Source organism: Lithobates pipiens, unplaced genomic scaffold (genome assembly GCF_037356315.1).
Source record: "Lithobates pipiens isolate NorthernLeopardFrog02 unplaced genomic scaffold, aLitPip1_a1.2 Scaffold_28, whole genome shotgun sequence".
Lineage (NCBI taxonomy): Eukaryota > Metazoa > Chordata > Amphibia > Anura > Ranidae > Lithobates > Lithobates pipiens.
Genome location: NW_027507789.1, coordinates 80322461 through 80435266, shown reverse-complemented (window position 1 = coordinate 80435266; position 112806 = coordinate 80322461). Strand labels below are relative to the sequence as shown.

At 46.8% G+C, this 112806-nt stretch overlaps 1 long non-coding RNA gene and 4 pseudogenes across 1 annotated transcript; all 5 read left to right on the top strand.

Moving 5' to 3' along the window:
- The first annotated feature begins 11710 nt into the window (after positions 1–11710).
- LOC143937144 (5S ribosomal RNA) lies at positions 11711–11829 on the top strand (annotated as a pseudogene).
- A 4541-nt stretch (positions 11830–16370) lies between these two features.
- On the top strand, positions 16371–54862 carry LOC143934866 (uncharacterized). Its single transcript, XR_013263396.1, has 3 exons — positions 16371–16455; positions 16552–16702; positions 54780–54862. It is a non-coding gene; the product is annotated as an uncharacterized LOC143934866 (long non-coding RNA).
- A 19951-nt stretch (positions 54863–74813) lies between these two features.
- LOC143936607 (5S ribosomal RNA) lies at positions 74814–74933 on the top strand (annotated as a pseudogene).
- A 104-nt stretch (positions 74934–75037) lies between these two features.
- LOC143936753 (5S ribosomal RNA) lies at positions 75038–75166 on the top strand (annotated as a pseudogene).
- A 108-nt stretch (positions 75167–75274) lies between these two features.
- On the top strand, positions 75275–75393 carry LOC143937700 (5S ribosomal RNA; annotated as a pseudogene).
- The last annotated feature ends 37413 nt before the right edge of the window (positions 75394–112806 follow it).

Genomic DNA, 112806 nt, shown 5'->3' with positions numbered 1-112806 from the left:
CCTCCTCCGATGATATGTTGTTCTGTTTCTGGGTGATGCCATCAGCCCAATTTTTCTGCCCCTCTTTAACAGGGGCGTTTAAGTACAATTTTTGATGCAATGCTTTGCAGCAGGGCTAATTCCTGCAATAAAACTAGAGTATATGGGAGAGGTTGCAGTGTCGTGGCACCAGCACCAGTGCAATCAGCCCAATTTTTCTGCCCCTGTTTAACAGGGGCGTTTAATTACAATTTTTGATGCAATGCTTTGCAGCAGGGCTAATTCCTGCAATAAAACTAGAGTATATGGGAGAGGTTGCAGTGTCGTGGCACCAGCACCAGTGCCTAAGGCCCAATTTTTCTGCCCCTGTTTAACAGGGACATGTAATTACAATTCTTGATATAATATTTCACAGGAGGGCCCGTTCCTGTGCCCACCCAGAGTAACTGTGAGGACTGATAGTGTTGTGGCACCAGCACCACAACCACCAAAGGTAAATTTTTCTACCTTTGTTCAACAATGGCATGTAATTACAATTCTTGATATAATCGTTCACAGCAGGGCGCTCCAGCGCCGACCAAGAGTCACTTTGAGGGCTTACAATGTTGTGGCAAAACCAACACCTTGTTCTGCCATTTCTGCAGAGCATATAGGGCAGGCCCCTACTTTCAAACATCCAACTTACAAACATCTCCTACTTGCAAACGGAAGGAGACAACAGCAAGTGAGATGAAAAAAGATGGACGACAAAACAAATTATACAGGGGTGATAACCCTTCCCTATGTTTTCCAAAAAGCTTAAAAAATTTTTTTTTGACTGGAGCTACACTTTAAAAATGTACCAGTTGAAAATTACAAACAGATTCAACTTAACACAACAAACCTACACAGTCCCTGTCTTGTTTGCACCGCCTGTATACTGCTGTTCTGAGTATATAGGGCCTGGGGGCCACACGCATTTCCTTTTTTTAATATGGGTACGGGGTTCCCCTTAATATGCGTACAAGACCCAAAGGGGCTGGTAATGAGCAGGGAGGGCTACCCATGCCATTTTTCTTAATGATTTTCAACCATATTGCAGGAACCAGATATAACATTAAAACCGCAAGCAGCTTTAAATGACGTTATTTCTGTTAAATGTCATTTTGTGCAGGGACTGTTCTAAACACGGGAAACACGTGGCACTTCACAGGCATACTACAGACACCCCCCAGGCACCATTTTTAAAGGAATATTTCACTTTTTTTTTCCACTTTAATCGTCATTAACCACTTCAGGACCGCCGTATTGCCAATGTACGTCAACACAATGGCACAGGCAGGCACAATCACGTAAATGTACGTGAATGCCTTCTAGCGGGTGGGGGGTCCGATCGGACCCCCTCCCGCTAGATACGGCGGTCCCTTTCGGTGCCGGAGCGATCGGCGATGAGGGGATGGCCGTTGGTTTCCGCCCATCCCCTCTCGATCGCTCCTGGCCAGTGACGAACTTCCTCCCCTGTGAAAATGTAAACACAGGAGGAGGAAGTGATGTCACACTCCTCGTGGCGGTCTTTTTGAACCGGACAGCGAGGAGTGAAGACGTCCAAGTAAGTGCACCAACAGTCCACTGACACATAGGTACACACAGGCACACATTTCACCCCAGTCACCCCCCGATCACCCCCCGATCGGCCCCCCGCCCCCCCCCCCCCAGTCACAGTGTCACTAATGCAGTGTTCATTTATTTATTGATCACTACATTTAGTGTCAGTTGTGACTGTAAAAAGTGTCAGGGCAGCTAGTGTTAGGCCCCTTTAGGTCCAGGGTAGCCCCCTACCCCCCCCTAATAAAGGTTTAACCCCTTGATTGCCCTCCCAGTTAACCCTTTCACCCTCTTTTACCAGTGTCACTAAGCGATCGTTTTTCTGATCGCTGCAATAGTGTCACTGGTCCCGCTAGGAAGCTAGTTTTTTTTTTAGGTTCAACGCCAGGTTTTTATACCGTTAGGTACCCCGATATATAACCTAATAAAGGTTTTAACCCTTTGATTGCCCCTAGAGTTAACCCTTTCACCAGCGATCGCTGCATAAGTGTCACTGGTGACGCTGGTTAGCCAGTTAGTTATTTAGTTATTTAGGTTCCCCGTCAGCTTTTTATAAAGCTTCAGGTACCCCCATATAAATACCCAATAAAGGTTTTAACCCCTGATTGCCCTTAGTTAACCCTTTCACCAGTGATCACCGTATAAGTGTTACGGGTGACGCTGGTTAGGTAGTTCGCTTTTTATAGCATCAGGGCACCCGCCATTTATTACCTAATAAAGGTTTAACCCCCTGATCACCCGGCGGGTGATATAAATTTGGTTTTAGGGTCAGAAAGGGTCTGCGTCGCCCCAGGCAGTGCTAGGTTAGTGCCAGCACCGCTAACACACACGCGCAAAGCATACACCTCCCTTAGTGGTATAGTATCCGAACAGATCAATATCTGATCTGATCAGATCTATACTAGCGTGCCCAGCAATTTAGGGTTCTAAAAAAACGCATTGTTAGCGGGATCAGCCCAGATACCTGCTAGCACCTGCGTTTTGCCCCTCTGCCCAGCCCAGCCCAGCCCACCCAAGTGCAGTATCGATCGATCACTGTCACTTACAAAACACAACACACATAACTGCAGCGTTCGCAGAGTCAGGCCTGATCCCTGCGATCGCTAACAGTTTTTTTTGGTAGCGTTTTATACAGTCGCTGACAGGCTAGGTGCTTTTTTACCTGTGAGTCTCACTACCGTACCCCTAAATTTAGAGCCCAAAATGGCAAAGCGAAGGTACACTAATGAAGAGGCCTACACGTTTCTGAGCATGACAGATAGTGAAGAGGAAGACACTGATCTGTCAGATTCAGGCTCAGAATACGAACCTGTAGAGGACAGCGCCTCCATGTCAGATAGCTCTGACGACGAAGAAGAGGTCCCTGCTATTGTCAGGCGTACCCGACCCCGATTTTCTGATGTTGTTGAGGTGCAGGAACCGCAAGTCCCTCGTATGGAGTATAGAGCCAGTACTAGCGCCGCTCATCCTTTTGGTGAACTGGCAAGCACCAGCGGCCTAGTACACCCTGGACGTACATCCAGCACTGCAGTATCACGTGGTGACGTGGCGAGTCCCATAAGTGCAATTCAAGCTGGCGAGGTGGCAAGCACAAGTAGTGTCCCGCTGCCACCAAGAAGAAGACAAAGACAGGCCCGTCGTACCCATAGTGCCCTTCCTGCAGAATTCGCCTATCCCAATTGGGTGCCCACCACTTCTGCAGAACCCGTACTTCCCCCATTCACTGCCCAACCCGGTATTCAGGTGGATACAGATGATTTTACGCCACTCGATTTTTATTCTCTGTATCTCAGGGAAGATCTCTATAGATCTATTGTGGACCAAACCAATTTATATGCTGGCCAACGCATCGCCGCTAATCCCCAGTTGCCGTCTCTTGCCAGAGATTGGAAACCAGTTACGGTTTCCGAATTTAAGACGTTTTTGGGCCTTTCCCTCAACATGGGCACACATAAATTTATGCGGATGCGGGCTTATTGGTCCACGCATCCGGCTGACCACATGCCCGTGTTCTCTAACTCCATGTCCAGGAAACGATACGAGCAGATCTTGCGGTTCTTGCACTTCAGTGACAATGAACTTTGTCGTCCACGTGGAGACCCTGAATACGATCGGCTCTACAAAATTCGGCCCCTCATAAACCACTTCAACCAACGTTTTGCAGACTTGTTTACTCCCCAAAAAGTTGTCTGCGTTGATGAGTCCCTGGTTAAGTTTACTGGTCGCTTGTCATTCAAACAGTACATTCCCAACAAGCGTACCAGATACGGGGTCAAGCTCTATAAGTGCTGTGACAGGGCCACAGGCTATGCATGGAGCTTTATGGTTTATGAGGGTAAAGATAGTTACGTAGAGCCGGAGAACTGCCCTGATTACATAGGAAGCGCTGGCAAGATAGTGTGGAAATTGGTGTCACCCTTATTCGGAAAGGGGTACCACTTGTACGTGGACAACTATTACACCAGCGTGCCACTGTTTAGTCATTTATTTGATAATCAGATTGGAGCATGTGGCACCGTGCGACCTAATCGCCGGGGCTTTCCCCAGCGGCTTGTAGATTCCCGTCTTAGGCTGGGGGAGAGAGCCTGCTATCGGTGTAATAATTTGCTCGCTATGAAGTGGAGGCATAATAAGAATGTTTTCGTTCTTACCTCCCTTCATGCAGACACGACGGTCCAAATTTCTACGGCGACTGGTATTGTGGAGAAACCCCTCTGTGTCCACGAATATAACAAAAATATGGGAGGGGTGGACCTCAATGACCAGATGTTGGCGCCGTATCTAACTTCCCGTAAGACCAGACGCTGGTACAAAAAAGTGTCTGCTTACTTATTTCAATTGGCTTTGCTGAATGCTTTTGTGCTATACAAAACTTCAGGCGGAACATTAACCTTTCTTTTCTTCCAAATAGAGGTTGTCACAGAGCTTCTGTTTCCAGACGGTTCTGTACCTCACCATTCCCAACCAAATGCAGTAAGCCGGCTGCATGAGAGGCATTATTCTTATGTCCTCCCGAGTACCCCTACCCAACGAGCCCCCCAAAAAAGATGTCGTGTCTGTAGCAAGCGCGGATATAGGCGTGACACCCGTTCTTATTGTCCACGCTGTCCTGGCAATCCTGGTCTTTGTCAGGGTGAGTGTTTTGAACGCTACCATGAACTAGTGAAGTATTAGCGTAGGGTACAGCATTTCACAGGCTAGGCACACTTACACAGGGTCTCCCAAGATGCCATCGCATTTTGAGAGACCCGAACCGTTACAGTTACAGTTTACAGTTCAAAAAAAAGTGTATAAAAATAAAAATAAAAATAAAAAAGTAAAATAAAAAAACCCAAAAAAATATAAAATATAAAAACCAAAAATAGTTGTCGTTTTATTGTTCTCTCTCTCTCTCTCTCTCTCTCTTCTCTCAAATTTTTTATACTTTACTGTTTACTGTGTTATTGTTAACCATTTTTCATGTTTTCAGGTACGCCATTCAGCTGCAGCGTGGATTTATTTATCTTGACAGCAACAGCGTTTGCTCCCACGATACATAAAGCCGCGACTCCAGTGCTGTAGGAGGTGATTTCACCACCACAGTTAAAAAAGAGCATATATGCCGAAGCATGGGGGCATAAGGGGTGGAGGAGCGATTTTGCTCCTAATGCCGCGTACATACGGTCAAAATTCCGACGGAGGGCTTGCCCGTGGAAAAGTTTGAACGTATGTACGCAGCATAACTTTTTTGCGGGAGGATGCCCCCATGCTTCGGCATATATATATTTTAGGCACAGGTTGTGTTAAAAAATGTTTTATTTTTTACAGTTTTTTTTGGCAATTGCTTTGCAGGTATGGTATGGTAAGGTTTTACTGGGATGTTACTTTGTTTTAACGTTAACCATAATTTGCTTAGCAGGTACGCCATTCAGCTGCAGCGCGGATTTATTTATCTTGACAGCAACAGCGTTTGCTCCCACGATACATAAAGCCGTGACTCCAGTGCTGTAGGCGGTGATTTCACCACCACAGTTAAAAAAGAGCATATATGCCGAAGCATGGGGGCATAAGGGGTGGAGGAGTGATTTTGCTCCTAATGCCGCGTACATACGGTCAAAATTCCGACGGAGGGCTTGCCCGTGGAAAAGTTTGAACGTATGTACGCAGCATAACTTTTTTGCGGGAGGATGCCCCCATGCTTCGGCATATATATATTTTAGGCACAGGTTGTGTTAAAAAATGTTTTATTTTTTACAGTTTTTTTTGGCAATTGCTTTGCAGGTATGGTATGGTAAGGTTTTACTGGGATGTTACTTTGTTTTAACGTTAACCATAATTTGCTTAGCAGGTACGCCATTCAGCTGCAGCGCGGATTTATTTATCTTGACAGCAACAGCGTTTGCTCCCACGATACATAAAGCCGTGACTCCAGTGCTGTAGGCGGTGATTTCACCACCACAGTTAAAAAAGAGCATATATGCCGAAGCATGGGGGCATAAGGGGTGGAGGAGTGATTTTGCTCCTAATGCCGCGTACATACGGTCAAAATTCCGACGGAGGGCTTGCCCGTGGAAAAGTTTGAACGTATGTACGCAGCATAACTTTTTTGCGGGAGGATGCCCCCATGCTTCGGCATATATATATTTTAGGCACAGGTTGTGTTAAAAAATGTTTTATTTTTTACAGTTTTTTTTGGCAATTGCTTTGCAGGTATGGTATGGTAAGGTTTTACTGGGATGTTACTTTGTTTTAACGTTAACCATAATTTGCTTAGCAGGTACGCCATTCAGCTGCAGCGCGGATTTATTTATCTTGACAGCAACAGCGTTTGCTCCCACGATACATAAAGCCGTGACTCCAGTGCTGTAGGCGGTGATTTCACCACCACAGTTAAAAAAGAGCATATATGCCGAAGCATGGGGGCATAAGGGGTGGAGGAGTGATTTTGCTCCTAATGCCGCGTACATACGGTCAAAATTCCGACAGGGGGCTTGCCCATGGAAAAGTTTGAACGTATGTACGCGGCATAACTTTTTTGCGGGAGGATGCCCCCATGCTTCGGCATATATAAATGGTGCATGTATGTCCATCATTAGAAGTGGGTGGATGAAGGGAGGTATCTAATGGTGGGCATACCCACCGATCAATCTCTTTTTTTTCGTTCAGACAACATGACTCTCAGTAAATAGCTTGGGGTGTCTACTTTCCAAAATGGGGTAATTTGGGGGGGTTTTGTGCTATTTTGGCATTTTATGGCCTTTGCACCCTTAGAAATCCTGAAGGTGGTGATTGGTTTTCGGGGTGCCGTACGCGACTAGACTCCCAAAAAGTCCCACACATGTGGTATCCCCATACTCGGGAGAAGTAGCTGAATATATTTTGGGGTGCAATTCCACATATAACCATGGCATGTGTGAGCAATATATCATTTAGTGACAACTTTTTGTACATTTTTTTTTTTTTTTTTTTTTAGTCATTATTCAATCCCTTAGGACAAAAAAAAAAAATATTCAATGGGCTCAACATACCCATCAGCAGTTTCCTTGGGGTGTCTACTTTCCAAAATGGGGTCATTTGGGGGGGTTTTGTGCCATCTTGGCATTTTATGGCCGTCAAAACTGTGATAGGTAGTGATAGGTAGTGAGGAGTAAAATAAAAAAATTATGCCCTTAGAAATCCTGAAGGCGGTGCTTGGATTTCGGGGTCCCGTACGCGGCTAGGCTCCCAAAAAGTCCCACACATGTGGTATCCCTGTACTCAGGAGAAGCAGCAGAATGTATTTTGGGGTGTCATTTCACATATGCCCATAGCATGTGTGAGCAATATATCATTTAGTGACAACTTTGTGCAAAAAAAAAAAGTTTGTAATATTCCCGCAACTTGTGGCAAAATATAAAATATTCCATGGACTCAACATGCCTCTCAGTAAATAGCTTGGGGTGTCTACTTTCCAAAATGGGGTCATTTTGGGGGGTTTTGTGCTATTTTGGCTTTTTATGGCCTTCGAAACTGTGATAGGTAGTGAGGGGTGAAATCAAAAATTTGCACCCTTAGAAATCCTGAAGGTGGTGATTGGTTTTTGGGATGCCGTGCGCGACTAGACTCCCAAAAAGTCCCACACATGTGGTATCCCCGTACTCGGGAGAAGTAGCGGAATATATTTTGGGGTGCAATTCCACATATAACCATGGCATGTGTGAGCAATATATCATTTAGTGACAACTTTTTGTACATTTTTTTTTTTTTTGTCATTATTCAATCCCTTAGGACAAAAAAAATAAATATTCAATGGGCTCAACATACCCATCAGCAGTTTCCTTGGGGTGTCTACTTTCCAAAATGGGGTCATTTGGGGGGGTTTTGTGCCATCTTGGCATTTTATGGCCGTCAAAACTGTGATAGGTAGTGATAGGTAGTGAGGAGTAAAATAAAAAAATTATGCCCTTAGAAATCCTGAAGGCGGTGCTTGGATTTCGGGGTCCCGTACGCGGTTAGGCTCCCAAAAAGTCCCACACATGTGGTATCCCTGTACTCAGGAGAAGCAGCAGAATGTATTTTGTGGTGTCATTTCACATATGCCCATAGCATGTGTGAGCAATATATCATTTAGTGACAACTTTGTGCAAAAAAAAAAAAGTTTGTAATATTCCCGCAACTTGTGGCAAAATATAAAATATTCCATGGACTCAACATGCCTCTCAGTAAATAGCTTGGGGTGTCTACTTTCCAAAATGGGGTCATTTTTGGGGGTTTTGTGCTATTTTGGCTCTTTATGGCCTTCGAAACTGTGATAGGTAGTGAGGGGTGAAATCAAAAATTTGCACCCTTAGAAATCCTGAAGGTGGTGATTGGTTTTCGGGATGCCGTGCGCGACTAGACTCCCAAAAAGTCCCACACATGTGGTATCCCCGTACTCGGGAGAAGTAGCGGAATATATTTTGGGGTGCAATTCCACATATAACCATGGCATGTGTGAGCAATATATCATTTAGTGACAACTTTTTGTACTTTTTTTTTTTTTTTTGTCATTATTCAATCCCTTAGGACAAAAAAAATAAATATTCAATGGGCTCAACATACCCATCAGCAGTTTCCTTGGGGTGTCTACTTTCCAAAATGGGGTCATTTGGGGGGGGGGGTTGTACTGCCCTGCCATTTTAGCACCTCAAGAAATGAGATAGGCAGTCATAAATTAAAAGCTGTGTAAATTCCAGAAAATGTACTCTAGTTTGTAGACGCTATAACTTTTGCGCAAACCAAAAAATATACGCTTATTGACATTTTTTTTACTAAAGACATGTGGCTGAATAAATTTTGCCCTCAATGTATGACTAAAATTTAGTTTATTCGATTTTTCTTATAACAAAAAGAAGAAAATATCATTTTTTTTCAAAATTTTCGCTCTTTTTCTATTTATATCGCAAAAAATAAAAATCGCAGAGGCAATCAAATACCATCAAAAGAAAGCTCTATTTGTGGGAAGAAAAGGACGCAAATTTCGTTTGGGTGCAATATTGCATGACCGCGCAATTACCAGTTAAAGCAGCGCAGTGTGAAATTGGAAAAAGACCTCTGGTCCTTAAGGTATTTATTGGTCCGAGGCTGAAGTGGTTAAAATCAGTGCTCCCGCCAAAACGGCCGTTTTTAAAACATTTTTTCTTGCATTGACCCATGTCCCCTGGGGCAGGAGCCAGGTCCCCAAACCCTTTTTAGGACAGTATCTTGCATATTAGCCGTTAAAATTAGCACTTTTAATTTCGAACGTTCGAGTCACATAGACTTCAATGGGGTTCTAACGTTCGTACGAATTTGGGGTCCGTTTGAAATTTCTGGTGCGAACCGAACCGGCTCATCCCTATTCCTTAATATATAGGGATTTGTCATTAGGAAATAACAATTCGTAGGAGTGGTGAAGTTGGGTTAATTCTATAACTTCTGTCACAGTAGGAAGAGAGTCAGTTTTCCATTTTCTAGTTATAGATAGTCTTGCAGCTAAAAGTATATGTGTTACTACTTTACGATATTGTTTGGGAATCGTATGTAAATTCATATTCAGAATGGCTAGTTCTGGTGAAAGTTGAAGGACAATACCTGTTACGGAAGTGAGTAAATGGGAGATTGCCTGCCAGTAGTTATGTAAGCTTGGGCAGTCCCACATAATATGAAATAGGGTCCCCAATTGGGTACAATTTCTCCAGCAATTAGGTGACGAGTTCCCCTTGAATTTTGCTAGGATATGTGGAGTCAGGTATTGTCTTTGAACAATTTTTTGTGCCAATTCCCATAGTGTAACACATGCAGTGGCCCTATATATGCTTCGTAGGGAAGCCATCCATTGTTTAATTGAAAAGTCTTGCCCCAAATCTTGTTTCCATTTAAGGAAGGAAGGTAGTTTGCTGGGTATGTTTTTTGCCCCTAGAATTGGGTATATTGTAGCTACTCCTTTCTGTGAGGTGGCATGGTTATTGAGGAAAGACCATATTTTAACCGGGATTGAAGCTCTGAGTTGTGGATTGTGTAGCAGACACTTTTCTATTTGAATATATGTAGATCGCTCAGAATTCGGAAGCTGTAATTCATTACTTAACTGAGAAAAAGACTTTAATGAGCCCTGTTGGAAGAAGGAACCAAGTTTGATATCCCGACCCTAATTCCAGTCGTGTATTTGTACGCCAGGAATTAATGTTGGTATGATTGTTAGAGGAGGGTTTAACACCGTGATTGGAGTTTTATCCCATTTGTATGTGATGATTCTCTGCCAAGAGTGTAGCGTCGCTTTCACCGTTGGTGGGTATTGAGCTGTAATTGTGGACTTAATTTTCCTACTAAGTAACCAGAATTGCATATTAGGCTGTCGTGTGATGTCTTTCTCAATTTGTCCCCATAAAGTTTTAGGAGTAGGCAAGAACCATTCTTGCAATTGGGTCAAAAGAGTTGCGTCAAAATAATCCTGTAGATCAGGTACGGTCGCACCACCTATATTTCTATGTTTAATTAGTATATGGTATGCGCAACGGGATTTTTTGCCATTCCATAGATATTTTCCCAAACTGCTTTGTAAGGATTTAAAGTAGTATTTAGGGATACATATTGGAAGGGACCTGAGTTGATATAATAATTTTAGTAAGGTCATCATATTGAAAGCTGCCAGGCGACCAGCCCATGTAAATTCGAATTTACTAAGTGTTAGACCATCTTACATTTCAATTGTAAGCTATAATTAAGCCTCTAGTCTGGTTGCTAGGTTGTTCTGACGTAATAGGCTGAGGGACTGGGTCAATCTCAGTTCGTGCTGGACTGGCGGAAGAGTGCTCATTCCACTGAGAAGGCCGGGCTAGATCTGATTCAGTCTCTCTTCCAACTGCTTCCAGGGCAACATGGCAGGCAGTCCAAATGTTTGGTTATGGCTTATGAAGCGAATGGCAGATCCTATTCTAACTGTTCATCCTTACTTCCTGGGAATTCGGTGTTTTGATCTTGGAATGGTTCTTAGCTTTTCTTGGTTAGAGTATGAGGGCACCATACTACAGCCAACAAACTTTGGCCAGGCCAAAATCAACGTGCCCTATTCTTGGTTCAGACTTTAGAGACTGGGTCAAGATGTCTTCTCCCCATAGGGGAAAAGGTATGACACATGCCATTCCCACACAAATAGGTTTAAACGTCCATAATTTAAACCATATGAAAGTTTTCAATGAAAACTATTCATTAATGTCCATGTATAGTGTAGCCAGTAGCAAGCAAAAACAGAGTAGGGTTCAGGCACAATGCACATAGATATCACTTGCTGCCCATTTGCTAGAGCAGGATTTAGACAGGACCCCCTCCCAAGCCCACTGTAGCATTGTTTGTATATAATGCTGTTAACTACCCGTTTGCTGCTCATTAGTATGCCCACCTTGGAGCAGTGTAGAATGCATTGCCAGTGATTTCCCCTTGCGCATATGCTCTGTGGTCCCAACAGAGCAGATTTCATAGGCAATGTAAATAGTAAATGGCTGCTCTACTAGAGCCGGTGCCACATCACCAGGTGGCACCAGGAATACCAGGTGCCGCAGGCTTTTTTTAATGTGTAGTCGGCGTCGAAGACCTGTTTTATTTTTCTGCTTGTTTGCCGAGGTGACCATCTTGGCGTTTGTCAAGAGGGTTGAGAGTGGCAAGCAAGATCGCCTAAGGCCACATCACCCTGAATCCGCTAGATATCATCTGATCTCGGATTCTAAGCAGGGTCAGGCCATGTTAGTACCTGGATGGGAGACCTCCTGGGAATACCAGGTGCCGTAGGCTTTTTATAATATGTTGTTGGCGTCGACGACCTGTTTTATTTTTTTGCTTGTTTGCCGAGGTGACCATCTTGGGGTTTGTCAAGAGGGGTGAGAGTGGCCAACAAAATTTCCTACGGCCACATCACCCTGACGGTTTTCAGATCCACATGCTTGTCCTCCGGCAACCTGCATTCCATCGCTTCAGAATCCAACACAATACCCATAAAGGTGATGACCTTCCTGGGCCCTTCCGTCTTGTCGGGTGCCAACGGGATGCCGAACCGTTACGCTACGTGTTCCAGCGTCGCCAGCAACACCCCGCACACTCTGGAATCCGGCGGACCCACGCAGAGAAAGTCATCCAAATAATGGATAACAGAGTTCAGCCCTGCGACATCCCGCACCACCCATTCCACAAATGAGCTAAATGTTTCAAACACCACGCATGAAATGGAGCACCCCATGGGGAGGCAACGGTCAACATAAAACATGTTGTCCCAATGACACCCCAACAACCGAAAACTTTCGGGATGGACGGGGAGCAACCGAAAAGCCGACTCAATGTCTGTTTTCGCCATCAGCGCCCCCCGCCCATATCGGTGGACCCATCTCACCGCCGCATCAAAGGACATGTAGCTAACTGTACACTCCTCAGGATCAATGGCATCATTGACCGACCCCCCTTTCGGAAAAGACAAGTGGTGAATTAGCCGAAATTTCTGCGGTTCCTTCTTTGGAACCACCCCCAAAGGAGAAACCACAAGATCAGGGAAAGGTGCCACCAGAAAAGGGCCTCCCATCCGTCCCAACTCTACCTCCTTACGCAGCTTCATAGAAACCACGTCAGGATGCAGCAAGGCCGACTTCAGGTTCCGCGGTACCTCTAACCTACCCGGTATCCGAAACCCCTCTGTGAAACCCTCCTCCAAGAGGCGTGCTGCCTTCCTATCCGGATACCTACTGAGAAACGGTCGCATCCTTTCCACCATTACTGGCGCCCTCCCTCTTTTGCGCAGCATCTCCAGATCTGTTCCTGCCCTGTTTAAAACAGCATGACAACGGGTGCATTCCCCCGCAGCCGGAACACTTGTGCTTGTACCGACAGGATCCGCAGAACTTACAGGATCCCTCGTTGAACTGCCAACACGTTCCCTTCTTTCTACTGGCCGATTGTCCGGGAGCGGAAGATCCACTGCCCCCCCCCCCCCTGAAAAAACTGGCCCAGTGCCCTCGCCGACGTGGGGCGCATCCACAGACTAATGTCCTTGTGGTCCCATCTCAGCGACGGCCGCACCGCTCTCCGCTGGCAAAACTGTTCATCGTATCCAGCCACGCGGTTCCCCCGTACACTCGGTAAGCTTCCCCAACCGAGTCCATGTAACAGAAAAGAGCCGAGCAATGCTCAGCGTTCTTTTCACCAATCACACTCGCCATGATGGCGAATGCCTGCAGCCAATTCGCAAAGGTCCTCTGTATCAGTCTGTACCGCCGCTTCTCCTCGTCGTCTTTTTTTAGTATCATCCGGCTTGACCCTGCCAGGTTGAACTTCTCTAGTGGTAGTAGTGAAAATATCTCCACATACTCACCCTTCCATATTTTCTCCCGTACCTCTGGCTTCAAATGAGCCCCCAACGGCCTTTCAAAGCAGACATACACCTCGCATTTCGAAGAGTCCGCCAAACGCACAATGTCTTGTCTAGTAGAGGACTCGCTCCCGCTCGATGCCTTAATGGGCACTGGCGGCTCCTGCCCCGTGGGCCCAGCCACTGCCGGGACCACCACTTCCGTGCCTTTTGCGACACCCCCGGACACCCCGCCAGAAGGGACCCACGCCGCCGCCGGGCCAGCAGCAGCCCTCTCCTGGTGCTCAAACCTGCCCACCAGCTCCTTGATCCCAGCCAGAAAACCCAACAGCCCACTCTCTGCCTTGACAGCCCCACCTGTCCTCAAACCCCCCTGCTCCACCACCTTCTGTGTACCCGCACTCACAGCACCACCGGCACCCGCCGAAACAATCCCCCCACCAATAGGTAAACTTAAAGGGTACTCACCGGGCTGCACAGGAGCGATCCCACCAGCCGATCTCTCGGACACCCTAGCAGGGATTGGACTTCTCGGAACCTCCTCCTCCGATCCGGACACCTTACCCTCCGACCTGTGACCGGACATCAGCGCATCCTCTCCAGACAGCCCACCAGGGGACACGGCCCTGGCTGCCGAGGGTAAAACAGCCGACCTGGCCTGCTGCCGTGCTGCGTACCCGCCAGTGGATTTTTGCGTTGCCTTTGTAGGGCCGGTGCGGACCACCTCAGCCCCGTCCGATCGACCACCAATCGCCGACGCCAGTCTCCTTCCCTCCTCACCCGACCTGGCGATGCTAGCCCTGGGGGGGGGGTGGACCCACCCCCGTAGCCTGAGATCTCCCCCGCTGAGGTCCTAACCCTGCGTGTTCCACGCTGGGTGGGGGGGCTGCATCCACTCCTACTGCTCTCCTATGGGGCCCAGAGGCTCCAGTAGATCCCCCTTCCGGCCTGCTCCTCTGTCCCAGCCTCCTTGGGGATGGGCTCCTCAGTCTCCCCCCTCCAGTCCTGGTGGCTCTCTTCGCCGGGGGCCCGATGGAGCCCTCCCCGGACTGCTGGCATCAGCCCTCCCTCTCCTGGGGGGTTCAGGTGAAAACCTGGATGGGGGCCGTGACCTCCATGGGCAAAACCCCCACCCCCCCCCTCCGTCCGTGGATGTCCCCCCCGGCTGCCCCAGCAAAACCCCCAGTGTCTCCTGCACCCATGCCTCCCCCCGAGTGGCTGCCTCCTCTCTAACCTTTGCAATTAGCTCCTCTATGGCTGCCATGCTGCTGTCCCATACAAACTTTTTTCTTGAATGCTGCCTCGTGGAGGGGGACGGGATCAACTTCTCTGCACTGAGTAACTCCCACCCTACTCCCCTCGGCCAATCCCCCGCCCCCTATCATGCAGGGCTGACATGTACTGTTCACACAGTCATGCCAGCCCTCTGCCTACGGGGTTTTGTTAACCCCTGCGGCGCCGGGCTTTTCTGGAAAGCATTTTATTGTTTTAAAATGCCTAGCTTGTCAATATTACAATTGAGTGCATTGTGTTTTAAAGGTTGTTAATGCAATAATTGAGGCCTAAAGCCCCATATCATCCTCCTTGTGTTTTTTAATGTTACCAATATCTCGTTGCAGATGACCGGAATGAGCACAAGATGTATGTGTGAAATGCGTCCACATGACCATAGTTTGGTGTCTTTGGTGTTATCTTTGTGAAACAATATAAAAGGCAATGGGAAGATGTGGATCTGCAGTCATTTCTTTCTTCCTTCTGAATGGAATGATCTGGCTTTGTTCAGGTCTCAGCTTGGCGGGCGGACGTGCCGACTGGTGGCTCAGGTCTACCAGTGGGACAGGAAGAGCGGCTGGAGGGGGGGTTGGACGTCCCCTCTCGAACGGCTTTTAGCCGCCTTGGTTGTTATCACTAAAAAGCCAACCGTTCTAAAAAAAAAAAAAAGTAACACCTTCAAGCCACGAACGCAAATTTGCATACAGTAAGAGCGACGTCGTGCCCAAATATTGTCCTTTTCCTTTATTTTTTATTTTTTTTCCCCACAAATAAAACTTTCCTGGTGCCACCATGGCAGCATACCTGTGATAGCTCCGCCCCGGAGTCCTACCCTCAGGATAGTTAATAGCTTATAAAAATGACATCTCCTTTTTTTCCTCATACCTAACGGATAGTGTTTGGATGTATCTTACCTCTGCCCTGGGCAGTTTTCCGTCTGGGTTCTGGCCTCTCCCACATGCAGTCCCCGACATCCACAGACCGCCCCCCCCCCCACATCCACAGACCGCCCCCTCACATCCTGCACAGACCTGCCCCCACATACTCCACAGGCCGGCCCCCACATCTCCAGACTGGCCCCCGACATACCACTGGCCCCCAACATACCACTGGCCCCCAACATCCACAGCCTGGCCCCCGAAATCCACAGACTGGCCCCCACATCCACAGACTGGCCCCTAACATCCACAGACTGGCCCCCAAAATCCACAGACTGGCCCCCACATTCACAGACTGGCCCTCGACATCCACAGACTGGCCCCCGACATCCACATACCATGACTGGCCCCCGACATCCGACTGGCCCCCGCTCTGACATCCACAGTGACAGACTGGCCCCCGACATGCCGCCGTTGCCGTGCGGAGACATTTAACTGTGGCACCGCCCACTGCACTTTACACTGATACACACACACACTGGCAGCGGGGGTGGGCGGCGCCACAGGTGTAGACCAACTTCTGGTCTTCTTAAAAATGGCGGCCGGCGGAGACCATTGTCCTCCCATAGACCTCTAGCGGCCGGCGGCAAAAAAATGGGAAATTCAATTTCCTGGGACAAACCGAATTTAAACTTAAAATTAATTCGGGACAAATGTACTAATCCCGGGAATGTCCCGGGAAATTCGGGACAGTTGGCAACTATGATATATATATAATCAGGGGGGGTGTATGGCCAGGGGGTTTCATGGGATGCTATTGTGCTTTCTTTAGTATTCTGTCCAGTCGCTTTCTGCCCTTGCCTGCCCTGCGATTATGAGTCAGCCGCTGCTAGACCAAGACCCTTCCTTTCTTAGGTAAGGGTTTGTACCTCATGTGTTTTATTTTTTTTTCGTTTTTTGTGTGTTTATCCCAGACTAAAAGAGTGCCTTGCACTATTACTTTCGTTTCAGCCCTATACACAAGAGAACGTCTAATCAGACATCTGGTCATCACAACGGACGCACACGCCCATGTTCGGCGCACAGCCGCTCAACTAGCTCTCATCATTCTAAGGAAAGAGCAAGATCCAAAAGGCATCGGTCAGCTAGCCCTCCCAGGCAGGTAAAGAGGGAATGTAGGGCGTGATGTGCACCCCCGATGACAGATAAACTGATCTGTAAAGACTGTTTTCAAGCCTGCACGGATCGCGAAAAGGCAGAGGTGGAACAAGTTACAGAGTTGATCAAAAGAGTGGTTAACCACTTGACCACTGGGCACTTAAACACCCTTAATAACCAGACCAATTTTCAGCTTTCGGTGCTCTCACATTTTGAATGACAATTACTCAGTCATGCAACACTGGACCTATATGAAATTTTTGTCCTTTTTTTTTCACACAAATAGAGCTTTCTTTTGGTGGTATTTAATCACCGCTCGTTTTTTTTTTTTTTTTTGTGCTATAAAAGAAAAAATACAGAAAATTCTGTAAAAAAATGAATTTTTATTTGTTTCTGTTATAAAATTTAGCAGATTAGTAATTTTTTCTTCATAAATTTTGGCCAAAATTTATACTACTGCATATCTTTGGTAAAAATAAGTACAAATTGGTGGATATTATTTGGTCTTTGTGAAAGTTATAGAGTCCACATGCTATGGTGCCAATATCTGAAAATTGATCACACCTGAAGTACTGATGGCCTATTTGAATTCTTGAGACCCTAACATGCCAGAAAAGTACAAATACCCCCCAAATGACCCCTTTTTGGAAAGAAGACATTCCAAGGTATTTAGTAAGAGGCATGATGAGTTTTTTTTAAGTTGCCATTTTTTCCCACAATTCTTTGCAAAATCAAGATTTTTTTTATTTTTTCTCACAAAATTGTCATATTATCAGTTTATTTCTCACACACAGCATATGCATACCACACATTACACCCCAAAACACATTCTGCTATTACTCCCGAGTACGGCGATACCACATGTGTGAGACTTTTTTTTACTTTTAAACAGGTAATGTTTATTGAACATTATTGCAGAGATTACAATCACAGTGGCATACACCGAACATTCAAAAGGCGTTGCGTCATAACCATAACAGTAGATAAAAGACATTTTTCCATTACAGTAGCGATTATGTATCACAGCCAAGGAAAGTCCTAACATTGACATGTTATTTACTGTAACATTACATCAAATTCCCTCATCACACGTGGCAGCCTCCTGCAGCCATTTATCCCATATTCTATGATATTTAGCTGGGCAACCCCTATTTTTATATAAGAATTTTTTGTATGGGAGCGTAAAATTAACTTCCCGTTTCCAGTCCTCAACCCGGGGTGGAAGGGGCCTCATCCACTGTCTAGCTATCACTTTTCGAACAGAAAACAAGGTTTCCTGCAGGAAAGTGCCAGTAGTTTTATCTAATACGTCAGGAAATACCCCTAGTAGACAAGGTTTGGGGTCTAGAGCCAAGGGTGAGCCCATAACATCATGTAGAAATGATACTACTTGTTTCCAAAGTTCCTGCAGTTTGGGGCAAGACCAGATAAGATGGAAGAACGTCCCAGTCTCAAGAGTACACATCGGGCAGAGCACAGATTGATTCATATTACATTTGGCGGTCCTGAGGGGGGTGAGGTATGCTTTATGCACTATGTAAATCTGAGAAAGCCTGTCCTGGAGCCTAGGGGACACCAACTTGCACGTCTCCAGAGCCTCCTCCCATTCCTCCTCTGTCAGTTCACCCACATCACCCTCCCAGCGGGACTTCAGAGCATACGCTAGTCTCGCCGAGACGGGGGCCGTAAGCATACCATAAAAGCACGAGATAAGCTTTTTGGGATCAGTGTCCTTCACTATGGCGACAATAGGATTGGGAGCAGGCCGAGGCAATGACTGCGGGAATTGTGTTCTAAGTGCATGTTGAACCTGTAGGTACTGAAATAGCATAGTGTTTGGAATACCATATTCCTCCTGCAGCGCCTGAAACGTTTTAATAGTACCATGGTGAATCAGGTGATGCAAGTAGTATATTCCCCTCGATACCCATAACTGAACACTCACACAATTGTTTGTTATGCCAAAGTGGGGTATAGTCATTTGGTGATGCAACATTCAGTTTAGTGGATGCCAGATCCCAAATCTTTCTGTAATGAAAAAGCATGGAGTGTTTACCTGGCTCCACGACTGAGCTCCCCGCCCCCGTCGAGATAGCAGCTATTGGATCATCTGCCATTTGTGCCCAAGTAGGGGAGAGAAGGGTAAGAAAACGTTGTTTATCAGTCTACATGAAAAAGCTGAGACAGTTGTGAGGCAACATAGTAATGATTTAGATCTGGAAGAGCCATGCCCCCCATATCAGTCGGGCTTTTCAAAGCCTGCCAAGCAAGCTTGTGTCTATTATTCCCCCATACAAAGGGCCTAAGGAGACTTTCAAGGGATTTAAAGTATTTCAGCGGCAAATATACCGGGGCATGCCACAACACATACAGTATTTTAGGTAATAGGACCATTTAAATCAGATTAACGCGCCCCCAAACCCCAAGGGGGAGACGAGACCAGGCCTGAATCTTAGTACGCACCAGGGAGAATAATGGTTCTATATTCAGCGCAATGTAATCTGCTGGATTCCTAGAGACATATACCCCCAGATACTTAATAGTGCTGACTCGCTGAAGAGGCAGACTGGCCTGAGATTCTGACTGTGGAAAACTGTCAATAGGCAAAATTTGGGATTTTTCCCAGTTTATACGAAGACCGGAAAAGCTACCGAACCACTCTATCTTTTGTAGGGCCTTTGCGAGGGAAGGGCCCGAGTCCGCCAGGTATAACAGCGTGTCGTCAGCATATTGACTGATTTTTTCGGTTAGTCGACCCATCGTCAGTCCCCTGATCGCAGGGTCCTCACGAATCGACACCGCTAAAGGTTCAGCAGCCAAGGCATATAGTAGCGGGGACAGTGGGCACCCCTGTCTGGTACCTCTACTAAGGCCAAACTCCCGGGAGGACCACCCATTCGCCACCACCTTAGCCGTTGGGCGATGATACAGCAGCTTCACCCACCGGATAAAGTTCGGGCCAAAGCCGTATCCCGCTAGACACTTCCACAAATACTCCCATTCCACTGAGTCAAATGCCTTAGCCGTGTCAAGTGTCACCACCACACGCTCACCCACTGCCTCATGCGTTGCCTGTAGATTTATATAGAGCCTGCGTAGATTGAACGATGTATTCCGCCCCGGCATAAAGCCCGCCTGGTCAGCCTGAATCAGGCTAAGGATCACTCCGTTCAATCTAGTAGCAAGTATTTTAGCTAAAATCTTAATATCTACCTGCAATAGGGAGATTGGGCGGTATGATTCCGGGAAACCCGGATCTTTTCCAGGTTTGGGAATCAAAACTATCGTTGCCTCCCTCATGGACGGAGGCAATGTCAGTGTATCAAAAAGACTCCCGTAGAGGGCAAGAAGCTTAGGTGCCAGCACGTCTTGGTAACGGGAATAAAATTCAATGGGAAGACCATCTGACCCCGGCGACTTGGATTTTGCAAATTCCGCAATAGCACCCACTATTTCATCGGTGGTCAGGGGGGCCTCCAGAGCCTGCATCTGTTCCTCCGTAACTTGGGGGAGGGAAACCTGAGCCAAAAAGCCGTCCATCGGAGTGGTGTCGTCTGAGACTGTAGTGGTGTATAGGTCCGCGAAAAAATCCCGAAATCTAGCTGTCACCTCAGAAGGGTCCGTGATCATTGTATCACCCTGACCCCGCAAAGAAATAACAACCGGGGGCCTGTCTTCCCTGTGTACCAAATATGCTAGCAACTTACCAGCTCTTTCCCCGGATTCAAAGTATTTTTGTTTGGTAAAAAAAAGTTTCTGTCGGGCCTTGTAGTGGTGTAGCTGAGAAACCACCCTCAACTGTAGTCTAAGTGCATCTGCGTTTGCCGTAGACGGGTCATCTATGTAGGTGCGTTCCCTGGAGCTCAAATCAGCCTCAGCCTCAATAATAACAGTGGCCGAGTCAGCTTTGAGCCTATTAATGTGGGCAGTCAGCACCGATCGAGCGTGTAATTTAAATGTATCCCACACTGCTGGAACTGAGGCCGTGTGGTCATTATCCTCAAAAAATTTTATCCACTCCTCTTCAATAGTGTCATCTTCGGGTAACAATGTCAGCCAGAACGGATTTAGTCGCCACACCTGCGGAGGCCTACCCAGGGGCACGTCAAGCACTACAGAGTAGGGGCTGTGGTCCGAAAGTAGTCTGGGGCAGAACAATACTTCCCTGAGTCTGGGAGTGAGTTGTTTAGATATTAGTATAAAGTCAATACGGGAGAGAGAACCATGTGTGGGTGAGAAGCATGAATACTCCTTCTTTTGAGGGAATTTGTGCCTCCAAGTGTCCACAAGGTGAATGGTAGTTACAAGCCTGGACAACCTAGTGGTCCCAGCTTGCCCCACCATCAACTCGGGGGGTTTGAGCCTATCCAGGGAAGGGTTAAGCGTAGTGTTGAAATCCCCCAGCCAGATAACAGGAACCGCCGGATGTCTGGACATAAAAGACAGTCCCTCAACAACCAACGTCATGGTAAATGGAGGGGGGATATAGAAGGCCATAATAAGGTAGGGTTCCCCATACAATTTAGCATGTAGAAAAACAAACCTGCCCTGTGGGTCAGTAAGAATTTCGCAAAGTTCAAATTGGACAGACTTAGCTACAAGTACCGAAACCCCCCTCGAATGAGACGTGTAGGTGGAATGAAATGCCCACCCTATCCAAGGGCGTTTAAGGGCCATCTGCAGTCCACCCTCCACATGCGTCTCAACTAGCACCATCACTTCCGCCCTTTGCTTTTTGAGGAACGTGAAGGCTGCCGCGCGCTTAATTTTATCGCGCAGGCCCCTCACGTTCCAGGTAAGAAACCATATAGATGCCATAAAGATTCATATAAAGCAATAGGTGCAGTCGGCTTACCCCCTAACAGCCCTCCTATAAACACACCCCAATACAGTCGTGTTTGATCAAGCCCAAACAGGGGCTGCATAGGCAGTAGTGGTAAAAAACATTCAGTAAAAGTAACACTTAGTTTAGATACATACTTCGATATATTTATAGTAATCTTCTGCATAGAAACCCTAACCAAACCATCCCCCTCCCCCCACCCTACCCTGCACCAACCCCAACTTGTGCGGGTATGTTCCCTGAAAAACCAAACATGTCTGGCTGGGAAAACCAGTTTCATTAAATCAATAAAAAGGTTTAGAACAATAAGTCTGGAAGAGGGTCGCGGCCACCGGCACCAGATGGCAAGGCAAAGCAGAGCCCCCTGTATAACAGTACACAGTGGTGACCCGGGTAAACAGGCAAAAGTGTCGGTTGCCGTCCAGTTCCAGTGATCAGCTCCCTCTTGACAAGAAAAAGTCCCAGCAGACAATGGAGCAGTGTTCCGCTGCACCGTGCAATTAGCCTGTAGGCCTAACATGTCTCCCCTTGCTCCGGGAGAAAAAAAAAAAAAAAGGGAAAACCAAAATTGTTGAAATAAAGCAAACAGGTATGTATTGCAGAAAAGGTCCCCCAACAGGGACACTAAGAAAAAAGGAAAAAAGTTGATCCATTAACGTTGACACCATCAGCCGGCGCAGATGTCCCAGAATCGGAAAGTTCAGCAGATCTCAAAGTAGAAAAGGGCATAACGGTAACATACGCCGCAGATGCAAGCACCCTAGCAATAATAGAGCAGCAAGTAGAGATCAGGCGACCTGCCACCGTTCCAGAACACCAGGGGAGAGACGAAAAAAATTTGTTAGCTCACACGTCCCAATGGGTTTCAGGCAGCTCCATCTTGAGGCCCTCTGCGTTCCAACCATGCTATGACCTCTCTGGGTTGTTCAAAGAAGGTCGCCCGGTCTCCTGCCTCCACCCTGAGGCGTGCTGGGAATAGCATAGAGTATTTCACTTGCTGTGCACGCAGTAATCTTTTGGCCTCCATGAAACTCTGTCGGCGTTTCTGGACGTCCGCGGAAAAATCAGGGAAGATTGCAACTTTAATATTGCCCACAGGAATATTACCCTTTTCCCGAGCCATGCGGAGGGCCGCGTCTCTGTCCTTATAGTTCAGGAGTTTTGCAATAAAGGTGCGTGGAGGTGCACCCTGAGGTGGAGGCCTGGCAGGCATACGATGCGCGCGTTCAACCGCCAGCATGGGGGAAAAAGACTCTCGGCCATAGGTACTTATCAGCAATTATTCCAGAAAAGTTGTGGGGTCCTTACCTTCAGCCCCCTCCGGGAGACCAATCAATCGGATGTTGCATCTGCGTATACGATTTTCCATTTCGTCCTGTTTAGTAATCAGGAGATCTATTTGCTTCTGCATGTGGTCAGCATCACTTTGCAGTGGTGGTAGAGCGTCTTCCATATTACTGATACGGGTCTCAGTCTCCCTTACCCGGTCACACAGTTTCTGAAAGTCTTGCCTCAGTAAAGAGATGTCCGTTTGCACTTCCTCAATTTGGGATGTAAGGGACGTGCGGCACAATGTAATGGCTTCAAGAAGCCTGTCCGTGTCTCCCGCCACACGCGGCCCTCCCGGCTCCTCCGCGCCGCCATTTTCCTCCCCCTCCTCACTCACATGTCGGCGGTATTGTGACAATCGCGCCACCGCCGATTGTCGGGATTTCGAGGGAGACATATGTGCCGGAATGGAGGGACGCCTGCCAGACGTGTTTAGGTGAGTATCGGTGCTGTGGTGTCACAGGATCAGCGTGGGAGACAGGATTCCTCGGCGGAGCTCCGGAGACACGCGTCCTACTCCATGCAAGGTCAGGCCACGCCCCACATGTGTGAGACTTTTACACAGTGTGGCCACATACAGAGGCCCAACATGCAGGGAGCTCCATCAGGCGTTCTGGAACACCCAGGACAATTCTGACATTTCTCTCCTACATGTAAAAATCATCATTTATTTGCTAGAAAATTACAAAGAATCCCAAAACATTATATATGTTTTTTAGCAAACACCCTGGAGAATACAATGGTGGTCGTTGCAACTTTTTATCTCGCACGGTATTTGTGCAGCAATTTTTCAAATGCTTTTTTTTTAAAAAAAAAACAGTTTTGTGCTTAAAAAAAAAAAAAACACAGTAAAGTTAGCCCAATTTTTGCATAATGTGAAAGATGAAGTTACGCTGAGTAAATAGATACCTAACATGTCACTCTTCAAAATTGCACACGCTCGTGGAATGGCGCCAAACATCTCTACTTAAAAATCCCCATAGGCGATGATTTAGATTTTTTTTACTGGTTATATGTTTTGAGTTACAAAGGAGGTCTAGGGCTAGAATTATTGCTCTCGTTCTAACGTTCGCAGCGATACCTCACATGTGTGGTTTGAACACCGTTTTCATATGTGGGCGGGACTTACGTATGCGTTCGCTTCTGCATGCGAGCACATGGGGACAGGGGCGCTTTAAAAAAAAAAAAATATTTATTGTTCATTTTACTTTATTTATTTTAGTTTGACTTTTTTTCCCCAAAAATAAATTTTTTGATCACTTTTCACTTTCTTGATCTCACCTCTAAGCTGGGAAGCCTGAAAAAAAAAAAAAAAAAAAAAAAAAAGATTCTGGCTTTGATCGTATTGGCGAGTCGGTAGAAGCAGCAGAGGGCGACGGGAGGGGGGATGTCTATTGGTATCACCGACTATGGCTGGGTATCTCCGAGTATGGCTGGGTATCTCCGAGTATGACTGGGTATCTCCAAGTATGACTGGGTATCTCAGAGTATGGCGTTGCAGAGTATTGCGTTGCAGAGCATTGCAGGGTATTGGCGGTTGTTGCAGAGCATTGCAGAGTGTTGCAGGGAATTGGCGGGTGTTGCAGGGTATTGCAGAGTGTTGCAGGGTATTGCAGAGTGTTGCAGGGTATTGGTGGGTGTTGCAGAGTGTTGCAGGGTATTGGCGGGTGTTGCAGAGCATTGCAGAGTGTTGCAGGGTATTGGCGGATGTTGCAGAGCATTGCAGAGTGTTGCAGGGTATTGGCGGGTGTTGCAGAGCATTGCAGAGTGTTGCAGGGTGTTGCAGAGCATTGCAGAGTGTTGTTGCAGGGTATTGCAGAGTGTTGTTGCAGGGTATTGCAGAGTGTTGTTGCAGGGTGTTGCAGGGTATTGCAGGGTGTTGCAGGGTATTGGCGGGTGTTGCAGAGTGTTGCAGGGTATTGGCGGGTGTTGCAGAGCATTGCAGATCATTGCAGGGTGTTGCAGAGCATTGCAGGGTGTTGCAGGGTATTGGCGGGTGTTGCAGGGTATTGGCGGGTGTTGCAGAGCATTGCAGAGTGTTGTTGCAGGGTATTGCAGAGTGCTGTTGCAGGGTATTGCAGCAGAGTATTGCAGCAGAGTATTGCAGCAGAGTATTGCAGAGTAATGGCAGGGTATGATGGGGTTAATTTTCGGTGAGCAGCGATGTGGGCACTGCAGATGCAGCCCACAGCGCTGCTGACACTGATCTCTTCCCCCTCCGCTGTACCGATCGGTACAGAGAGGGGGAGGGAGGAACGCCGTTATGTTATGTTATGACGCCGGTTTGTTTACAAGTGATCGCTCCGTCATTTGACGGAGCGATCACGTGGTAAGCGGCCGCGATGAGCGGCCGTTTACCGTGATCCGTGATGCGCCGGGTCCTCTGGACCCGGCAGTCAAGGATGCTCTCGAGTGCGCGCCCCAGGGGGCGCGTGAGAGCGGAATTCTGGGAGGACGTCATATGACGGCCTCCAAGAGTTAAACAACCGCCCTGTAGCCGGCATTCGACTATGGGCCGGTTGTTAAGTGGTTAAAGACTCATTAGCAGAGCTAATTCATACAACTCCCTCCCCGCTTAGGGGTCAAACGTCAGAAATGACTAACCAGGGTCAATCATCCGCGGACCCAGCAGGCACCTCTTCAACCCTGCCTCCCTTATCTGCTGGGGACAGTGCCGAGTCGGAGGATTCCTCAGATGAATCAGAACCCTCTGGGTTTAATTTTTCGTTAGTACAACCTTTTGTCTTGGCGGTTAAACAAGCTATCTGCTGGGAAGAGGTGGAAGAGCCTCCTAAAAAGACAAAAACCTTTTTTCCATTTCTGAAAATGAAATTCATTTTTTTCCCTTTCTAGAAGAATTAAAGGATTTAATAGAAGGGGAATGGAAGAGGACGGATAAATGCTTCTCCCTAAATAGACTCCAGAAGTTGTACCCGCTGGCCAAGTCAGATACAGCCTTCCTGGATACACCTCCAGTAGTTGATGCAGCAGTGGTGCGTTTAACCAAGAACATCACCCTACCTATGGAGGATTCGGCCTCCTTTTAAAGATCCTCTGGACAGGCGTATAGATGGATTTGAAAAAAGCCTATCAGTTGGCTGGAGGAGCATGTAGACTGGCTGTGGCTTTAGCCTTGGTGTCTAATACCATTAAAGCTTGGACAGAAAACATTGAAGTAGTCATCCGTGAAGATGTACCAAAGGACGACATTATAAAAGCCATGGGCAGACGACGCAGCATTAAAACAAAACTGGTGCAAAATCCCTTTTGATGGGAAGGCACTCTTTGGAGAAAGACTGGAAAAGGCAATCTCGAGAGTGACAGGAGGGAAGTTGGGGCTACTTCCCCAGGATAGAAGGGTGAGGCATTCACGCGTGGTATCAACAAAATTCCAAGCTTCCAGGAATAGGAATTTCTCCAACTTTAGACAAGGCAGAGACCCCAAAAAGAATTGGAGGAGTACTCAGGCCACGTTTCTAAAGGCAAATAGAGAAGCCTCTCCAATACACAGGAGGGGACAAAGTCCTTTTGACAAAAGGCCACTGCAGCCAGGTTGAAGAGGTTTGTGGAGGTATCGGGCAGTCGTTGCGAAGATCCGTGGGTGTGGTCTCTACAGTCCATTTTACCAATTTTTGGACCTTCCAAGATGTACCCCCACAAGACTTGTTAGTTCTAACAAAAAGTCCAACTTCACAGCAGAAAGCGGAAGCTCTGCAGAAATATCTTCACCTTCTTGTAGTACAACAGGCAGTTTTACTGGTCCCTCCCTCCGAGAGATTCATGGGATTCTATTCTCCTCTCTTCCTCATCCCCAAGAAGAGTGGAGAGTGGAGACCAGTGGTGGATCTGAAGAGGTTAAATCGTTTCATACAGCTTGACTCGTTCAAGATGGAATCTTTGCAGACGATCATCCAGATGGTCCAACCAGGAGACTGGATGGTATCGGTAGACTCGCAAGATGCTTATTTCCATGTTCCCGTGTTACCAGCGTTCCAAAGATTTTTGAGAGTGGCAATAGGCTCAACACATCTCCAGTTTCAATGCCTGCCTTTTGGCCTATGCACATCACCAAGGATATTCTCAAAAGTTCTAATTTCAGCCCTGGCACCTTCGATTCTTTCACTTTTTGGATGACATTCTACTGCTAGCGTCCAATCAAGCCCAGCTACGGGACCACAAGGAGATTCTTCTGAGGACTCTGAGAGAGTTTGGATGGTTAGTAAATACAGAGAAGAGCCTCCTAACCCCAACTCAGGTGATGATTTACCTGGGTGCTCTATTCAACACCAAGGCTGGTACAGTGCGCCTCCCTCCCCAGAAGGTGAAGGCGATTGTTCAGAAGATGGTCCACGTCAGATCTCTCTCCCACCTGTCAGCCTCGAATTGCTTGAGTTTAATCGGGACCATGGCGGCTTGCCTTCCAATGTTACCTTGGGCTTATTGGCATCTGAGGACTTTTTGACGCAGTGGAGGAAGAAGTCCCTATGTCAGAGAATATCAATTTCAGCTTCTATGAAGAGAAGTCTCCTCTGGTGGTCAAAGGAAGACCTAATTTCAAAGCCTCGGCTCCTGCAATGCCCTTCCTGGACCATTCTTACCACCGACGCAAGTTCGAAAGGGTGGGGAGCACACTGAGATCACCTGGCAGTGCAAGGGAAATGGGACGTCCCTGTGGCGGGGGTAGTCTCCAACATCTTAGAGCTGCGAGCAGTGTATTTAGCTCTGCTGAGTCTAAAAGAACATCTACGGCAGAAACAAGTGCTAGTGCGGCTAGACAACAGAGCAGCAGTTTCATATATATAACGGCAGGGGTGAACGCACAGCATCACATTATTAAAGGAAGTAGAGCCCATTATGTTATGGGCGGAAAGAAATTTGTTGGATTTAAAGGCAGTTTACCTTCCGGGCCGTTTGAATCAGCAGGCGGATCACCTATCACGTTGTTTTCCAGACAGCAACGAGTGGGCAGTGCACCCATCAGACTTCAGTTGAAATCATGAGTCTGCAGAAGCCACCAGAAATAGATCTCTTTGCTTCTCCAATGAATGCGAAGCTGCCGAGATTTCCATCCCGTCTGCCTTATCCCCGTGCAGAAGCAGTAGATGCCCTCTCGAGTCCGTGGCGATGCGAGACCGCATATGCGTTTCCCCCCAGACCCTTGATCGCAAAGTTTTTAATCAGATTATCGATGGAGCCAGTCAGAGTGATAGCTATTCTGCCGTACTGGCCGAAGAGGCCGTGGTTCCCTTGGGCAGTGAACCTCAGCGTATGCCCCGCCGTTCAAGATCCCAGTGTTCCCGCAGCTTCTCTCACAGGGGAAATTGGTGCACCCAGCTCCTCACAAACTGAATCTACATCTTTGGATCTTGAGCGGCAGAATATCCAGTCATTAGGATTCTCAGTGGGGGTGATTTCTACTCTCCTAAAGGCTAGGAAACCTTCCACGAACTTTATCTATTCTAAAATATGGAATACATTTACCGTATATACTCGAGTATAGGCCGACCCGAATATAAGCCGAGGCCCCCAATTTACCCCCAAAAAAACTGGCAAACTTATTGACTCGTGTATAAGCCGAGGGTAAGACATGCCTGTCCATCCCTGTGTGTGTGTCCGTCCATCCCTGTGTGTCCGTCCATCCCTGTGTGTCCGTCCATCCCTGTGTGTCCGTCCATCCCTGTGTGTGTGTGTCTCCATCCATCCATCCATCCCTGTGTGTGTGTGTGTATCCGTGTGTGTGTGTGTGTGTGTGTGTGTGTGTGTGTGTGTGTGTGTGTGTGTGTGTGTGTCCAGCCTACCTGTGTCCTGAGCCTTTGTCCCGAGCCTCCGTCCCGTGCCGAGCCTCCTTGCCTCCGTGCCTCGCCGCCGTGCCTCGCCGCCGTGCCTCGCCGCCGTGCCTTGCCTCCGGTCCCGTCCCGTCCCGTCCCGTGCCGTGCCGTCCTGTGCCTTGCCTCCGTCCCGTGCCCTCTTCGTTCGTCGGCGGCCATTGTAAAATTCAAAAGCTGCGCCGCCGCCTTCGCCTGTGATAGGCGGAACACTGAATTTCCCAGCAGCCTGTGTTCCGCCTATCACAGACGTCGTATCATCCTCGTCCGTAGTACGAGGATGATACGAAGTCCGTGATAGGCGGAACACAGGCTGCTGGGAAATTCAGTGTTCCGCCTATCACAGGCGAAGGGGGAGCCGGAGGCGCGGCTTTTGAATCAGAATGGCCGCTGTCTGTCTGCTCGACACGCTGATCGAGCGGGCAGACAGCGATGACTCGAGTATAAGCCGAGGGGGGCACTTTCAGCCTCAAAAAAGAGGCTGAAAATCTCGGCTTATACTCGAGTATATACGGTAAAACATTTGCAGAAAGTAAGCAGTGGGACCCCACCACTCCGTCCACCTCAGTAGTTTTGGAGTTTCTGCAAAATGGTTTAGATCTGCGGCTCAGTTTAACCAGTAGAGACCCGCGCTATAGCCAAATGACGGCTACAGCGAGGACCTCCTTTGCTGGGACGACGTATATTGACGTTGTCCCATGCATGAGCAGCCTGAGGGGCGCACGCGGCGCGCTCTGTGATCGGTGAGTCTACAAGACTCGCCTGATCACGGATCCGAGCAAGGGGTAGATCCCGACCCCTTACCACGTGATCAGCTGTCAGCCAATGACAGCTGATCATGTGATACAACGGAGCCGGTAATCGGCTATTTTTCCTCCTCGCGCTGACAGCGCGAGGAGAAAAAAAAAGAGCCGATCACTGATGTCCCGATCACGGCCAGCTTACCAGTACCCACCTGCCCCCTGCCAGTGCCACCTCTGTAATAAAAAAAGGGGCCCTCCATCAGTGCCACCCAGCAGTGCCCATAGTGCCACCCAGCAGTGCCCACAGTGCCACACATCAGTGCCCACAGTGCCACCCATCAGTGCCCACAATCTGCCTCAACAACGGTGCTGTACCCCAGTGCCACATATCCGTGCCCATCAGTGTCATCTACCAGTGCCCATCAGTGCCGCCCATCAGTGCCAAGCAGTGCCAACTATCAGAGCCACCTATCAGTGCCCATCAGTCCCATCTATCAGTGGTACCTATTAGTGCCACCCATCTGTGCCATCTTATCTGTGCCCATCTTTGCCCATCAGTGCCGCCTTATTTGTGCCCATCAGTACTGCCTTATCTGTGCCTATCGGTGCCACTTTATCTGTGCCTATCGGTGCCACTTTATCTGTGCCTATTAGTGCCGCCTTAACTATGCCTATCAGTGCCCACCAGTGCAGCCTATCAGTGCCCACCAGTGCAGCCTATCAGTGCCCACCAGTGCCGCCTCATCAGTGCACTTCAATGAAGGAGAAAAATTACCTGTTTGCAAAATTTTATAACAAACTATTAAACAGGATTTTTTTTGCATCTTTTTTTGTTTGTTTAGCAAAAAATAAAACTCCCAGCTGTAATTAAATACCACCAAAAGAAATCTCTATTTGTGGGAAAAAAATGATAAAAATTTCATTTGGGTACTGTGTTGTATGACCGCGCAATTGTCATTCAAAATGCATCAGCGCTGAAAGCTGAAAATTGGTCTAGGCAGGAGGGGGGTTTAAGTGCCCAGTAAGCAAGTGGTTAAAGTGGTGCTCAGGCCAAAATTACACTTTTTAAATAAAAATGCCCCTATAATACACAAGCTTAATGTATTCAGTAAAGTTGGTCTGTAAACTAAGGTCCGTTTTGTTAGGTTATTACAGCATTTTGAAAGTTTATAAACTATGCAGCAGACTGTAGCCATCTTAAGTGTGGGCATCTGAAGCCAGACCGTATTTCTTCGTGGATTTCAGCCGTGCAGATCTCGCACATGCTCAATGCTGCACAAGAAGTGTAATAAGTTTCAGGTCAGGTTTCCATGGCAACGGCAGTGTTAGAGGAAGTTGCCACCCATATCTATGCAAACCCCTCCTCCCTCCAGGAACCAGTAAATATTAGTGATGGGAAGTCCGGATCTTTTAACTGAATCGGTTCATTTCGAACTACTCAGTGAAATGAACCGATTCAATGAACCGATTCTTCGGTTCTTCAGTTCACTTGCTGAGTCTACTGACAAGCAAGTGAACCGAAGCTCTGACTCAGCCTTCTTAAATGATTAGAATCAAAAGAATGATTCTTCTCAGAAGGCTGGCAGGTTCTGGGAGGTTTATTTGCATTTAGTTCCTTGCTAGTAGCACAATCCTATTTTCCTGGTGCCTCCATGGCAGCATACCTGTGACAAGCTCCGCCTTGGCTCCTCCCTCAGGACTAGTGAATATTATAAAAGAAAAGGTTAGTACAGCCCCCGCATTCTCCTTTTTTTCCTCATACCTCATGGCAGTGAATCCTGGTCGGCGTCCTTACCTTCTGCATTCGGCAGCGTCCGTCCGGGTTCAAGCCTCTCCCGGACACAGTTCCTTCTCTTGGGCAGCTAAACGCGCTAATAAGGTTGGAAGTCCCTTCTGTAGGATCTTTTGGGACAAGCAGTTTGTCTCTTAAGTAAGAGCTTTACCTGCAGTATGGGCATTCAGGCTCCAGTCTATGGCAGCAGAGGTAGCAGCTTTGCTCTGTCCCTGAGGCTTGTTTTTCCTCTCCAGTCTCATCTGTCCTTCCTCTCTCTTGTGCTCTGTTTCTGCGGTCCCCATAGTCCTAGCGGGCCCCCCCTTTCCCTTCCCATGTGTGTTTGTCACCCCCAGACTCACTAGGGGCCGCGCTCGGCGAGTCTGTGTCATTTTATAATAGTTTAGCGTTCCCGCCGTCGTCTGCGCATGCGCCGGCGGGTCGTATGTTTCGATGGTCAGTTTCGACGTTCGGCGCGGTAGCGTCGGAAGTTTCGACGGCCATTTTTTCTGAGGGCGAATAGTTCTTTTTGCCCTCAGAGTGTCAGAGGAGGAGCTTAAGCGCGACATCGCTTCCCCTCCTCCTATTTATTTCCCCAGCAGCACAAGTGAAATGCCTGTGGTCAACAAGAGAATTACACTCTAGAGTTCCAGGCTATACCCACCCCTGTTAAGGTAAGGCATGTCTTAATGCATTTGTTTTCTTATACATGTGAACATCCGAATATATATGTATAGCTCTGATGGAATATCTCTTTTCATTAAAAGTGAATTAATTTATTAATATATTAAATTATTTAAATCGGAGCCTTCAAATAATAAAAAAAAAAAAAAAAAATGGATTTAAAAAAAAAAAAAAAAACACAAAACACAACACACAGTAACGGGGGGGGAAGTCGTTACTTTTGTAGGCAAATTCCCTTTTTTTCCGTGAATCAGCGCACGACTGGTTGACGCCTTTTCCTCTGACTCTTTCCTAGCCGTTACCTCTGCTAAGCCGCCTAACATGAGCCTTTCGCCGCCCGCTCAAGATCCTACTCTACTCCCAAGGTAAGGACCTACGCCCAGGTAAGTTTTTAAGGAAGAAAAAAAAAAAAAAAGAGTGCACTAAGGACGATACTTTTTGTATTTCAGTCCTGTACGCCAGAAGACGTCTAAGAAGACCTCAAGGCGATATGGAGATGATGATGATGATTCCTGTCACAGCAGAGACAGGTCACCCAGACATGGGCATTACAGAAGTGGCAGGAAAGCTTCAGCCAAGAGGCGCCGTCATTCGCGCTCCCCGAGACCTAGACCTACTAGATGTCAGGCCTGCGGAGGCTCCCCACTTCCGGACAAACTAATTTGTCGAGATTGCCTTAGAGACTATGCAGCAGACAGAGAGTCTGAGAGCCTACAGGTGGCAGATCTCCTTAACCAGTTGCCGACCGCCGCACGCCGATGTACGTCGGTACAATGGCACGGGCAGGCATAAGGACATACATGTACGTCCCTTGCCTCCCGCGGGTCGGGGGCCCGATCGGGCCCCCGCCCGGTGCCTGCGGCGGTCGGTATTCGTACGGGAGCGATCCCGGACGAGGGGACGGCCATTCATTCATGGCCACCCCCTCGCGATCGCTCCCGACGAATAGAAATCCCCGGTGACATCACTTCCTCTCCTGTAATGTAAACACAGGAGAGGAAGTGATGTATTCTCTCCTCCGTGTCGGTATTTTTCGTTCCGACACGGAGGCGAGCGGATCAGTAAGTTGCACCAACACTCACACACACAGTAGAACATGCCAGGCACACTCACACCCCCCCTTTACCCCCCGATCACCCCCCCAATTACCCCTGCCCCCCAGTCACAGTGACACCAATGTCATTTTTTTTTTTTTTTTTTTTTTTTTGCATTGGTGTCATTTGTGACTGTAATAACTGTTAGGGCAGTTAGAGTTAGCCCCCTTTAGTTCTAATGTACCCCCCTAACCCCCCCAATAAAGGTTTAACCCCGTGATCACCCCCCGTCGCCAGTGTCACTAAGGCTGGGTTCACATTGCAGCGGTTTATGAGAACGAATGTGATTCGCACCGCACTGCAGTGCAAATCACATCCGATCTCTGTGCGATTCGAGTTCAGCCATTCGCCGCACCCGCCGCACCCGCCACACCCGCCGCACCCGCCGCAAATTCGCACGGGACCCTTTTTTTGGCCCGCAGCAGAATCGGATCGCATGGGTGTTCACACCATGCGATCCGAGTTTGCAGATCGCACTGCGATATGCGAACTGATCTGGGGGTGTCAGTAACATTTCACTGACACTCCCAGCAGTTCGCATAGGGCAGTGTGAACTGCCGCCGGGAGGCATGCGATGCGGGAACCCGCCGCGGATTCGCGGCGTTTCCGCATCGCTCCAGTGTGAACCCAGCCTAATAAGCGATCATTTTTCTGATCGCCGTATTAGTGTCACAGGTGACGCTAGTTAGGCAGGTAGGTATTTAGGTTCGCCGCAGCTTTTTATAGCGCCAGGGACCCCCATATACTACCGCATAAAGCCCCCTGATTGCCCCCTAGTTAACCCTTTCACCAGTGATCACCATATAACTGTTACAGGTGACGCTGGTTGGTTAGTTATTTTTTTATAGTTTCAGGGCACCCGCCATTTATTACCTAATAAAGGTTTAACCCCCTGATCACCCGGCGGGTGTCATTTGTGACTAATAACTGTTAGGGCAGTTAGGGTTAGCCCCCTTTAGTTCTAAGGTACCCCCCTAACCCCCCCAATAAAGGTTTAACCCCGTGATCACCCCCCGTCGCCAGTGTCACTAAGGCTGGGTTCACATTGCAGCGGTTTATGAGAACGGATGTGATTCGCACCGCACTGCAGTGCAAATCACATCCGATCTCTGTGCGATTCGAGTTCAGCCATTCGCCGCACCCGCCGCACCCGCCGCAAATTCGCACGGGACCCTTTTTTTGGCCCGCAGCAGAATCGGATCGCATGGGTGTTCACACCATGCGATCCGAGTTTGCAGATCGCACTGCGATATGCGAACTGATCTGGGGGTGTCATTAACATTTCACTGACACTCCCAGCAGTTCGCATAGGGCAGTGTGAACTGCCGCCGGGAGGCATGCGATGCGGGAACCCGCCGCGCATTCGTGGCGTTCCCGCATCGCTCCAGTGTGAACCCAGCCTAATAAGCGATCGTTTTTCTGATCGCCGTATTAGTGTCACAGGTGACGCTAGTTAGGCAGGTAGGTATTTAGGTTCGCTGCAGCTTTTTATAGCGCCAGGGACCCCCATATACTACCGCATAAAGCCCCCTAATTGCCCCCTAGTTAACCCTTTCACCAGTGATCACCATATAACTGTTACAGGTGACGCTGGTTGGTTAGTTATTTTTTTATAGTTTCAGGGCACCCGCCATTTATTACCTAGTCTCACTAGTGTACCCCTAAATTTAGGGGTGTCTACTTTCCAAAATGGGGTCATTTGGGGGGGGTTTGTGCCATCTTGGCATTTTATGGCCTTCAAAACTGTAACGCCCTTAGAAAGCCTGAAGGCGGTGCTTGGTTTTCGGGGCCCCGTACGCGGCTAGGCTCCCAAAAAGTCCCACATATGTGGTATCCCCATACTCAGGAGAAGCAGCAGAATTTATTTTGGGGTGTCATTTCACATATGCCCATGGCATGCGTGAGCAATATATCATTTAGTGACAACTTTGTGAAAAAAAAAAAAAAAAAAAAAAAAGTTTGTAATTTTCCCGCAACTTGTGGCAAAATATAAAATATTCCATGGACTCAACATGCCTCTCAGCAAATAGCTTGGGGTGTCTACTTTCTAAAATGGGGTCATTTGTGGGGGTTTTGTGCCATCTTGGCATTTTATGGCCTTCAAAACTGTAATAGGTAGTGAGGAGTGAAATCAAAAAATTACGCCCTTAGAAAGCCTGAAGGCGGTGCTTGGTTTTCGGGGCCCCGTACGCGGCTAGGCTCCCAAAAAGTCCCACATATGTGGTATCCCCGTACTCAGGAGAAGCAGCAGAATTTATTTTGGGGTTTCATTTCACATATGCCCATGGCATGCATGAGCAATATATCATTTAGTGACAACTTTGTTAAAAAAAAAAAAAAAAAAAAAAAAGTTTGTAATTTTCCCGCAACTTGTGGCAAAATATAAAATATTCCATGAACTCAACATGCCTCTCAGCAAATAGCTTGGGGTGTCTACTTTCTAAAATGGGGTCATTTGTGGGGGTTTTGTGCCATCTTGGCATTTTATGGCCTTCAAAACTGTAATAGGTAGTGAGAAGTGAACTCAAAAATTTACGCCCTTAGAAAGCCTGAAGGCGGTGCTTGGTTTTCGGGGCCCCGTACGCGGCTAGGCTCCCAAAAAGTCCCACATATGTGGTATCCCCATACTCAGGAGAAGCAGCAGAATTTATTTTGGGGTGTCATTTCACATACGCCCATAGCATGTGTGAGCAATATATCATTTAGTGACAACTTTGTGTAAAAAAAAAAAAAAATTTTTTTTTTTGTCATTATTCAATCGCTTGAGGCAAAAAAATAAAATATTCAATGGGCTCAACATGCCTCTTATCAATTTCCTTAGGGGGTCTACTTTCCAAAATGGGGTCATTTGGGGGGGTTTTGTACTGCCCTGCCATTTTAGCACCTCAAGAAATGAGATAGGCAGTCGTAAACTAAAAGCTGCGTAAATTCCAGAAAACGTACCTTAGTTTGTAGATGTGACAACTTTTGCGCAAACCAATAAATATACAATTATTGACTTTTTTTTTACCAAAGACATGTGGCTGAATACATTTTGGCCTAAATGTATGACTAAAAGTGAGTTTATTGGATTTTTCTAATAACAAAAAGTAGAAAATATCATTTTTTTTCAAAATTTGCGGTCTTTTTACGTTTATATCGCGAAAAATAAAAATCGCAGAGGCAATCAAATACCATCAAAAGAAAGCTCTATTTGTGGGAAGAAAAGGACGCAAATTTTGTTTGGGTACAACATTGCATGACCGCGCAATTACCAGTTAAAGCAGCGCAGTGCCAAAGTGTAAAAAGACCTCTGGTCATTTACCAGCAAAATGGTCCGGTCTGAAAGTGGTTAAAAAGGCAGTAAAAGACTCCCTTACGGATTTGGTCGCTACAATGCCGACACAACAACCGGCATCTCCTCCTCAGGAACTGATGGCTGAGGCCTCCATTCCTGGTCCATCCACCAGTGGAAGTGGTCGTCTGTTCCCTCCCTCCTCCTCTAAGCATCAGGACGAAATGGCCATTTCAGAGGATTCCTCAGATGACACAGATGCCTCTGGCTTTGCCTTCGCCATGGTCAAGCCCTATGTGCAGGCCGTTAAACAAGCAATCGGTTGGGAGGATTCCAACGTGGAGGTCAGGAAGTCCAAATCATACTTCCCCTTCCTTAAGCGCCAGATCTCCTTCTTCCCTCTTATGGAGGAAATCAGGGAAGTGATCGAGGAAGAATGGGGGAGGACAGACAAAAGACTTTCCACCAATCGATTGGGAAAATTATACCCTCTCTCCGAGGCAGATTCCAAAATGCTGGACGGCCCTCCGGTGGTAGATGCCGCAGTGGTAAGGCTGGCCAAGAACGTCACTTTGCCCCTAGATGATTCAACCTCCTTCAAGGACCCTCTGGACAGGAGGATGGACCTCGACCTTAAGAAGGCCTATCAGATGGCGGGAAATGCCTGTAAACCTGCAAATAGCTCAAAACAACAAAAATGCAGGGATCCCTGGGTAGTTGCAACAGTCAAACACGGTCATTCCTGGTCCTTCCTAAACAAACCCCCCAAGGACTATTTTTCTCCGACAAGGGTGTCAAGATCTCCTCAAATGGCGGAAGCTCTGAAGCGATTTCTTCTTTCCCTACAGGAACAACGAGCAGTAGTTCCAGTGCCTCCGTCCGAGAGATTTTCAGGTTTCTATTCCACCCTGTTTCTAGTCCCCAAAAGAAACGGAGAGTGGAGACCCGTGATAGACCTAAAGAGGCTAAATCGCTACATCTTTCTGGAAAAGTTCAAGATGGAGTCTCTTCAGACGATCATTCGCGTAGTCCAACCAGGGGACTGGATGCTGTCAATAGACCTGCAAGACGCTTACTTACACATACCCATACTCCCTACGTTCCAGAAATACCTGAGATTCGCGGTGGGGCAAGTACATCTCCAATTTCAGAGCCTTCCGTTTGGCCTCTGCACGTCACCCAGAGTCTTTACAAAAACCCTGATTGCCATCATAGCACCTCTGAGAGAATTGGGGCTCCGGGTGTATCACTATCTGGACGACCTTCTACTCCTGGCGAAGGACCCAACCCAGTTATTAGAACACAGGGATATCCTGTTAACAACACTAGTGGATTTCAGATGGAAGATAAACTACGAGAAAAGTCTTCTCTCTCCGACCCAAGAGATGGTCTATCTGGGAGCCCTGTTCAATACAATGAACGGATCAGTGTCTCTCCCACCTCAGAAGGTATCTTCCACCTCAGAAGGTATCTTCCATTATCCAACAGATGAAGAAGGTGAGCTTGAGATCGTACCTGACAGCCTCAAATTGTTTGAGCCTGATAGGTCGGATGTCATCATGCATCCCTATGGTCCCCTGGGCCCACTGGCATTTGAGACATTTTCAGCTGGAGTTCTTAAGAATGTGGAACAGACGATATCTATCCCAACCCATACACCCGACAACCCGGATGCTCAGGAGTCTACATTGGTGGATGAAGAGACAGTCGCTTCTGAAGTCTCGCCCGCTAGGGCATGTCGACTGGATCATAATTACTACCGATGCCAGCGCAGCTGGTTGGGGAGCACATTCCAACAAGACCTCAGTACAAGGGAGATGGTCCTTCAATGCAGCCGGCATGGTGTCCAATGTCCTGGAGCTCAGAGCGGCCTATCTTGCACTGCTAGCCCTGGAGTTCGAGATTTCGGGCAAACCAGTTCTCCTCAGGATGGACAACAGGGCCGCGGTATCTTATGTGCACCGTCAAGGGGGAACGCGCAGCAGATCTCTCCTGAACGAGGTGGAGCCCATATTCCTCTGGGCCGAAAGGAATCTGAAGGACCTGAGGGCAGTCTATCTGCCCGGCCATCTCAACTCAAGGGCGGACGGCCTTTCCCGCAGGTTCGCAGACACCAACGAGTGGTCCTTACACCCGGAAATCTTCAACTGGATAATGATCCAGTGGGGGCCCCTCGAGCTGGACCTCTTTGCGACGGCATCCAACACCAAGCTTCCAAGGTTTATCTCGAGGTTTCCGCACCCCCAGGCGGAGGCAACAGATGCCCTCTCTGCCCCTTGGGCATGCGATCGGGCCTACGCTTTTCCCCCACGGCCCCTCATACCGAGTTTCCTGTCAAGACTCGTGAGGGAGACTTCGACGGTGATAGCGATTCTACCATACTGGCCAAGAAGGCCTTGGTTCCCTACGGCAATGGATCTGAGCACCAGTCCTCCAGTCAAGGTTCCAATAGTACCCCTCCTCCTGTTGCAAGGATGTCACACCCACCCAGATCCCCGCAGGCTGGACCTTCACATCTGGCAACTGAAAGGAAAAGGTTCCAATCCCTAGGGTGCTCCGACAAAGTGATCGCAACCCTGCTCAAAGCGAGAAAACCATCCACAAACAACATATATGATAAAGTATGGAACAACTTCAGGACCTTCATGCTTGATAGAAACTGTAATCCAGGTTCCCCTTCGTCATCTCAAATTCTTGAGTTCCTGCAGGCAGGCCTGGACCTGGGTCTTGCATTATGTACATTGAAGGTACAGGTGTCAGCGATCTCAGCAGCAACCAGTAGAAGATGGGCGGAGGACCCATTGTTAATCCAATTCTTTAAGGCCGTCAGGAAGATCAGACCACCGACCAAACAATCTTTTCCCACTTGGGACCTTACGGTCATCCTGGAGTCCTTAGCCAATCCACCCTTTGCCCCTTCGGACTCAATATCACTCTGGAACCTAACTTTAAAATTAGCCTTTCTGGTAGCCATAACCTCCGGCAGACGGGTGTCAGAGCTCCAAGCTTTGGGAGCAGATCAGGATCACATTATATTTTACCCAGATAGAGTGGAACTTAGAACAGTACGAGGGTTCATTCCCAAGGTCGCTTCATCCTTGAGCATGTCAGAACCCTGGGCACTCCCAACATTTTCTGAACAGGACTCTGTCACTCTTCATGAATTAGACATCGCCTCCACTCTGAAATGCTATCTCCAAGCCACAGCTCCATTCCGGGCTTCCATCAGACTGTTCATAATTCCCTGGGGAAAACATAAAGGAAAGGAGGCATCAGCCAGAACGATCGCTTCATGGATCGTCAAACTCATCCACAAGGTGTACAGGACAAAGGGACTAGAGACCCCTTCGGCGGTCAGGGCGCACTCCACAAGAGCGGTTTCTGCCTCTTGGGCGGCAAGAGCGAATGTGTCGATCGAAACTATTTGTCGGGCAGCAACCTGGTCATCCCAACACACATTCCTGAAACATTACAGGGTGGACCCAGGAGCTCTCTCCTCAGTGGAGTTTGGCAGACAGGCAGTCACTTCGGCCTTCGCCTCTTCTAAATAATAAATTCTTTAAATAAACCTCTAAGCATTATCCCACCCGTCTCAGCTAGTTATTTGTCACAGGTATGCTGCCATGGAGGCACCAGGAAAACAGAAAATTGTACCATACTTACCGTAATTTTCTTTTCCTGGTGCCTATCCATGGCAGCATACATTCCCACCCTCGGTATTCTATATTAACGAGAATGCGGGGGCTGTACTAACCTTTTCTTTTATAATATTCACTAGTCTTGAGGGAGGAGCCAAGGCGGAGCTTGTCACAGGTATGCTGCCATGGATAGGCACCAGGAAAAGAAAATTACGGTAAGTATGGTACAATTTTCTGTTATTCTGTCAGATCAGCCGCATCATCAATTTTGGTGACACATAAAGCTGTGAAAATGAAAAGCGAATTTTTGTGCATATGATGGGCTAACTACACAGTTAACATTGCTAGACATATTTTCCGTTCTCTTTACAGCGCATGCACAGGAAAAATGATTGTATTTTACTTCCGCGTGCAGGCGAAGTGTCCACGGTAGTAAAATCCAATCGTTAGGCTCCTTTCACACTTGTGCGACTTGAAAGTCATGCAATTTTTGCCACGATTTTTACCGTGACTTTGATGCGATTTTGATGTGACTTGAAGGAATACTTATGTAATCTTGAGGTCTCTGCCTCAAGTCGCATCAAAATCGTACCAAAGTAGTGCAGTAACTACTTTGAAGTCGCTGTGACTGGAAGACCCACAGATATGAACGGTACTCATTGGAAATCTTGGGGTACGACTTGTCATGCGACTTTGTAGTCCCAAGTTGCATGATAAGTCACACAAGTGTAAAAGGAGCCTCATTATGCACTGTAAAGACTACGGACAAATCTGATGGCTAGCAGTCTTACCTGTGAAGTTGGACCATCAGAATGCAGAAAATACACACAAAAACACACTTTTTATTTACACGACTGTTTGTGCATCACCGAAAGTCGCAATATTGGCTGCTCCTATAGATCGCTTGATCTGACAGAACACCTGCTACCCAGGTCACTGAGCACAATCCTATACTGATATAATCATATACCAGACCCCATATGCAATAAAGAGAACCTGTCACTTCAACAAACTATCATATAGGGGCTTGTTAAGTGAAAAAATTTATAAAATAAAAACTAAAACCATCCCCACCAACCCTGATATCTGCATGTGAATAAATGTTTTTTTTTTATCGTAATTATTCCAGTACTTTCAAATAGTTTTATATTGTTCTATTAAAAACTGTTGATTTTTTCCTATTTTGTCTGTGTTATTTTTTATACCACTATTTAAAAAATGGTCATGGTTGGAGGAATTAAAATAAATAAATAATAATCTAAGGATCCAGGGGGCATAGAAATCTCAGGACCAGAACACAGAAAAATATTACCATAAAGCAGGATAAAATGTATTTTTGTGTTATAAAAATTAGACAGCTCTCTCATTCAGTTATATAGCTACTAAATTAGACACATGTCCCAGAAGGCATTCCTGTCCTTCTTAACATGAATATCTTCTTTAGCATAAACCAACTAAATATTAAAGGGTTAAATAATTAATCTGAATGAGGATATCTTCTTATCCTGACTCTGTCCTCTCTGTCTATAAAGCAGTCTGTAAGTGTACTACTGCTAGCTGATCATTGATTTAGTGTAGTGTTCTCTACTGGTGGTGACTCATGGTTCTTTTAGTGTACTATGTTCTAAAAACTGATATGATTCTTTCACTCGGTAACTCGGTAACTTGTACGATTCTTTAACTCGGTAACAAGTACGATTCTTTAACTCGGTAACAAGTACGATTCTTTAACTCGGTAACAAGTACGATTCTTTAACTCGGTGTACTGTTCGATTCTTTAACTCGGTGTACTGTGTACTCCTGGCTCTTGTTTTAAGTTTGTATCCAGTTCCTGAGTGTCACTGTGCTTTGAGTCAGCTGATTGGTTGCAGGGAGGGGCCGAGCTCTCTCACTCTAGGATCATATTACCACTGCCAGCTCTGCTGCTCTGCTATGTACTGAGTGCAGAGTGAACTGTTTCAAACGAATCAGTTCACTGAAAAGAATCGATTCATCCAGTTCACTAAAAAGAACCGGTTCAAAAGAACGATTCGTTCATGAACTGGACATCACTAGTAAATATACTGCATGTACAAGGAATATTATTCAGGAAGCACACACACACACTATATATATATTGTGTTCTGTACATATATACACACACATATCTAAACTCAGCTGATACTTTTTTCTGTACAGCTTTTCATTTAAAAAGAAAAAAAAATTATTAAAAAAATAATAATCACAGCAACACAATTCATTTATGCATCTAGACGTATTGAAGACAACTTTATGAAGTTCAAACTGTGCATATTAATTTTGAAAAATTGTGCTTGTGTTTTGGTGTTAGGCCCCTATCACACGGGATGGATCAGTAATGATCTGCCCCGTGATGATCCGTTTGCTCAGCGGGGATCGCTCTGTTGTCCCCGCTGAGCCGGAGGATAACAGGGCGGTCCCAGTACACTGTGCATGGACCGCCCTGTCAGCTCTCCGCTCTCCTCTATGGGGGATCGTCTGTCCGTGTTCATCCGATCCGCTCTGCAGACGGATAGAAAAATAGGATTTTCCTCCGACTGCAGAATCGGACAATTGCGGAGGCGGACGATATCGGGTGTTTGCGGATGTTCATCAGCCGACACCCACTATCCCATAGGAATGCATGTATGTCCGTACTTCATCCGCAAACGGATGGATGAAATACGCACATAATGTCCGCATGTGTGAATGGGGCCTTAGATGGGATGGTGGGAGTATTTAAAAAAACTGCTTATTTACAACTATTTGCACAAACAACTTTCTCTATGTTACATACAGTGGTGTGAAAAAGTGTTTGCCCCCTTCCTCATTTCCTGTTCCTTTGCATGTTTGTCACACTTAAGTGTTTCGGAACATCAAACCAATTTAACCACTTGCTTACAGGGCACTTAAACACCTTCCTGCCCAGACCAATTTTCAGCTTTCGGTGCTCTCACAATTTGAATGACAATTACTCAGTCATGCAACACTGTACCCAAATGAATTTTTTGTCCTTTTTTCCCCACAAATAGAGCTTTCTTTTGGTGGTATTTGATCACCTCTGGGGTTTTTATTTTTTGCGCTATAAATGAAAAAAGACCGAAAATTTTGAAAAAAAACGCATATTTCTTTGTTTCTGTGACAGAATTATGCAAATTATTAATTTTTCTTCATAAATTTTGGTCACAATTTATACTGCTACATATCTTTGGTAAAAATAACCCAAATTAGTGGATATTATTTGGTCTTTGTGAAAGTTAGAGAGTCTACAAGCTGTGGTGCGAATCGCACAAAATTGATCACATCTGATGTACTGGTGGCCTATCTCGCTTCTTGTGACCCGAACAAGCCAGGAAAGTACAAATACCCCCCAAATGACCCCTTTTTGGAAAGTAGACATTCCAAGGTATTTAGTAAGAGGTATAGTGAGCTTTTTGATGTTGTCATTTTTTTCCCACAATTCTTTGCAAAATTAAGATTTTTCATTTTTTTTTTTTTCTCCACAAAATTGTCATTGTAATAGGTTATTTCTCTCACGTGGCATGTGTATACCACAAATGACACCCCCCAAAAAATTCTGCTACTCCTCCTGAGTATTACAATACCACATGTGTGGGACTTTTTCACAGCCTGGCCACATAGAGAGGCCCAACATGCAGGTAGCGCCATCATGTGTTCTAGGAACATAAGTTACACATCTAACTTGTTGACTATTTATTACACTTTTGAAGCACCAGGACAATGACACGTGACACTGATGACAGATGGCACTGATACGTGGCAATGATGACAGGTGGCACTGATGACAGATGGCACTAATATGTGGCACTGATGACAGATGGCACTAATACGTGGCACTGATGACACGTGGCACTGAAACGTGGCACCGATGACAGATGGCACTAATACGTGGCACTAATATGTGCCACCGATGACAGATGGCACTAATACATGGCACCGATGACGCGTGACACTGATGACAGATGGCACTGATAAGTGGCATTGATGACACGTGACACTGACAACAGATGGCACGTGACACTGACAGGTGGCACTGATGACAAATGGCACTGATACGTGGCACTGATGACAGATGGCACTATGTGGCACTGATGACACGTGGCACTGACGGCAGGTGGCACTGGGGGCAGGTGGCACTGGGGGCAGGTGGCACTGGGGGCAGGTGGCACTGACGGCAGGTGGCACTGGGGTGGATGGCACTGGGGGCAGGTAGCACTGGGGTGGATGGCACTGGGGGCAGGTAGCACTGGGGTGGATGGCACTAGGGGCAGGTAGCACTGGGGTGGATGGCACTAGGGGCAGGTAGCACTGGGGTGGATGGCACTGGGGGCAGGTAGCACTGGGGTGGATGGCACTGGGGGCAGGTAGCACTGGGGTGGATGGCACTGGGGCAGATGGCACTGCTGGGGGCGGATGGCACTGCTGGGGGCGGATGGCACTTTTTATTTCATTTTTTTAATTTATTTTTTTTCCACAATCAGAACGGCTGCCGCTGCAGCCGTTCATCTCTCCCCTCTCGCACTGTCTGTGCGAGGAAGGAGAGCGGCGCTGCGAGATGATCTCATATGTTTACAAATGAGATCATCTCCCATTGGACACGCCGATCACGCTGTAAACGGCCGCTGTGATTGGCCGTTTACAGCGATCTGTGTTTGCCTGTCCCCGGGGGACACGGCGAACACAGAACTTCCGCGATGCGCGCCCGCGGCGGCGTGCATTGCGGAAGTAAACATCAGGCCGTCCAGGGACGACCGCCCGGACGAACGCGCCTGCTCTACGGCCGTCATTCGGCTATAGGGCGGGCGCGAGGAGGTTAAACAATAGTCAAGGACAACACAAGTAAACACATAATGCAATTTGTAAATGAAGGTGTTTATTATTAAAGGTGAAAAAAAATCCAAACCATCATGGCCCTGTGTGAAAAAGTGATTGCCCCCCTTGTTAAAACATACTATAACTGTGGTTGTCCACACCTGAGTTCAATTTCTCTAGCCACACCCAGGCCTGATTATTGCCACACCTGTTCACAATCAAGGCATCACTTAAATAGGAGCTGCTTGACACAGTAAGGTCCACCAGAAGATCCTTAAAAGCTACACATCATGCCGAGACCCAAAGACATTCAGGAACAATTGAGAAAGGAAGTAATTGAGATCAATCAGTCTGGAAAGGGTTATAAAGCCATTTCCAAAGCTTTGGGAATCCAGCGAACCACAGTGAGAGCCATTATCCACAAATGGCGAAGACATGGAACAGTGGTGAACCTTCCCAGGAGTGGCCGGCCGCCCAAAATTACCCCAAGAGCGCAGCGACGACTCATCCAAGAGGTCACAAAAGACCCCACAACAACATCCAAGGAACTGCAGGCCTCACTTGCCTCAGTTAAGGTCAGCGTTCATGCCTCCACCATCAGGAAAAGACTGGGCAAAAATGGCCTGCATGGCAGAGTTCCAAGGAGAAAACCACTGCTGAGCAAAAAGAACATCAAAGCTCGTCTCAATTTCTCCACAACACATCTTGATGATCCCCAAGACTTTTGGGACAACATTCTGTGGACCGATGAGACAAAAGTGGAACTCTTTGGAAGGTGTGTGTCCAAGTATATCTGGCGTAGAAGGAACACTGCATTCCATAAAAAGAACATTATACCAAAAGTAAAATATGGTGGTGGTAGTGTGATGGTCTGGGGCTGTTTTGCTGCTTCAGGACCTGGAAGACTTGCCGTGATAAAAGGAACTATGAATTCTGCTGTCTACCAAGAGATCCTGAAGGAGAATGTCCGACCATCTGTTCGTGTACTCAAGCTGAAACGAACTTGGGTTCTGCAGCAGGACAATGATCCTAAACACACCAGCAAGTCCACCACCGAATGGCTGAAGAAAAACAAAATGAAGACTTTGGAGTGGCCTAGCCAAAGTCCTGACCTGAATCCTGTTGAGATGTTGTGGTATGACCTTAAAAAGGCCGTTCATGCTCGAAAACCCTCTAATGTAACTGAATTAGGACAATTCTGCAAAGATGAGTGGGCCAAAATTCCTCCAGGACGCTGTAAAACCTCATTGCACGTTATCGCAAACGCTTGGTTGCAGTTGTTGCTGCTAAGGGTGGCCCAACCAGTTATTAGGTTTAGGGGGCAATCACTTTTTCACACAGGGCCATGATGGTTTGGATTTTTTTCACCTTTTAATAATAAACACTTTAATTTACAAATTGCATTTTGTGTTTACTTGTGTTGTCCTTGACTATTGTTTAAATTGGTTTGATGTTCTGAAACACTTAAGTGTGACAAACATGCAAAGGAACAGGAAATGAGGAAGGGGGCAAACACTTTTTCACACCACTGTAGATAATCGGAATAAAAATAAGAAAATATTCCCCCAACACATCGAATCACATCAGCACATCAAACCGCTTTGCCCCACCACATCGCATCGAAACACATCACCCAAGCACATCGCATCGCCCCAGCACATCGAATCGCATCTCCCCAGAACATCGAATCGCATAACCCCCAGCACATTGCATCACCCCAGCACATCGATTCGCCCCCAGCACATCACATTGGCCCCAGCACATCGAATCGCATCTCCCCAGCACATCGCATCGCCCAAAGCACATTGCATCACCCCCAAAACATTGAATCGCATCAGCACATCGAATCGCTTCGCCCCAACACATCGAATCCCATCGCCCAATCGCATTGCATCTCCCCAGAACATCAACTCTCCCCAAAGCACATTGCATCACCCGCAACACATCGAATCGCATCGCCCCAGCACATCACATCAAATCACATCGCATCGCCCCCAGCATATTACATCACATTGCCCCAGCACATAGAATCGCATCTCCCCCAGCACATAGAATCGCATCTCCCCCAGCACATCGAATCGCAACACCCCCAGCACATTGAATCACCCCCAGCACAATGCATCGCCCAAAGCACATTGCATCGCCCAAAGCACATTGCATCACCCCCAACACATCGAATCGCATCAGCACATCGAATCGCTTCACCCCAACACCTCGAATCCCATTGCCCAATCGCATCACATCTCCCCAGAACATCGAATCGCCCCCAGCACATCACATCGAATCGCATCACCCCAGCACATCGCATCGCCCCCCAGCACATCACATCGAATCGCATCACCCCAGCACATCGCATCGCCCCCCCAGCACTTGGCATCACATCGAATTGCATCTCCCCCAGCACATCGAATCGCATCTCCCCCAGCACATCGAATCGCATCTCCCCCAGCACATCGAATCACATCTCCCCAGCACATCGAATCACCCCCAGCACATCGCATCTCCCAAAGTACATTGTATCACCCGCAACACATCGAATCGCATCGCCCCCAGCACATCACATCGAATCGCATCACCCCAGCACACCGCATCGCCCCCCCAGCACTTGGCATCACATCGAATTGCATCTCCCCCAGCACATCGAATCGCATCTCCCCCAGCACATCGAATCGCATCTCCCCCAGCACATCGAATCACATCTCCCCAGCACATCGAATCACCCCCAGCACATCGCATCTCCCAAAGTACATTGTATCACCCGCAACACATCGAATCGCATCGCCCCCAGCACATCACATCGAATCGCATCGCCCCAGCACATCGCACCACATTGCTCCCAGCACATAGGATCGCATCACCCTCAGCACATCGAATCGCATCACCCTCAGCACATCGAATTGCATCTCCCCCAGCACATCGAATCACATCTCCCACGAACATCGAATCACCCCCAGCACATCGCATCGCCCAAAGCACATTGCATCACCCCCAACACATCAAATTGCATCAGCACATCGAATCGCTTCACCCCAACACCTAGAATCCCATCGCCCAATCGCATCACATATCCCCAGAACTTCAAATCGCCCCCAGCACATCACATCGCATCACATCGCATCACATCGAATCACATCAGCACATCGAATCGCTTCGCCCCAACACATCGAATCCCATCGCCCAATCGCATCTCCCCAGAACATCGAATCTCCCCAAAGCCCATTGCATCACCCACAACACCTTACATCAGAGTCCCACTTTATAGCAGAGTATCGCCCCCTTGCATCAGAGTGTGGCAGAGTGCCCCCTTACACATACACTATATTGTCAAAAGTATTGGGACACCTGCCTTTACACACGAACACACACAAACTTTAATGGAATATCAGTCTTCGTCCATAGGGTTCAATATTTAGTTGGCACACTCTTTGCAGTTCTAACAGCTTCAACTATTCTGGGAAGGCTGTCTACAAGGTTTAGGAGTGTGTCTATGGGAATATTTGACCATTCTTCCAATAGTACATTTGTGAGGTCAGGCACTGATGTTGGACGAGAAAGGCCCATCTCTCAGCCTTCACTCTATTTCACCCCAAAGGTATTCTATTGGGTTGAGGTCAGGACTCTGCATTCCAGTCACGTTCCTTCACCCCAAACACACTCATCCATGTCTTTATGGATCTTGCTTTGTGCACTGGTCCAAATCACTTGGTGGAGGGGGGATTATGGTGTGGTGTTGTTTTTCAGGGGTTGGGCTTGGCCCCTAAATTCCAGTGAAGGCAACACTTAAGGTGTCAGCATACCAAGAAATGTTGGACAATTTCATGCTCTCAACTTTGTGGGAAGTTTGAGGAAGGCCCCTTTCTGTTCCAACATGACTGTGCACCAGTGTACAAAGCATAATCCATAAAAGACATGGATGAGCGAGTTTGGGGTGGAGGAGCTTTACTGGGCTGGACAGATTCTTGACCTCAACCCAATAGAACACCTTTGGGATGAATTAGAGCAGAGAATCCCAAGCCAAGCCTACTCGTCCAAATCAGTGCCTGACTTCACAAATGCTCTTCCTGGAAGAATGGTCAAACATTCCCAAAGACACACACCTAAACCTTGTGGTCAGCCTGCCCAGAAGAATTGAAGCTGTTGTAGCTGCAAAAGGGTGGGCCAACTCAATAGTGAATCCTCATTGACCACCAAGGGGAGACGTGCTGCCCATCACTGAGCACCAAGGGGAGACGTGCTGCCCATCACTGAGCACCAAGGGGAGACGTGCTGCCCATCATTGACCACCAAGGGGAGACGTGCTGCCCATCATTGACCACCAAGGGGAGACGTGCTGCCCATCATTGACACACCAAAGGGAGACATGCTGCCCATCATTGACCACCAAGGGGAGACATGCTGCCCATCATTGACCACCAAGGGGAGACATGCTGCCCATTGACCACCAATGGGATGAACGTGCCCTGGAGTTAAAGGCTAAATGCATCTTTAAAGAAAAATAAATGTATAAAATGAAGAAAAAATGTGTACCCTTCACTTACTTTAGATTGAACAGCAGCCCAGCCATACTGGATCATTCCAGTCAGAAGGAAGAAAGAAATGACTGCAGATCCAGAACTTCCGATTGCCTTTTATATTGTTTCACAAAGATAACACCAAAGACACCAAACTATGGTCATGTGGACGCATTTCACACATACATCTTGTGCTCATTCCAGTCATCTGCAACGAGATATTGGTAACATTAAAAAACACAAGGAGGATGATATGGGGTTTTAGGCCCCAATTATTGCATTAACAACCTTTAAAACACACTGCACTCAATTGTAATATTGACAAGCTAGGCATTTTAAAACAATAAAATGCTTTCCTGGCTTCCAAAAAAATAAAGCATTCAGCAGTAAAAAATATACATAATTTTCACATTAAACAATATGGTTCTAATGCTAACTAATAACCGTACTAAAGCCTAACAAAAAAATAAAAATAAATCAATGATGTGCATTGTGTCTGAATACTGCTCTGTTGGGACCACAAAGAGCTGGAAACCAATGGGAAATCAATCACAATGCATTCTATGCTGTGCCAGGCTGGGCATGAATCAGCAGCAAAGGGCAAATTAATGGCATTGTATACAAACAATGCTACCGTGGGCTTGGGAGGGGGTCCTGTGGAAAGCCTAGCTGCAACAAATGGGCAGCAAGAAATCTATGTGCATTGCATCTGAACACCGCTCTGTTGGGACCACAAAGGCCGAATTAATGGCATTGTATAAAACCAATGCTACAGTGGGCTTGATTGTGCAACACATCATTTGCATTTCATATAACTGGCTCCCCTAGAGCAGCCAATCACTATCTGCATTGCTTATGAATGCTGCTTTGTTGGGACCACAAAAAGCATATGCGCAAGGTGAAATCATTTGCAATGCATTCTACACTGCTCCAAGTTGGGCATATAAATGTGTAGTGGAGGGGAATTAATGGCATTGTAAACAAACAATGCTTCAGTGGGCTTGATTGCACAACACATCATTTGAATTTCATATAAACCAAAGGTCGGCTCTAATAGAGCAGCCATTTACTATTTACATTGCCTATGAAATCTGCTCTGTTGGGACCACAGAGCATATGCGCAAGGGGAAATCACTGGCAATGCATTCTACACTGCTCCAAGGTGGGCATACTAATGAGCAGCAAACGGGTAGTTAACAGCATTATATACAAACAATGCTACAGTGGGCTTGGGAGGGGGTCCTGTCTAAATCCTGCTCTAGCAAATGGGCAGCAAGTGATATCTACGTGCATTGTGCCTGAACCCTACTCATCATATGGTTTAAATTATGGACGTTTAAACCTATTTGTGTGGGAATGGCATGTGTCATACCTTTTCCCCTATGGGGAGAAGACATCTTGACCCAGTCCCTAAAGTCTGAACCAAGAATAGGGCACATTGATTTTGGCCTGGCCAAAGTTTGTTGGCTGTAGTATGGTGCCCTCATACTCTAACCAAGAAAAGCTAAGAACCATTCCAAGATCAAAACACTGAATTCCCAGGAAGAAAGGATAAACAGTTAGAATAGGATCTGCCATTCACTTTATAGGCCATAACCAAACATTTGGACTGCCTGCCATGTTGCCCTAGAAGCAGTTGGAAGAGAGAGAGAGACTGAATCAGATCTAGCCCGGCCTTCTCAGAGGAATGAGCACTCTTCCGCAAGTCCAGCACGAACTGAGATTGACCCAGTCCCTCAGCCTTCTACTTCAGAACAACCTAGCAACCAGACTAGAGGCTTAATTATAGCTTACAATTGAAATGTAAGATGGTCTTCCAACAGCCGCCCTTTACTTCCAGAGAGCGGGGGCTCTCTGTAGACTTTCCCAAGAGGGATCAGACTGAAATCCCTGCTCTCTTTCTTATTCCTAACTCCATCCAGCAATATTTTTGGATCCACAAAATTCAGTGGGTAAACCCAAGCAATGAGTTCTGATTAAAGCTCATAACTCAGGCAGTTGATTGAGCTATATACTTTTTCATTCCTAACGCAGTCAAGCAATATTTTTGGGTCCACAAAATTCAGTGATGAACCCAAGCAATGAGTTATGATTAAAGCTCATAACTCTGACACTGCTTCTATAGCATGTTAGACAATTTATTTTATCATCCTTAACCACTTAAGGACCGCCGCATGGCAATGTACATCGGTGCAATGCCACCGACAGGCACAAGGGCAGCACAGTGGTGTAGTGTAGTGGTTAGCACTCTCACCTAGCAGTAAGAAGGGTCACTGGTTCAAATCCCAACCACAACACTACCTGCCTGGAGTTTGCATGTTCTCCCTGTGCCTACGTGGGTTTCCTCCGGGTACTCCAGTTTCCTCCCACAATCCAAAGACATGCAGGACCTTGGATTGTGGGCTCCTTGAGGGTAGGGACCAATGTGAGTGTGCAATGTACAGGAATAGGGACAATTGTAGACATTCACTCAGATTGAACTGGATGGACTGGTGTCTTTTTTTTAACCTAACTAACTATGAAACTATGAAAGCACGTACATGTACATGCTCCCCTTTCAGCGGGTGGGGGGTCCGATCGGACCCCCCTCCCGCTGGATGCGGCGGTCCGTTTCGCTTCAGGAGCAATCCGGGATGAGGGGATGGCCGTTGGTTTCTGGCCATCCCCTCTCGATCGCTCCTGGCGAATGAGAAGCTTCCCCCGCTGTGTATAGTAAACACAGGCAGGGATCTCATTCTCCTCGGGGCGGTCTTATTGACCGGACTACGAGGAGAACAGTGAAAGTAAGTGTGCACCAACACTACACTGACATGTAGGCACACATAGACGCACAAACCCCCCCTCCCCCTCCCAGTCACAGTGTCACTGATTGCAGTGATCATTTATTTATTGATCACTGCATTTAGTGTCAGTTGTGACAGTAAAAGCTGTCAGGGCAGTTAATGTTAGGTCCAGGGTAGCCCCCTACCCCCCCAATAAAGGTTTAACCCCCTGATTGCCCCTAGAGTTAACCCTTTCACCCCCTTTTGCCAGTGTCACTAAGCAATAGTTTTTCTGATCGCTGCATTAGTGTCACTGGTGCCGCTAAGTAGCTAGTTATTTTTTTAGGTTCACCACCCAATAACGGTTTTAACCCCCTGATTGCCCCTAGTTAACCCTTTCACCAGCGATCACCGTATAAGTGTCACTGGTGACGCTGGTTAGCCAGTTACTTATTTAGGTTCCCCGTCAGGTTTTTATATAGCGCCATGGACCCCCATATACTACCTAATAAAGATTTTAACCCCCTGGTTGCCGCTAGTTAACCCTTTCACCAGTGATCTCCGTATAAGTGTTATCACTTAAAATCTGATCACTTTTATTGCTGTCACAAGGAATGTGACAGTAATAGGCATGTGAATGGTACTCTTTATGGAGGTATAAGGGGTCTAAAAGACCCTCCTTTTGCACTTACAAGTATTCAGATCGCCAAAATCAGCGATTCTGAATACTGTTATTTTTTTAAATAAATCGGTGCTGTTGGGATTTTACATCGGAGACCCGATACAAACCAAATCTGGCTTTGTTCAGGTCTCAGCTTGGCGGGCGGACATGCCGACTGGTGGCTCAGGTCTACCAGTGGGACAGGAAGAGCGGCTGGAGGGGGGGTTGGACGTCCCCTCTCGAACGGCTTTTAGCCGCCTTGGTTGTTATCACTAAAAAGCCAACCGTTCTAAAAAAAAAAAAAAGTAACACCTTCAAGCCACGAACGCAAATTTGCATACAGTAAGAGCGACGTCGTGCCCAAATATTGTCCTTTTCCTTTATTTTTTTATTTTTTCCCCACAAATAAAACTTTCCTGGTGCCACCATGGCAGCATACCTGTGATAGCTCCGCCCCAAAGTCCTCCCCTCAGGATAGTTAATAGCTTATAAAAATGACAACCCTACCTCCCCAGCATTCTCCTTTTTTTCCTCATACCTAACGGATAGTGTTTGGACGTATCTTACCTCTGCCCTGGGCAGTTTTCCGTCTGGGTTCTGGCCTCTCCCAGATGCAGTCCCTGGTCTTGGGTTGCTAACTAGCGCTTATAAGAGGGGAGCCACTTCTGGGGGTCTTTTGGGGCAGCAGCCACTTCCTATATTGGAATTCGGTTCTGCTTATATATATATATATATATATATATATATATATATATCATAGTTTCCAACATTGTAAAAAAAAAATCGGGACACTTTTTTTGGCAGTAGGCGGAGCCGTGGTATAATCAGGGGATGGGGCATTACGTAAATAGTGGACGTGGCTTACATAGGGCGTGGCTCAAATGGGTGTGGTTAGAGTCTGAGATGGATGCTGGATGGAGAGGGAAAGGAGGGGGATGGAGAGGGAACGGGGGGGGGGAGAGGGAAAGGAGGGACAGCAGCCCCCCGATCCTACTCCACAATAGCAATATGTGTTTTCCAGAGTTTGACAATCAGCAGATAAAGATACGCCAAATACCTGGTGTTGGCGCTTCAATCATCCCGGCACCATGATTGTTATGGTGTCAGGATGATTGAAGCGCATTATTTCTATTATTACATTGTAACATGAAATGAAATCATTTAACTCACCATAATGCAGAATCAGTGGGAGCCATGAGCGCGTCACTAGCCATGTTGCCTGCCACCAGATGCCATCAGGTATCCCAAGCGGAGTCTGTCCTTACATCAGGTGCCCCATCAGAGGTACCTTCCTCACATCTGTGTCCATCAGCGGAGCCCCTCCTTACATCTGGTGGCCCCCGACATCCACAGACTGGCCCCTGACATCCACAGACTAGCCCCCACATTCACAGACTGGCCCCTAACATCCACAGACTGGCCCCCACATTCACAGACTGGCCCCCGACATCCACAGACTGGCCCCCGACATCCACAGACTGGCCCCCAACATCCACATACCATGACTGGCCCCCGACATCTGACTGGCCCCCGCCCCGACATCCACAGTGACAGACTGGCCCCCGACATGCCGCAGTTGCCGTGCGGAGACATTTAACTGTGGCGCCGCCCACTGCACTTTACACTGACACACACACACACTGGCAGCGGGGGTGGGCCAACTTCTGGTCTTCTTAAAAATGGCGGCCGGCGGAGACAATGTCCTCCCATAGACCTCTAGCGGCCGGCGGCAAAAAAACGGGAAATTCAATTTCCCGGGAAAAAACGAATTTCCCGGGAAAAAACGAATTTCCCGGGACATTTCCCAGGACAAAATTAATTCGGGACAAATGTCCTAATCCCGGGACAGTTGGCAACTATGATATATATATATATATATAATATAAAATCGGGGGGTGTATGGCCAGGGGGTTTCATGGGATTCTATTGTGCTTTTTTTAGTATTCTGTCCAGTCGCTTTCTGCCCTTGCCTGCCCTGCGATTATGAGTCAGCCGCTGCTAGACCAATACCCTTGCTTTCTTAGGTAAGGGTTTGTACCTCATGGTTTTTTTTCCCCGTTTTTTTTGTGTTTATCCCAGACTAAAAGAGTGCCTTGCACTATTACTTTCGTTTCAGCCCTATACACAAGAGAACGTCTAATCAGACATCTGGTCATCACAACGGACGCACACGCCCAAGTTCGGCGCACAGCCGCTCAACTAGCGCTCATCATTCTAAGGAAAGAGCAAGATCCAAAAGGCATCGGTCAGCTAGCCCTCCCAGGCAGGTAAAGAGGGAATGTAGGGCGTGATGTGCACCCCCCGATGACAGATAAACTGATCTGTAAAGACTGTTTTCAAGCCTGCACGGATCGCGAAAAGGCAGAGGTGGAACAAGTTACAGAGTTGATCAAAAGAGTGGTTAACCACTTGACCACTGGGCACTTAAACACCCTTAATAACCAGACCAATTTTCAGCTTTCGGTGCTCTCACATTTTGAATGACAATTACTCAGTCATGCAACACTGGACCTATATGAAATTTTTTTCCTTTTTTTCACACAAATAGAGCTTTCTTTTGGTGGTATTTAATCACCGCTCGGTTTTTTAGTTTTTGTGCTATAAAAGAAAAAATACAGAAAATTCTGTAAAAAAATGAATTTTTGTTTCTGTTATAAAATTTAGCAGATCGGGGGGGCGTGGCTTGGCACGCAACGGAGATGGCAGCCTAGAAAGAGAGCTCCGTCGGTTAGTGGCCCCAGCTCGTCTGTTTTCACCGGCGAACGAAACAAAATGAGCAAGCAGAATAGGCATCAGCATCAGACCCGTCCCCGCCGTTCAGCGGCAGCTAATTCTGGACGCGACATCTCGGATATCTTTAAAACACAGGCCTCAGCACTGAAGGTATCGGAGGAAGGCAAGATGGCGCCGGTCCATGCGGACGAGGACTACAGCGAGGATTCGCAGTCAGCCGCGGAGGACAACGGTAGGCGGAGTGTTCGCACTACTCACCCACTCACCTATGAGGACATGTCAGGCTTTGCGGCTGACATTAAGGCTTTGTTTTCTGCAGCCATTACGGATCTGAAGACCAGTTTCCTGGTTCTGCAGGAGAAAATGGCGGTCGTGGAGACTGCAGGGAAACTGAGGGACAAGTCCATAAGCAGACTAGACGAGGCTGTCACCGCACACTCCCTCCATTTCATTGAAATGAATAGACATTTAGAGGATTTAGACAATAGGGGGAGGCGTAATAATATCAGGGTGCGAGGCATACCGGAGTCTGTCGCGGCAGACCAAATCACCCCAGTTCTGCAGAGAGTTTTCAACACCCTTCTTGAACGGCCAGAAGATACCGCTATAGACTTTGTGAGGGCGCATAGGGCACTCAGAGCCAGAGGTCCTGACACATTACCTCCCCGGGATATAATTTGCTGCTTACAGAGCTTTACTCTTAAAGAGGATATAATGTCCAGGGCACGCAGGAATGATCAGATTGTATTCAATGGGGAGAACATTAAACTTTTTCAGGATCTATCCCAAATTACTTTGAAAAACCGAAGGGCCCTGCGTCCTCTTCTGGACCAACTGAGAGAGAAAGACCTGCGTTACTCATGGCATTTCCCTTTCGCCCTGTTAATTACCCACGGTGGTAAGCAACACATTCTACGCACGCCTGCGGACCTTCCAGAGTTCTGTGCGGCCCTCCAGATCGAGCTGATTACCTTACCTGATTGGTATCAGGAGTTTTCATTGCCACCTAAGGATAGAAGCCCACCTTTTTCTCCGATGGCTTCGCCAGAGAAACATCTCACCAAGAGGCAGAGACAGGGACGCAATGAAACACCGCCAAGGGGAACACCCCGAAGTTGTCCACACTCTTCTAGGAACCTGATGGAAGCCTAAAGCATATGACGCACCAATACCCGCCTGCAATTTTGGGATCCCCTTTTTGCTTTTCTTTTTTTTTCCTTTTTTGTCTTTTTTGCTATTTTGCTTTGTTAACGCAATTCTCTTTCCACTCGACCATCGCTTACTTACCACGACCACGCTGCTCCACTGCCGTCTGGGGTGGAGTGCTTCTACATGTTTGTTCACATACTCCCGACATGGAGCCTTATGGAAGCACAGTGTACAAAGACAGCTTTTGGGATTTTGACCATAACTCATTGGAGCTATAGTTCGAGTGTTTTGGCAGTTGTTAATTGTGGGACTAATACTCTGCTGGAGAATATCTGATTCCCTGAGTCCCGAACATATGTGGTTTTGTTTGTATGGTCAGGACCGGGGAGAGGCATGGACTCCGAAGTGATCGTGGGATGAGAGTACCCCGTGGGTCATTCTATGATGGTGGTGGGGGTTGCTTATAAGGGGTTGATTTCCTCTGTTCAGATTTTGGCGGGTGGTGTGCCTACTGTCCTAAAAGGTTAAATATGCTCAGATATTATGCTCGTAATCTGTCAAGCATGCTCATTGCTATTTATTAGCCATTGGTTTGCTTTAAACGTGCGTCGTTATAACAGACCGTTTAATACTTTTCATATGCTTTCTAGGGCCGCGCACGACGGTTCCTACTTGAATAAGTTGAGTACCCACTGTTGATTTAGTGATAGGTACTGTTTGTTATTTCTTCTCACGGTGCGGGCACCTGGTTAGATAACCTGAGGTGCTTCGCACGGTGAGTGTTGCTGTCTCCGGGGAGAGCCTCCCCGGACCCCTCAATAGTGTTCCAGACGGGTTCTTTTAGGACCTGTTCACGTGCACTAAAATTAACCCCCCGGGACGGTCAGTCCGTCTAAAGGGGGTGTAACCTACAACTCCTTCTTTATTTCTTTCTCATTTCTCTCATTCTCTTTGCTGCTCTTTAGCTCTCTCTTTTGCCTTATCACGACGCACGCGTTGGTGAAGATTTATTGTTCTCTACTGATTGCAACTAAAAATCTACCTTTTTGTTTTTGTGTGTATTGCTGGGACTATAATTGCAGGTACTGAACTCCGCACCTCCCTGAGTCTGAACCATGGCATATTCCGATTTGGGTCGTAATCCTACGGTGATCTCCCACAATGTTAAGGGGCTTAACATCCCTGAAAAGAGATCCACCTTAATGAGAGAACTTAAAAAAGGTAGGCCTAGTTTTATATTTCTACAAGAGACCCATTTTAAGACAGGCCACGTACCAATGCTCACTGACTCGTACTTCACTGAGGCGCATCACGCTACCAGTCCCGGGACCAAGTCAAAAGGGGTCTCGATACTGGTAGGCAGGGATGCTGCCTTTGAGGTAACCGACAAACTAGTTGACCCAGATGGGAGATTTCTCTTCCTAAAAGGGACATGCAGGGGGGCCCCCCTGACACTAGCTAACGTGTACTTTCCCAATTCAGCCCAGCTTACTTTTTGTCGGAAACTAACCACCGAGCTGCTCACATCGGTCTGCAAACTATTTCAGATCATGCCCCAATCTCCGTATCATTGGACTTGATGAGCACCCCTACCAAACATAATATGTGGAGATTAAACTCATCTCTACTGACGGATCCCACCTTGCTCCCTGATCTAGTTTCCTCCTTGACTGAATTTTTTAAGCTGAATAATACACCCGGGATGAGCCCCCTTGTGATTCTGGAAACCCACAAATGTCATATTAGGGGTGAGCTGATACGTATGGGCACCCGTAAAAAAAGGGAGAGAGACAAAATGATTATGGATCTGACCACAAAAATTCGATCATTAGAATCGCTACATAAACGCTCCCTTGCTGTTGACTCAGCGGGGGCATTACTTGAAGCCAGGAAAACTCTAAAACAGATATTAGATAATACCACCAGGAGATTTTTATTTTTTAAGAAGAAAATATACTATGAGCACGGGGATAAAACGGGCAAGATCTTGGCGAGAGCCCTGAAAACCCGGACAACCCACAACCACATTAAGGGCATTACTGCTATGGGTGGACGAATTGACAGTGAAACTGAGAAGATTGCCCGACATTTCCAAAATTATTACACGGCCCTCTATAACCTCCCGACTATGCACAAACCATCAGATATACAGGGTGATCGGGCTCAGGCGATACAGGCCTACCTAGACGCAGCGGACCTTCCCAAGCTAGATGAGGGGGACTGTATTCAGCTAGACAGGCCCTTCGATGATGCGGAAATCAAGATTATTAGGGAGTTGAAAACGGGCAAAAGTCCTGGGCCTGACGGGCTTAGTGCCATCTACTATAAGACATTCATGGACATTTTACTTACCCCTTTCAAAGACGCTATGAATTCGTTGACAACTCAGGGTTCAACTTCTAATGACTTTTTGTCTGCTTTTATTACTATCCTACCTAAGGAGGGGAAGGATCCGCTCAGCTGCTCCAGCTATAGGCCCATCTCCCTCCTGAATATTGACGTCAAACTTATAGCAAAAGTTCTGGCCAACAGGTTGAGACCCCTACTTCATGATCTGATTGGACCCGTTCAGGCCGGATTCATGCCTGGTAGGGAGGCAAGAGATAATGTGACGAAGTCCCTGAATTTGATCCATTTAGCACACCAGCGAAAGATCGAGGGCTTTCTCCTGTCGACTGACACGGAGAAGGCCTTCGATCGAGTAGCTTGGGATTACATGTTAGAGACATGCAAATGCACTGGTTTGGGCCCTGGCATGATGGCATGGATTTCGGCATTGTACCAGAATCCTTCGGCCAGGCTTAAGGTAAATGGGTCACTTTCAGACATAGTGTTTATTAAAAACGGTACTAGACAGGGGTGTCCATTGTCGCCCCTACTTTTTATCATCGCCTTAGAACCATTCATAAGACACACCCTCATGGATTCCTCAATCAAGGGTTTCCAATTAAATGGGAAGGTCTTCAAAGTAGCGGCTTATGCCGACGATCTATTGTTCTTTTTGACAGATCCTCATATTTCTATTCCCTCTCTTTTAAATGAATTCGCTCATTTTGGTTATATATCTAACTTCAAAATAAACTATTCTAAATCGATGGCCATGAATATTTCACTTCCCAATGCCCGGTTGTCAACGGCCCAAGCCAGTAGCCCCTTTAAGTGGACGGCGTCAGCTATTAAATATTTGGGGATCTGGCTGACTCCTAGACTTTCACTGACCTTTGCGCAGAACTCCCCCCCCTCTCCTTAAAAGCATAGCACAGGATCTTCAGAAGTGGGGCTCGGGGTACTTTTCGTGGTTTGGCAGGGCTGCCATCTGTAAAATGGTCATTCTGCCAAAGGTGCTCTACCTGCTACGTACCTTACCTATTAGGATACCTATGAGCTTTTTTAAATCCCTACATTGCCTCCAGATGAACTTTATCTGGGCACACAAGCCACCTCGACTGAAGAAGGCCCTACTGACCAAACCTAAGGACAGGGGAGGCTTGGGCGTCCCTGACTACAAATACTACTACTACGCTACACATGTTGCACGTATTATCGACTGGCATTGCCATTCCCAAATTAAAGATTGGTTTTCCTAGAGGAAGAGGCGAGCACAATCCCCCTCAGGTTTTCACCCTGGATCCCACAAACTAGATACCCCATATCCATGCTTTCTCACCCTACCATTGGTACTTCCCTCAGCATATTTCATGTTCTAGCCAAACAACCCGAATTCTCCACTCCTCTGAGCCCCCTCACCCCTATTCGAAACAACCCTGACTTTCCCCCGGGATTGGGGAACCCCTTCCTCAAACCGCTGAGGCCGAGAAGGCCACTCCTGGCGGTTGACTGTTTCCTCAACAAACTGATGAAAGATTTTTCAGACCTTAAACTAGACTGTGAATTGCCACATATGCCAAGGTGGACATACTTTCAGCTACGAAGCTATTGCAACGACGCTACACGTCGATTACACTTTGCAAGAGACCTAACAGAATTCGAATCAGTGTGCTTAAAGGGGTAACCCACCCCGAAAACCACTGCGCTTTCATATGCCTGGCTATAAACTCTAGGTCCGCTTGAGGACCACAGACTCAGGGAGCGGTGGACTCAGGCTCTGGGAACACCGATTTCAGATGACCAGTGGAACAGGGCTTGCGTTCTCTCACACAAATGTTCTTTGAGCACGAGAATGCAAGAAACGTCCTACAAATTGTTGACTCATCGGTACGCTACTCCAGAGAAGATCCACAAATGGTATCCACACTCGTCCGACAGATGTTGGAGATGTGATAAAGAGGAGGGTACGCTGCTCCACATTTGGTGGCAGTGTGAGCAACTGCAACCATACTGGTCAGGGGTACGGGATTTGATCGTTCAGATCACGGAGACCAGCCTTAGGATAGATGCCGCGTGTTGTCTGCTACATATTTCTAACACCTCCTTCAGGAAATACAAGAACTCACTCTCCAGGCATATGCTAAATGCAGCCAATTCTCTCATTCCACTTTACTGGAAATCGAAAACAATCCCCACCCTGAAGGAATGGTTGATTAAAGTCGCCTTTATATGTGAGATGGAGGATACGGTGGCCCAATCCAATGAACAAGTGGATAGCTATCATAAGACCTGGTCTCCGTGGTTCGTTTTTAGGTACTCCCAGACCTTCAGGGATCAGATGAGTCCAGGAGGAATTTAGGTCCAGAGATCGGAGGTCGGACCTGGATCTGTATCTTGGATGGGATACTTTAGCTTTTTGAAACGTGTCTTAGGCCGCGTACACACGGGCGGACTGTTCGCCCAACTTTGTCCGCTGAACAGTGTTTGGGCGGACAGTCCGCTCGTGTGTGGGCTTTCAGCGGACAGTTTCAGCGGACAGTTTGACGAACAAGGTTTTACGGAATTTCCGAAAAACTGTCCGCTGAAACCTTGTTTCAGCGAACAGTCCGCTCGTGTGTAGGCTTGTTCATCAAACTAAGTTCCGCGCATGCTCAGAAAGGATTTACACGCAAGTTATAATGCAGTGTATAGGACGTCGTATTTTTCGTCCCGTCGTACGTGCCGTTCACGTCATCGCGCACGGTTTCAGCAAACTGTTCGTCCGTCGTGTGTGGCCATGTCCGTCCATGCTAATTTTGAGCGGACTGTTTGCCGAAACTGTTTGACGGACAAAGTTGGGCGAACAGTCCGCGCGTGTGTACGCGGCCTTAGGGGTTGTGTTCTCTTTCATCTCAGTACCACACTGACAGTTCTTGTGCTACTTTCTTGGACCTTTTGGAATAGGCACTCTCTTTACTTTCCTTCTCTTTCTTTACCTATCCCTTTAATTTTGCTTTTTCTATAGACTGCTACTCTTCTCCAATCTGTTTTCTTACCATCTACTGGGAACAAATGGATATACTCAGACTCGGGGTGTTAGACAATGATTTACCCTCCAGGGCCTTGATGGGCCCATAATGGAGGAAACTGGTTCTTAATATATAACACCTCTGTTGCTGTTTGAAAGACAGTGTTGACACGATTCTGGCCTTGTTAAGATCTGTATTGATTTTGTAGTGTCGATTGTTTACCCATGTAATTTGTATCTTAATTTGCAAATAAACTTCTTCTTGAATGGAAAAAAAAAAAAAAATTAGCAGATTAGTAATTTTTTCTTCATAAATTTTGGCCAAAATTTATACTACTGCATATCTTTGGTAAAAATAAGTACAAATTGGTGGATATTATTTGGTCTTTGTGAAAGTTATAGAGTCCACAAGCTATGGTGCCAATATCTGAAAATTGATCACACCTGAAGTACTGACGGCCTATTTGAATTCTTGAGACCCTAACATGCCAGAAAAGTACAAATACCCCCCAAATGGCCCCTTTTTAGAAAGAAGACCTTCCAAGGTATGTAGTAAGAGGCATGATGAGTTTTTTTAAGTTGTCATTTTTTCCCACAATTCTTTGCAAAATCAAGATTTTTTTTACTTTTTTTTCTCACAAAATTGTCATATTATCAGTTTATTTCTCAAACACAGCATATGCATACCACAAATTACACCCCAAAACAGATTCTGCTATTACTCCTGAGTATGGCAATACCACATGTGTGAGACTTTTACACAGTGTGGCCACATACAGAGGCCCAACATGCAGGGAGCGCCATCAGGCGTTCTGGAGCACCCAGGACAATTCTGACATTTCTCTTCTACATGTAAAAATCATCATTTATTTGCTAGAAAATTACATAGAATCCCAAAACATTATATATGTTTTTTTAGCAAACACCCTGGAGAATACAAAGGTGGTCGTTGCAACTTTTTATCTCGCACGGTATTTGCACAGCAATTTTTTAAATGCTTTTTTTTGGAAAAAAAACTGTTTTGTGCTTAAAAAAAAAAAAAAAACACAGTAAAGTTAGCCCAATTTTTGCATAATGTGAAAGATGAAGTTACGCTGAGTAAATAGATACCTAACATGTCACTCTTCAAAATTGCACACGCTCGTGGAATGGCGCCTCTACTTAAAAATCCCCATAGGCGATGATTTAAAAAATGTTTTACTGGTTATATGTTTTGAGTATAACGGCAGGGGTGAAAGCACAGCATCACATTATTAAAGGAAGTAGAGCCCATTATGTTATGGGCGGAAAGAAATTTGTTGGATTTAAAGGCAGTTTACCTTTCGGGCCGTTTGAATCAGCAGGCGGATCGCCCATCACGTTGTTTTCCAGACAGCAACGAGTGGGCAGTGCACCAATCAGAGTTCAGTTGGATCATGAGTCTGCAGAAGCCACCAGAAATAGATCCCTTTGCTTCTCCAATGAATGCGAAGCTGCCGAGATTTCCATCCCATCTGCCTCATCCCCGTGCAGAAACAGTAGATGCCCTCTCGAGTCTGTGGCGATGCGAGACCGCATATGCGTTTCCCGCCAGACCCTTAATCGCAAAGTTTTTAATCAGATTATCGATGGAGCCAGTCAGAGTGATAGCTATTCTGCCGTACTGGCCGAAGAGGCCGTGGTTCCCTTGGGCAGTGAACCTCAGCGTATGCCCCGCCGTTCAAGATCCCAGTGTTCCCGCAGCTTTTCTCACAGGGGAAATTGGTGCACCCAGCTCCTCACAAACTGAATCTACATCTTTGGATATTGAGCGGCAGAATTTCATTAGGATTCTCAGTGGGGGTGATTTCTACTCTCCTGAAGGCTAGGAAACCTTCCACGAACTTTATCTATTCTAAAATATGGAATACATTTAAAACATTTGCAGAAAGTAAGCAGTGGGACCCCACCACTCCGTCCACCTCAGTAGTTTTGGAGTTTCTGCAGAATGGTTTAGATCTGCGGCTCAGTTTAACCAGTAGAGACCCGTGCTATAGCCAAATGACGGCTACAGAGCGGACCCCCTTTGCCGGGACGACGTCTATTGACGTCGTCCCGTGCACGAGCGGCCTGCGCGTCTACGAGACTCGCCTGATCACAGATCCAAGCAAGGGGTCGATCCCGACCCCTTACCACGTGATCAGCTGTCAGCCAATGACAGCTGATCATGTGATACAATGGAGCCGGTAATCGGCTATTTTTCCTCCTCGCGTTGACAGCGCGAGGAGAAAAAAAAGAGCCGATCACCGCGGCCGTGATCGGGACAACAGTCCCGATCACAGCCAGCTTACCAGTACCCACCTGCCCCCTGCCAGTGTCACCTCTGTAATAAAAAAGTGCCCCCCATCAGTGCCACCCAGCAGTGCCCATAGTGCCACCCAGCAGTGCCCACAGTGCCACCCATCAGTGCCCACAATCTGCCTCAACAACGGTGCTGCACCCCAGTGCCACATATCCGTGCCAATCAGTGTCATCTACCAGTGCCCATCAGTGCCGCCCATCAGTGCCCAGCAGTGCCACCTATCAGTGCCACCTATCAGTGCCCATCAGTCCCATATATCAGTGGTACCTATTAGTGCCACCCATCTGTGCCATCATATCTGTGCCCATCAGTGCCGCCTTATCTGTGCCCATCAGTACTGCCTTATCTGTGCCTATCGGTGCCACTTTATCTGTGCCTATCGGTGCCACTTTATCTGTGCCTATTACTGCCGCCTTAACTATGCCTATCAGTGCCCACCAGTGCAGCCTATCAGTGCCCACCAGTGCCGCCTCATCAGTGCACTTCAATTAAGGAGAAAAATGACCTGTTGGCAAAATTTTATAACAAACTATTAAACATGTTTTTTTTTTTTTTTTTGCATCTTTTTTTGGTTTGTTTAGCAAAAAATAAAACTCCCAGCTGTAATTAAATACCACCAAAAGAAAGCTCTATTTGTGGGAAAAAAATGATAAAAATGTAATTTGGGTACTGTGTTGTATGATCGCGCAATTGTCATTCAAAGTGCATCAGCGCTGAAAGCTGAAAATTGGTCTGGGCAGGAGGGGGGTTTAAGTGCCCAGTAAGCAAGTGGTTAAAGTGGTGCTCAGGCAAAAATTACACTTTTTAAATAAAAATATCCCTATAATACACAAGCTTAATGTATTCAGTAAAGTTGGTCTGTAAACTAAGGTCCGTTTTGTTAGGTTATTACAGCATTTTGAAAGTTTATAAACTAGCAGCAGACTGTGGCCATCTTAAGTGTGGGCATCTGAAGCCAGACCGTATTTCTTCCTGGATTTCAGCCTTGCAGATCTCGCACATGCTCAATGCTGCACAAGCAGTGTAATAAGTTTCAGGTCAGGTTTCCATGGCAACGGCAGTGTTAGAGGAAGTTGCCACCCATATCTATGCAAACCCCTCCTCTCTCCAGGAACCAGTAAATATACTGCATCTACAAGGAATATTATTCAAGAAACACACACACACTATATATATATCGTGTTCTGTACATATATACACACACATATCTACACTCAGCTGATACTTTTTTCTGTACAGCTTTTCATTTAAAAAGAAAAAAATAATAATTAAAAAAATAATAATCACAGCAACACAATTCATTTATGCATCTAGACGTATTGAAGACAACTTTATGAAGTTCAAACTGTGCATATTAATTTTGAAAAATTGTGCTTGTGTTTTGGTGTTAGGCCCCTTTCACACGGGATGGATCAGTAATGATCCGCCCCGTGATGATCCGCTTGCTCAGCGGGGATCGCTCTGTTGTCCCCGCTGAGCCGGAGGATAACAGGGTGGTCCCAGTACACTGTGCATGGACCGCCCTGTCAGCTCTCCGCTCTCCTCTATGGGGGATCGTCTGTCCGTGTTCATCCGATCCGCTCTGCAGACGGATAGAAAAATAGGACTTTCCTCCGTCTGCAGAATTGGACAATTGCGAAGGCGGACGATATCGGGTGTTTGCGGATGTTCATCCACCGACACTCGCTATCCCATAGGAATGCATGCATGTCCGTACTTCATCCGCAAACGGATGGATGAAATACGCACATAATGTCCGCATGTGTGAATGGGGCCTTAGATGGGATGGTGGGAGTATTTAAAAAAAAAACTACTTATTTACAACTATTTGCACAAACAACTTTCTCTATGTTACATAGATAATCGGGTTAAAAATAAGAAAATATTCCCCCAGCACATCGATCCCCCTCCCCGTAAAATCGCATCGCCCCAGCACATTGCATCACAACGCCCCCAGCACATCGAATCGCATCTCCCCCAACACTTCTCATCGCATCACCCAAAGCACATTGCATCACCCCCGACACATCAAATCGCATCAGAACATCGAATCGCGTCGCCCCCAACAGATCGCATCAAATTGCATCACCCAAGCACATCGCATTGAATCGCCCCAGCACATTGAATCGCATCTCTCCCAGAACATCAAATCGCAACACCCAAGCACATCGCATCTCCCCCAGAACATCGAATCGCATCACCCCCAGCACATTGCATCACCCCCAACACTTCGAATTGCATCAGCACATCGAATCGCATCGCCCCAGCACATCTCATCGCCCCAGCAAATCGAATCGCATCTCCCCCATCACATTGCATCTCCCCGAGCACATTGCATCACCCCCAGCGCATCGAAATGCCCAAAGCACATTGCATCACCTACAACACATCGAATCACATCAGCACATCGAATCGCTTCGTCCCACCATATCGCATTGAAATGCATCGCCCAAGCACATCGCATCGCCTCAGCACATCGAATCGCATCTCCCCCAGCACATCGCATCGCCCAAAGCACATTGCATCACCCCAACACATCAAATCTCATCAGTACATCGAATCGTGCCGCCCCCAACACATCGCATCGAATCACATCACCCAAGCACATCGCATTGAATCGCCCCAGCACATCAAATTGCATCTCCCCAGAACATCGAATCACATCACCCCAGCACATTATATCACCCCCAACACTTCGAATTGCATCATCGAATCGCATCGCCCCAGCAAATCGAAACGCATCTCCCCCAGCACATTGCATCTCCCAGCACATCTAATCGCCCCAGCACATCAAATCGCCCAAAGCACATTGCATCACCCCCAAAACATCGAATCACATCAGCACATCAAATCGCTTTGCCCCACCACATAGCATCAAAACGCATTGCCCAAGCACATCGCATCGCCCCAGCACATCAAATCGCATCACCCATCGCATCGAATCGCATCACCCAAGCACATCGCATTGAATCGCCCCAGCACATCGAATCGTATCTCCCCCAGAACATCGAATCGCATCACCCCAGCACATTGCATCACCCCCAACACTTCGAATTGCATCAGCACATCAAATCGCATAGCCCCAGCACATCTCATCGCCCCCAGCACATCACATCTCCCCAGCAAATCTAATTGCCCCACCACATCGCATCGAAACGCATCACCCAAGCACATCGCATCGCCCCAGCACATCGAATCGCAGCTCCCCAGAACATCGAATCGCATAACCCCCAGCACATTGCATCACCCCAGCACATCGAATCGCTCCCAGCACATCACATTGGCCCCAGCACAACGAATCGCATCTCCCCAGCACATCGCATCGCCCAAAGCACATTGCATCACCCCCAAAACATCGAATCGCATCAGCACATCGAATCGCTTCGCCCCAACACATCGAATCCCTTTGCCCAATCGCATTGCATCTCCCCAGAACATCGACTCTCCCCAAAACACATTGCATCACCCGCAACACATCAAATCGCATCGCCCACAGCACATCACATCGAATCACATCGCCCCAGCACATCGCATCGCCCCCAGCATATCACATCACATTGCCCCGAGCACATAGAATCGCATCTCCCCCAGCACATAGAATCGCATCTCCCCCAGCACATCGAATTGCAACTCCCCCAGCACATTGAATCACCCCCAGCACAACGCATCCCCCAAAGCACATTGCATCGCCCAAAGCACATTGCATCAGCCCCAACACATCGAATCGCATCAGCACATCGAATCGCTTCACCCCAACACCTCGAATCCCATCGCCCAAATGCAGAACATCGAATCGTCCCCAGCACATCACATCGCCCCCAGCACATGACATCACATCGAATTGCATCTCCCCCCAGCACATCAAATCGCATCTCCCCAGCACATCGAATCACATCTCCCCAGCACATCGAATCACCCCCAGCACATCGCATCTCCCAAAGTACATTGCATCACCCGCAACACATCGAATCGCATCTCCCCCAGCACATCAAATCGAATCGCATCGCCCCAGCACATCACATTGCTCCCAGCACATAGAATCGCATCTCCCCCAGCACATCGAATCACATCACCCCCAGCACATCGAATTGCATCTCCCCCAGCACATCGAATCACATCTCCCCAGCACATCAAATCACCCCCAGCACATCGCAACGCCCAAAGCACATTGCATCACATCCAACACATCGAATTGCATCAGCACATCGAATCGCTTTACCCCAACACCTAGAATCCCATCGCCCAATCGCATCACATCTCCCCAGAACATCGAATCGCCCCCAGCACATCACATCGCATCGCCCCAGCACATCGCAGCACATCGCATCACATCAAATCGCATCAGCACATCGAATCGCTTCGCCCCAACACATCGAATCCCATCGCTCAATCACATATCCCCAGAACATCGAATCGCCCCAAAGCCCATTGCATCACCCACAACACCTTACATCAGAGTCCCACTTTATAGCAGAGTATCGCCCCCTTGCATCAGAGTGTGGCAGAGTGCCCCCTTCCACATACACTATATTGTCAAAAGTATTGGGACACCTGCCTTTACACACGAACACACACAAACTTTAATGGAATATCAGTCTTCGTCTATAGGGTTCAATAATTAGTTGCCACACTCTTTGCAGTTATAACAGCTTCAACTATTCTGGGAAGGCTGTCTACAAGGTTTAGGAGTGTGTCTATGGGAATATTTGACCATTCTTCCAATAGTACATTTGTGAGGTCAGGCACTGATGTTGGACGAGAAAGGCCCATCTCGCAGCCTTCACTCTATTTCACCCCAAAGGTATTCTATTGGGTTGAGGTCAGGACTCTGCATTCCAGTCACGTTCCTCCACCCCAAACACGCTCATCCATGTCTTTATGGATCTTGCTTTGTGCACTGGTCCAAATCACTTGGTGGAGGGGGATTATGGTGTGGTGTTGTTTTTCAGGGGTTGGGCTTGGCCCCTAAATTCCAGTGAAGGCAACACTTAAGGTGTCAGCATACCAAGAAATGTTGGACAATTTCATGCTCTCAACTTTGTGGGAAGTTTGAGGAAGGCCCCTTTCTGTTCCAACATGACTGTGCACCAGTGTACAAAGCATAATCCATAAAAGACATGAATGAGCGAGTTTGGGGTGGAGGAGCTTTACTGGGCTGGACAGATTCTTGACCTCAACCCAATAGAACACCTTTGGGATGAATTAGAGCAGAGAATCCCGAGCCAAGCCTACTCGTCCACATCAGTGCCTGACATCACAAATGCTCTTCCTGGAAGAATGGTCAAACATTCCCAAAGACACACACCTAAACCTTGTGGTCAGCCTGCACAGAAGAATTGAAGCTGTTGTAGCTGCAAAAGGGTGGGCCAACTCAATAGTGAATCCTCATTGAGCACCAAGGGGAGACGTGCTGCCCATCATTGACCACCAAGGGGAGACGGGCTGCCCATCATTGACCACCAAAGGGAGACATGCTGCCCATCATTGACCACCAAGGGGAGACATGCTGCCCATCATTGACCACCAAGGGGAGACATGCTGCCCATTGACCACCAATGGGATTAACGTGCCCTGGAGTTGAAGGCTAAATGCATCTTTAAAGAAAAATAAATGTATAAAATTAAGAAAAAATGTGTACCCTTCACTTACTTTAGACGATGATTTAATTTTTTTTTACTGGTTATATGTTTTGAGTTACAGAGGAGGTCTAGGGCTAGAATTATTGCTCTCGCTCTAACGTTCGCAGCGATACCTCACATGTGTGGTTTGAACACCGTTTTCATATGTGGGCGGGACTTATGTATGCGTTCGTTTCTGCATGCGAGCACATGGGGACAGGGGCGCTTTAAAAAAAAAAACATTTATTGTTCATTTTACTTTATTTATTTTAGTTTGACTTTTTTTCCCCAAAAATAAATTTTTTGATCACTTTTATTCCTATTACAAGGAATGTAAACATCCCTTGTAATAAGAATATGGCATGACAGGTCCTCTTTACAGTGAGATATGGGGTCAATAAGACCCCGCATCTCACCTCTAAGCTGGGAAGCCTGAAAAAAAAAAAAGATTCTGGCTTTGATCGTATTGGCGAGTCGGTAGAAGCACCGGAGGGCGGCGGGAGGGGGGGTGTCTATGGGTATCACCGACTATGGCTGGGTATGGCTGGGTATCTCCGAGTATGGCTGGGTATCTCCGAGTATGGCTGGGTATCTCCGAGTATGGCTGGGTATCTCCGAGTATGGCTGGGTATCTCCGAGTATGGCTGGGTATCTCTGAGTATGACTGGGTATCTCCAAGTATGACTGGGTATCTCCAAGTATGACTGGGTATCTCAGAGTATGACTGGATATCTCAGAGTATCAATGTGCTTTGGGCATCTCCAGGGATGTGTTCTGATCTTCTTTGTCCGTTATACTGCGGCAACTGACACACTTTTTTCTCTTTTATAGGGTCTCCTCTTTGTGGCAACCGTTACTAAGCCTCTGGACCAATCAAAGATAAGTACTCTAACAACATTTAACTGTAAATTAATTAATTAATTCCCTTCTACCAGCGCCCCATACATAGTGGGCGGGGACAATTCTTGCCCCTCCCACTATTATTAATACTCCCATAGACACACTCCTAAACCTTGTAGACAGCCTTCCCAGAATAGTTGAAGCTGTTATAACTGCAAAGAGTGTGCCAACTAAATATTGAACCCTATGGACGAAGACTGATATTCCATTATCGTTCGTGTGTTCGTGTGTAAAGGCAGGTGTCCCAATACTTTTGACAATATAGTGTATGTGTAAGGGGGCACTCTGCCACACTCTGATGCAAGGGGGCGATACTCTGCTATAAAGTGGGACTCTGATGTAAGGTGTTGTGGGTGATGCAATGGGCTTTGGGGCGATTCGATGTTCTAGGGAGATGCGATTGGGCGATGGGATTCGATGTGTTGGGGCGAAGCGATTCGATGTGCTGATGCGATTCGATGTGCTGCAATGTGCTTGGGGCGATGTGATGTGCTGGGGGCGATTTGATGTTCTGGGGATATGTGATGCGATTGGGCGATGGGATTCTAGGTGTTGGGGTGAAGCGATTCGATGTGCTGATGCAATTCGATGTGTTGGGGGTGATGCAATGTGCTTTGGGCGATGCAATGTGCTGGGGGTGATTCAATGTGCTGGGGAGATGTGATTCGATGTGCTGGGGGAGATGCAATTCGATGTGCTGGGGGTGATGCGATTCGATGTGCTGGTGGAGATGCGATTCTATGTGCTGGGAGCAATGTGATGCGATGTGCTGGGGGCGATGCGATGTGCTGGGGCGATGCGATTCGATGTGATGTGCTGGGGTGATGCGATTCGATGTGTTGCGGGTGATGCAATGTACTTTGGGAGATGCGATGCGCTGGGGGTGATTCAATGTGCTGGGGAGATGTGATTCGATGTGCTGGGGGAGATGCGATTCGATGTGCTGGGGGAGATGCAATTCGATGTGATGCCATGTGCTGGGGGGCGATGCGATGTGCTGGGGTGATGCGATTCAATGTGATGTGCTGGGGGCGATTCGATGTTCTGGGGAGATGTGATGCGATTAGGCGATGGGATTCGAGGTGTTGGGATGAAGCGATTCGATGTGCTGATGCGATTCGATGTGTTGGGGGTGATGCAATGTGCTTTGGGCGATGCAATGTGCTTTGGGGGATGCGTTGTGCTGGGGGTGATTCAATGTGCTGGGGGAGTTGCGATTCGATGTGCTGGGGGAGATGCGATTCTATGTGCTGGGGGAGATGCGATTCTACGTGCTGGGGGCAATGTGATTTGATATGCTGGGGGCAATGCGATGTGCTGGGGCGATGTGATTCGATGTGATGTGCTGTGGGCGATGCGATTTGATGTGTTGCGGGTGATGCAATGTGCTTTGGGGAGAGTCGATGTTCTGGGGAGATGCGATGCGATTGGGCGATGGGATTCGATGTGTTTTGGAGCGAAGCGATTCGATGTGCTGATGCGATTCGATGTTTTGGGGGTGATGCAATGTGCTTTGGGCGATGCGATGTGCTGGGGAGATGCGATTCGATGTGCTGGGGCCAATGTGATGTGCTGGGGGCGATTCGATGTGCTGGGGTGATGCAATGTGCTGGGGGTTATGCAATTTGATGTTCTAGGGAGATGCGTTTCGATGTGCTGGGGCGATGCGATGTGCTTGGGTGATGCGTTTCGATGCAATGTGGTGGGGCAAAGCGATTTGATGTGCTGATGTGATTCGATGTGTTGGGGGTGATGCAATGTGCTTTGGGCGATTTGATGCGCTGGGGCGATTCGATGTGCTGGGGGAGATGCAATGTGCTGGGGGAGATGCGATTCGATTTGCTGGGGAGATGTGATGTGCTGGGGGCGATTCGATGTGCTGGGGCTATGCGATTCGATGTGCTGATGCAATTTGAAGTGTTGGGGGTGATGCAATGTGCTGGGGTGATGCGATTCGATGTTCTGGGGGAGATCCGATTTGATGTGCTGGGGCGATTCAATGTGATGTGCTTGGGTGATGCGATTCGATGCGATAGGTGATGCGATTTGATGTGCTGGGGCGATGCGATGTGCTTGGGCAATTCGTTTTGATGCTATGTGGTGGGGCAAAGCGATTTGATGTGCTGATGTGATTCGATGTTTTGGGGGTGATGCAATATGCTTTGGGCGATTTGATGTGCTGGGGCGATTAGATGTGCTGGGAGATGCAACGTGCTGGGGGAGATGCGATTCGATTTGCTGGGGCGATGCGATTCGATGTGATGATGCAATTCGAAGTGTTGGGGGTGATGCAATGTGCTGGGGTGATGTGATTCGATGTTCTGGGGGAGATGCGGATCGATGTGCTGGGGCGATTCAATGCGATGTGCTTGGGTGATGTGATTCGATGCGATGTGTTGGGGGCGGCGCGATTCGATGTTCTGATGCGATTTGATGTGTTGGGGTGATGCAATGTGCTTTGGGCGATGCGATGTGCTGGGGGCGATTCAATGTGCATTCTAAGGAAAGAGCAAGATCCAAAAGGCATCAGTCAGCTAGCCCTCCCAGGCAGGTAAAGATGGTAAAGAGGGAATGTAGGGAGAGATGTGCACTAGAGGTCGACCGATATGGGTTTTTCTCTGGCCGATGCCGATATTTAGAAATCATGGCGGCCGATAGCCGATATATGATGCCGATTTTTTTGGGCCGATATGTTAGGCCGATTTTATTTTATTTTATTTATTTTTTTCCTTTTTTATTTATTATTATTATTTTTTTAATCCCCCTTGATCTAACACACCTTTCCCATTGGGGCGTTTTTCAGGCGCTTTTGGGCTAAAAATAGCGCCTGTAAAGTGCCTGCAAAATGGCTCCCCTGCAGTCTGTGTGAAAGACAGAGTGCTTTCACACTGAGGCGATGCGCTGGCAGGATCTTAAAAAAAGTCCTGCAAGCAGCACGTTTGGAGTGGTGTATACCGCTCCTCCACCACTCCTGCCCATTGATATGAATGGGCACCACTGCCGAAGCGCATGCAATGCGATTTGGCAGCAGTGCTTCATGGGCGCATTTAACCTCTTCCTTGGCCGCTAGCTGGGTTATATGTGCCCCACTAGCAGCCAAATAGCACCGCTAAAATGATGGTAAAGAGCCGCTAAAACTTGCGTTTTAACATCAACGCTCCAGTCTGAAAGCAGCCTTCATAAGTGATACAGAAAATTTCTTACATTTAAACATTTATTAAACAAAACAAACCTCCAATCAGTTTACTTGTATGTATGATTTAGATTAAAAAAAAAAAAAAAAAACCTATGTATTAAATAAAAACAGGTAGTCAAAACTTTTGGCCGAAAAAAAAAATGGGTTAACTTTACTGTTTTTATTTTATTTTTAAATAGTGTATTTTTTTCCCAAAAAAATGCATTTGAAAGACCTCTGTGCAAATGCCGTGTGACATAAAATATTGCAACAACCGCTATTTTATTCCCTAGGATCTCTGCTAAAAAATATATATAATTTTTGGGGGGTCTAAGTGATTTTCTGGCAGAAAATACAGGATTTTTACTTGTAAGCAACAAGTGTCAGAAAAGATTTAGTCTTTAAATGGTTAAACTGGGAACTTCTACACACAGAGATGACTTCATTCATTGAAGTGTAAACATTGTATCATTTAGTTCTTTTCTTGGCAGTCTGCCCAGAGAGGAGGAAAGTGTTGCTATGACGACTCAGGCAACTCACACTGTCTTCTATACAGAAGTCATTTCAAAGTCCCGCTGTAGTTATAAATCGTTTTTTTATCAGCAAAATCGGCCGATGCCGATTATTTAAAAAACAGCAAATATCGGCCGATATATCGGCCGGCCGATATATCGGTCGACCTCTAATGTGCACCCCCGATGACAGATAAACTGACAGCAACTGATGACAGCATCAGAAACCTGTTTCGCTAAACCTTTAAATTCTAATGTACTTTCATCAGCTAAAACATCTACAAATTCCATATTACTTTTCTACTCACCAAATATAAAACTCGTCAGTTTTCCCGCTGTCCACCGTCTTTCAAGACTTCTGTATATCTGAAATTCTCCGGTCTTTCACAATCAATCGATCAAATTTTCTTCTAGGTTCAATATCACCCTGAATGCGCACGATCTCGTCTGATCTCGGATGCTAAGCAGGGTCGGGCCTGCTTAGTGCCTGGATGGGAGACCTCCTGGGAATACCAGGTGCCGTAGGCTTTTTTTAAATATGTTGTTAGTGTAGATGACCTGTTTTATTTTTCTGCTTGTTTGCCAACCTTTGCCAACGTTTGTCAAGAGGGTTGAGAGTGGCCAGCAAGATCGCCTATGGCTACATCACCCTGAATGCTCCCGATCTTATCTTATCTCGTCTGATCTCGAATGCTAAGCAGTGTCGGCCCTGGTTAGTACCTGGATGGAAGACCGCTTGGGAATACCAGGTGCCGTAGGCTTTTTTTTTATATGTTGTTGGTGTCGACAACCTGTTATATTTTTCTACTGATTTGCAGAAGTGACCATCTTGGCGTTTGTCAAGAGGGTTGAGAGTGGCCAGCAAGGTCGCCTACAGCCACATCACCCTGAATGCTCTTGATCTTGTCTGATCTCGGATGCAAAGCAGGGTCGGGCTTGGTTAGTACCTGGATGGGAGACCGCCTGGGAATAACAGGTGCCATAGGCTTTTTTGTAATATGTTGTTTGTGTAGACGACCAGATTTTATTTTTCTGCTTGTTTGCTGAGGTGATCATCTTGACGTTTGTCAAGAGGGTTGAAAGTGCACAAAAGTGATCAGATTTTTTTTTTTTTTAAAGGGACAATGCAAAAAAAGAAAAAAAAAGAATTTATTTTTTTAAAGCACCCCCCTCCCATCTTCGCATGCTTGCGCAGCAAAGAAAACGCTTACGTAAGTCACACCTCATATATAAATGGTGTTCAAATCACACACAAGGTATTGCCACAAACTAGATCTCCTCTGTAACTCTAACCTGGTAACCGTTACATTATTTTTAAAAGCGCTGTCTATGGAGATTTATTAAGTTCCTTAGTTTGTCGTCATTCCAGTAATGTTCACAAGCATGACATTGACATTAAGTATCTATTTACTTGGCATAACATCATCTTTTACATTATAGAAAAAAATTGGGCTAACTTTATGGGGTTTTTTTTTCATAAAAGTGTATTTTTCCCCCCAAAAATGTGTTTGAAAGAGCACTGCGCAAATATCATGAGACAAAAAAAAATGATTTCAACGATCACCAATTTATTCGCTAGGGTCTATGCTAAAATATATATATATATATATATATATATATATATATATACAGTAGGTGCCGCCATTTTCCTATAGGAGCGAGAGAGCGGCGATAATGTCTCGGGGGCATACCAGGCCCTTAGGTCCGGTAGGAATTTTAAGGGGAATCCCCTACGCCAAAAAAAGGCGTGGGGTCCCCCTCAAAATCCATACCAGACCCCTATCCGAGCACGCAGCCCGGCCGGTCAGGAAAGGGGGTGGGGACGAACGAGCGCCCCCCCCCCCTCCTGAGCCATACCAGGCTCAACATGGGGGGTGCCTTGGGGAAGGGGGGCGGCGCGGCCCCCCCACCCCAAAGCACCTTGTCCCCATGTTGATGAGGACAAGGGCCTCTTCCCGACAACCCTGACCATTGGTTGTCGGGGTCTGCAGGCGGGGGGCTTATCGGAATCTGGGAGCCCCCTTTAATAAGGGGGCCGCCGGATAGCGTCCCCCCACCCTATGTGAATGAGTATGGGGTGCAATGTACTTTTAAGATCAGCCTAACTTCCTTATCCTTTGGATTACAAATTATAAAGGACCATCATAGCTAGCAGAAGAAAAGAAGATTAAAGAATGTTTACTATTAACAAGATCTTGCAACTAGCTATTAAAGTAGGGGGAGCTCCCTTGTGGTTTCACCTTGTAAAATTGTTGTTTTGCATTCATTGTTCTGTCATTTTACGTTAGGATGACAGTACAATTATTGTAACCACCTGTTTATCATAATTACAGTAAAGTATATTTATGGTTAAGTACTTCAATTGTGTGGAGTATTGTTTTCTCTCAGCAGGTGGAGCCATCGGGTGTCCTGGTAATAATACAGGTATATTATATTGTATTGTGGCGTTACCTCTCACCATTTCATTACACATTCATATTGCACCACAGCTGTGTCAAGGGGACTGAGTCAAGTCAAGGGGGGTTCATTAGCAAAGTGCAGGTGCAAATAAAACCAGCAGCTCCATCAGGGGTTAGTGCTACATGGTAATGGGGGAAAAAAAAATCAAGCCGTTATTGTTCAACCCACTGGTTGAGCACAAAGAAACATTCTGATGTATGGACTGAGCTTACATGAAAGAAGAACTTAATTAAAACCAGCAACAGTTGAGACAATGAACACCTTGGTCAGGTCTATGTACAGTATATCTATGCATATTGTATAGAGTACAGGGATTAAGAGCAAGCAATAAACAAAACAGAGTACAGCAGTAAGGATACCTGCCACATTCACAACAGGGTTCTCCTTTACATCCATGTCTCTAAAGTCCCACCCAGTAGTGCACCTCACCCCTATATATTGTGGACCTATACCAGTCCTTAAGGATTAGCAGACTGTACCTCACTCAACCCAATATACTGTAGTACGCTATACCTTACCAGTCCTTAGAAGGACCTTTGTGCAAATAGTAGGTTGTGATTAGCAGACTGTACCTCAGTCCCTATACTCATAAAGGACTGCTGCAGAATAGGGCAGTAGTCAGCAGTAGTGCACCTCAATCCTATATATTGTGGACCTATACCAGTCCTTAAGGATTAGCAGACTGTACCTCACTCAACCCTATATACTGTAGTACGCTATACCTTACCAGTCCTTAGAAGGACCTTTGTGCAGTGAATCTGGGATCGATAACTACAAGCATTCTTTTTTTATATGTGAAATTCTGACAATTCAGGACTCTTGAGACAATGGAGGCGAGGGAAGGTCAGGGTAGGCAAAGAAGAGGGTGCAGGAGATGATCACCAGCACCGTAATATAGAGCACTGACACCTGCACCGTGATAGAGCGATCTGACACCAGCACCGTGACATAACACATGTATGAGGTGAATCTGGGATCGACAACTACAAGCATTCTTTTTTTATATGTGAAATTCTGACAATTCAGGACTCTAGAGACAATGGAGTCGAGGGAAGGTCAGGGTAGGCAAAGAAGAGGTGCAGGAGATGATCACCAGCACCAGCACCGTGATATGGAGCACTGACACCTGCACCGTGATAGAGTGCACTGACACCAGCACTGAGATAGAGAGCACTAACAGCAGCATTGATACCAGCAACTTGCTGCTGGGCCCCAAAAATATGACACCGCTCAACCTCTTCAAACAGGAGGGTACGGGCATATAGTACGGTGTGCTTTTTAGGTTGTGATTAGCAGACTGTACCTCACTGAACCCTACATACTGTAGTACACTATACCTTACCAGTCCTTATAAGGACCTTTGTGGAACTAGTAGGTTGTGATTAGCAGACTGTACCTCAGTCCCTATACTGATAAAAGGACTGCTGTAGAATTGGGCAGCAGTCAGCAGTAGTGCACCTCAACCCTATATATTGTGGACCTATACCAGTCCTTAAGGATTAGCAGACTGTACCTCACTCAACCCTATATACTGTAGTACGCTATACCTTACCAGTCCTTAGAAGGACCTTTGTGCAAATAGTAGGTTGTGATTAGCAGACTGTACCTCAGTCCCTATACTCATAAAGGACTGCTGCAGAATAGGGCAGCAGTCAGCAGTAGTGCACCTCAACCTTATATATTGTGGACCTATACCAGTCCTTAAGGATTAGCAGACTGTACCTCACTCAACCCTATATACTGTAGTATGCTATACCTTACCAGTTCTTAGAAGGACCTTTGTGGAACTAGTAGGTTGTGATTAGCAGACTGTACCTCTGTCCCTATACTCATAAAGGACTGCTACAGAATAGGGCAGCAGTCAGCAGTAGTGCACCTCTACCAGTCCTTAAGGATTAGCAGACTGTACCTCACTCAACCCTATATACTGTAGTACGCTATACCTTACCAGTCCTTAGAAGGACCTTTGTGCAAATACTAGGTTGTGATTAGCAGACTGTACCTCCGTCCCTATACTCTTAAAGGACTGCTGCAGAATAGGGCAGCAGTCAGCAGTAGTGCACCTCAACCCTATATATTGTGGACCTATACCAGTCCTTAAGGATTAGCAGACTGTACCTCACTCAACCCTATATACTGTAGTACGCTATACCTTACCAGTGCTTAGAAGGACCTTTGTGGAACTAGTAGGTTGTGATTAGTAGACTGTACCTCAGTCCCTATACTCATAAAGGACTGCTGAAGAATAGGGCAGCAGTCAGCAGTAGTGCACCTCAACCCTATATATTGTGAACCTATACCAGTCCTTAAGGATTAGCAGACTGTACCTCACTCAACCCTATATACTGTATTACGCTATACCTTACCAGTCCTTCGAAGGACCTTTGTGCAAATAGTAGGTTGTGATTAGCAGACTGTACCTCAGTGCCTATACTCATAAAGGACTACTGCAGCAGAAGGGCAGCAGTCAAGTATAATATTCTTTCTATATTTGGAAGAAAGAATATTATACGTGTATAAGCCTATTACCATACCAGTCCTGAAAAGATCCTTTGTGGACCTAATAGTAACAGCTACTGATTAAACTGACTGTTCCTCACTGCCACACACAGCTTCCTGCCTGTCCCTATTTAAACTGACAAAACACAGGCTCCTGCAACAATAACTTGAATAGCACTCAAAACTATATCCTTTACTACTTTACCATAACAGTCCTGAAAAGGACTTTTGTGGACCTAATAGTAACAGCTAATGATTAAACTGACTGTCCCTGCTGCACACAGCGTCCTGTCCCTCTCTCAGCCCTGACAAAAGACAATCTGCAGCAACAATGACTTGAATAGCAGTGCCTCAAACCTATATCCGTGCCACCCATTCGTGCCATCTTATCTGTGCTCATCTTTGCCCATCAGTGCCTCCTTATCTGTGCCCATCAGTACTGCCTTATCTGTGCCTATTAGTGCCGCCTTAACTATGCCTATCAGTGCCCACCAGTGCAGCCTATCAGTGCCCACCAGTGCCGCCTCATCAGTGCACTTCAATGAAGGAGAAAAATTACCTGTTTGCAAAATTTTATAACAAACTATTAAACATGATTTTTATTTATTTTTTGCATCTTTTTTTGTTTGTTTAGCAAAAAATAAAACTCCCAGCTGTAATTAAATACCACCAAAAGAAAGCTCTATTTGTGGGAAAAAAATGATAAAAATTTCATTTGGGTACGGTGTTGTATGACCGCGCAATTGTCATTCAAAGTGCATCAGCGCTGAAAGCTGAAAATTGGTCTGGGCAGGAGGGGGGTTTAAGTGCCCAGTAAGCAAGTGGTTAAAGTGGTGCTCCGGCCAAAATTACATTTTTTAAATAAAAATACCCCTATAATACACAAGCTTAATGTATTCAGTAAAGTTTAATGGTTAATACAGCATTTTGAAAGTTTATAAACTAGCAGCAGACTGTGGCCATCTTAAGTGTGGGCATCTGAAGCCAGACTGTATTTCTTCCTGGATTTCAGCCTTGCAGATCTCGCACATGCTCAATGCTGCACAAGCAGTGTAATAAGTTTCAGGTCAGGTTTCCATGGCAACGGCAGTGTTAGAGGAAGTTGCCACCCATATCTATGCAAACCCCTCCTCCCTCCAGGAACCAGTAAATATACTGCATGTACAAGGAATATTATTCAAGAAACACACACACACACACACACTATATATATATCGTGTTCTGTACATATATACACACACATATCTACACTCAGCTGATACTTTTTTCTGTACAGCTTTTCATTTAAAAATAAAAAAAAAATAATAAAAAAAATAATAATCTCAGCAACACAATTCATTTATGCATCTAGACGTATTGAAGACGACTTTATGAAGTTCAAACTGTGCATATTAATTTTTAAAAATTGTGCTTGTGTTTTGGTGTTAGGCCACTTTCACATGGGATGGATCAGTAATGATCCGCCCCGTGATGATCCGCTTGCTCAGCGGGGATCGCTCTGTTGTCCCTGCTGAGCCAGAGGATAACAGGGCGGTCCCAGCACACTGTGCATGGACCGCCCTGTCAGCTCTCCGCTCTCCTCTATGGGGGATCGTCTGTCCGTGTTCATCCGATCCGCTCTGCAGACGGATAGAAAAATAGGATTTTCCTCCGTCTGCAGAATCGGACAATTGCGGAGGCGGACGATATCGGGTGTTTGCGGATGTTCATCCACCGACACCCGCTATCCCATAGGAATGCATGTATGTCCGTACTTCATCCGCAAACGGATGGATGAAATACGCACATAATGTCCGCATGTGTGAATGGGGCCTTAGATGGGATGGTGGGAGTATTTAAAAAAACTGCTTATTTACAACTATTTGCACAAACAACTTTCTCTATGTTACATAGATAATCGGGTTAAAAATAAGAAAATATTCCCCCAGCACATCGCATCGCCCCCCTCCCGGTAAAATCGCATCACCCCAGCACATTGCATCACAACGCCCCCAGCACATCGAATCGCATCTCCCCCAACACTTCTCATCGCATCACCCAAAGCACATTGCATCACCCCCGACACATCAAATCACATCAGAACATCGAATCGCCTGAGATCACCTGGCAGTGCAAGGGAAATGGGACGTCCCTGTGGCGGGGGTAGTCTCCAACGTCTTAGAGCTGCGAGCAGTGTACTTAGCTCTGCTGAGTCTAAAAGAACATCTACGGCACAAACAAGTGCTATTGCGGCTAGACAACAGAGCAGCAGTTTCATATATATAACGGCAGGGGTGAACGCACACGTCACATTATTAAAGGAAGTAGAGCCCATTATGTTTAGGGGCAGAAAGAAATTTGTTGGATTTAAAGGCAGTTTACCTTCCGGGCCGTTTGAATCAGCAGGCGGATCGCCTATCACGTTGTTTTCCAGACAGCAACGAGTGGGCAGTGCACCCATCAGAGTTCAGTTGGATCATGAGTCTGCAGAAGCCACCAGAAATAGATCTCTTTGCTTCTCCAATGAATGCGAAGCTGCCGAGATTTCCATCCCATCTGCCTCATCCCCGTGCAGAAGCAGTAGATGCCCTCTCGAGTCCGTGGCGATGCGAGACCGCGTATGCGTTTCCCCCCAGACCCTTGATCGCAAAGTTTTTAATCAGATTATCGATGGAGCCAGTCAGAGTGATAGCTATTCTGCCGTACTGGCCGAAGAGGCCGTGGTTCCCTTGGGCAGTGAACCTCAGCGTGTTGTATGACCGCGCAATTGTCATTCAAAGTGCATCAGCGCTGAAAGCTGAAAATTGGTCTGGGCAGGAGGGGGGTTTAAGTGCCCAGTAAGCAAGTGGTTAAAGTGGTGCTCCGGCCAAAACTACACTTTTTAAATAAAAACACCCCTATAATACACAAGCTTAATGTATTCAGTAAAGTTGGTCTGTAAACGAAGGTCCGTTTTGTTAGGTTAATACAGCATTTTGAAAGTTTATAAACTAGCAGCAGACTGTGGCCATCTTAAGTGTGGGCATCTGAAGCCAGACCGTATTTCTTCCTGGATTTCAGCCTTGCAGATCTCGCACATGCTCAATGCTGCACAAGCAGTGTAATAAGTTTCAGGTCAGGTTTCCATGGCAACGGCAGTGTTAGAGGAAGTTGCCACCCATATCTATGCAAACCCCTCCTCCCTCCAGGAAGCAGTAAATATACTGCATGTACAAAGGAATATTATTCAAGAAACACACACTATATATACATCGTGTTCTGTACATATATACACAAACATATCTACACTCAGTTGATACTTTTTTCTGTACAGCTTTTCATTTAAAAAGAAAAAAAAATAATTAAAAAAATAATAATATCAGCAACACAATTCATTTATGCATCTAGACGTATTGAAGATGACTTTATGACGTTCAAACTGTGCATATTAATTTTGAAAAATGGTGCTTGTGTTTTGGTGTTAGGCCCCTTTCACACGGGATGGATCAGTTATGATCCACCCCGTGATGATCCGCTTGCTCTGCGGGGATCGCTCTGTTGTCCCCGCTGAGCCGGAGGATAACAGGGCGGTCCCAGCACACTGTGCAGGGACCGCCCTGTCAGCTCTGCGCTCTCCTCTACGGGGGATCAGATGAGCACGGACCGTCTGTCCGTGTTCATCCGATCCGCTCTGCAGACGGATAGAAAAATAGGATTTTCCTCCGTCTGCAGAATCGGACAATTGCGGAGGCGGACGATATCGGGTGTTTGCGGATGTTCATCCGCCGACACCCGCTATCCCATAGGAATGCATGTATGTCCGTACTTCATCCCCAAACGGATGGATGAAATACGCACATAATGTCCGCATGTGTGAATGGGGCCTTAGATGGGATGGTGGGAGTATTTAAAAAAAAACTGCTTATTTACAACTATTTGCACAAACAACTTTCTCTATGTTACATAGATAATCGGGTTAAAAATAAGAAAATATTCCCCCAGCACATCGCATCGCCCCCCTCCCCGTAAAATCGCATCGCCCCAGCACATTGCATCACAACGCCCCCAGCACATCGAATCGCATCTCCCCCAACACTTCTCATCGCATCGCCCAAAGCACATTGCATCACCCCCGACACATCAAATCGCATCAGAACATTGAATTGCGTCGCCCCCAACAGATCGCATCAAATCGCATCACCCAAGCACATCGCATTGAATCGCCCCAGCACATTGAATCGCATCTCTCCCAGAACATCAAATTGCAACACCCAAGCGCATCGCATCTCCCCCAGAACATCGAATCGCATCACCCCCAGCACATTGCATCACCCCCAACACTTCGAATTGCATCAGCACATCGAATCGCATTGCCCCAGCACATCTCATCGCCCCAGCAAATCGATTCGCATCTCCCCCATCACATTGCATCTGCCCCAGCACATTGCATCACCCCCAGCGCATCGAAATGCCCAAAGCACATTGCATCACCTACAACACATCGAATCGCATCAGCACATCGAATCGATTCGCCCCACCATATCGCATAGAAATGCATAGCCCAAGCACATCGCATCGCCTCAGCACATCGAATCGCATCTCCCCAGAACATCGCATCGCCCAAAGCACATTGCATCACCCCAACACATCAAATCGCACCAGAACATCGAATCGCGCCGCCCCCAACACATCGCATCAAATCACATCACCCAAGCACATCGCATTGAATCGCCCCAGCACATCAAATTGCATCTCCCCAGAACATCGAATCACATCACCCCAGCACATTGTATCACCCCCAACACTTCGAATTGCATCATCACATCGAATCGCATTGCCCCAGCAAATCGAAACGCATCTCCCCCAACACATTGCATCTCCCAGCACATCGAATCGCCCCAGCACATCGAATCGCCCAAAGCACATTGCATTACCCCCAAAACATCGAATCACATCAGCACATCAAATCGGTTTGCCCCACCACATAGCATCAAAACGAATTGCCCAAGCACATCGCATCGCCCCAGCACATCAAATCGCATCACCCATCGCATCGAATCGCATCACCCAAGCACATCGCATTGAATCACCCCAGCACATCGAATCGCATCTCCCCCAGAACATCGAATCGCATCACCCCAGCACATTGCATCACCCCCAACACTTCGAATTGCATCAGCACATCGAATCGCATAGCCCCAGCACATCTCATCTCCCCAGCAAATCGAATCGCATCTCCCCCAGCACATTGCATCTCCCCCAGCACATCGAATCGCCCCAGCACATCAATTCGGCCAAAGCACATTGCATCACCCCCAACACATCGAATCACATCAGCACATCGAATCGCTTTGCCCCACCACATCGCATCGAAACGCATCACCCCAGCACATCGCATTGCCCCAGCACATCGAATCGCATCTCCCCAGAACATCGAAACGCATAACCCCCAGCACATCGCATCTCCCCAAAACACATTGCATCACCCGCAACACATCAAATCGCATCGCCCCCACAGCACATCACATTGAATCACATCGCCCCAGCACATCGCATCGCCCCCAGCATATCACATCACATTGCCCCCAGCACATCGAATCGTAACTCCCCCAGCACATTGAATCACCCCCAGCACAACGCATCGCCCAAAGCACATTGCATCGCCCAAAGCACATTGCATCACCCCCAACACATCGAATCGCATCAGCACATCGAATCGCTTCACCCCAACACCTCGTATCCCATCGCCCAAACGCAGAACATCGAATTGCGCCCAGCACATTACATCGAATCGCATCACCCCAGCACATCGCATCGCCCCCAGCACATGGCATCACATCGAATTGCATCTCCCCAGCACATCGAATCGCATCTCCCCAGCACATCGAATCACCCCCAGCGCATCGCATCTCCCAAAGTACATTGCATCACCCGCAACACATCGAATCGCATCGCCCCCAGCACATCAAATCGATTCGCATCGCCCCAGCACATCACACTGCTCCCAGCACATAGAATCGCATCTCCCCCAGCACATCGAATCGCATCACCCCCAGCACATCGAATTGCATCTCCCCCAGCACATCGAATCACATCTCCCCAGCACATTGAATCACCCCCAGCAAATCGCAACGCCCAAAGCACATTGCATCACCCCCAACACATCGAATTGCATCAGCACATCGAATCGCTTCACCCCAACACCTAGAATCCCATCGCCCAATCGCATCACATATCCCCAGAACATCGAATCGCCCCCAGCACATCACATCGCATCGCCCCAGCACATCGCAGCACATCGCATCACATCGAATCGCATCAGCACATCGAATCGCTTCGCCCCAACACATCGAATCCCATCGCCCAATCACATCTCCCCAGAACATCGAATCGCCCCAAAGCCCATTGCATCACCCACAACACCTTACATCAGAGTCCCACTTTATAGCAGAGTATCGCCCCCTTGCATCAGAGTGTGGCAGAGTGCCCCCTTCCACATACACTATATTGTCAAAAGTATTGGGACACCTGCCTTTACACACGAACACACACAAACTTAAATGAAATATCAGTCTTCGTCCATAGGGTTCAATATTTAGTTGCCACACTTGGGATGAATTAGAGAAGAGAATCCCGAGCCAAGCCTACTCGTCCACATCAGTGCCTGACTTCACAAATGCTCTTCCTGGAAGAATGGTCAAACATTCCCAAAGACACACACCTAAACCTTGTGGTCAGCCTGCCCAGAAGAATTGAAGCTGTTGTAGCTGCAAAAGGGTGGGCCAACTCAATAGTGAATCCTCATTGACCACCAAGGGGAGACGTGCTGCCCATCATTGAGCACCAAGGGGAGACGTGCTGCCCATCATTGAGCACCAAGGGGAGACGTGCTGCCCATCATTGACCACCAAGGGGAGACGTGCTGCCCATCATTGACCACCAAAGGGAGACATGCTGCCCATCATTGACCACCAAGGGGAGACATGCTGCCCATCATTGACCACCCAGGGGAGACATGCTGCCCATTGACCACCAATGGGATTAACGTGCCCTGGAGTTAAAGGCTAAATGCATCTTTAAAGAAAAATAAATGTATAAAATTAAGAAAAAATGTGTACCCTTCACTTACTTTAGACGATGATTTAATTTTTTTTTACTGGTTATATGTTTTGAGTTACAGAGGAGGTCTAGGGCTAGAATTATTGCTCTCGCTCTAACGTTCGCAGCGATACCTCACATGTGTGGTTTGAACACCGTTTTCATATGTGGGCGGGACTTATGTATGCGTTCGCGTCTGCATGCGAGCACATGGGGACAGGGACGCTTTAAAAAAAAAATAATTTTATTGTTCATTTTACTTTATTTATTTTAGTTTGACTTTTTTTTCCCAAAAATAAATTTTTTGATCACTTTTATTCCTATTACAAGGAATGTAAACATCCCTTGTAATAGGAATATGGCATGACAGGTCCTCTTTACAGTGAGATATGGGGTCAATAAGACCCCGCATCTCACCTCTAAGCTGGGAAGCCTGAAAAAAAAAAAAAAGATTCTGGCTTTGATCGTATTGGCGAGTCGGTAGAAGCACCAGAGGGCGGCGGGAGGGGGGGTGTCTATGGGTATCACCGACTATGGCTGGGTATGGCTGGGTATCTCCGAGTATGGCTGGGTATCTCTGAGTATGACTGGGTATCTCCAAGTATGACTGGGTATCTCAGAGTACGGCGTTGCAGAGTATTGTATTGCAGAGCATTGCAGGGTATTGGTGGGTGTTGCAGAGCATTGCAGAATGTTGTAGGGTATTGGCGGGTGTTGCAGAGTATTGCAGAGTGTTGCAGGGTATTGGCGGGTGTTGCAGAACATTGCAGAGTGTTGTAGGGTATTGGCGGGTGTTGCAGAGTATTGCAGAGTGTTGCAGGGTATTGGCGGGTGTTGCAGAACATTGCAGAGTGTTGCAGGGTATTGCAGAGTGTTGCAGGGTATTGCAGAGTGTTGCAGGGTATTGGCGGGTGTTGCAGAGTGTTGCAGGGTATTGGCGGGTGTTGCAGAGCATTGCAGAGTGTTGCAGAGCATTGCAGAGTGTTGTAGGGTGTTGCAGAGCATTGCAGAGTGTTGCAGGGTATTGGCGGGTGTTGCAGAGTATTGCAGGGTGTTGCAGGATATTGGCGGGTGTTGCAGGGTATTGGCGGGTGTTGCAGAGCATTGCAGAGTGTTGTTGTAGGGTATTGCAGAGTGTTGTTGCAGGGTGTTGCAGGGTATTGCAGGGTGTTGCAGGGTATTGGCGGGTGTTGCAGAGTGTTGCAGGGTATTGGCGGGTGTTGCAGAGTATTGGCGGGTGTTGCAGAGCATTGCAGATCATTGCAGGGTGTTGCAGAGCATTGCAGGGTGTTGCAGGGTATTGGCGGGTGTTGCAGGGTATTGGCGGGTGTCGCAGAGCATTGCAGAGTGTTGTTGCAGGGTATTGCAGAGTATTGCAGCAGAGTATTGTAGAGTATTGAAGCAGAGTATAGCAGAGTAATGGCAGGGTATGATGGGGTTAATTTTCGGTGAGCAGCGATGTGGGCACTGCAGATGCAGCCCACAGCGCTGCTGACACCGATCTCTTCCCCCTCCGCTGTACCGATCGGTTTGTTTACAAGTGATCACTCCGTCATTTGATGGAGCGATCACGTGGACCCGGCAGTCAAGGATGCTCTCGAGTGCGCGCCCCACGGGGCGCGCGAGAGCGGAATTCTGGGAGGTCGTCATATGACGGCCTCCCAGAGTTAAACAACCGCCCTGTAGCTGTCATTCGGTTATGGGCCAGTTGTTAAGTGGTTAAAGACTCATTAGCAGAGCTAATTCATACACCTCCCTCCCTGCAAGACACGCTTAGGGGTCAAACGTCAGAAATGACTAACCAGGGTCAATCATCCGCGGACCCAGCAGGCACTTCTTCAACCCCGCCTCCCTTATCTGCTGGGGACAGTGCCGAGTCGGAGGATTCCTCAGATGAATCAGAACCCTCGGGGTTTAATTTTTCATTAGTACAACCTTTTGTCTTGGCGGTTAAACCAGCTATCTGCTGGGAAGAGGTGGAAGAGCCTCCTAAAAAGACAAAAACCTTTTTTCCATTTCTGAAAATGAAATTCATTTTTTTCCCTTTCTAGAAGAATTAAAGGATTTATTAGAAGGGGAATGGAAGAGGACGGATAAACGCTTCTCCCTAAATAGACTCCAGAAGTTGTACCCGCTGGCCAAATCAGATACAGCCTTCCTGGATACACCTCCAGTAGTTGATGCAGCAGTGGTGCGTTTAACCAAGAACATCACCCTACCTATGGAGGATTCGGCCTCCTTTTAAAGATCCTCTGGACAGGCGTATAGATGGATTTGAAAAAAGCCTATCAGTTGGCTGGAGGAGCATGTAGAGTGGCTGTGGCTTTAGCCTTGGTGTCTAATGCCCTTAAAGTTTGGACAGAAAACATTGAAGTAGTCATCCGAGAAGATGTACCAAAGGACGACATTATAAAAGCCATGGGCAGCCGACGCAGCATCAAAACAAAACTGGTGCAAAATCCCTTTTGATGGGAAGGCACTCTTTGGAGAAAGACTGGAAAAGGCAATCTCGAGAGTGACAGGAGGGAAGTTGGGGCTACTTCCCCAGGATAGAAGGGTGAGGCATCAACTACTGGAGGTGTATCCAGGAAGGCTGTATCTGACTTGGCCAGCGGGTACAACTTCTGGAGTCTATTTAGGGAGAAGCGTTTATCCGTCCTCTTCCATTCCCCTTCTATTAAATCCTTTAATTCTTCTAGAAAGGGAAAAAAATGAATTTCATTTTCAGAAATGGAAAAAGGGTTTTTGTCTTTTTAGGAGGCTCTTCCACCTCTTCCCAGCAGATAGCTTGTTTAACCGCCAAGACAAAAGGTTGTACTAATGAAAAATTAATCCCCGAGGGTTCTGATTCATCTGAGGAATCCTCCGACTCGGCACTGTCCCCAGCAGATAAGGGAGGCAGGGTTGAAGAGGTGCCTGCTGGGTCCGCGGATGATTGACCCTGGTTAGTCATTTCTGACGTTTGACCCCTAAGCGTGGAGGGAGTTGTATGAATTAGCTCTGCTAATGAGTCTTTAACCACTTAACAACTGGCCCATAGTCGAATGACGGCTACAGGGCGGTTGTTTAACTCTGGGAGGCCGTCATATGACGTCCTCCCAGAATTCCGCTCTCACGCGCCCCCTGGGGCGCGCACTCGAGAGCATCCTTGACTGCCGGGTCCACAGGACCCGGCGCATCACGGATCACGGTAAACGGCCGCTCATCGCGGCCGTTAACCACGTGATCGCTCCGTCAAATGACGGAGCGATCACTTGTAAACAAACCAGCGTCATAACATAACATAACGGCGTTCCGCGATGTGCTTGGGTGATGCGATTTGATGCGATCTGTTGGGGGCGACACGCGATTCGATGTTCTGATGCGATTTGATGTGTCGGGGGTGATGCAATGTGCTTTGGGCGATGCGATGAGAAGTGTTGGGGGAGATTCGATTCGATGTGCTGGGGGCGTTGTGATGCAATGTGCTGGGGCGATGCGATTTTACGGGGAGGGGGGCGATGCGATGTGCTGGGGGAATATTTTCTTATTTTTAATCCGATTATCTATGTAACATAGAGAAAGTTGTTTGTGCAAATAGTTGTAAATAAGCAGTTTTTTTAAATACTCCCACCATCCCATCTAAGGCCCCATTCACACATGGGGACATTATGTGCGTATTTCATCCATCCGTTTGCAGATGAAGTACGAACATACATGCATTCCTATGGGATAGATATCGTCCGCCTCCGCAATTGTCCGATTCTGCAGACGGAGGAAAATCCTATTTTTCTATCCGTCTGCAGAGCGGATCGGATGAACACGGACAGACGATCCCCCATAGAGGAGAGCGGAGAGCTGACAGGGCAGTCCATGCACAGTGTACTGGGACCGCCCTGTTATCCTCCGGCTCAGCGGGGACAACAGAGCGATCCCCGCTGAGCAAGCGGATCATCACGGGGCGGATCATTACTGATCCATCCCGTGTGAAAGGGACCTAACACCAAAACACAAGCACAATTTTTCAAAATTAATATGCACAGTTTGAACTTCATAAAGTTGTCTTCAATACGTCTAGATGCATAAATGAATTGTGTTGCTGTGATTATTATTTTTTTAATAATTTTTTTTTCTTTTTAAATTAAAAGCTGTACATAAAAAAGTATCAGCTGAGTGTAGATATGTGTGTGTATATATGTACAGAACACAATATATATATATAGTGTGTGTGTGTGTTTCTTGAATAATATTCCTTGTACATGCAGTATATTTACTGGTTCCTGGAGGGAGGAGGGGTTTGCATAGATATGGGTGGCAACTTCCTCTAACACTGCCGTTGCCATGGAAACCTGACCTGAAACTTATTACACTGCTTGTGCAGCATTGAGCATGTGCGAGATCTGCAAGGCTGAAATCCAGGAAGAAATACGGTCTGGCTTCAGATGCCCACACTTAAGATGGCTACAGTCTGCTGCTAGTTTATAAACTTTCAAAATGCTGTAATAACCTAACAAAACGGACCTTAGTTTACAGACCAACTTTACTGAATACATTAAGCTTGTGTATTATAGGGGCATTTTTATTTAAAAAGTGTAATTTTGGCCTGAGCACCACTTTAACCACTTGCTTACTGGGCACTTAAACCCCCCTCCTGCCCAGACCAATTTTCAGCTTTCAGCGCTGATGCACTTTGAATGACAATTGCGCGGTCATACAACACAGTACCCAAATGAAATTTTTATCATTTTTTTCCCACAAATAGAGATTTCTTTTGGTGGTATTTAATTACAGCTGGGAGTTTTTTTTTTTGCTAAACAAACAAAAAAAGATGCAAAAAAACATCCTGTTTAATAGTTTGTTATAAAATTTTGCAAACAGGTAATTTTTCTCCTTCATTGAAGTGCACTGATGAGGCGGCACTGGTGGGCACTGATAGGCTGCACTGGTGGGCACTGATAGGCTGCACAAAATTCCAAGCTTCCAGGAATAGGAATTTCTCCAACTTTAGACAAGGCAGAGACCCCAAAAAGAATTGGAGGAGTACTCAGGCCACGTTTCTAAAGGCAAATAGAGAAGCCTCTCCAATACTCAGGAGGGGACAAAATCCTTTTGACAAAAGGCCACTGCAGCCAGGTTGAAGAGGTTTGCGGAGGTATCGGGCAGTCGTTGCGAAGATCCGTGGGTGGTCTCTACAGTCCGTTTTACCAATTTTTGGACCTTCCAAGATGTGCCCCCACAAGACTCATTAGTTCTAACAAAAAGTCCAACTTCACAGCAGAAAGCGGAAGCTCTGCAGAAATATCTTCACCTTCTTGTAGTACAACAGGCAGTTTTACCGGTCCCTCCCTCCAAGAGATTCACGGGATTCTATTCTCCTCTATTCCTCATCCCCAAGAAGAGTGGAGAGTGGAGACCAGTGGTGGATCTGAAGAGGTTAAATCGTTTCATACAGCTCGACTCGTTCAAGATGGAATCCTTGCAGACGATCATCCAGATGGTCCAACCAGGAGACTGCTTGCTATCGGTAGACTTGCAAGATGCTTATTTCCATGTTCCCGTGTTACCAGCGTTCCAAAGATTTTTGAGAGTGGCAATAGGCTCAACACATCTCCAGTTTCAATGTCTGCCTTTTGGCCTATGCACATCACCAAGGATATTCTAAAAAGTTCTAATTTCAGCCTTGGCACCTTCGAGTCTTTCACTTTTTGGATGACATTCTACTGCTAGCGTCTGATCAAGCCCAGCTACGGGACCACAAGGAGATTCTTCTGAGGACTCTGAGAGAGTTTGGATGGTTAGTAAATACAGAGAAGAGCCTCCTAACCCCAACTCAGGTGATGATTTACCTGGGTGCTCTATTCAACACCAAGGCTAGTACAGTGCGCCTCCCTCCCCAGAAGGTGAAGGCGATTGTTCAGAATATGGTCCACGTCAGATCTCTCTCCCACCTGTCAGCCTCGAATTGCTTGAGTTTAATCGGGACCATGGCGGCTTGCCTTTCCAATGTTACCTTGGGCTCATTGGCATCTGAGGACTCTTCAATGGGGCTTTTTGACGCAGTGGAGGAAGAAGTCCCTATGTCAGAGAATATCAATTTCTGCTTCTATGAAGAGAAGTCTCCTCTGGGGGTCGAAGGAAGACCTAATTTCAAAGCCTCGGCTCCTGCAATGCCCTTCCTGGACCATTCTTACCACCGACGCAAGTTCGAAAGGGTGAGGAGCACACTGAGATCACCTGGCAGTGCAAGGGAAATGGGATGTCCCTGTGGCGGGGGTAGTCTCCAACGTCTTAGAGCTGCGAGCAGTGTATTTAGCTCTGCTGAGTCTAAAAGAGCATCTACATCTAAGAACATCTCAGCGTATGCCCCGCCGGTCAAGATCCCAGTGTTCCCGCAGCTTCTCTCACAGGAGAAATTGGTGCACCCAGCTCCTCACAAACTGAATCTACATCTTTGGATCTTGAGCGGCAGAATTTCCAGTCATTAGGATTCTCAGTGGGGGTGATTTCTACTCTCCTTAAAGCTAGGAAACCTTCCACAAACTTTATCTATTCTAAAATATGGAATACATTTAAAACATTTGCAGAAAGTAAGCAGTGGGACCCCACCACTCCGTCCACCTCAGTAGTTTTGGAGTTTCTGCAGAATGGTTTAGATCTGCGGCTCAGTTTAACCAGTAGAGACCCGCGCTATAGCCAAATGACGGCTACAGCGTGGACCTCCTTTGCCGGGACGACGTCTATCGACATCGTCCCGTGCACGAGCGCCCTGCCCGTTTATGAGACTCGCCTGATCACAGATCCAAGCAAGGGGTCGATCCCGAACCTTACCATGTGATCAGCTGTCAGCCAATGACAGCTGATCATGTGATACAACGAAGCCGGTAATCGGCTATCTTTCCTCCTCGCGCTGACAGCGCGAGGAGAAAAAAAAAGAGCCGATCACCGGCGGCCGTGATCGGGACATCAGTCCCGATCACGGCCAGCTTACCAGTACCCACCTGCCCCCTGCCAGTGCCACCTCTGTAATAAAAAAGTGCCCCCAATCAGTGCCACCCAGCAGTGCCCATAGTGCCACCCAGCAGTGCCCACAGTGCCACACATCAGTGCCCACAGTGCAACACATCAGTGCCCACAATCTGCCTCAACAACGGAGCTGCACCCCAGTGCCACATATCCATGCCCATCAGTGTCATCTACCAGTGCCCATCAGCGCCGCCCATCAGTGCCCAGCAGTGCCACCTATCAGTGCCCATCAGTCCCATCTATCAGTGGTACCTATTAGTGCCACCCATCCTGAACTACACCTATACCATACCAGTTCTTAAAATAACTTTTGTGGACCTAATAGCTAGCGATTTGGGTCACTGCAGTCTCTCCCTGCTCCAAAGGAAGACTTATGAACCGAAAGCTTCTGTCGAAAGGCTTCATCATAAGAGAACCAAGCTAAACCTGGAACATTTTTATAAGCTTCTAAAATTATTTCAACATGATGAAACATACCGCTACATAACTCAGGATGACATTCGCCCATTACACTAGCATAAATACAAAAAGATTGTAACCAATTATTAAAATTGCGTGTGCCTAAACGTCTCCTGTCATCATCAGATTTCTCACCATATTTTTTATCAAACCTATATTCTTTAAATGACGGCAATAAGGAAAGCAATTCAATATAATCCCCTTTCCAAATCTTTTCTTTAACTGAAATAGGTAAGTGAAAACCTAATGGAGACAATTCACACGTAAGTACTTCTTTAACCACTTTCAGACCGGACCATTTTGCTGGTAAATGACCAGAGGTCTTTTTACAATTTGGCACTGCGCTGCTTTAACTGGTAATTGCGCGGTCATGCAATGTTGTACCCAAACAAAATTTGCGTCCTTTTCTTCCCACAAATAGAGCTTTCTTTTGATGGTATTTGATTGCCTCTGCGATTTTTATTTTTTGCGATATAAACGTAAAAAGATCGCAAATTTTGAAAAAAAATGATATTTTCTACTTTTTGTTATTAGAAAAATCCAATAAACTCAATTTTAGTCATACATTTAGGCCAAAATGTATTCAGCCACATGTCTTTGGTAAAAAAAAAGTCAATAATTGTATATTTATTGGTTTGCGCAAAAGTTGTCACATCTACAAACTAAGGTACGTTTTCTGGAATTTACGCAGCTTTTAGTTTACGACTGCCTATCTCATTTCTTGAGGTGCTAAAATGGCAGGGCAGTACAAAACCCCCCCAAATGACCCCATTTTGGAAAGTAGACCCCCTAAGGAAATTGATAAGTGGCATGTTGAGCCCATTGAATATTTTATTTTTTTGCCTCAAGCGATTGAATAATGACAAAAAAATAATTTTTTTTTTTTTTTTTTACACAAAGTTGTCACTAAATGATATATTGCTCACACATGCTATGGGCATATGTGAAATGACACCCCAAAATAAATTCTGCTGCTTCTCCTGAGTACGGGGATACCACATATGTGGGACTTTTTGGGAGCCTAGCCGCGTACGGGGCCCCGAAAACCAAGCACCGCCTTCAGGCTTTCTAAGGGCGTAAATTTTTGATTTCACTTCTCACTACCTATTACAGTTTTGAAGGCCATAAAATGCCAAGATGGCACAAAATTCACACAAAACCAGCTTTTTAAAACCTCAACTTTGTCCGTCAAACAGTTTCAGCGGACAGTCCGCTCAAAATTAGCATGGACGGACTTGCCCACACACGACGAACGAACAGTCCGCTGAAACCGTGCGTGATGACGTGAACGGCACGTACGACGGGACTAGAAAACGACGTCCTATACACTGCAATGCAACCTTCGGCGTGTAAATTCTTTCTGAGCATGCGCGAGACTTAGTTTGACGAACAAGCCTACACACGGGCGGACTGTCCGCTCAAACCAAGTTTCAGCGGACAGTTTTTCGGAATTTCCGAAAAACTTTGTTCGTCAGACTGTCCGCTGAAACTGTCCGCTGAAAGCCCACACACGAGCGGACTGTCCGCCGAAACACTGTTCAGCGGACAAAGTTGAGCGAACAGTCCCCGCGTGTGTACGCGGCCTTACAGTTTTGAAGGCCATAAAATGCCAAGATGGCACAAAACCCCCACAAATGACCCCATTTTAGAAAGTAGACACCCCAAGCTATTTGCTGAGAGGCATGTTGAGTCCATGGAATATTTTATATTTTGCTACAAGTTGCGGGAAAATTACAAACTTTAATTTTTTTTTTTTTTTTTTTCACAAAGTTGTCACTAAATGATATATTGCTCACACATGCTATGGGCATATGTGAAATGACACCCCAAAATAAATTCTGCTGCTTCTCCTGAGTACGGGGATACCACATGTGTGGGATTTTTTGGGAGCCTAGCCGCGTACGGGGCCCCGAAAACCAAGAACCGCCTTCAGGTTTTCTAAGGGCGTAAATATTTGACTTCACTCCTCACTACCTATTACAGTTTTGAAGGCCATAAAATGCCAAGATGGCACAAAACCCCCACAAATGACCCCATTTTAGAAAGTAGACACCCCAAGCTATTTGCTGAGAGGCATGTTGAGTCCATGGAATATTTTATATTTTGCCACAAGTTGCGGGAAAATTACAAACTTTTTTTTTTTTTCACAAAGTTGTCACTAAATGATATATTGCTCACGCATGTCATGGGCATATGTGAAATGACACCCCAAAATAAATTCTGCTGCTTCTCCTGAGTACGGGGATACCACATGTGTGGGTTTTTTTGGGAGCCTAGCCGCGTACGGGGCCCCGAAAACCAAGAACCGCCTTCAGGTTTTCTAAGGGCGTAAATATTTGACTTCACTCCTCACTACCTATTACAGTTTTGAAGGCCATAAAATGCCAAGATGGCACAAAACCCCCACAAATGACCCCATTTTAGAAAGTAGACACCCCAAGCTATTTGCTGAGAGGCATGTTGAGTCCATGGAATATTTTATATTTTGCCACAAGTTGCGGGAAAATTACGGTCGGGAAGTGGTTAATGTAAGGTTCAGGAACATTAGAAACAGTAGCACAAGAGGGAACTAATGATAAACCAGAGGAAGTCAAATCGAAATTAAGTAAAACAGAAGAATTTGAAGCAGTATGAACACTATCTTTTGAAACTGACATAAGAGCAGCGTCATCAGCAGAGCGAGAAGAAGCAGTTTTAGGCAATAAATTCGATAAAAGTTGTGACATTGATCATAACGTTTTGCAGAATATAGGCATCAATCGACTCACCTCCAATTTAACGTGAAACTTCTTGAGCAGTAGGAACAGCTGCCTGCTGAAATCCTTCAGAAATGGAGCAATCTGCAGCCATTACAGGAGCTCTGTCATTCACCATGGCAACGTTATCAAGCACCAGTGAAGCATTATCAACTGTAGCAGCCACCGCATCAGATACATGTAAAGCACTATAGACATTGTCCCTAGCAGTGACAGTATGCCCAGTAACATTCAAATGATTCGATTTTTTCTTTTTCTTCAAACAAGCAGACCCAGTACCTTTTTTGTTTTGCAGGGGTGAATCCACCGATTCAAATCTTCGCGGTCTCCTTCTCGTTTTTTTCCGGGCAGCCCGATGGTCCACTGCACCTGCGCCGTCCTCGGAGATCGTAGAATAGGCCGAACAGCTGCGGACATCTCCGAAAGGTTCTTGCGTCACCGTGTCAAGAGGAGGGACCGACCGGGAGGAAGAGGAAGCCGCCGAAACCGGAAGATCCTGGGGTACCCGAGAGAATACACTGAGGAAATCAAACTGCTCCACCAGAGGGACATCCACAGACGGAACACTACCAGAACCAGCCACCGGATAAGCCGACAGACAGGAACGAAGCCACCGCTCTCCATCCACGGCACCAGCCTGTTCGATCACCTGTCGCAGTAAGGACTCCATAACGAAACAGCAGGGATGTGTTCTGATCTTCTTTGTCCGTTATACTGCGGCAACTGACACACTTTTTTCTCTTTTATAGGGTCTCCTGTTTGTGGCAACCGTTACTAAGCCTCTGGACCAATCAAAGGTAAGTACTCTAACAACATTTAACTGTAAATTAATTAATTCCCTTCTACCAGCGATGCGATGTGCTTGGGTGATGTGTTTCGATGCGATGTGGTGGGGCAAAGCGATTTGATGTGCTGATGTGATTCGATGTTTTGGAGGTGATGCAATGTGCTTTGGGCGATTTGATGTGCTGGGGCAATTAGATGTGCTGGGAGATGCAATGTGCTGGGGGAGATGCGATTCGATTTGCTGGGGCGATGCGATTCGATGTGATGATGCAATTCGAAGTGTTGGGGGTGATGCAATGTGCTGGGGTGATGTGATTAGATTTTCTGGGGGAGATGCGATTCGATGTGCTTGGGTGATGTGATTCGATGCGATGTGTTGAGGGTGGCGCGATTCGATTTTCTGATGCGATTTGATGTGTTGGCGTGATGCAATGTGCTTTGGGCGATGCGATGTGCTGGGGGCGATTCGATGTGCTGGGGGAGATGTGATTCGATGTTCTGGGGAGATGCGGTTCGATGTGCTGAGGCGATGCGATGTGCTTGGGTGATGCATTTTGATGCGATAAGGTGGGGCGAAGCAATTCGATGTGCTGATGCGATTCGATGTGTTGTAGGTGATGCAATGTGCTTTGGGCATTTCGATGCGCTGGGGGTGATGCAATGTGCTGGGGCAGATGCAATGTGATGGGGGAGATGCAATTCGATTTGCTGGGGCGATGAGATGTGCTGGGGCGATGCGATTCGATGTGCTGATGCAATTCGAAGTGTTGGGGGTGATGCAATGTGCTGGGGGTGATGCGATTCGATGTTCTGGGGGAGATGCGATGCGATGTGCTTGGGTGTTGCGATTTGATGTTCTGGGAGAGATGCGATTCAATGTGCTGGGGCGATTTAATGCGATGTGCTTGGGTGATGCGATTTGATGCGATCTGTTGAGGGCGATGCGATTCGATGTTCTGATGTGATTTGATGTGTCGGGGTGATGCAATGTGCTTTGGGCGATGCGATGAGAAGTGTTGGGGGAGATGCGATTCGATGTGCTGGGGGCGTTGTGATGCAATGTGCTGGGGCGATGCGTTTTTACGGGGAGGGGGGCGATGCGATGTGCTGGGGGAATATTTTCTTATTTTTAACCCGATTATGTAACATAGAGAAAGTTGTTTGTGAAAATAGTTGTAAATAAGCAGTTTTTTTAAATACTCCCACCATCCCATCTAAGGCCCCATTCACACATGCGGACATTATGTGTGTATTTCATCCATCCGTTTGCGGATGAAGTACGGACATACATGCATTCCTATGGGATAGCGGGTGTCGGCGGATGAACATCCGCAAACACCCGATATCGTCCGCCTCCGCAATTGTCCGATTCTGCAGACGGAGGAAAATCCTATTTTTCAATCCGTCTGCAGAGCGGAACGGATGAACACGGACAGACGATCCCCTATAGAGGAGAGTGGAGAGCTGACAGGGCGGTCCATGCACAGTGTGCTGGGACCGCCCTGTTATCCTCCGGCTCAGCGGGGACAACAGAGCAATCCCCGCTGAGCAAGCAGATCATCACGGGGCGGATCATTACTGATCCATCCCGTGTGAAAGGGGCCTAACACCAAAACACAAGCACAATTTTTCAAAATAAATATGCACAGTTTGAACTTCATAAAGTCGTCTTCAATACGTCTAGATGCATAAATTAATTGTGTTGCTGTGATTATTTTTTTTTTATTTATTATTTTTTTCTTTTTAAATGAAAAGCTGTACAGAAAAAAGTATCAGTTGAGTGTAGATATGTGTGTGTATATATGTACAGAACACGATATATATATAGTGTGTGTGTGTTTCTTGAATAATATTCCTTGTACATGCAGTATATTTACTGGTTCCTGGAGGGAGGAGGGGTTTGCATAGATATGGGTGGCAACTTCCTCTAACACTGCCGTTGCCATGGAAACCTGACCTGAAACTTATTACACTGCTTGTGCAGCATTGAGCATGTGCGAGATCTGCAAGGCTGAAATCCAGTAAGAAATACGGTCTGGCTTCAGATGCCCACACTTAAGATGGCCACAGTCTGCTGCTAGTTTATAAACTTTCAAAATGCTGTAATAACCTAACAAAACGGACCTTAGTTTACAGACCAACTTTACTGAATACATTAAGCTTGTGTATTATAGGGGTATTTTTATTTAAAAAGTGTAATTTTGGCCTGAGCACCACTTTAACCGCTTGCTAACTGGGCACTTAAACCCCCTTCCTGCCCAGACCAATTTTCAGCTTTCAGCGCTGATGCACTTTGAATGACAATTGCGCGGTCATACAACACAGTACCCAAATTACATTTTTATCATTTTTTTCCCACAAATAGAGCTTTCTTTTGGTGGTATTTAATTACAGCTGGGAGTTTTATTTTTTGCTAAACAAACCAAAAAACGCTGCAAAAAAAAAAAAACATGTTTAATAGTTTGTTATAACATTTTGCCAACAGGTCATTTTTCTCCTTAATTGAAGTGCACTGATGAGGCGGCACTGGTGGGCACTGATAGGCTGCACTGGTGGGCACTGATAGGCTGCACTGGTGGGCACTGATAGGCATAGTTAAGGCGGCACTAATAGGCACAGATAAAGTGGCACCGATAGGCACAGATAAAGTGGCACCGATAGGCACAGATAAGGCAGTACTGATGGGCACAGATAAGGCGGCACTGATGGGCACAGATATGATGGCACAGATGGGTGGCACTAATAGGTACCACTGATATATGGGACTGATGGGCACTGATAGGTGGCACTGATAGGTGGCACTGCTGGGCACTGATGGGCACTGGTAGATGACACTGATTAGCACGGATATGTGGCACTGGGGTGCAGCACCGTTGTTGAGGCAGATTGTGGGCACTGATGGGTGGCACTGTGGGCACTGCTGGGTGGCACTATGGGCACTGCTGGGTGGCACTGATGGGGGGCACTTTTTTATTACAGAGGTGGCACTGGCAGGGGGCAGGTGGGTACTGGTAAGCTGGCCGTGATCGGGACTGTTGTCCCGATCACGGCCGCTGGTGATCGGCTCTTTTTTTTCTCCTCGCGCTGTCAACGCGAGGAGGAAAAATAGCCGATTACCGGCTCCATTGTATCACATGATCAGCTGTCATTGGCTGACAGCTGATCATGTGGTAAGGGGTCGGGATCGACCCCTTGCTTGGAACTGTGATCAGGCGAGTCTCGTAGACGCGCAGGCCGCTCGTGCACGGGACGACGTCAATAGACGTCGTCCCGGCAAACGGGGTCCGCGCTGTAGCCGTCATTTGGCTATAGCACGGGTCTCTACTGGTTAAACTGAGCCGCAGATCTAAACCATTCTGCATAAACTCCAAAACTACTGAGGTGGACGGAGTGGTGGGGTCCCACTGCTTACTTTCTGCAAATGTTTTAAATGTATTCCATATTTTAGAATAGATAAAGTTTGTGGAAGGTTTCCTAGCCTTCAGGAGAGTAGAAATCACCCCCACTGAGAATCCTAATGAAATTCTGCCGCTCAAGAGCCAAAGATGTAGATTCAGTTTGTGAGGAGCTGGGTGCACCAATTTCCCCTGTGAGAGAAGCTGCGGGAACACTGGGATCTTGAACGGCGGGGCATACGCTGAGGTTCACTGCCCAAGGGAACCATGGCCTCTTCGGCCAGTACGGCAGAACAGCTATCACTCTGACTGGCTCCATCGATAATTTGATTAAAAACTTTGCGATCAAGGGTCTGGCGGGAAACGCATATGCGGTCTCGCATCGCCACAGACTCGAGAGGGCATCTACTGCTTCTGCACGGGGATGAGGCAGACGGGATGGAAATCTCGGCAGCTTTGCATTCATTAGAGAAGCAAAGAGATCTATTTCTGGTGGCTTCTGCAGACTCATGATCCAACTGAACTCTGATTGGTGCACTGCCCACTCGTTGCTGTCTGGAAAACAACGTGATGGGCGATCCGCCTGCTGATTCAAACGGCCCGAAAGGTAAACTGCCTTTAAATCCAACAAATTTATTTCCGCCCAAAACATAATGGGCTCTACTTCCTTTAATAATGTGATGCTGTGCTTTCACCCCTGCCGTTATACTCAAAACATATAACCAGTAAAAAAAAATTTAAATCATCGCCTATGGGGATTTTTAAGTAGAGGCGCCATTCCACGAGCGTGTGCAATTTTGAAGAGTGACATGTTAGGTATCTATTTACTCAGCGTAACTTCATCTTTCACATTATGCAAAAATTGGGCTAACTTTACTGTGTTTTTTTTTTTTAAGCACAAAACAGTTTTTTTTTCCAAAAAAGAGCATTTGAAAAATTGGTGTGCAAATACCGTGCGAGATAAAAAGTTGCAACGACCACCATTGTATTCTCCAGGGTGTTTGCTAAAAAAACATATATAATGTTTTGGGATTCTATGTAATTTTCTAGCAAATAAATGATGATTTTTACATGTAGAAGAGAAATGTCAGAATTGTCCAGAACGCCTGATGGCGCTCCCTGCATGTTGGGCCTCTGTATGTGGCCACACTGTGTAAAAGTCTCACACATGTGGTATTGCCGTACTCGGGAGTAATAGCAGAATGTGTTTTGGGGTGTAATTTGTGGTATGCATATGCTGTGTGTGAGAAATAAACTGATAATATGACAATTTTGTGAGAAAAAAAAAAGTAAAAAAAATCTTGATTTTGCAAAGAATTGTGGGAAAAAATGACAACTTAAAAAAACTCATCATGCCTCTTACTACATACCTTGGAAGGTCTTCTTTCTAAAAAGGGGCCATTTGGGGGGTATTTGTACTTTTCTGGCATGTTAGGGTCTCAAGAATTCAAATAGGCCGTCAGTACTTCAGGTGTGATCAATTTTCAGATATTGGCACCATAGTTTGTGGACTCTATAACTTTCACAAAGACCAAATAATATCCACCAATTTGTACTTATTTTTACCAAAGATATGCAGTAGTATAAATTTTGGCCAAAATTTATGAAGAAAAAATTACTAATCTGCTAATTTTTTATTTTTTTTTCCATTCAAGAAGAAGTTTATTTGCAAATTAAGATACAAATTACATGGGTAAACAATCGACACTACAAAATCAATACAGATCTTAACAAGGCCAGAATCGTGTCAACACTGTCTTTCAAACAGCAACAGAGGTGTTATATATTAAGAACCAGTTTCCTCCATTATGGGCCCATCAAGGCCCTGGAGGGTAAATCATTGTCTAACACCCCGAGTCTGAGTATATCCATTTGTTCCCAGTAGATGGTAAGAAAAAAGATTGGAGAAGAGTAGCAGTCTATAGAAAAAGCAAAATGAAAGGGATAGGTAAAGAAAGAGAAGGAAAGTAAAGAGAGTGCCTATTCCAAAAGGTCCAAGAAAGTAGCACAAGAACTGTCAGTGTGGTACTGAGATGAAAGAGAACACAACCCCTAAGACACGTTTAAAAAAGCTAAAGTATCCCATCCAAGATACAGATCCAGGTCCGACCTCCGATCTCTGGACCTAAATTCCTCCTGGACTCATCTGATCCCTGAAGGTCTGGGAGTACCTAAAAACGAACCACGGAGACCAGGTCTTATGATAGCTATCCACTCGTTCATTGGATTGGGCTGCCGTATCCTCCATCTCACATATAAAGGCGACTTTAATCAACCATTCCTTCAGGATGGGGATTGTTTTAGATTTCCAGTAAAGTGGAATGAGAGAATTGGCTGCATTTAGCATATGTCTGGAGAGTGAGTTCTTGTATTTCCTGAAGGAGGTGTTAGAAATATGTAGCAGACAACACGCGGCATCTATCCTAAGGCTGGTCTCCGTGATCTGAACGATCAAATCCCGTACCCCTGACCAGTATGGTTGCAGTTGCTCACACTGCCACCAAATGTGGAGCAGTGTACCCTCCTCTTTATCACATCTCCAACATCTGTCGGACGAGTGTGGATCTTCTGTGTGGATCATTTGTGGATCTTCTCTGGAGTAGCGTACCGATGAGTCAACAATTTGTAGGACGTTTCTTGCATTCTCGTGCTCAAAGAACATTTGTGTGAGAGAATGCAAGCCCTGTCCCACTGGTCATCTGAAATCGGTGTTCCCAGAGCCTGAGTCCACCGCTCCCTGAGTCTGTGGTCCTCAAGCGGACCTAGAGTTTATAGCCAGGCATATGAAAGCGCAGTGGTTTTCGGGGTGGGTTCCCCCTTTAAGCACACTGATTCGAATTCCGTTAGGTCTCTTGCAAAGTGTAATCGACGTGTAGCGTCGTTGCAATAGCTTCGTAGCTGAAAGTATGTCCACCTTGGCATATGTGGCAATTCACAGTCTAGTTTAAGGTCCGAAAAATCTTTCATCAGTTTGTTGAGGAAACAGTCAACCGCCAGGAGTGGCCTTCTCGGCCTCAGCGGTTTGAGGAAGGGGTTCCCCAATCCCGGGGGAAAGTCAGGGTTGTTTCGAATAGGGGTGAGGGGGCTCAGAGGAGTGGAGAATTCGGGTTGTTTGGCTAGAACATGAAATACGCTGAGGGAAATACCAATGGTAGGGTGAGAAAGTATGGATATGGGGTATCTAGTTCGTGGGATCCAGGGCGAAAACCTGAGGGGGATTGTGCTCGCCTCTTCCTCTAGGAAAACCCAATCTTTAATTTGGGAATAGCAATGCCAGTCGATAATACGTGCAACGTGTGTAGCGTAGTAGTAGTATTTGTAGTCAGGGACGCCCAAGCCTCCCCTGTCCTTAGGTTTGGTCAGTAGGGCCTTCTTCAGTCGAGGTGGCTTGTGTGCCCAGATAAAGTTCATCTGGAGGGAATGTAGGGATTTAAAAAAGCTCATAGGTATCCTAATAGGTAAGGTACGTAGCAGGTAGAGCACCTTTGGCAGAATGACCATTTTACAGATGGCAGCCCTGCCAAACCACGAAAAGTACCCCGAGCCCCACTTCTGAAGATCCTGTGCTATGCTTTTAAGGAGGGGGGGGAAGTTCTGCGCAAAGGTCAGTGAAAGTCTAGGAGTCAGCCAGATCCCCAAATATTTAATAGCTGACGCCGTCCACTTAAAGGGGCTACTGGCTTGGGCCGTTGACAACCGGGCATTGGGAAGTGAAATATTCATGGCCATCGATTTAGAATAGTTTATTTTGAAGTTGGATATATAACCAAAATGAGAAAATTCATTTAAAAGAGAGGGAATAGAAATATGAGGATCTGTCAAAAAGAACAATAGATCGTCGGCATAAGCCGCTACTTTGAAGACCTTCCCATTTAATTGGAAACCCTTGATTGAGGAATCCATGAGGGTGTGTCTTATGAATGGTTCTAGGGCGATGATAAAAAGTAGGGGCGACAATGGACACCCCTGTCTAGTACCGTTTTTAATAAACACTATGAAAGTGACCCATTTACCTTAAGCCTGGCCGAAGGATTCTGGTACAATGCCGAAATCCATACCATCATGCCAGGGCCCAAACCAGTGCATTTGCATGTCTCTAACATGTAATCCCAAGCTACTCGATCAAAGGCCTTCTCCGCGTCAGTCGACAGGAGAAAGCCCTCGATCTTTCGCTGGTGTGCTAAATGGATCAAATTCAGGGACTTCGTCACGTTATCTCTTGCCTCCCTACCAGGCATGAATCCGGCCTGAACGGGTCCAATCAGATCATGAAGTAGGGGTCTCAACCTGTTGGCCAGAACTTTTGCTATAAGTTTGACGTCAATATTCAGGAGGGAGATGGGCCTATAGCTGGAGCAGCTGAGCGGATCCTTCCCCTCCTTAGGTAGGATAGTAATAAAAGCAGACAAAAAGTCATTAGAAGTCGAACCCTGAGTTGTCAACTAATTCATAGCGTCTTTGAAAGGGGTAAGTAAAATGTCCATGAATGTCTTATAGTAGATGGCGCTAAGCCCGTCAGGCCCAGGACTTTTGCCCGTTTTCAACTCCCTAATAATCTTGATTTCCGCATCATCGAAGGGCCTGTCTAGCTGAATACAGTCCCCCTCATCTAGCTTGGGAAGGTCCGCTGCGTCTAGGTAGGCCTGTATCGCCTGAGCCCGATCACCCTGTATATCTGATGGTTTGTGCATAGTCGGGAGGTTATAGAGGGCCGTGTAATAATTTTGGAAATGTCGGGCAATCTTCTCAGTTTCACTGTCAATTCGTCCACCCATAGCAGTAATGCCCTTAATGTGGTTGTGGGTTGTCCGGGTTTTCAGGGCTCTCGCCAAGATCTTGCCCGTTCTATCCCCGTGCTCATAGTATATTTTCTTCTTAAAAAATAAAAATCTCCTGGTGGTATTATCTAATATCTGTTTTAGAGTTTTCCTGGCTTCAAGTAATGCCCCCGCTGAGTCAACAGCAAGGGAGCGTTTATGTAGCGATTCTAATGATCGAATTTTTGTGGTCAGATCCATAATCATTTTGTCTCTCTCCCTTTTTTTACGGGTGCCCATACGTATCAGCTCACCCCTAATATGACATTTGTGGGTTTCCCAAATCACAAGGGGGCTCATCCCGGGTGTATTATTCAGCTTAAAAAATTCAGTCAAGGAGGAAACTAGATCAGGGAGCAAGGTGGGATCCGTCAGTAGAGATGAGTTTAATCTCCACATATTATGTTTGGTAGGGGTGCTCATCAAGTCCAATGATACGGAGATTGGGGCATGATCTGAAATAGTTTGCAGACCAATGTGAGCAGCGCTCAGCAGTGGTAGGTCCCTCTGTGTGATGAAGATATAATCTATTCGTGAGTGGTGGTTGTGTGGGATAGAGAAGAAGGAATAGTCCCTTCCCTCCGGGTTCAGGTGGCGCCAGGTATCGACCAAGTTCATAGATTGTAAGAGCTTCTTAATGCTTTTAAGGACTTTGTAAGTGATAGTAGTCTTACCATTGGAGGTGTCTTCAGTTGGTATGAGGGGGATGTTAAAATCCCCGCCTAAAATCAATCTACCCGAGCTGAAGCACAGCAGCTCGGTGGTTAGTTTCCGACAAAAAGTAAGCTGGGCTGAATTGGGAAAGTACACGTTAGCTAGTGTCAGGGGGCCCCCCTGCATGTCCCTTTTAGGAAGAGAAATCTCCCATCTGGGTCAACTAGTTTGTCGGTTACCTCAAAGGCAGCATCCCTGCCTACCAGTATCGAGACCCCTTTTGACTTGGTCCCGGGACTGGTAGCGTGATGCGCCTCAGTGAAGTACGAGTCAGTGAGCATTGGTACGTGGCCTGTCTTAAAATGGGTCTCTTGTAGAAATATAAAACTAGGCCTACCTTTTTTAAGTTCTCTCATTAAGGTGGATCTCTTTTCAGGGATGTTAAGCCCCTTAACATTGTGGGAGATCACCATAGGATTACGACCCAAATCGGAATATGCCATGGTTCAGACTCAGGGAGGTGCGGAGTTCAGTACCTGCAATTATAGTCCCAGCAATACACACAAAAACAAAAAGGTAGATTTTTAGTTGCAATCAGTAGAGAACAATAAATCTTCACCAACACATGCGTCGTGATAAGGCAAAAGAGAGAGCTAAAGAGCAGCAAAGAGAATGAGAGAAATGAGAAAGAAATAAAGAAGGAGTTGTAGGTTACACCCCCTTTAGACGGACTGACCGTCCCGGGGGGTTAATTTTAGTGCACGTGAACAGGTCCTAAAAGAACCCGTCTGGAACACTATTGAGGGGTCCGGGGAGGCTCTCCCCGGAGACAGCAACACTCACCGTGCGAAGCACCTCAGGTTATCTAACCAGGTGCCCACACCATGAGAAGAAATAACAAACAGTACCGAACTATCACTAAATCAACAGTGGGTACTTATTCAAGTAGGAACCGTTGTGCGCGGCCCTAGAAAGCATATGAAAAGTATTAAACGGTCTGTTATAACGACGCACGTTTAAAGCAAACCAATGACTAATAAATAGCAATGAGCATGCTTGATAGATTACGAGCACAATATCTGAGCATATTTAACCTTTTAGGACAGTAGGCACACCACCCGCCAAAATCTGAACAGAGGAAATCAACCCCTTATAAGCAACCCCCACCACCATCATAAAATGACCCACGGGGTACTCTCATCCCACGATCACTTCGGAGTCCATGCCTCTCCCCGGTCCAGACCATACAAACAAAACCACATATGTTCGGGACTCAGGGAATCAGCAATTCTCCAGCAGAGTATTAGTCCCACAATTAACAACTGCCAAAACACTCGAACTATAGCTCCAATGAGTTATGGTCAAAATCCCAAAAGCTGTCTTTGTACACTGTGCTTCCATAAGGCTCCATGTCGGGAGTATGTGAACAAACATGTAGAAGCACTCCACCCCAGACGGCAGTGGAGCAGCGTGGTCGTGGTAAGTAAGTGATGGTCGAGTGGAAAGAGAATTGCGTTAACAAAGCAAAATGGCAAAAAAGACAAAAAAGGAAAAAAAAAAAGAACAGCAAAAAGGGATCCCAAAATTGCAGGCGGGTATAGGTGCGTCATATGCTTTAGGCTTCCATCAGGTTCCTAGAAGAGTGTGGACGACTTCGGGGTGTTCCCCTTGGCGGTGTTTCATTGCGTCCCTGTCTCTGCCTCTTGGTGAGATGTTTCTCTGGCGAAGCCATCGGAGAAAAAGGTGGGCTTCTATCCTTAGGTGGCAATGAAAACTCCTGATACCAATCAGGTAAGGTAATCAGCTCGATCTGGAGGGCCGCACAGAACTCTGGAAGGTCCGCAGGCGTGCGTAGAATGTGTTGCTTACCACCGTGGGTAACTAACAGGGCGAAAGGGAAACGCCATGAGTAACGCAGGTCTTTCTCTCTCAGTTGGTCCAGAAGAGGACACAGGGCCCTTCGGTTTTTCAAAGTAATTTGGGATAGATCCTGAAAAAGTTTAATGTTCTCCCCATTGAATACAATCTGATCATTCCTGCGTGCCCTGGACATTATATCCTCTTTAAGAGTAAAGCTCTGTAAGCAGCAAATTATATCCCGGGGAGGTAATGTGTCAGGACCTCTGGCTCTGAGCGCCCTATGCGCCCTCACAAAGTCTATAGCGGTATCTTCTGGCCGTTCAAGAAGGGTGTTGAAAACTCTCTGCAGAACTGGGGTGATTTGGTCTGCCGCGACAGACTCCGGTATGCCTCGCACCCTGATATTATTACGCCTCCCCCTATTGTCTAAATCCTCTAAATGTCTATTCATTTCAATGAAATGGAGGGAGTGTGCGGTGACAGCCTCGTCTAGTCTGCTTATGGACTTGTCCCTCAGTTTCCCTGCAGTCTCCACGACCGCCATTTTCTCCTGCAGAACCAGGAAACTGGTCTTCAGATCCATAATGGCTGCAGAAAACGAAGCCTTAATGTCAGCCGCAAAGCCTGACATGTCCTCATAGGTGAGTGGGTGAGTAGTGCGAACACTGCGCCTACCGTTGTCCTCCGCGGCTGACTGCGAATCCTCGCTGTAGTCCTCGTCCGCATGGACCGGCGCCATCTTGCCTTCCTCCGATACCTTCAGTGCTGAGGCCTGTGTTTTAAAGATATCCGAGATGTCGCGTCCAGAATTAGCTGCCGCTGAACGGCGGGGACGGATCTGATGCTGATGCCTATTCTGCTTGCTCATTTTGTTTAGTTCGCCGGTGAAAACAGACGAGCTGGGGCCACTAACCGACGGAGCTCTCTTTCTAGGCTGCCATCTCCGTTGCGCGCCAAGCCACGCCCCCCGATCTGCTAAATTTTATAACAGAAACAAATAAAAATTCATTTTTTTACAGAATTTTCTGTATTTTTTCTTTTATAGCACAAAAACTAAAAAACCGAGCGGTGATTAAATACCACCAAAAGAAAGCTCTATTTGTGTGAAAAAAAGGAAAAAAATTTCATATAGGTCCAGTGTTGCATGACTGAGTAATTGTCATTCAAAATGTGAGAGCACCGAAAGCTGAAAATTGGTCTGGTTATTAAGGGTGTTTAAGTGCCCAGTGGTCAAGTGGTTAACCACTCTTTTGATCAACTCTGTAACTTGTTCCACCTCTGCCTTTTCGCGATCCGTGCAGGCTTGAAAACAGTCTTTACAGATCAGTTTATCAGCCAAACTTGGGCGTGTGTGCGTCCGTTGTGATGACCAGATGTCTGATTAGACGTTCTCTTGTGTATAGGGCTGAAACGAAAGTAATAGTGCAAGGCACTCTTTTAGTCTGGGATAAACACAAAAAAAACTGAAAAAAAATAACCCATGAGGTACAAACCCTTACCTAAGAAAGCAAGGGTATTGGTCTAGCAGCGGCTGACTTATAATCGCAGGGCAGGCAAGGGCAGAAAGCGACTGGACAGAATACTAAAAAAAGCACAATAGAATCCCATGAAACCCCCTGGCCATACACCCCCCGATTTTATATATATATATATCATAGTTGCCAACTGTCCCGAATTTCCCGGGACATTCCCGGGATTAGGACATTTGTCCCGAATTAATTTTGTCCTGGGAAATGTCCCGGGAAATTAGTTTTTTCCCGGGAAATTGAATTTCCCATTTTTTTGCCGCCGGCCGCTAGAGGTCTATGGGAGGACATTGTCTCCGCCGGCCGTCATTTTTAAGAAGACCAGAAGTTGGTCTACACCTGTGGCGCCGCCCACCCCCGCTGCCAGTGTGTGTGTGTGTCAGTGTAAAGTGCAGTGGGCGGCGCCACAGTTAAATGTCTCCGCACGGCAACGGCGGCATGTCGGGGGCCAGTCTGTCACTGTGGATGTCGGGGCGGGGGCCAGTCACGGTATGTGGATGTTGGGGGCCAGTCTGTGGATGTCGGGGGCCAGTCTGTGGATGTCGGGGGCCAGTCTGTGAATGTGGGGGCCAGTCTGTGGATGTTAGGGGCCAGTCTGTGGATGTGGGGGCTAGTCTGTGGATGTCGGGGGCCAGTCTGTGGATGTCGGGGGCCACCAGATGTAAGGAGGGGCTCCGCTGATGGACACAGATGTGAGGAAGGTACCTCTGATGGGGCACCTGATGTAAGGACAGACTCCGCTTGGGATACCTGATGGCATCTGGTGGCAGGCAACATGGCTAGTGACGCGCTCATGGCTCCCACTGATTCTGCATTATGGTGAGTTGAATGATTTAATTTCATGTTACAATGTAATAATAGAAATAATGCGCTTTAATCATTCTGACACCATAACAATCATGGCGCCGGGATGATTGAAGCGCCAACACCAGGTATTTGGAGTATCTTTATCTGCTGATTGTCAAACTCTGGAAAACACATATTGCTATTGTGGTGTAGGATCGGGGGGCTGCTGTCCCTCCTTTCCCTCTCCCCCCCCCCGTTCCCTCTCCATCCCCCTCCTTTCCCTCTCCATCCAGCATTCATCTCAGACTCTAACCACACCCATTTGAGCCGCGCCCTATGTAAGCCACGTCCACTATTTACGTAAACCACACCCCCGTTTGCATGCCCCACCCCCTAATTATACCACGGCTCTGCCTACTGCCAAAAAAAGTGTCCCGATTTTTTTTTTACAATGTTGGAAACTATGAGATATATATATATATATATATATATATATATATATATATATATATAAAAGCAGAACCGAATTCCAATATAGGAAGTGGCTGCTGCCCCAAAAGACCCCCAGAAGTGGCTCCCCTCTTATAAGCGCTAGTTAGCAACCCAAGACCAGGGACTGCATCTGGGAGAGGCCAGAACCCAGACGGAAAACTGCCCAGGGCAGAGGTAAGATACGTCCAAACACTATCCGTTAGGTATGAGGAAAAAAAGGAGAATGCTGGGGAGGTAGGGTTGTCATTTTTATAAGCTATTAACTATCCTGAGGGGAGGACAGGTATGCTGCCATGGTGGCACCAGGAAAGTTTTATTTGTGAGGAAAAAATAAAAAAATAAAGGAAAAGGACAATATTTGGGCACGACGTCGCTCTTACTGTATGCAAATTTGCATTCGTGGCTTGAAGGTGTTACTTTTTTTTTTTTTAGAACGGTTGGCTTTTTAGTGATAACAACCAAGGCGGCTAAAAGCCGTTTGAGAGGGGACGTCCAACCCCCCCCTCCAGCCGCTCTTCCTGTCCCACTGGTAGACCTGAGCCACCAGTCGGCATGTCCGCCCCCCAAGCTGAGACCTGAACAAAGCCAGATTTGGTTTGTATCGGGTCTCCGATGTAAAATCCCAACAGCACCGATTTATTTAAAAAAATAACAGTATTCAGAATCGCTGATTTTGGCGATCTGAATACTTGTAAGTGCAAAAGGAGGGTCTTTTAGACCCCTTATACCTCCATAAAGAGTACCATTCACATGCCTATTACTGTCACATTCCTTGTGACAGCAATAAAAGTGATCAGATTTTTTATTTTATTTTTAAAGGGACAATGCAAAAAAAAGAAAAAAAAAGAAGATTTTTTTTTTTAAAGCACCCCCCTCCCATCATAGCATCACGTTACCAATCCTTAGAAGGACCTTTGAAGGACCTTTGTGCAAATAGTAGGTTGTGATTAGCAGACTGTACCTCAGTTCCTATAATCATAAAGGACTACTGCAGCAGAAGGGCAGCAGTCAAGTATAATATTCTTTCTATATTTGGAAGAAAGAATATTATACGTGTACAAGCCTATTACCATACCAGTCCTGAAAAGAACCTTTGTGGACCTAACAGTAACAGCTACTGATTAAACTGACTGTCCCTCACTGCCACACACAGCTTCCTGCCTGTCCCTATTTAAACTGACAAAACACAGGCTCCTGCAACAATAACTTGAATAGCACTCAAAACTATATCCTGTACTACTTTACCATATCAGTTCTGAAAAGGACTTTTGTGGACCTAATAGTAACAGCTAATGATTAAACTGACTGTCCCTGCTGCACACAGCATCCTGTCCCTCTCTCAGCCCTGACAAAAGACAATCTGCAGCAACAATGACTTGAATAGCAGTGCCTCAAACCTATATCCTGAACTACACCTATACATTACCAGTCCTTAATAGAACTTTTGTGGACCTAATAGCTAGTGATTTGAGTCACTGCAGTCTCTCCCTGCTCGACACAGCAACCTCTCCCTATAGTGACAGAAGAAAGAATGTAAAATGGCCACCGGATCGGGTCTATTAATAAGTTAGGGGGAATGTCCAAGTGTCCATGTGCTGTAATGTCTCAATTGGCTGTCCTGTACCCCATGATGGATGTGTCATCATAGGTCAAAGTTCTTTTACACAGTAAACACGTAAGTCCGCCGGGCGAACAGCGGCAATAGTCGGCCGAACGGGCGGACCGCGAACAGCCGAAATTCGCCGCGACACGACCGCTGGGCGAACAGTTCGGCCATCCCTACTGATTAGTACCTTGATGGGAGACCACTTGGGAATACCAGGTGCCGTAGGCTTTTTGTTTAATATGTTGTT